The 136,703-nt window shown below is 53.2% G+C and overlaps 6 protein-coding genes and 2 long non-coding RNA genes across 24 annotated transcripts; 3 read left to right on the forward strand and 5 right to left on the reverse strand.

The window, feature by feature from the left end:
* Window positions 1-8,260: 8,260 nt before the first annotated feature.
* TOP1MT (DNA topoisomerase I mitochondrial) lies at window positions 8,261-31,883 on the forward strand. Of its 7 annotated transcripts, none has more exons than XM_045561353.1 (14): window positions 8,261-8,324; window positions 16,215-16,330; window positions 19,143-19,264; window positions 23,022-23,144; window positions 23,915-24,102; window positions 24,809-24,953; window positions 25,328-25,471; window positions 25,659-25,844; window positions 27,834-27,980; window positions 28,122-28,236; window positions 29,621-29,748; window positions 30,156-30,250; window positions 31,079-31,228; window positions 31,709-31,883. In XM_045561353.1, the coding sequence occupies exons 3-14, from the start codon at window positions 19,163-19,165 to the stop codon at window positions 31,809-31,811; spliced, it is 1,626 nt and encodes a 541-aa protein (XP_045417309.1). In that variant the 5' UTR covers window positions 8,261-8,324; window positions 16,215-16,330; window positions 19,143-19,162; the 3' UTR covers window positions 31,812-31,883. The 7 variants fall into 7 exon arrangements, with proteins under 7 accessions (XP_045417309.1, XP_045417302.1, XP_045417305.1 ...); XM_045561346.1 differs by lacking the exon at window positions 8,261-8,324 and adding an exon at window positions 12,574-12,711; XM_045561349.1 differs by lacking the exon at window positions 8,261-8,324 and adding an exon at window positions 12,574-12,711 and having other exon boundaries at window positions 27,834-27,902.
* Window positions 31,884-32,683: 800 nt separating this feature from the next.
* ZNF696 (zinc finger protein 696) lies at window positions 32,684-38,441 on the reverse strand. Of its 5 annotated transcripts, none has more exons than XM_045561355.1 (4): window positions 38,207-38,441; window positions 37,328-37,434; window positions 36,173-36,433; window positions 32,684-34,531 (listed from the first exon to the last, which is right to left on the reverse strand). In XM_045561355.1, exons 3-4 carry the CDS (start codon window positions 36,333-36,335, stop codon window positions 33,417-33,419), a joined length of 1,278 nt encoding a protein of 425 aa, XP_045417311.1. In that variant the 5' UTR covers window positions 36,336-36,433; window positions 37,328-37,434; window positions 38,207-38,441; the 3' UTR covers window positions 32,684-33,416. The 5 variants fall into 5 exon arrangements, with proteins under 5 accessions (XP_045417311.1, XP_045417310.1, XP_045417312.1 ...); XM_045561354.1 differs by having other exon boundaries at window positions 37,328-37,437; XM_045561356.1 differs by lacking the exon at window positions 36,173-36,433 and having other exon boundaries at window positions 32,686-34,531; window positions 37,328-37,437.
* A 12,081-nt stretch (window positions 38,442-50,522) lies between these two features.
* GLI4 (GLI family zinc finger 4) lies at window positions 50,523-60,168 on the reverse strand. 3 transcript variants are annotated; one of them, XM_045561360.1, is made up of 4 exons: window positions 60,106-60,168; window positions 58,363-58,524; window positions 52,820-52,918; window positions 50,523-51,572 (listed from the first exon to the last, which is right to left on the reverse strand). In XM_045561360.1, the coding sequence occupies exons 2-4, from the start codon at window positions 58,484-58,486 to the stop codon at window positions 50,656-50,658; spliced, it is 1,140 nt and encodes a 379-aa protein (XP_045417316.1). In that variant the 5' UTR covers window positions 58,487-58,524; window positions 60,106-60,168; the 3' UTR covers window positions 50,523-50,655. The 3 variants fall into 3 exon arrangements, with proteins under 3 accessions (XP_045417316.1, XP_045417317.1, XP_045417315.1); XM_045561361.1 differs by lacking the exon at window positions 60,106-60,168 and adding an exon at window positions 60,028-60,074; XM_045561359.1 differs by lacking the exon at window positions 60,106-60,168 and having other exon boundaries at window positions 58,363-59,652.
* A 933-nt stretch (window positions 60,169-61,101) lies between these two features.
* On the reverse strand, window positions 61,102-77,297 carry ZFP41 (ZFP41 zinc finger protein). Of its 3 annotated transcripts, XM_045561365.1 has the most exons (5): window positions 77,169-77,297; window positions 72,367-73,964; window positions 69,651-69,772; window positions 64,720-66,103; window positions 61,102-61,162 (listed from the first exon to the last, which is right to left on the reverse strand). In XM_045561365.1, the coding sequence occupies exon 2, from the start codon at window positions 73,788-73,790 to the stop codon at window positions 73,194-73,196; it is 597 nt and encodes a 198-aa protein (XP_045417321.1). In that variant the 5' UTR covers window positions 73,791-73,964; window positions 77,169-77,297; the 3' UTR covers window positions 61,102-61,162; window positions 64,720-66,103; window positions 69,651-69,772; window positions 72,367-73,193. The 3 variants fall into 3 exon arrangements, with proteins under 3 accessions (XP_045417321.1, XP_045417319.1, XP_045417320.1); XM_045561363.1 differs by lacking the exon at window positions 61,102-61,162 and having other exon boundaries at window positions 63,956-66,103; XM_045561364.1 differs by lacking the exon at window positions 61,102-61,162 and having other exon boundaries at window positions 63,956-66,103; window positions 69,647-69,772.
* A 4,409-nt stretch (window positions 77,298-81,706) lies between these two features.
* LOC123644919 lies at window positions 81,707-83,560 on the reverse strand. Its single transcript, XR_006737302.1, has 3 exons — window positions 83,370-83,560; window positions 82,712-82,786; window positions 81,707-81,940 (listed from the first exon to the last, which is right to left on the reverse strand). It is a non-coding gene; the product is annotated as an uncharacterized LOC123644919 (long non-coding RNA).
* Window positions 83,561-88,188: 4,628 nt separating this feature from the next.
* Window positions 88,189-90,960, reverse strand: GPIHBP1 (glycosylphosphatidylinositol anchored high density lipoprotein binding protein 1). The gene is made up of 4 exons (XM_045561366.1): window positions 90,871-90,960; window positions 90,179-90,301; window positions 89,091-89,204; window positions 88,189-88,934 (listed from the first exon to the last, which is right to left on the reverse strand). The coding sequence occupies exons 1-4, from the start codon at window positions 90,920-90,922 to the stop codon at window positions 88,696-88,698; spliced, it is 528 nt and encodes a 175-aa protein (XP_045417322.1). The 5' UTR covers window positions 90,923-90,960; the 3' UTR covers window positions 88,189-88,695.
* Window positions 88,670-91,467, forward strand: LOC123644921. Its single transcript, XR_006737303.1, has 3 exons — window positions 88,670-89,485; window positions 90,250-90,978; window positions 91,068-91,467. It is a non-coding gene; the product is annotated as an uncharacterized LOC123644921 (long non-coding RNA).
* A 15,078-nt stretch (window positions 91,468-106,545) lies between these two features.
* On the forward strand, window positions 106,546-109,161 carry LY6H (lymphocyte antigen 6 family member H). 3 transcript variants are annotated; one of them, XM_045561369.1, is made up of 5 exons: window positions 106,546-106,560; window positions 106,832-106,951; window positions 107,389-107,516; window positions 108,197-108,316; window positions 108,589-109,161. In XM_045561369.1, the coding sequence occupies exons 3-5, from the start codon at window positions 107,450-107,452 to the stop codon at window positions 108,822-108,824; spliced, it is 423 nt and encodes a 140-aa protein (XP_045417325.1). In that variant the 5' UTR covers window positions 106,546-106,560; window positions 106,832-106,951; window positions 107,389-107,449; the 3' UTR covers window positions 108,825-109,161. The 3 variants fall into 3 exon arrangements, with proteins under 3 accessions (XP_045417325.1, XP_045417323.1, XP_045417324.1); XM_045561367.1 differs by lacking the exon at window positions 106,546-106,560 and having other exon boundaries at window positions 106,756-106,901; XM_045561368.1 differs by lacking the exons at window positions 106,546-106,560; window positions 106,832-106,951 and adding an exon at window positions 106,976-107,154.
* The last annotated feature ends 27,542 nt before the right edge of the window (window positions 109,162-136,703 follow it).

Here is a 136,703-nt window from a genome sequence, read left to right on the forward strand (position 1 = left end):
GGGGCCTGTGTTGAAATTTTGGATCAGTTTGGGGAGCATTGCTGTCTTAAGCACAGGAAGTCTTCCAAGCCATAAAGACAGGATGGCTTTTGATTTATGTAGGCTGTCTTTAATTTCTTTCAGCAATGTTTTACAGTTTTCGGTGCGCAAATTTTATACGACTTTTGTTAAATTTATTGCTTGATTTTTTTTATGCTATTGGAATTATTTTCTTAATTTCATTTTCAGTTTGCTCATTGCTACTGGTTAAAAATAAAACCAGTGTTTGCATATTGCATACTCTGCAACTCTGCTAGATTCATTCATTAGCTCTTACAGTTTTTGTGGATTCTTTGGGATTTTCTATGGACAAGATCATGCCATCTGCAGATAGAGATGATGTGCTTCTTTCTTTTTAGTCTGGATGCCTTTTATTTCATTTTCTTGCCTGTTTGCTCTGGGTAGAACCTCCAGTACCTCTAGTAGAACCACCAGTGCTGAATAGCAGTGGTGAGCGCAGTCATCTCGTCTTGTTCCTGGTCTCGGGAAGCATCTAGCTTGTCACCATTGTGTATGAGCTTAGCTGTGGGGTTTTTGTAGATGTCTGTTCAGGTTGAGGAAGTTCCCTTAGGTTCCTAGTTGTTGATTGTTACCTGTAAGGTTTTTAAAATACAGGTGCTTCCTGTGGATTAAAAGAGACTTAAAACTCAGTGATAGATGCATGATGTTAAAGAAGAATTTTTCATGACACTTGTCAAAGGTAATAAAGCAGACTTCATCCAAGAGGGACCACTGTGATGGGGGTTTTGCATAGGGGATAGGGATTGGGCTCAACTCGTAGTACAAGGACACGTGGGGATTGATAGCTCCAAAGCAGAGTGGGGGTCATTGGTTGGTAAATGACCAAGAGGACCTCAAGGGTAGGGGGATTCTTGCTGAAGACAAGCAGGGTGACCAGCCATAGAGGGACAGGAAGGAGGAATCTGATCAGATGCTGAGGGTTGGGGAATTCTGTTGAATTGACCCAGCAGAAGCCTTGCTGAAACAGGACTAAGCTGGTCAAGGGCAGAGCCCAAGGTCAGGCCTAGTCAGAACAAGGACACAGGCCAGGTGTGGTGGCTCATGCCTGTAATCCTAGCACGCTGGGAGGCCGAGGTGGGAGGATCACTTGAGCCCAGGAGTTCGAGACCAGCCTGAGCAAGACCAAGACCCTGTCTCTACTAAAAATAGAAAAAATGAACTGAGCATGAGGGCATGCACCTGTAGTCCCAGCTACTCGAGAGGCTGAGGCAGGAGGATGGCTCGAGCCCAGGAGTTTGAGGGTACTGCACTCCAGCCAGGGCGACAGAGCAAGACTCAGTTTAAAAAAAAAAAAGAAAGAAAGAAAGGACTTGGAGGAGCCTGCTTCAAGCTTGCTCCAGGAGAGTCTTTGTCAGTGGGGATTTTTTATGATTCTGTTTCTGCATGTGCTGGGAAGTTTTCCAGAAAAGTTTTTAAAGGATGTAAATAACAGTATGTTAAATTAAAGGTAAAAAGGAAACCAAAACGTATAACCTCTTTATTTTACAGAGTTTGGGTTTTTTCTGTTAGCACAGACTGGGGTGGTCTTTAGTGTGTCCAAAAAGGAAAGAGAAGGTTGGGGGTTTTATTAGAGAAATGTTATGTGTTGAATGAAAGACAGCTCACAGGCACTGGTGAGGGTCCGGGAGCTGGCAAGCTCAGCTTGGTGAGTGACAGCGGTGGGCAAAACTGGTTTTAGGGTTATAGCAGCGGTTTCAGCAGCCGGGGTTGCAGATGATTCTTGGAGTGCATGTTCTGTGCCTGAGTGCTTTTCCGCCTGGTCCCTCAGCTGATTTAGTTGGGTGTGACAAGAATAACTCAGTTTTTATAATCCATTTGCATGTATTATTCTCTCTACTTTTTTTTTGTCCTAGAGACAGAGTCTCGCTTTGTCACCCAGGCTGCAGTGCAGTGGTGCCATCACAGCTCACTGCAGCCTTGAACTGGGCTCAAGTGATCCTCCTGCCTCAGCCTCCCAAGTAGCTGGGATGATACAGGTGCGCACCAACACACCTGGCTGTTCTCTCTACTTTTGTATGTGCTTGAAGTTTTTTCTAATAAAACATTAAACAGAGGCTTCTGGGCCCTACCCTGTTGATTTTGTTGGGTAGTTGTGTGGTGAGGCATTGAGAACTGCATCCTGAAGCTCCTCAGGGGATCTTGGCAGCTGCCCTGGAGACCTCTGACCCAGTTCTGGTGTGTTCTGTGTGGGTCGCTTAAACAGCATCTTGTGGTTTGCTCAAGGTCTGCAGGTCGATGTCTGAGTGGGCTTGGCAGGATCCTCAGCTTGGGTCTCATGGGCCACACTCAGGGTGTGTTGGCCGGTCTAGGCTCCTGCCCCAAGGCCCCAGGCTCTTTGGGGTGGTTGTAGGTCCCTGCAGCGATGGGACTGGGGGCCAGTTTTTTGCTGGCTGTCAGCTGAAGCCCACTGTCTGTTCTCTTCCACGTGGCTGCTCATTCTCATAGTCAGCAAGGGGCCCAAATCCAGTCTCTGACTCCCTCCTCTGTCACCAACTGGAGGAACTTTTCAGGGGCTCCTGTGGCTAAATCAGGCCCACCTGGATGGCTGCCTTCTGCTGACAACCACAGGGGTGACACTCGTGAGGGTCCTTGCTCTCTTAAGACCTACCTGCTATGCCCCTGCAGACCCCTGCATGCTCCAGGGTCAGCAGCCCCATAGCTGGGCCTATGGGAGAGGGCTGGGTAGGAGTCTGGTGATTGAGTATGGGGCAGGAGGGCTGCAGGGATTACTGTGGGGTCCTGAGTGGCAGCTGTGGCTCAGGGACATGAGGTCCCGGCCCATCCTAAGGTGGGGACTCAAGAGTTTCTTTAAGTTCTCTTGTTGCCCCTTGAGTGCCCCCTACCCCCTGCTGTCCTCTCTTGGGACATGTTCTTCCTGTTGTGATTTCCTTACACACCTGCTGCTCACTGTCTGTGAGAATGACTAAGGGACTTGGGAGCAGGGAGCTGGGTGGAGTAGGCCTGGACTTTGCACCTGAATGAGAGGTGGGCCTTAGGGATGAGACTTTGCAACTCCAGGAACCCCACCACTGGCACAGAAGAAGGCCTTGGGTGGAGATCTTCTGGACTGTGGGCCTGCTGTGGGGGGCAGAGGCCCCAGCCAGGCCCCTGAGTCTCCTGTACACCCTCCACAGCACCCACCTCCCCTCGGTGAGGGAAGACTCCTGGCTGCTGCAGCAGAGTCATGAAAGAGCGTGCTGAGTTTGTGTGCCCCAAGCTCTGGGACCTGCTGGCCGTGGTACTTGAGGCCGTGGCCTGGCCCAGCCTGCCTTGGACTGGGGTTGTCTCTGCCAGTCTCTTTCCATCGTGCTTTGTAAACTTCCAGGAACTTTTCAACACTTCTGGTCCACTGGCAGCCTGCTGTGGTTTGAATGTCCCCTCCAAAAGTCATGCTGAAATTTAATTGCCATTGTAATACTTATACTGATTAGTATTAATATTTAATACTAAATAGTTAATTCTTTAAGAAGTGGGTCCTTTTAAAGGTGATTAGGAGATGAGCACTCTGTCCTCATGAATGGATTAATGTCATCTGGAGAGTGAGTGAGTTACCGCAGGAGTGGGTTTCCGATAAAGAAGATGAGTTTGGCCCAATTTCCTCTCTCTGTCTTGTGTGCTTGCTTGTCCTCTGCCGTAAGATAATGCAACAAGGAGGCCCTCAGCAGATGCAGCCTCTTGATCTTGGCCTTCCCAGCCTCCAGTAAGCCAAATAAATTTCTGTTCTTTATAAATTACCCAGTTTATGGTATTAGAGCAGCGGGAAAATGGACTAAGACACAGCTCCCAACCTCACTTTTCTTTTTAAAGAGACAGGCTCTTGCTATGTAGCTCAGGCTGGACTTGAACTCCTGGGCTCGAGTGGTCCTCCAGCCTTGGCCTCCTTAAGTGCTGGGATTACAGATGTGAGCCACTGTGACCAGACTTTTTTTGTTTGTTTGTTTTTTGAGAGATGGCATCTCAACACGTTGCCCAGACTGGCCTCAAACTCCTGGTCTCAATTGATACCCCCAACCCTCCCAAATATCTGGGACTACAGGTGTGTATCACCTCACCTGGCACAGCCCCCTTGTTCTCTGGTGTTGCTTTGTTTCTTTAAAATGTATCCTTTTGATCATTTTATGGGATGTCGACAAAGGAAAGCAGATTTGAGGGGCAGTGCCTGGTCCGAGAACCCAGTCCCTGGTGTCCAGATGTGAATTTGAGTGGTAAAGGTACTGTGTTAGTCCCCTGAAGATAATTCATGTAGGTATTCTCGCGTTTCCTGGGAGTTTGGAACAGCCTCAGATTTAGCAAACTGCTGTTTTCTTCATCACTCCTAAACTGGAGAACAACTGGCATTGGCTTCCGAACTTTGTGTGAACCCTCAACTAAGCTAGCATCCCTTTGCAGTTCCCCCAGGGTTCTGAAGTTGCATATGAGCACTTTATAAGAAATGAACTTTACAGAAGTACCATTTACATGTGATAAGTCATATTCATTTACAGTGACAACTGGGTGAGTTTTGGCAGAAGAGTCCTGCAAAGCCACTGCACTCAGAGTACAGATGTGTCCCCTCCCTGCTTCACTTCCCCACCCCAGCATTTCCTCTGGCTCAGGACTTTCTGCAGGTGTTTCCTGCTAACTTGCTAATTGGACAAAATCAAACCTCTTCCAGATTCTACCTCCACTGTTTAGTGGGAGTCTTTTAAACATCAGCTTGCCACTGAAATAACAAATGGATTGTTAGATACAGTTTGTCTGAAAAACCATACCAATAATAAATACTTTATGGGACTTAAATTTAGATGAAGTATCTGATGAGTTGGATTTTGCCATTTTACTGACGACTGATTTTATCAGTGTATTTTAAGTGTGAATTACTTCACTTCTTCTCTGTGTTCTGGTACTATATGACATATTCTTGTATATTTTATGAAAGCCCTGAGTTGGTACTAAACTTTACTACTCAAATTAAAGTAGATGTTATCTATTTTAATATAAAACAAGGAAAAACTCTGCTGAAATGTTAGCCAGAAGTGGAAGTATAGCCCTAGAGCCTCTGCTCCATGCCAGTGTGGGTGGCAGCAGGAGCCGCAGGGGCCAGCCTGGTTCTCTCTGTCAGTATAGACTTTGTAACCGTGTCCTCCAGAGACCTGCAGGCTCCGATGGCCACAATCCAGACCTTTCAGCACTCCACCAGGGACGCCCGAGGGCTCATGCCTGCAGGGCTCTGCCAAGCCAGGTCTGAGTGATCGTGGCAGCCAGTGGGCGTCCAGGCTCTGCCCAGTTAGGACAGGCCCTCGAAAGGACTGGCTGATGACCCTGAAGTGGCGCTGTGCCTCTCTGTTTGTTCAGGAATTGGGGTCTGTCTGTGGAGAATCTTCCAAGGGTGTCCTTTTTTCAAGTCTCTGTGCTGTCCTAGGCCATGCCAGAATCACATTGTGGAACTGGGACCAGATGGGGAATGAGTTACCCTTTAACACGGCCCCTGGGTTTTTATTACTTGGAAATTTAACCTTTAATTCTTTCAGATTCTTCCATCACAGACTAAAGCTTGTGATGATTGTTGCTATGTTAAAACCATGTGTATGTATCAAACCAGCACCCAGCATCCCAGGTATTGATGGATTTGCTTTAACCTATCGTCCTGTGTTCTTTTAAACAAGCAACACTCTGCCCTGTCCCTTGGTGCTTGTTCACTCAGCCCCCTGCCAATCCTTGTTCACTTTGATCCACCTCGAGGTCAGTTAGGCTCCCCCCCTTCCATCGTGTTTGGTATCCTTGGTCATATCCTTGGATACTGGTCTTATCCTTATCCCTTTGCATTTCTGGACAACAGTGTAGCCTGACATGCTGACGTGAAAGTGTCTGCCCCTCTCACCCTTCCCTTCCACACCTGCAACAGGAATTACTAAAGGAGGCGGTGGCCGCCTTGGGTGTCCCCGTAACCATCAGCTATTCCAGTAGCTGGGGAATGGGTGCTGCGTGGGAGGGTGTGCAGTGAATGCCCATAGTGCTTTGCTGAATGAAGGAGCGGCTGAGAAGTGAGGGAGCCTCTTATTCTTGTCCCTCAACTCGAGAGGAGTCGTGGTGACCTTGGTGGCCAGCTGCTCTTGACCAGTGGGGGTGGTGTCTTGGGGTCTGCCTGAAGCAGCCTGTGCTCTTGCTGCTGCCCCTAGGCGATTCCCTAGGGTTGGTGTCCCTCCCCTCCTCCTTCCTCAGGTAGGAGGGCTGGGCTACTGCAGGAGAAGAGGCCTCCCCGGGAGCTGCTGCAGGCCTCTCCAGTCAGTATGTCCAGAAAGGAGCTTGGATTTCCATTGCCTTTCTCTCTGCAGTCTTCCGTTTCAGTGAAGCCGCTCCGGCCATCTTCTCAGGCACAGGCCTTGGTGACGTCTGCGACGGCTCCCCTGCCTGCATTCCACATCAACTCTACCTGCAAACCCTGCTTTCTAGTCTTATTATAGTGAGACCCCTCCTCACCTGCCTCTGCTAGCCCGGGGTGTCTGAGGACTATTTGTGGATGTCAGTCAGCTAATGGGTGGGCACGTTTAGGTCAGGATGCCTGGCTCCCCGATAACCTAGTGCTGGGGATGCCCGCTGGACCCACACGAAGCCTGGGCTGGTGCCCTGTGCCAGTCCTCCTCAGGCTGTTCTTCTCTGTTTAGCTTGGGGTTTGTTTCTGAATGTATTCAGACTTACTACTACTTTAAAAGCTACTTTTCCAAGTTGATGATTTCGAAACTCATTGTATCATCAGGACAGAGGTGGCCCTGGAGGATGACCAGGAGCTGCCCTTGCTGCAGCTCTTTTGGCAGCCCCTGGAGGTTTCCTGTGGGCCAGGAGGTGCCGAGAGATGTACTGGCAGATTGCGGCTTTGGGTGAGCTCTTCCACTCACTGGCTGGTGTTGGGATCAGAGTCAGAGGCTCATTCATGCCCCTGCGGGTAGATTTACCGTCACATTTGCCAAGCATATTTTTAAAAAGGGGTGAAAAAGGACATTAAAATGATGGGACGCTTCTGTGAGATTATTTTGAATCTTTTGCCCAGTTTTTAAAATGGCAGGCTCTCTAAATGAGCAGCAGATTTATGTATTCATGTATAAATTTGTATTCTAGATTTGCGCAGATCACCAAGCTAGTGAAGACTAATAACCATGAAAAGCTGTCCAAGAAAAGAGGCCAGGTAAGCATCTTAAATAGTAAATAAGTTTGTGAATGTGATTCTGACAAGCAACTTCATAGGCACTCATGCTTGGCGAGTGTTTATTCTTACAAATACACAAAGACAATGAATGAACTTAGTGTCTGATTTTCTAATAGAATTTTATTGTGAAATAAGTCAGTAGTGCCTGGATGGGGCAGTGGCACTGTCCCAGTGTCCTTTCCTTCGTGGTGTTTGTGCTTGAGTTGGGGTGGACGCTGGTGGCACAGCCTGCACCTGACCCAAGGCTGGGAGCAGCCTCAAGCCAGCGTCTTTGTTTGCTGCCCTCAGTTCCTGCTCCTGCACAGGCCACAGGGGCTGAGATCAAGAAGCCATTTTCCGAAGCTCAGTGGAGGCATTTATTAGAAACTCACAGCCCTGGTTGGTGCCCCTGTGATGTGGAGCAGCCCCTGCGGGTGGGGTGCTGAGCTGCCTTCCCTCCCCTCTCGGATCTCTGGGTGGGTATCGCCTGTGGAGTGTGTGGCCCCACTCATGGTGTGAACACAACTTCTCTCTTCCCACAAGGTCCCGAGGCCACATGGAGGTCCTGCAGACGGGAGGAAGATGGCCCTCAGTGGATGCAAGGGGGTCTCTGATGGGCCCCAAGACCCAAGAGAAGAGAGTGAAGGAGACAGCCCTGCACACAGTGTGTGGAGGAAGGGAGCCCTGGAGGAGGGCAGCTATCAGCTCATGGACGCCAGCCAGGGCAAGGGCTGTGTGAAAAGTGAAAAGCAGAAAAAAATCTAAAGGAAAAGAATCTGAAGAGAAGGGGAAGAAACATGTTGGGAGGTGAACAAAGGCAGTGACGCTGGAGGAGGGCTTCAGGGACAGGAGCTTTAGCTGCAGGGAGCAGGAGCATAAGAAAAAAGGGTGGCTGCTGCAGGAGCCGGAGAGGAGTGAGCTGGAGAGGAAGAGGATGGACGAGCGCAGTCGCCCCCACGAGACAGGAGCAGAGACCAGAGACCAGTGTAGAGTGGAGGTGCAGAGCTGAGCCCTGCTGGGAGGACAGGGCCAGGGCCCGTCTGGAAGGAAGAGTTCCAGGAGGGAAACACACACACAGTGCGGACAAGGAGGGGCGAGAAAGGTGGGTTGAAAAAATCAGGAAAGAAGAAAATGAAAAAGTATATGGCACAAAGATAAGAGAGAAAACACAGGACAGCAGGTCCAAGTCGGAGAACTTAATTTCCAGAAAGGGAAAGAGAAGGAAGACCGACAAAGCTGGGGAAGGAGGGGCTGGAAAACCAAAGGAAGGAAAATTGGAAGCTAGCTACCTGGCGGAAGATGAATGGGCCAGAGAGAAAGAGCTCAGTGCGGGAGTGAGTGGGGCCCGGCTGGTGGAGGACCCGCCAGGAAGCCCAAGGAAGAGAGCACCCAGGGCAGCAAGAAGCCAGCCAGAAGCAGAGAGACCTTGAAGGAGAGGGAGCCAGTGGATGGTGGGGTATCCAGAGGAAAAGAGAAGGAAAAGGGCCAGGAGGCAGTCAGACCACAGACAGAGAGCAAGAATGGGCAGGAGAGCAAAGAGGAAGGCAGCAGGTGGAAATGGTACCCCACCCAGCCACCCACCCTCCGTCTCTTCTGCTGCCCAGCCTCCCTCTCCCCAGGACAGGGACCACCCAGGCTGCTTTCCTGCGGTCAGGTCGGGGGTGGGAGTGATGTACAGATGTGGCACTGTCCTTTGCTGGCCCACTGTAGGCTGCTGGAGTGATGTGGGGTACAATCCAGAATGTTCTCTTGCATTGGCAGTTTGGAGCTATCGGTTTTCTGGATTCCGGTGACAGCCATGAGGAAGTGCTCACTGTGTGGCATTGCTTTTGGTCAGTCCTTCGTAAGGTACATATTGGCGTATCCATTTTTCACATGACGAAACTGAGGTATAGAGAAGTTAAGTAACTTGTCCAAGGTTACACAGCATGAGGTAGAGGAGCAGACATTGGACTCGGCCACTCTGTAATCGTCGCTCTGACCCCGGCTCTGCCTGGATGTGGGCACGAACCACACGGCTGTCCCCGGGAGATATACAGGGCTTAGTGTGAGAAAAAAGCAGCGAGCCATCTGTTTATTATATTGAAATGACAATATTTTGGATTTATTGGTTGAAATGAAATACATCACTAGTATTCAGTTGATCTGTTTGTTTTGCTGTGTGGCTTCTGGACACATGTGAACTCCACTGGGGGCCTGTGGGCAGTGCTGCCTCTTACCTGGGAAGCAGTCACTGCACAGCTTTGGGGCCGTAGGGTTGGGGTGGAAAGGTCTTTTTGGGTGTCAGCTCTGACAGCAGCTGTTTGATTGTGGGAAGGTTACTTAATTTTCTAAGCCTGTTTTCTCTCTTGCAAGTTGGGAATCCTCTTGCCTGTTCCAAAGATGTGCTATTGAGTAGGAGCCTGTGTGTGAAGCCTGGTTCATCCTTCCCTGGATAATCCTCTGGTGGTCTGGGGAGGAAGAGGGCACACGGGGGTAGGGAGAGGCCATAAACCACATGGATATTGGCAGGTAGTTCGTAGAAACCCATCCTGGTCTGTAGGACCAGAGCTCTTCAACCATGGCTCTGGCTAAGGGCAGCAGGGTGCTTGTCCACACCTTCCCCACCATTTTAACTGCAGCCATCCTGGTGCCAGGTAACATCATTGTGGGTTTGATTTGCATTTCTCCGAGGGCTAGAGATGTTGAACATCTTTTCATGTGTCTGTTGGCCATTGGTGTCTCCTCTGTGGAGAAATGGCTATTCAGATCCTTTAACCATTTTCTAACTGGGTTATCTATTTTTCATTGTAGAGTGGTAAGAGTTTTTGTATTCTCTTTTTAAAAGAAAACCCATTGTCTAATTTGAGGTCATAACAGTTTACACCTATGTTTTTTTTTTGTGAGTTTTATAATTTTAGCTCTTACACTTAGGTCTTTAATCCATTTTGAGTTAACGTTTGGGTATGATGTGAGAAAGAGGTCTGACATCATTCTTTGTGTGTGGGTAGCCCAGCACCACTTGTTGAAAAGACCGTCCTTTCCGCATCGGATGGTCTGGGATCCTTGTTGAAATCAAGTAACCGTAGGTGTCTGGGTTTGTATCGACCCTCGTTCAACCATTGATCTGTGTGTCTGTCCTTATGACAGAGCCAGGCTGCCTTGATCACTACAGCTTTGAAGTTGTGAAATCAGCAAGTGTGAATCCTCCAACTTTGTTCTTCTTTTTCAAGATTGTTTTGGCCATTCTGGTTCCCTTGTATTTCTGTGTGAATTTTAGGATCAGGTTGCCAATTTCTGTAAAAAAGTCAGCTGGGATTTTGGTGGGGCCTGTGTTGAAATTTTGGATCAGTTTGGGGAGCATTGCTGTCTTAAGCACAGGAAGTCTTCCATGCCATGAACACAGGATGGCTTTTGATTTATGTAGGCTGTCTTTAATTTCTTTCAGCAATGTTTTACAGTTTTCGGTGTGTTAAGTTTTGTTCTACTTTTGTTAAATTTATTCCTTGGATTTTTTTAATGCTATTGTAAATGGAATTGTTTTCTTAATTTCATTTTCAGTTTGGTCATTGCTACTGGTTAAAAATACAACCGATGTTTGCATATTGCTTACCCTGCAACTCTTGCTAGATTCATTCATTAACTCTTACAGTTTTTGTGGATTCTTTGGGATTTTCTATGGACAAGATCATGCCATCTGCAAATAGAGATGATGTACTTCTTTTCTTTTTAATCTGGATGCCTTTTATTTCATTTTCTTGCCTGTTTGCTCCAGGGAGAACCTCCAGTACAGTGTTGAATAGCAATGGTGAGCGCAGACATCTCATCTTGTTCCTGATCTCGGGGGAAGCATCTAGCCTATCACCATTGTATATGAGGTTGGCTGTGGGGTTTTGTAGATGTCTTTGTTCAGGTTGAGAAAGTTCCCTTCTATTCTTAGTTTCTTGAGTGGGTATTTTGTTTTGTTTTGTTTATCATGGAAGGGTGTTGGATTTTGTCAGATGCTTTTTCTGCCTATTGAGAGATCTTACGGTTTTCGTCCTGCCACATTTTCTTTTACAAAGCCTGAGAATCTAAGTTGGAAAACACATTGGCCTCAGGATTCTATGAAGGAATAGTGGGCCTGTGCTGGGATTTACTTCTTGGTTTGGAAAAAGGATTGTAAGGAACAATATATGCATCTGCCCTTAGCAGCATCTGTGGGAGGTGGGCCCTTAGGAAGGTTGGCCCCCTCAGCAGCTGAGTTGCTCATTCTGAAATGTTGGGGGCACCTGCAAAGCCTGCCTCAGTCCTAAAAGCCAGGAAGTGCAGCCCATCACCTCTGTTCATGGCTTTGAGCCATGAGACATCTGTGGAAACTGAGTTGGCTGGTGGCTGTGGGAGGGCTACAGGCCCACCTCCTTCTCTGTCTGTCTCCACTGTAGCCCACCAGGTATGAGGGTGAAGATGCGTGTGAGTTCAGCTACTTCCCAAAGTCCTGGCACCCCCATTTTACAGTTGAAGAAGGCTGCAAAACCAGGAGAGGTGGAGCCAGTGTGGCCTGCTGCTGGCCCAGGGCCGCCCCCAAGTGCTGGTCTAGAGGTTTTGCTGCTTGGCCACGCAGCTCAGTGGGGACACCCTGGCCAGGCTAGCACTGGGGACTGTGAGTGCAGGGAAGGAGACCACGATTGTGATTACTCATGGTCTGTGGTCTTGGGGCAAGGGGCTGGTAGCAGTGCTGATGCTGCAGGACTTCAGGGCAGGTGTTCACAGGCACCTCCTGTGGGGCTGCACTGGCTGGATAGCAGGGGTGTCTGTCGGTTTCTGTGTCCTGGACGTGCTGGGGTTTGGTACCTGCTGCTGCTTATGCAGCCTCACTGTGCACGGTGGGGCAGGGCCCCTGACAATGTGAGGTCCCCTTCTCCTGAGGTACAGGGAGAGCCCATGCTTAGGAAGGACCTGCTGGGTGCCCCTGCTCTAGGAGGGTCTGGGGAGAGAGCAGTGCAGTGGTGGCGTGTGGGCTGTGGGGCGTCCTGACAGGCAGGACGTCCTGAGCTGCAGGGTCAGCGGGACTGGATTTGGATCTAGGTCCCCCAGCGCAGCGTGGGAGTTTTGCTGGACGACGAGTGCAGGCAAACCAGCGCTGCAGCAGGACCGGAAGTGGCCCTGCTGCACACACCTTTCTCTGCAGGCCTGGGATCCAGCGGGTCGCCTGCCTTGCTGGCTTCTTGCCAGGCGCGCCCTCCCCCACAGCAGCGCCCCCTGCCGCAGCACCGCAGCACCGCAGCACCGCGCCCTAGCTACCTGCGTGGGGCGGGGTTGGGGCGGGACTGGGGGCGGGGTCGTTGGGGTGGCGCCTGGGAAGGGGCGGGGCCGGCACTGCTGCCTGACTGTCTAGCGTGGCGGATGCGTGCGGTTTGGGTTGGGCGCTGGCTCCAGACGGCGTACGCTTTGCTAGGGGACATCCCACGCCGCTCGGCCTCCCGGGGAGCCCCCCGCCGGCGCAGGACGCAGAAGGACTGCAGAGCTGGGTAAGGCGGCTTCGAGCCCTGGGCTGGGTTAGATACAGAAAGTCGGTGCCAGGTCCAGTGTGGCCTTGCGTTTCTTTGCTTTTTGCTAAAAGCCGGGCCACGTAATCCGAGAGGTGGTGTGTAGTTGTGTTACTAAGGACCAGAATCCCCTGAACGACGTGTTGCCCAGATGTGCAGGCCCCGCCTGATCTCACCCTGCTTCCCCCTTTGGGTTTTCGTCCCCCTTTATTTTTTTAGTTCGGTTTCATCTTTGATGCGGCTGTGGCTGGGCTTCAGCACAGATATTTGGTTTTTTTTTTTTTTTTTTTTTTTGAGACAAAGTCTCGCTCTGTTGCCCAGGCTAGGGTGCCCTGGCGTCAGCCTAGCTCACAGCAACCTCAAACTCCTGGGCTCAAGCAATCCTTCTGCCCCAGCCTCCTGAGTAGCTGGGATTATTGTAGGCATGCGCCACCATGCCCGGCTAATTTTTTCTGTATATATTTTTAGCTGTCCAGATCATTTCTATTTTTTAGTAGAGACGGGGTCTCACTCTTGCTCAGGCTGGTCTCGAACTCCTTACCTCGAGCGATCCTCCCAACTCTGCCTCCCAGAGTGCTAGGATTACAGGCGTGAGCCACTGTGCCCGTCCTGGTTTTGAACTTTATGGAAAGCTTACATTGCCGTTGTGGTCTTCTGAGACTCCCGCTCTCCTGGAGTCTGGGTTCTCAGGTCCCCAGGTGTTTCCAGGACCGATTCTGCATGAATGCGGAGCACTCAAGGGTCATCTCTGTGCCCTTGGCCAGTCTCCCCATTTCCTGTCCCTTAGTGTTTATAGAATGGTGTCTTTCTAGACTGGCCATTTGTCATTCATTTGCAGCCAGGAGCCCGGACAGTTGCCCAGGGCCATGCAGCAGAAATGCCCTGTTTGCCTCAGAGAGCCCAGGGACGGGGAGGGAGAGAGGTCTAGCCCGTGTGGAGCGGGGCTGGCCTGCAGGCCCCTTTGACAGTGTGTGTCTCTTAGTAGCTGTACAGGCAGATGCTTTCCCAGAAGAGCTGCTGAATTGCAGTTGGGCAGGCGTGGGTAAGTAGTTTGGAGCAACAGCTCCCTTTTACAGCTGCTTGCTTGTGATGGCTGTGCTTGGTACCTGGATCTCTGAAGGACAATAGAACGTTATCACCATGTGCAGCACTCCACCACCCACCTGCCTCGGTGGGCTTGAGCACAAACCCAGTCTTCAGAGCTGCTTGGCTGCTGGCCAGCAAGGTGTTGAACCTTGACCTCAACGTCCTCATCTGTAAAATGGGGATGATTGTATGATTCTATCCAGGAGGCTTTGGTGAAGAACTTGGCACTCAGGGTTTTGTTGGTCAATTCTAAGATGCATGTGTTTTCACATTTTCTCACGTCTGAAACTGGGATGCATCTTAAGTCAATTCTGTGAGAAATTGGCCAGGCATGGTGGGACCTGTAGTCCCAGCTGCTTGGGAGGTTGAGGCGGAAGGATTGCTCAAGGCAAGGAGTTCAAGACCAGCCTGAGCAACACAGACCCCATCTCTACCAAAAAAAAAAAAAAAAATTATCTGCGTGTGGTGGTGTGTACCTGTAGTCCCAGCTACTGAGGAGGCTGAGGCAGGAGGATCGCTTGAGCCCAGGAGTTCAAGGCTGCAGTGAGCTGTGATTGCACCACTGCACTCCAGTCTTGTGACAGAGTGAGACCCAGTCTCTTAAAAAAAAAGAAAATCCACTGTCTTAGTAGCACTCCTATTGGCCCCACCCTGCATTTGCTGGAATAGGGCAGGCAGTTTATTGAAGGCCCTAAAACCATAGATAAGTAAAATAGGTGGGGCTGTTCTAATGGGACAGATGGAATCAGCAGAGGCCCTTCTCCCCCGCCCCCACCCCCAGGCTTCTGGATTTGGACAGCTCTGAGTGTTTGTGAAGCAAGGTGTGCTGCCTGCAGTGTCTGCCTCTGCCTTGGGACAAGCCCTGTCCTGTGCTCCCCTCCTCCACCCCTCACTACCTACACATATCACACATTCTGTCACCAGAGCCTCTTGATTCCACCCTAGGGTGTTCTTAAACCCATCACCTTCTGATGGGTTATCAGCTCCTCCCACATCTGCCCCCATCTGACCCTGCTAGGTCCCTCCTCTGCAGAGACAGCCAGAGCCCTTTCAGAAATGCCTCACGTGCTTCCCATGCTTCTCAGCCCTTCAGAGGCTTCTGCTGCTCTTAGGAACTCATCCAAGTGACCAGGCCCATGGGGACCTGCTTGGCCACGGACAGGTTCAGCATGGGTCTCCTGGCTCTGGCAAACCTGCTGTGTGGTCTGGGCAGGCTACTGCTGTCCTCCTTGGGAAGCATGTGTCTGCCATCTCCATTCACCCACCGTGGCCCTGACCCTCCCGCCAAAGCCTGTCTCCCTGAGGATGCTGCGCTGCTGTCCCTCGTGCTGGACTTGCTCTTCTCTGAGCTCTGTTGACGGAGCTGAGCCTTAAGGGGCAGAGAGCCCTGCCCACACCACTGCCAGCCGAGCCCCATTCCTCTTTCCCTCTACCAGGCACGTCTCGGCATCTGAGTTCAGCTTGTGTCTTCCCTGTGGTTCCTTGGCCATCTGTGTGTCCTCAGGACCTAGCGCAGCACTGGCTCAACGCAGACCCTTGGGAGACCTCTTAGGCCCAGATGGATGGACGATGAGCGTTCATGTGGAGAGTCAGGACAGGCGATGGCCACCATGCTGGGCCATGTCCCTCTGCCTCCAGAGCCAGGCTTGTATGGGAAGGGATGCCGTGGAGAGGAAAGTCCTGTCTCCAGAAGATCTGGGGACAGATTGGGACAGGGGACCTCAGCAGGGAGCCATCTGGGGGCATGTTGTGCTGGTGCCTGACAGGTGGTGTCCCATACCCCATGAGGAGCCCTTCCCCAGAGCCCCTGAGGCTCCCTGCCCCACTCCTCTGTGGGGCCACAGTCACATGCCTTGCTTTCTGCCATGTCCTACCTGTCTCATCTTTGGTTTCCAAGCTCCCTTCACAGTGCACAGCCAGGCCCTTTAGCAAATGAAACAGTCACATGGAGAGGTTCTGTGGGACAGTGTCAAGACATTGTGCAGGATTCTAGGCCAGCTCTGAGGGGCTTCAACTGGGGAGAGGCCGGTGAGCCTCAGAGAGGAGCATTCCCTACCCCTTTCCCACTCAGCCAAGTTTGCTTGAGTTGGTGACGCAGCAGCACACCTGGCCAACACAGGTAATGAGGTGGAGTCAGGTAGTCAGGTGCCCAGGAACGGGGGTCTGAGGTCAGGCAGGTTCGAATCCCTGCTGGCAGCCCCAGCAGGGTGGCCACCTGCCTCTCACCTGGCTCTTTAGGCCTTGTTTTCCTCCCCTGTACAGTGGAGGCCACAGTGCCCACCTATCAGGAGCCATGAGCAGGGGCCACGTGGGCAAAGGCAGAACAGGCTCAGCCCAGGGCCTGGCCCACAGTGTCAGCACCCACGGGAGTGACGCATTCTGGTATTGTGTCTTTTTAGGTGGGAAGAGGAGAAGAGCACAGACCGGGTGAAGTGGAGACAGCTCGAGCACAGAGGCCCATACTTTGCCCCTGCATATGAGCCCCTTCCGGACGGAGTTCGTTTCTTCTATGACGGTGAGGATGCCAGCGAGTGGCCTGCCCCCGGCTGTGATTTGCCCGTCTTCACCCCTGGGTGGGGCCCCCGTGTTGGTACCAGACTCACTCCCTCAGACCCAGCTGCAGTTTTCCTCATGAGCGTCAACGGTTGGTGCACTGACCGCAGTGGTGGTGTGCAGGGGCCGCTTACCCGGGCTGGAGTTCAGAGGCTCGTGATCCACTGGCCAAAGGCACAGAGGGCAGCAACAGTGTGGGGGCTTGCCTGGCATCCCCCAGAAACCATGGTGTGTGCCAGGCTGCAGTGGGGAGGTGGTAAAGCTCATCCTGAGCTCACCTAGCTGGGCAGGCAGAGCCATCCCCTTCCTGCTGGGCCCTGGGAGCTCTCCTGAGGCTGAGTCGGCCGTGCGGGTTTGTGTGCAGGACTAACCTCGGTCTCCTTGTTCCGAGTTTGTGCGGTATATACACTATACTCACACGCACACATGCGTTCACAGTTACAGGAGCGCTGAGCCATCTTCAGAGTTGGGACCCCCAGGGGCCCTAGGATCGCACCCTCCCTCACCACCCTCAGGCCCTCATCCTCTCCACTCCAATGCCTGGGAGCTTCTGCTTGGTTCTTGTGCTGCTTGTTTTAGCTGTTTGAGCCCATTTTCTGCATCTCTCTTAGAAGAGATCTTTCTAAAAAAAGCAAATTTCTCCTTTGGGGTCCAGGCAAGTGCTTAGCAGCCCGTACTTGTGGCCTTATCACTCTGACCCTCCCGGCAGGCTCTGCCTGTGCTGGTTGATGGCTGGCACCTTCTCATTCCGTCTGTACCTCTTATCTTTTGCTGGGGACTCTTGGAGCACTCACCTCCCTGGCCCCTGCTGGGTCACACTCACACTTACAGAACTCCCTGGATGTAAGTTTTGTTTAAAATCTATTTCTCTGAGCTACAGAGACTCTTGCTCACTGTGCTTTCAGAGCCCAAGCACCCATGTGTGGGCTCCTGGTAGGAGGAGTGGTGGCTGCAGGGGACTGCAGTGAGCGCTCCCTGCTGCACCAGGCCATCCTAGCAGCGCCTGCCCAGGGTGCCCTACCAGGCTGCTGCTGGCCCAGAGGGACAAGCCAGAGATGGTGGCCTGTGTGCTCTGCACGGGGAGTTGAGGAGCGAGCCCCTGGGCTTGTGCTAGGCCTCACATCCTCTGTGCTCCTGAGGGGCTAATTTTGGGAAGGATTGCCGCTGTTCGTCACGAATGCCTTTTTCCTTATTACCGAACTAATACACATTTATTTTTCTAACATTTTATTATTGAAAGATTTTTAAACATACATTTGGAAAAGTTTCGTGGTGATTGGCCTGGGCCCCACTGTGAGCATTCTGCCTGCTCAGTCCCCACCCATGTCTTTAAATTGTGCTGATTTAGAATAAAATGTAGGGGAGGCTGGTGCTGTAATCCTAGCACTCTGGGAGGCTGAGGCGGGAAGATTGCTTGAATTCAGGTGTTCAAGACCAGCCTGACCAAGAGCGAGATCCCCATGTCTACCACAAATAGAAAGGAACCAATGCAGCATGGACAGCTGGAGATACCAAGGAAGTGTTTGGAAAGGATGTGGCTAGTGAATGCACAGTACATCGATGGTTTGAGAAGTTCCGTTCTGGTGATTTTAATTTTGAGAATGAGCCATGTGAGTGACCTGAGACCAAGGTGGATAATGATGAGCTGAAAGCTGTAGTGGAAGCGAATTCATCTCAACCTAGGCATGAATTAGCAGCAAGGTTTGACATTATTATTCAACAAATCAGCAAAGCAAAGAAGCTGGATAGATGGGTAACTCATGAATTAAATGAGTGTCAGAAGAGAAATCATCCCGAAGCTTCCCTTTCTTTGCTGTCATGACGTAAAGTTGAACCATTTCTACACTGTATTGTTATGTGTGATGAAAAATGGATTCTGTTTGACAATTGCAAGCATTCAGAACAAGGGTTGGATAAAGACGAAGTGCCAAAACACAGCCCCAAACCAAATATTCATCAAAAAAAGCTAATAGTGTCTGTTTGGGGGTCCAGCACTATTATCATTCACTACCCCTTCATGAAACCTGGTCAGCTGATTACAGCGATGTCTACTTCATCCAATTGGATGAAATGATGAGGATGCTTGTGATTAAGCAGCAGAGATTGGTCAATAGAAACAGGCCAATTCTCTGGCAAGATAATGCTGGACCACATGTTGCACAAATAACGCTGCTCAGACTACAGCAGCTGGACTTGGAAACTCTCTGTCATCTTCCATGTTCACCAGACCTTGCACCAAATGACTACCACTTTTTCCAGGCTTTGGACCACTTCTTGCAAGGAAAAATACTCAGTTCTCAACAAGCTGTGGAAAATGCCTTTTGTAATTTCATTGTCACTCACTCTCCTTCTTCGCTGCTGGCATAAGCAAGCTACCCCTAAGATGGCAAAACTGTGTTAATGGTTTAGGTGCATATTTTTGATTAATTGTATTGTTTCTTGTTTGAGATATAATAAACTACACTTTTGATTCAAAATCGGACATTGCATATTTAATGACCTAATACCATAAATATAGCAAAATTAAAGGAGGGAAAGTGTGAATGACTGTAGCTGTTGAATTCTTCTCCAGGGTTCTCAGGATCTACTTGAGATCCTCCTGGCCTTTACCTGTATGCAGGTGCATTAATCATTTGTAATTTAGAATGTGCTTCTGAACCTAAAAGGTAAAAACCGAGCTCTTGCTTTTAGCATCGTGTGTATTGGTGCATAACTTAAAGTAACGGGTCACATCAGCTGTCTCCCTAAAGCAGAGTGTCTTTTGGTGTCTGCAGGAAAGCCTGTGAAATTGAGCATGGCAGCTGAAGAGGTTGCCACTTTTTATGCGAAAATGTTGGATCATGAATATACAACAAAGGAAGTTTTCCAAAATAACTTCTTCAGCGACTGGCGAAAGGTAAGTGCCATTGACCAGGCTGGCCAGGCCCCTGCAGGCCGTGGTGCCACTGGCTGCGGCCTCTAGGCAGCCTTTGTACACTCTCAGTTGCCACTGTGTGTTCTCAGCACAGCCTGTGCTCTCTGTTGTGTTTTATATTTTTTTACAGATGAGTCTTGCTCTGTTGCCCAGGCTGGAGTACAGTGGCTATGCACAGGCACAGCCATAGCACACTACAGCCTTGAACTCCTGGCCTCAGGTGATCCTCCCGCCTCAGCCTCCAAGCAGCTGGGGCTGCAGGTGGTGCTACAGCATCTGGCCTGGTGTCCTTTAGACATTTCCCTGCCCAGGCAGGCAGAGCGTGGAGCCAGCTTTGCTATAACCTTGCTCCAGGGACAGCTGAAAGGGACAGCTAAATTACAGCTGAAAGGCCTCTGGCGCTCAGACGAGGGCGAGTGGAAGAGGCCACAATGGCATTTCCTGGCCCCCAGGAAGACAGACACCGGGTGGGAAGCTCTTTGAAGATAACGGTGCTACGTTAAGGTTTTTTCCTTTTTCCTTCTTAAAAGTTGAGTTACATGTGAGTCTGTACTAATCGAGTATGTAGTTCAGTTGAGTTTTAAGTGCGGGCACCCCTGTGACTCCCCACGTGCCTTCCCAGGGTCGTTCTCAGCGTGATTCCTCTGAGCTTCAGCCTCAGGTTGCTGTTCCAGCAGCTTCTTCCTCCCTGTTGTTGGGTAGTGTTTCTTCTGTTGTGTGACTACACAGTTTGTCCATTTTCCTATTCATGGGCATTTAATTGTTTCTACTTTCTGGCTTCCGTTATAAAGCTGCAGGGCACATTCCCACGTGGGTCAGGGTGTGGGCACATGAGTTACCCCTCACGGGACTTAGAGGTGAGATTGCTGGGTCACAGGCTGCACGTGGGTGCGGCTTGCTAGAAACTGCAGGTGGTACCGTCCATGTGCCACCAACGTACAAGGGTTCCAGGCTTCCTTCCTGGTGAGTGTGAAGTGGTAGCTCATTGTGGATATAGTTTGCATTTCCCTAATGACAAATGATGTTGAGCATCTTTTTGTGTACCTGTTTGTCATTTTGATATTTTCTTTTGTGAACTTTGTCCATTTGAAAAACTGAGTTGCTTGCATATTCCTTACTAATATGTAGGAGTTTTTAAAATATGTTCTGGTTGTAAGTTCTTTGCTAGATACATGTGCTGTGAATGTTCTCTCAGACTTTGCTTGCCACTGCTTTCTCAGTGAGGTCTTTGAACCTCACTGAGAAAATTTTAATTTATCAATTATTCAGTTTGTCAGTTTATCAGTCTTACTCTTTCTTTTTTTTCTTTTCTTTAAAGAGACGGGGTCTTGCTTGGTCACCCAGACTGCAGGCTGGAGTGCAGTGTTGCATTCACAGCTCACTGTAACCTCGACCTTCTGGGCTCAAGTGACCCTCTTGCCTCAGCCTCCCGAGTAGCTGGGACTACAGATCTGTGCCACCACATCCCCGGCTAAATTTTTAGAAGACCCAGTTTTTTAATCTTTTATGATGAGTATTTTTTCATCCGTGTGAGTCCATTATCAGAAATGTGATTTGCAAAAAATTTCCATCCAGTCTGTGGTTTATATTTTTATTCTCTTTAACAATGTTGTTGGAAGGTCAGAAGTTTTTAACGGTAGTGAAGAACAACGTATCGTTTTTTTGTTACAGATTATGCTTCTGGTGTTAGGTCTAAGAAATCTTTGCCTAATGCAAGGTCACAAAGATTTTCTCCTATGGTTTTTTTTGGAAGTTTTACGATTTTAGGTTTTCCATTTAGGTCTGTTTGATTTAGGTCTAACATCTGAGTTTATTTTGGATAACAGCGTGAGGTGTGGATCAAAGATCAGTTTTTGCACGTGGCTATCTGATAGCCCTGTCACCGCTTGTTGGAGACTGTGCTTGCCTGTCCCTCTGTGTGTGGGTCTGATTCTGGACTTGCTTCCTCTGTCTCGATGCCACCCCACACTGCCTTGTTACTGCAGCTTTGGGGGTTCAAGTTATTGTCTAGCTTTGTTCTTTGTCCGTCTAGTAGTTTTTCCAGCCTTCACAAAGACAGGGTGTAGGCAGCGTTGCACAGCAGGTGGGACATAAACAGTGAGTGATGGACCCGATGGAGCCTGGTGAGATGCAGGGAGGGACCTGATCCTTTGCCGGTGGTGCCCTACCTGAGCTCCCCAGAAAAGGAGGTGGGATCATCCTCCCCATCCCACAGTGAGAGATGGGCGTGGCGATCGGTTAACAGGTCTTGTGGTGCCTAAGTGGCAGAGCCTCTGGCTTTGGACCGTGGACGGTGACTCTGAGCCTGGGCTTTTGGCCACAGGGCTGTACAGAGTTTTTTTTGGTGTAGGAAATAAGAGGAGAAACCAGTTCCTGTAGTTCTGCCATCCTCCCTTCATGTCAATGTCTCATGTTCCGGTATTCTGGCTTTTTAATGTGATTAGTGTGCATATAATGTTTTTTTTTCCCGCTTGCCATTTTATCATATTTATTTTTCCATGCTGCCCATCCATGCTTTTTTGACCCCAGTTAAAACTCTGGAATGCCTAGCCATGTTAATCATCATACTGTCTTCTGCTGAGGTTTGAATGTATGTGTCTCCAAAATTCATGTTGAAACTTAATCCACATTGCAGTGTATTAAGAGGTGGGGCCTTTAGGAGGTGAACAGCCTCATGGATGGATTAGTGTCTGCGAGGGGCGGAGAGAACTGGCCAGGCCCCCTTGCCCTTCCGTACCTGCCCCCCCCCCCACCTGGTTCAGGGCACCATCCTGGAAGCAGAGAGCAGCTTTCCCGGATGCCAAATCTGGGACCTTGATCTGGGACTTCCCAGCCTCCAGAACTGTGAGAAGTAGATTTCTATTTATAAATTACCTAGTCTTGAGGTATTTTGTTATAGCAACACATGTGGACTCAGACATTTTCTTTATGAATATTCCATTGAATGAATTCATTATAATTTATTTACCTCTTTCTGGATTATTTCTCCAAATTGTCCCTGATGTAGTTATCATCATCACTTTGACATTGAGTAATTTATTTAGGGTGGGATCTCAAAAATGGAATTATTGAATCAAAAGTTTTTGCCAATTGAAATGTTAAATTGCTTTTGGAGAGTTGTGCCCTTGGACACCCTACCCACCCCTGCAGTAGTGTACTCTGCATCTGTGGGTGGGAGGCAGGCTCTGGGCGGGGGGGTCCTGTGTTGCTTGTGACTGGATCTGTTGCACCTAGATGGTGGCGTGGGGTCCAGGAGTCCTCGCTGAGGAGGGCTAGGGGTTCTAGTGCCCGCTTTGGGAGTGGTAGTTGGGCTCTGTCATTCCCCGTGAGAGCAAAGCTCAGGGGATGTGTGCTGGGGCCTTGGACTCTGCAGGGCTATGCAGGGGGTGACCATGCTGCACTTTGAACAATACCTGTCAGTCCTCAGCACATTGTGGTTGTGCATCCACCTTCCACATGGTACCTGTGAGGGGGCTATTCCCAGGTGAGGCCGCTGTGGCCCGGTTCAGAGCGCCTGGGAGGAAGCGCCAGGGCCTCAGCTCACTTCTGCGCCTGCCCACCTGGGTCCCTCTTGGCTGATGGTCGGTGGGGGGTCTTGGCGCTCTGCCTGGAGTCTGTTCCCCTGCTGCAGATGTCATGTTGTCTCCGTGGATGGGCCCCCAGCTGGGGGTTCCCGTGCTGTGTGATCGTGCTAGTGCTCTGCCCACTTGCAAGCATGTGTCTCTCTGGTTTGGTGCAGGAAATGACAGTAGAAGAGAGAAAAGTCATCAAGCACCTAGACAAGTGTGACTTCACGGAGATGCACAGATACTTTGTGGACAAAGCTGCAGCCCCGAAAGCCCTGCCCAGGGAGGAGAAGCAGGTCAGCCCCCCTGAGCACTGGTGACCCTGAGCGGCTGGTATGCGAGTGGCCCCTGGGACTGAGAGGCCAGTCTGGCGCAGGGGCTGAGAAAGGCCCCATCGCCTTAGAGAAGCCTCTTCTCATGAGACTGCCCCTTGTCCAGTTCTTTTACGTGAGAGTCCCCTAGAAGGTGTGGTTACAGCCCAAGGTTTGTGGTGCCATCCAGGTCTTGGGCACTGTCAAGTTAATACGGTTAAAATGATGTAGTTCAGTTTACCCAGAGCACATTGAAGACAAATGTACTGTTTGGATAATAGGGTGAATGATTCACCGGCAGTGATGATGGCGGACTCGGGATGGGCCTGTGGGCCGAGGGCAGGACTTGTGCAGGGGAGCCGGTGTCACGCTGCTCTGAGCCTGACGGGCCTGCTGTGCTGTGTGATCTCTTGTGTTGACCTCCGGAGACTCCTAGGGAAGGGTAGGCCCTTCTTAGTCACTGGTTATAGAGGGACTCAGGTTTACTCCAAAACCTGGCTTAGCTTTCCTCCTACCCATGGGGCTGCCACGCTCCCTCTGCCTGGCTTTACTGCTGGCGTCTGAAACAGCTGAGCCTCTGTGCTCCCGCGGTGCATGCCCGCACCGCGTCCCCTCAGACCTCTGTGCACACAGAGGGCTCTGAGGGGCCCAGCTAAGTTAGCAGAGGCAGGAGCGAGTCCTGGGTTAGCTGCAGGGGTTGACCTTTGTGCTATTATCTGTGGTGCTAACACCCACATACCATTCTGTTAACTCAGAAGCTAAAAGAAGAAAAAGAAAAACTTCGGCAAGAGTTTGGCTACTGTTTTTTAGATGGTCACCGAGAAAAAATAGGCAATTTCAAGACAGAGCCACCCGGGTTGTTCCAGGGCCGTGGTGACCACCCCAAGATGGGGATGGTGAAGAGGAGAATCCTGCCGGAGGACGTGGTCATCAACTGCAGCAGGTGCGGCCATGCAGGGTGTGCTGCTGCGGGCACGGGGCCTTGGCTGCCGGGGCGAGGCTTTGTTCCTTCGCTGTTCCTGGGAGAGTGAATCGCATTGAAAAAACGTGGGGCTGGCAACTCCATGTGCCATTCCCAAATGAGCCAGGAGCAGGGCCCAGCATAGGCCCGGCAAGGACATTCCGCACGGGGTGCCTGTGACCAGAAATCCTACTCGCTTTTCCTGTGGTTGAGATTTTTCCCTACCAAGAAAGTTTTCCTGCATGTTTTCAACCTATGTTTTTTCATATTCCACGTTATCTGGATACTCTAATGGCACGTCAGTATTTTGAACACATGGAAGAGTTTGGTGGTTTTGGTACTGCTGTGTTACTGACAGTCTGTGTGACCAGAGTGTCGAGGAACAGCCCCGCCTGAGTGACCCCGGGCAGCAGGGCTGGTTTGGGCTGCAGCATCTGTGGTCTGTCAGTCCGAGCTGCAGCGTGGACACCTTGCTAGGGCAGCCACCCAGCTTCCTGGGCCGACCCAGGTCTTTGTGTGTGTGCAGAAGGTGGGCTGGGGCTGCTATGGTCCTGAGGCCAGTCTCTGTCAGGAGCCCCACCCAGTCCTGTGGGCCACCGTGTGGGACAGTGCCCCAGAGAGACTCCTTTTGCTCATGTTTCTGAGAACAAGGTCTTGAAGTTATGTTTGGGGCTCTGTTTTGCCACAGGGACTCAAAGATTCCTGAGCCACCGGCGGGTCACCAGTGGAAGGAGGTACGGTCGGACAACACTGTCATGTGGCTGGCCTCCTGGAAAGAAAACATCCAGAGCTCCATCAAGTACATCATGCTGAACCCGAGCTCGAAGCTGAAGGTGTGCATGAGGCTTTGAGGTGTTCCCTTCCAGGAAGCCCCCTGGGACTCAGGCGGGCAGGGGCAGGGGCTGGCCTGGGGGCTGCACTCAGTAACGGCAAGCAGGTGCGTGAGGGGCAGAGTGGCCAGGAGCCAGCCAGCCAGTGTGGAGATCTCACTGTGCCTATCGGCCAGGCGTCTTAAAAGAAAACCAGGAACGTTTGCATGTTTGTGTTCCTTTCAGATTTCACTGAAGTTGGACTTGGTGCCCCTTGTCCCTGGCCCCACCAGCTCCGAGTGTAGATGTGTGAGGTGGGGGAGGGAAAGTCACAGCTTCTCCAAAATTATTTAATGGGGATACGAAGAGTTTCTTTACTATTAATTTTCTTTATTTAGAGGGAGAAAGATTGGCAAAAGTATGAAATAGCTCGACGCTTGAAAGGGGTTGTAGATGAGATCCGTTTTCAGTATCGGGCAGATTGGAAATCACAAGAAATGAAGCGAAGACAATGTGCGGTGGCCCTTTACCTCATCGATAAGGTTTGGTGGTTTGCCCGGGTCTTTCTCTGCTACTGTTCATCAAGGTTCTCTGGGTTGGGCAGGTGCGGTGTGGTGACGGCGGGCCTGTGTCTGGGGTGTGTGTGTGTGTGCATGCGTGTTTGTGCAGGGCATGTGTACGAGTGTATACATGCATGTACACATGTGCACTGGTTTCCACCCTGACTAGCTGGCGCTGAGAGCAGGGAATGAGAAGGAGGAAGGGGAGGCAGCTGACACCGTGGGCTGCTGCTCCCTCCGAGTGGAACACATCCGGCTGCACCCAGAGGCTGATGGCCAGGAGCACGTTGTGGAGTTCGACTTCCTGGGAAAGGACTCGATCCGCTACTGTAACAGAGTGCCGGTGGAGAAGCCTGTGAGTGCGCGGTGGCTGCAGGCCTCACGCCTGGGGCCCACCTGCCCATCCTTGCTTGACATACGCGGCAGCCCTGGGCATTCTCTAGGGGTGTGGTGGAGCTGCAGCCGGGGTCTGTGGCCTGTTTGCCAAGTCCTGGCTGCTGGAGGCGAGGCCTGCTGTGCTCCGCGCAGCTAAGTGGGGTGATGGCGAGGCCTGCCCCTGCCTGTGAGGGAGGAAGGGCCCGAACCAGACCCACCTTTGTAAGCTTCTATCGCCTACCTGGCAGGCAAGTCTCCCAGGGCTGGTCTCATGAGGTGCTATAGCTGGGTGGTTTAAAACAGCAGATGTTTATTGTCCCTCAGTTCTGGAGGCCAGAAGTCCGAGATGAAGGTGTCAGCAGAGCCTTGTCCCTCTGAGACTCTGGGTAGGATGCTTCCTGGCCTCCGGCTGCTTCTGGTGGTGGCCGTGGATCCCAGGCGTCCTTGGCTATGCATTGCTCCAGCCTCTCCTTCGGTCGTCGCGTGGCCATCTCCTCCCTATCTCTGTCTCTTCTCCTTTTCTGATAAGGACCCCAGTCATGTTGGATTTTGGGCCCACCCTACTCTACTGTGATCATGTCTTAATTACATTCGCAAAGACCCTGTTTCCAAATGAGGTCACAGTCCAGGTTCTGGGAAGAACATGAATTTGGGGAAACTGTTCAACCCAGTACACCTGGGAAGGGTCTCCTAACCCTTTGGGGGTTCCCACCATGTCCCTGACTCCCCTGCTGGGAAGGGTGGTGCAGGGGAGGAGCCTGTGGTGACCACCGTGACCGGAATGCTGTGTTCAGCAGCACTGGTGGACAGACGGATGCAGTCTGGAAGGGTCAGGTTGGTTTCTGGTCTGCAGTTCAGTTTGAAGGCAGGAACATCGGAATGGGGGGAGCACGCAAGCCTTTCGGGATGGCCGTGCTGCGGGGTGATCGTATCCCCTGTCTGGGTGGGCACCGCATTGCAGCAACGCCGAGCAGACCCCACACCAGCCACCTGCACCTCACAGGCACAGATGTGGCCCAGCCGTGGAGTGGGGCCATCCAAAATCGGAAATGGGAAATTTGGGGACAGGTATCGAGGACAGCAGGGGAACAGAACTGCTGGTGCGGGGCAGGTGGGCCTCTGAGAGGGGGTGCAGGCTGTCCTAAGGGATGAATTCATGGAGATACAAGGCTGAGGCCAACAAAGAAAACAAGAGGCCAGGGGCTGTGCACTGTAGCGTCACCTGGTGCAGGGTGGGCAGCAGATAGAGCCTGCACAGGGCTCTGGTCTGCCTGGAGGATCAGGCACCATTTCAATGGTGTTGGGAGGAATATTAGTAACAGCAGATGCCTATGATGTAAGGGAAAACGCAGGCTGTGAAACAGTTTTATCAAGATACCAACAGTGTAAAAATTAATGTGTAAAGAAAGATGAGAAAACAAACCAGCTGGGGCACAGGGAGTTTATGGGGTGGTGCCTCTGGCTCCCAAGCTTCCTCCTGGGAGCCACCGGCACCTCACCGGCCTGTAGAATTGGGCTCATCAGTGGGTGGGGAATCAAGGTGAGGGCGCGGGGCCTCTCGTGGTGGGTTTGTGGTGGGGGGCGCCTTAAGCACGGGGCCCTCAACTTGGGGTCACCTGGTGGAGGGCTCGTCTTGGTGGGTTTGCAAAGTGGCAAGAGCCACACTCTGGCCTCCCGAACACACTGGTGGTAGGTGCCTTAGCGGTGAGTGACTGCATGGGTGGCCGGGCACGTGGGGTGAAGATGCCGCTGGCTCCCAGGTGGGTGAACCTGCGGCTGCTCGGACCACATTTCTCCAGGAAAACTGACTGCAGGTTTCCAAGCTGTAATGGTGCAAATGTTCCTTTGGCTCCTAATTTAATTCCTGTTTCCTGTATCTTCAGAAGAGGCTGCTTTCCTCGTTTTGCTTTCATCGTACAAGTCTTTTCCACAGGACTCTCCAGGGCTGAAGTTATTGTTTCTGTTTCAGGTGTACAAGAACTTACAGCTGTTTATGGAAAACAAAGAGCCTGGGGACGACCTCTTCGACAGACTGACTGTGAGCTGTTTGAATTTCCCCAGCGCTTGGTGGTGGCAGGATCCAGGGAGAGAGCGTGAGCACCCCGAGTCTAGCTCGGTCCGTTCACAGCAAGCCCAGGGCTACCTGTGTCCTGACCCATCAACTCTTTCCTTCCCCTTTGTTTCCTCCCTGCGGGAGGCTGGGAAGGACGCCATGAAACCACATTGAGAGAGACCCATTTCCTCCTACTGAGCTCAGACGGCCAGCCTGAACAAGCATCTTCAGGACCTGATGGGAGGGCTGACGGCCAAGGTGTTCCGGACCTACAACGCCTCTGTCACCCTGCAGGAGCAGCTGCGGGTGCTGACACGCGGTGAGCCAGGTGGTGGGGAGCATGTCCCTGTGCCCCAGCTGGGCTCCTGGGCAGGAGCCGCCTGTTGATTGAGGGTGCAGGACCCGGTCCTAGGGAAGGGTCGGGGGAGGAGGAGGGAGGTGCTGGCTTGTATCAGGAGCACAGCTGGCCTGGCCTGGACAGGAAGGGGTTGGGGTGTGGGGGTGGCTGGTCCTCAGCTGTGCTCCCTGCAGGGCACCCCTCCTGCTCAGCTCTCTGCAGTCCCCCCAGCCCTGCAGTCAGGCCCCAGGCCCTGCCTCCCCCAGCCCTCAGAGTCAGTTCAAGGTCCAGCTCACCTCTGCACTTTGCAGCCTCTACTGCCTCCTGCTGCTCAGCTACTTAGCTCTCTCCACCTCCGACCTCTGGGCCTCTGTCCCAGCTCCTTTCAGCTTTGGGGCCCTCTCCTCACGCCTCACTCTGAGCCCAGCCCAGGGCCTGTGTCTCCCACCGCCTGTCCTGCTCTCCAAGGGGGGCTTCCTCGAGGAGGTGCTGAGGCCTGGTGGTCCAGGAGCTCTGGTCGGGGTGGGGTGCTCCCCACTGCATCCCAGCAGCCGTGGATGTACAGACATCCAGGCATGAGTTCTGTGTGTGCTGTGGGCCTCAGAGGCCAGTGGGCCTGTGCTGCCTTGGGGACATTGTCAGGGAGCTGGGGCCATGTCTGGGCAGGTTCTAGAACACAGAGTGCTGAGGGGACGAGGAGGAGTTTGCTGGCCTCGGTGGGGGGAGTCCCCAGCAGAGGAATCAGCCTGCAGGAGGCAGGAGACCCCGGGGAAGTGGGGCGAGGCCAGGCCTGGGAGAGAAAGTGGAGTTCATAAACCTGGGTGGGGCACCGCTGCCCTGTCCTGGCATCGGCAGGTGCAGGAGGACATGTGAAGAGGAGTGGCCACTGGGACAGGTGATCTGGGGTGGGTGCTTAAGTTCTCTGAGCCTCAGTTTCCTGATTAGAAAATGGAAATGATGGTACCTTATAGGATGGTGTCACGTGAAACCAGGTACCAGCACACTGTGTCCTGGTCATGGGCCTCTGTGTTGTCACCAGGAACTCATGACAGGGTAGGACCCCCCAGGCCACCGGATACAGACAGCTCCTAAGGCAGCTCCCCCCAGTAGGCCGGAGGGGCACCTTTGGGCTCCTAGGCACCTTCCTCCACCCCGAGGCATTGCTATTGTGGTTGAACCCAGCTGACCCCTGGCCTGGGCCACCTTGGGTGGGGCACCAACCTCAGTGACCGTCCCAGCAAGATCCTTGTGCCAGTGGAAGGGGCTCCAACTTGTGACATGTTGAAAAAGGCAGGCTCAGAGAGGGTGCGTTCTGGGTGATGGCGGTCACTGTAGCTGCTGCTTCTAATGGACTGTCTTTGCTCAGCTGAAGACAGCATAGCAGCCAAGATCTTATCTTACAACCGCGCCAACCGAGCCGTGGCCATTCTCTGCAACCATCAGCGAGCAACTCCCAAGGCCTTCGAGAAGTCGATGCAGAATCTCCAAACAAAGGTACGCAGCTCACAGGAGAGCCCCTCACTGGTCCCTCATGGACCCTCCTCCCCCTCTTACTTCCTTCTTCCCTGGTGCCCCCAGGAGGCCAGATGAGCCACCCATAGGTGGGCATGGAGGGTTCTTGTGGGGCAGAGGTGCTCCCTGGAGCCTGGTGGCGGGTAAGCCAGGCTGCCCGGGGCCAGGTCCCAGTCTTCCTGGTGAGACACAGCCTGTGTGCTCTAGTCCAGGAAGGATGTCAGCAGAGCAGGGACCCCGCGGGTGTGCTGGAGCAGGTGGTACCTTTGGGGTCTAAAGCCTTCTTGGCTGCATGCACCCTGTCAAGGCCAGCAGGCTGTGGACAATGGCCCCAGGGCTGGACCTGGTGGGGACGGGAACAGCCCTGCCTGGGCCCCTTTCCTTTGCAGATCAAGGTGAAGAAGGAGCAGGTGGTTGAGGCCAGGGTGGAGCTGAAGAGGGCGAAGGCTGACCACGAGACCCAGGGGGATGGCAAGTCCAGGAGGTGAGCGTGGGGGGCCACTCCTAGACATGAGTATGTCCTGGGGGCCAGCCTGTGCGAGCCTGGGCGTGGTCAGCCTTGGACTTCAGCTTTCTTTTGGCCAATTTTGTTTACCTTTTTATTATATCACAATTTTTAAAAATACTAACTATAGTACTTGTGGGAAAATGTGAGACACTGTGGAGCCAGGTAAGGAGAAGCCCCCTCCGATGTGGCCTGTCAGCAGGGGGTCAGCGTGGCGCAGGGCTTGCCAGCTGCTCTGACTCTTGTTTTTTATTTTTAGCAGCTTGAGATATAATTTTTGGAACTTAAAGTGTATAATTCAGTGTTTTAAAATCATATTTAGAGGTGTGCAACCATCATTACAATTTTAGAACATTCACATCACCCCAAAAAGAACCCCTGAGCCGCTCAGCAGTCACTCCCCACTGCGCTCACCCAGCCCCTGGCAACCACTCATCCACTTTCTGTGTCTTTAGATTCATCTGCTCTGGGCATTTCATAGAAAAAGAGTCGTACAGTATGTGGCCTTTTGTGTCTGGTTTCTCTCACCTAGTATGATGTCCAGGTTCACTCTTGTCTAGCATCTATCAGAACTAACTTCCTTTTTATGGCCAAATATACTTCATTGTATGGATGGACCACACTGTGTCCATTCATCCCTCCATGGACATTGGGTGGTTTCACTTTTTGGCCACGTTGAGTCATGTCACTGTCAACATCCAGGAGGGATGGCAGCAGGGGCAGGGGAGAGGTGTGGTTTCCTCAGGGGCTTGGCCTGCGCCCTCCTGCCGTGGTCTGGGGACCGGAGGCCTTGTCTTCTTTTGCCAGTTTCCTGGAGAAGAAGAGGCGGGTTCTGGAGAAGCTGCAGGACCAGCTGGCAAGGCTGAGCGCACAGGCCACAGACAAGGAGGAGAACAAACAGGTGGCCTTGGGCACATCCAAGCTCAACTACCTGGACCCTCGGATCAGCATCGCCTGGTGTGTAGGCATAGGGTCATGGTTCCCACCTGTAGCCTTGAGAGGGGCCTGGATTTTCCAGGAGGCCCCAGTTGAGTCTCATTGGTGCTGTGTCCCTTATGCCCTCCACGGTCAGCACAGGTCCTTTCCCTGACAGGGCTGACTGACTGGTATGTCCCTGAGGCTGAGTCCTGTGTCATTAGTCCTCCCTCCCTTGAGCTTTGGGATGGGCAGGGTGAGGCTGGGGCAGGGCTGGCAGCCTGGAACACAGAGCGATCATGGTGCTCACTCTCCCACCGGAGTGGGAAGTGGCCATGTCTGTGTTCCGAGTGCCCCACTCAGTGGACACCTCAGCTGCAGTAGGTATAGTCTTTGACACCTCCCTCGCACATGTAGTTTCTGGTCTCCCAGCTACACTGAGGCCACTTCTCTTCAGAGCACCTTGGTCTTCGAGGTGGGTGAGCTGCTGGCTTGCCTGGGCTGACACTGTCCTCTCTGCAGGTGTAAGAGGTTCGGGGTGCCCGTGGAGAAGATCTACAACAAAACACAGAGGGAGAAGTTCGCCTGGGCGCTTGGCATGGCAGGCGAAGACTTTGAATTCTAATAGCTCTGTGTCTCCATTGAAACTTTCATAGTTTTTTCACTATTAAAGCAATATTGGGAAATTTTGTACAATGAAATGTTTTCCAGAAGTATTTTCTTATGTCATCATATAAAAAAAAGCCCCTGACACCTGCTGGCACCTTGATCTTGGACGTCCCAGCCTCCAGAACTGTGAGAAATATTAATAAATGTCTGCTGTTTAAGCCACTCAGTCTATGGAATTTTGTTATAGCAGCCTGCTCTAAGACAGGTGCTGCTCCAACAGGTGCTAAAACCTAAGACATACGGCACTGACTTTGAGTTCGGTGATGGAGGCTGGAAAAATGGTGAGTAAACTGTTAGCTGAGCAGCCCGAGGAGTGGGGGACATGTTAGGTAGAAGTGAAAAAAATGGGTGAAAAAAAATTGCCTTCAGTATCTTGGAAATTAGAAAATGGATACAACTAAGGAGAGCTCCGGACATAGAGTGTTGAAACTGTCGGTTGAATGCTTCTAACTGCATAAAGTCTGTGAGTGTGAAATGAGCTAAAGGATGAATTATCCAGTTTGCAAGCAGAATTTAGAGGAAATATATGAGTTGGAGCTTGTACTGGTTTGGGAAGTAAAACCATTTAACATCTGTTTCTCCAGTCAGCATAAGACTCTTCAAATAGTAAATGGCCTCAGGGTGAAGATCGAATCAAGGTTGTGGCCATAACCTTTGTTAAAGCCCCAGAAAGGTTTAAGATAGTATCTAGTATAAACCCCCTAAGCTAGACAAAAGGGTTTCTAAGCAATCTAAAGGATGTTGTCCCACAGCATCCTAACACACCTTATGACTTGAAAAAAAAATTGAAGCATTTTTTTTGGTATAATGGAGTAGACTGTATTCTACATAGAAAATCCACAAGACTTTTAAGGGAGTTGTATCAGTTTGAATGAAAAGGGACTGAGTTCAAAATGAAAAGAGGCCTTTGGGTTCCTGTATTTCTCCAGGCAGTAAGCAGGCTGAGAAAGCTACTCAATTACAAATATGAACAGCAGTGGTTGCCTCTGGGGATGGGAGAGTGACAGGACTCTCTACGGTGATGGAAATAGTCTGTGTCTGGCTAGCACGGTGGTTCTAAAGGTCAAAACAGGTTGTTTGTCACAACTCATGACTGAACATTTCAGATCTTGCACTTCACCATATGTAAATGATACCTAGGGAAAACCACCACCAAGTGCCGTGGAAACAAGTTTCACTGCAGCTGACTGCATGTGGAAGGTGAGGGTGGTTCAGGCAAGGCTCTGCAGGTGACGGGGGTGCGAGATGCTGCCTGAGGTGACATGTAAGCAGCAGGCACCCAGGCCCAGGACTGGACCTCAAATCTCCTCCTTTCCTTTGGGAAAACCTGCTCTGCTCTTCCCACCCGTAACACTTGTCTCTCCTGAGACTCCTTTCTCTTCTGACTGCTCCTGAGCAAGGGCAGACTGACTCAAGGCTTTCACAGAGGCAAGAATTTAAACCACCTAGACGGTTTTATTATTTTCTATACCACACACGGCACGAATACAGACCTCTGCCTCTGCGCCCACCCCTCAATCTGCTCACACTGCCTTCTGCCCGCATTCACCCCAGCACGGGCTCACTCTGTGCCGTGCACCCGCCTGTGCTGGATCAGATGAAAGCTCAGGCGGAACGCCTTGCCACACTCCATGCAGCGGAACGGCTTCTCGCCCGTGTGGATCCTCTGATGCCGGAAGAAGCCTGACAGGGCCCGAAAGGCGCGGCCGCAGTCACTGCACTCATAGGGCCTCTCCCCAGTGTGGATCCTGCGGTGCTCACTGAGGAAGGAGCTGCGGCTGAAGGCGCGTCCGCAGTCACTGCACTCGTAGGGCCTCTCCCCGGTGTGCACCCTCTGGTGCTGGATGAGGTTGGAGCTCTGGCTGAAGGCTTTCCCACACTCCTTACACTCGTAGGGATTCTCTCCATGGTGGATTCTCTGGTGCCGAACAACATTGGAACTGTGGATAAAGGTTTTCCCACATTCGCTACATTCATACAGTCTCTCCCCGGTGTGAATTCTCTGATGCTTGATGGCATCTGACCTCTGGCTGAAGGACTTGCCACATTCAGTACATTCATAGGGTTTTTCTCCTGTGTGAATTCTCTGATGTCTAATAAGGTTGAAGCTCTGGCTGAAGGCTTTCCCACACTCCTTACAAACGTAAGGCTTCTCCCCATTGTGGATCCTCTGGTGTCTGACGACATGCGAGCTGTGGATGAAGGCTTTGCCACAGTCACTGCACTCGAACGGCTTCTCCCCAGAGTGGATGCTCTGATGTTTGACCACATCCGAATAGCACTTGAAGCTCCGGTCACAGGTGTTGCACTGATAGGGTCGCCCCTTCCAGGGGCCTCTTCCATCTGCCACAGAGCCTGTGTTCGGAGTGACGTCTGACTCAGGCACACCGTTCTCGGGGCCATTCTGCCCTCCAGTTTTCTCTCGAGTGACCAGGCACCAAGGGGCATCTCCGGGCCTCTCTCCGGCTTCTTTGTTTGCACCAAGGTCAAGAGACCCCAGTGCACTGGGAGGCCCCCGTACTGGTCCTGGTGCAGCCTCTCCATGGCACTCTCCTTCTGGAGCTTCCTGCTTTGGTGTCAATCCTGTGCTCCAAGCTGATTGCTCGACAGCTGAGGCAGCAGACTCGGTGGCCTGGCTGCCCCTGGAGGCCTGTGCTAGAAAAGCAATTTTCATAGCTGGAAAAGAGATGAGATAGGTATGAATTTAGGCATAAGCAAACTCTATTACAACATAAAGGCTGCGTGAGAATTTAGGAGGGCACTGCCAGTCAATGGTCATGAGGAGCAATGGCCATGAAGTCAGCGTGTAGTGGCTGCCTGGCACTCTGACTGTCTGGCTCCTGCCCAACTTCCCTCCCTGCTCCCTGAGGCCTGTGGTCACAGGCGTGTGTGAGGGCCTGGAGGAGGGCAACTGGACTCTTTCACTGTGCCCCCAGAAACGGGCTAAGCCTTTAGCCTCTGTGTGCCCAGTCTTGGGAGTGGAGGGGACAGAAACACAGGCTCTGGCACTGCCTTATTTGCCAGTTGGCCAGGAATGCATAGGAGACTGGCTGGCAGCAAAACAGAATGCAAGGGAAACAGATGTTCCAGGATTCACAGGGACAGAAGCACCTGATGGCATGTCCTGGTTCCAGCTTCTTTCTCTGACTTTGGATTCCCTGAGACAACACTGCATCCTTAACAACCCCGACAATCCACCAAACTCAAAGGGCTTCTGTTACATGCAAATCAAGAGTCCTTACTTGGACAAAAGTTAGTACCAAGAGCTGTAAGCAGTATCCCACCGGGGGACTATGGTGCTGGCTGGGCTGGGGGCCTCCACGTCCAGGCTGAGTGCTGATGGCCCTTGTTGTTAGGCAGTGAAGCAGTTGGTTAAGTTCGGTCCCACTGGCTCGCAGGAATGGACTGTGTGGCCACTTAGAAGGTTTAGGGAGGTGGTGGCAAAATACTGGGTTATGAGAATGCTGGCTGGTATCGAAGTCTTCATGAGAGACAGGGGTGGTTAGTCACGAGGTGGCACAGTAGAGGACAGGGACTGCCGAGGCAAGCATGTCAGCATGCCGAGGGAAACTTTTCTGCCTATAGACAATCACCTGCGTCAGCTGAACTGAAGCAGTTAAATTTTCCACTGCACCCCTCAAGAATTTAGACTGTGCAGATGTGACAGAGACGTCCATGTGGGTGCGCTGGGGGCAGGGACACCACCCCAGGGTGGAGGAGAGCAGCAGACTACCACTGATGTTTCCCACCTACACCCCAGCAAAGAGCGTTAAACTGAGCAGCAGGAGGTGGGAGAGGCCTCAGTGTGGTGCTCAGAACAAAAGGCCCTCTGCAGAAGCCCAAGCCTGGTCTTGTGGTTTGGCTGACTTTAGAGGTTCGAGAAACTGACTTCAAAATCACAATGAAAGGCGGGCCACACACAACTGCTTGCGCTCTCCTGGATCAAGCCTTCAGGTCCTGAGGACTATGTCTCTCCCGAGGTGATCCCAGGCACCAACAGGCAGCCCTGCACTGCCCAACCCTGCACCAAGGGCTCCTCCCAGTGACAAACTCTCAGGGTGGCCCCAAAACAAAGCAGTGCCCTCTTGGGGGTGTTTTTCCCCCCAAGGGCACATTTGACAATGTCTGGAGACACTTCTGGCTATCGCGCTACTGGCATCTAGTGGGCAGAGGCCAAGGATGCTGCTGAACACCCCACAGTGCACTGGGCAGCCCCTCAGCAAAGACTCATGTGCCCCAAATGTCCATGGTGCTGAGCTTGAGAAACCCAGACAGAGAAATCTTCCCAGAGGCAGAAGCTGGGGCTGTCAGACCTACCCGAGAAACTCAGTCCACTGTCACCGAACAGATGCTCTTGAGGTCTGAGGGATCCACTGTTTACCCCACTCCCTCGACCTGCTTCGGAAGGCACGGTACGTGCTCTGCAGTGGCAGCCAAGGTGTGTTCTCCCCGTACTCCTTTTCAGAATAGGTGGTTTCATTGAGATTAACCTGTTTCTACCACTCTATCTTGGCACTTGCCAGAATTACCATTCAGCCCAAAGCTGCAGGGCAGTGAAGAGCACCATCTGGACTGGACCTTAACATGATGGAAGAAAACAAGGGAGAGGCGCAGCCAGGAAGCTGGGTTTGAACAGTGGCCCCTTGGTACCTCTGGGCTGTTCCCTCCTCACCGCCCCCTCACCCTGGGATGGGTGTCTGTGCATGGACATGGGGGTTTCTCTGACCCCACGGGAGACTCAAGCACAGGTGTGTTGAGGTGTGTGTATGTTCTGGGCAGCCACAGTTACATCATCCCCAGGCTCCCAGTGCTGAACAAGAATCATCAAATAGAGTATGAGTGTAAAAAAGCTGCAAACAGCGCACATTTCTCTGCTAAGGGAAGATGGCATTTTGTTAGTACTAGCTATATAAAAACGTGAAAATAGCACCATAATAAGTTAAAGTATGAGCCTGCAGCTTTGACAACCCTCAAGTGTGGCCTTAAATTGTCAGAACAGAGGGAGCCTGGAGCCTGAGAGGGCAAATGGCCCAAAGGTGGGAGGCTAGCCAGGACCTTCTCTCATAACACTGTCTGGTCACCTCCTCTGAGCCTAGGCCAGCTGACAATGCTGGACCCTGGATAAATAAAGCCAAATATCAATATATTCGTCTTTAGAAGTCTTCAGGCTGGAAGGTGGGGGACCAAAGGAAGACAGCAACAGGCATAGTGTGTGGCTGGAAGAGCACCTGGCACAGGTGGCAGGGATGCAGCAGGAAGAGGGAGGACCCGTGGGCGGCAGGAGGGGTGCAGCAGGCTGTGGCTGGGGAGAGGCTGGGGGTGGGGCCATGCCCCTCAGCCCAGCTACATCCCTGTATCAACCAGCCAGATGGACTTGGGGAAGCCCAAATTTCTATGCTGTCCCCACCTCCCTAAACCCAGGAAGGTACTTTCCCAATGCCTCTGGGCCTGACTGGGAATGTGTCCCCTCACCTGTGGGGGTCTCCATCGGGGTATCCCTCTCCTTGGTGTCTACAGACCAGGCCTGTGGACTCTACTCCTCACTTCACCTTGCAGAACACCAGCAGTGGGAACAATTTCTGCTTGGGTAAAAGAAGAAAAGGGAAAAAAACAATGGTGAGCTCTAGGAAGAGGGGAAGTACGGGGTGAGGTCAGAATGCCTTCAGAGAATGGGCCTTGGAGGAACTGCCTCTCTCAGCTGGGCCCACTTCTGTCACCAGCAATCAAGAAGATCCGGACTAAACAGACACCTCCAGAAACTGGTGTTCTATGGGATACCCCAGGCTCTGCTGCCCCCACAACCCAGGCCCCAGCAGATGCAGAGCACAGATGGATTCAGCCTCCTCTGCAAGCTGCCTGCTATGGGCTTCTCAGCTCCACATCAAACACACCCAGCACCTTCAGTCCTCAAATGTCTAGACAAATATACACGAATTTTTCAATTTTCTTGATAATTATAAGGATTTGGATATAAAAATTGGAAACAATCAAAAAAAGAACAAATGATTTGAATGGTGCAAATTAGGATTGAGGAATGATTTTCCAAGCTTGCCATCAAAGAAAGGTAAAGCTTGACAGATTTAAAAACTACGTAACAAAATTTAACGTAAAAAAACAAAAACAAAAAAGGAGAATACTTGCAACATAAAGATTCAGATCCTCACTGATAAAGACCTCTACATGTTAATGAGAAAGTATGAAAAATTGCCAAAGATCATCAACAGGTAACTCACAAAAGAAAAACAAGTGGGCAATATATTTTTTAAGTCCCATCTCATTTGCAATTAAGACATATAATTTAAAATGCCATTTTTTACTCTGAAAGTAGATTTTTTAAACGGCTATACCTACCTGGCAGGGATTGGGGTTAAGAGGCGCTGCCGCTCTCGGCTGGAGAGAAGCCCCCCGCCCGGCCGGTCACAGGGGCCCGCAAACGAACGGCGGCTTCCCGGGCCGTCTCCTCTCCAGCCGCTCGCAGCAGCAGCCCGCCGGCAGGAGAGGACCGGGGCGAACGGCACACAGCAGACGCCGCAAAGACGCCTCATCCAGGCCACACTCGCCGCTACTCGCCCCAACCCGGCCAGCCGCTCACTAGTGCCGGCGCGCCGGAAGCCCCGCCGGCCCCGCCCCCGCGGCGCGGGCACTTCCGGCGACGCTCTGGGCCAGGGGAGGATTGCGCTCTCGGCTGCCCGAGGGGCGGGCTGGCTCTCCGTCGGGCACTTGGCTTCGCTGGGTCTCGCGCCGGGGAGGTGGTGCACGCGGCCCGCAAAAGCTCATGCCGTTGTGGGCCCCGCAGGAAGGCAGGGATCCTCCGGGGCGCGAGGACGCTAAGGTGTGGACGGGGCCTCCCGCGGGCACTGCGTCCTGCGGCTTCTCTGTGGAGCGGATGCTCTGGCATTTCGCCATGGCGGAGAAACCTGGGCTGCACCTGTCGCGGGCGCTGCGTCGTGGCGGGTGTTTTCTCACCTCTGGGGCTCTCCTCAAGCCCCTCATTCGTAGCCCAGGGAGCTCCTGGAAACAGCCCTGACGGTCCTCAACAAGTTTCCCTTCTCTGGAAGTGTCTTGCTCTGGCGTCTGCCCCGCCGCCTGCTCCTTCCTCAAGCTCCTTCCCTCCCTTGAAGCTGGAGAGCTTCGTGCATCTCCAGCGGGAACACTGCAAGTGAGGCGTCATTGGGGTATCACATTTGGAGGTGTCTGATGTCCGTCGGCTCTTCGCTGGCCAGTGATAATTTTGATCCTGTGGTCACAGTGTTGCCTGGTTTTTCCACTGTGTGGTTGCTATTTTCCCTTTGCAACGAATAGACCATCTCTGAGGAGAAGAGGAAGGCTGAAGAACCGACCCACAGTAAGGAATCCTGAGGAGACTTGGCACAGAAGGCAGGATATGCCTTCCGGATCTGCGCCCGGAGGGAACAATGCCACGAAGGACACTAGTGGGACAAGACGGAACTGGAGTCCGGGCTTTGGTAAGGCATTGTCTCCCCGTTCTAGTACCTGCATTTGATAACTGCACTGTTTTGTACGAGATTATCCTTGAGCACAGGACGTATACACTCAAGTGTTGTGGGGCCAAGGGACTTATGTATACAAACCATTCTAAAAAGATTAGGAAAAAAATTGGTATAGATATTAAAAATTAATGTGAACAGGAACAATGTGACTTCCTAATGAAAAAAATTAAGAGTGTATTTCTTCCATGTGTTGTGAAACTAGTGTGATTTTTTCCTTCTTTCTATTCTTCATTTTCCAAATTTTCTACCGTATACTCTGCTTATATAGTAGGAAAAATAAGTTTTGTCAAAAGTTTTGTCAATAATGTGAAGTCCTGACAAACACAAGTAGAATAAGATGTCAATAAGCTTGTAAACGTGTGAGGAAAGGCTGTTTCATTTAGACCCCATAACAGACTATAAATCGAATGCAAGTATGTTCTCAGGTGACCCAGTGAGTGCCAGTGAACTAAGATGGCAAGTGACCCTCCTCTTCACAGGCCCCATTTCCCAGTTCGCTGTCACAGAATGTGTTGCTTTGGATGCCCAGCTGTGGCTCATTCACATTGGATCTGGGCTAGCTTTGCTTTTCCAACAGGTTTGGGATGCATTTGAGGGGACCTGTTGTTTGGCTCTGCTCAGGACCCCTCCTCATGCAATCTGTTAACAGCACCCCCTTCCAACCTCAGTGGGAAAGGCCCCTCCACTTCTGTTCCCACCAGATCATTCTGGAACTCTACCCCCCACAGGATGGGCTGTGGCTCAGTCTCTCTGGTGGTTTTCCCAGAAGCTGAGAGTGAGAGTCGTCAAGATCTTCTGCAGCCCTGGTTTGAGATTGTGTCAGGACAAGGCCAGTCAGCAGCGGAGACTGAGGCCACACACAGCCTTTGCGGAGATGAGAGGCAGGAGCTGACAGAGAGGCTAGGTGGCCTCTGGCAGGGCTCTGATCCCAGCCAGAAAACCTTGAACTGCTTGGGTTCCTGAAGCTCCTCCTCCAATCCCATGAACTGCCTCAGGGCTGGCCCCCAAGGCTCCTGTGCTGCCCTAGACAGTGCTGAGGAGCGTTCTGGCACTTGCAGCTTTGCTTTGGTAGGGATCTGCCCCACTCCAAAGGTCCAGGCCCAGGGGGCTCGGAGGGCTGGCAAGTCCCTGGAGGACCTGAAGAGGCTCAAGTGATGCCAGACAGGGCCAGTGGGCACAGAGTGGAGGGCCAAAGCCCCCTCACTGGTCTGTGTCCGCAAACGTACCACGTGGTGTCCCCAGTGTGCCTTCCCCAGTGTGTTTGCCCCCGCAGGTAACTGGGCTTCTGCACCTGCTGCACCTGTGGCTCCCGCCCAACCTACCCTCAGCAGATCCCACCTGGAATCTTTTTCGTTGAACACTGCAGCAGTAAACGCTTCCGAGTACACACCCAGCACATGCTGCATATTTATTTGTAACAAATTATATAGAATTATAAAACACATACAAAAAGTAACACACTTAAAAGGGGTGATGGAAAAAGTGTAAGTATAAGTTTCCCTCTGTGTCCTCGTGGAACATCGTGGATGTTCTGAAGACTTGCTCTTCCCCAGCAAGCGGTATTCCCAGGAGCAAGTCTGATCTTGAGGCCCTTCGCTCTCTGGAACCCCCCACTACCTACTGGACACAGTCCGGGCTCCTTCCCACCGTGCCAGATGTCACTGCCCCCTCCTGGCCCCTTTCCAAATACGCATCCCCTCTCTCCCCACCCTCCAGAACTGGAGTCGCCCGCTGGTCCCGGCCGCCCCAGCCCTCCTCAGACCTGCGGGCCCGCAGCCCGCCCCCTGCGGGCCCCCCTCGCTCCGGGCGGTGCCCCTGCCCTGGCGACCGCGGAAGGCTCGCTGCAGGGCGGTGCATGCCGCAGCCCTTCCTGGTAAAATATAAGTTACCTGGGGCACAAGTCTGCGCACTTTTTTGTAAAAGGCCACATACTGAATGTGCTCGGTGAGGATTAACTGTTTTTTTTTTTTTTTGTAAATAAGCCTAAACACCATTGCTGCCTGAAGCTGGTGGCGCCTGGCCAGGGTTTTCGCCAAGGCTGCCTTTGCAGGAGCGCACCTCAGGCGCTGCAGGCCGCTTCTGAGTTGGTGTTTGGAAGCTCAGGGCATCGGCTTCGAGGAGCGGAGGAGGGGGGGGACAGCTGCGCCACGCCCCTGCCAAGGCCTCCGAGGGGACTGGAGGGCTGGCCGCGCCCGGAGCCGGCTGTCGGCTCCCGGGCCGTGCACCCGCCGGTGCTGCAGGAAGTGGGCCCCCCAGGGAAGGCCCCGCTGCACTCGGAGCAGCGGAGCAGCGCAACGCGCCACAGCCGTTTGCACCCGGCACTCGCAGGGCCCCTTGCCGCGGTGGGAGCGCAGGCGCTCCGCGCAGAGCAAGCTGTGCAGAGGTCTGGCCGCACGCGCGGGCGCTTCCCCCGTCCGACCTCGGCCGAAAGCTCGGTGGCACTCGCCGCGCGCCCTCGGGAGCCCCAGGCCGTCGGCCACTCTCGGGGCTTTCTGATACCCACCCGGCCCCGAGCGGCTCCAGCTACCCAGGCTCCCTGCCGCATAGTCTTCCCGGCGGGCCACCAGGCTCCCGGGTTTGGGCTCCTGTTGGTGGCGCCTCTTCCCTGACAGTCGCCTGGGGCGAGGCGTCCCAGCCTGCCTCTGAGAGCTCTGATGCTTCCGCAGGACCTGGCCGGTGGCCTGGCCTTGGGCGCTCTCCCCCACGGTCCACCTGGGGCCTTGTCTCTTCCTCAGGGTCTGAAACCAGAAAGGGTGGCGGTAAATGTCACCAGACTCTGAGCCAGAGAACGGAGAGACCTGGGGGAAGACAAGACCATCTCTCTTCAGTGGGTGGCAGGGAAAGGAGATCAAGACCTCTGTCCGATGGGAGGGGTGGACAGTCGCTCAGCATGGGGCGGGGGAGGCAGCGGGAGCAGTGAGGACGCAGGAAGGGCTGGACTCTGCCCCTCCAAACCCACGGGAAGTCTCTGCAACTCTAACTTCTTAAAAAAACTGTCCTGCCGGGCCGGGCGCCGTGGCTCACGCCTGTAATCCTAGCCCTCTGGGAGGCCGAGGCGGGTGGATCGCTCGAGGTCAGGAGTTCGAGACCAGCCTGAGCGAGACCCCCGTCTCTACTAAAAATAGAAAGAAATTATCTGGCCAACTAAAACATATATATAGAAAAAAAAATTAGCCGGGCATGGTGGCGCATGCCTGTAGTCCCAGCTACTCGGGAGGCTGAGGCAGTAGGATCGCTTAAGCCCAGGAGTTTGAGGTTGCTGTGAGCTAGGCTGACGCCATGGCACTCACTCTAGCATGGGCAACAGAGTGAGACTCTGTCTCAAAAAAAAAAAAAAAAAAAAGCGTCCTGCCTCTGCCTCACCAGATAGTGGCCAATTGTGGGTTTTAGGAGCTTGCAGAAGAGCACAGGAAGTGGGTTCCTGCTCCGCTGTCCTAAGAGGCAGGTGATGGGACTGAAGGAGAGACACCCAGTCACAAGGGCAGCGTCCCCTCAAGGCAAGAGACCAACTATAGAGTCAGCTACAAGAAGCAGAGGACAGGGCAGCTGGCTCCCAGGACTGTCTCAGGCACTCTCTGGACCATTGCTCTGGGCCACTGGCCAGGGCACCCGCCTGAGCTCCTTGCAGCAGCGGCTCCCCGCAGATGAATCTTTGTATTATGTGTACACTGAGAAAACAAGTTTTTCAGCTGTCTGTTTTGGTGTCTGCCTCTCCCTGCTCCCTGTGGTGATGGGACAAAGCCACATTCCTAACAATCTCTAGAATCTGCTTGCTTTTCCTAAAAATAAGCAGCTCTCTGGTCAAAGACAAGTGAGTGGGGCCTTTTCTCTTACTCTTTTTCCTTAAATTGTACTGAAAACACACAGAGGATAATGACAGGACAGCGGTGAGAGGAAGCCCTTAACCGCCGCCTGGGAAGTGCCCTCACCTCTGCAGGTCTGGGCAGTCCCGTCCCTGAGCAGGACTGAAGAGAGGAGGGACGCATGGGACAGGCCCAGTCGATGGGTGATGGGGCTGTGGGCTGAGGGTGGTGAAGAGGGAGGGGGGACACTGCATTTCAGATATGAGGCCACAGCCACCCCGAAGGAGAGGCAGCCCCGTGAGGGATGTGGCAGAGCTGGTGACAACATGGCGGTGAGCTCTCCCTGCCTGCCCAGCCCTCTCCTGCCTTCCCACAGGGCCTGTGACCAACAGAATCAAAACACGAGTCAGGACCCAGGCAGGGAAATGAGGGTTTGGGGGGCAAGTAGACCCAAGCCCCTCAGGATGCCCCCGGATAGTTCTCCAATGGCAGTGAAGACATGCATGCCTTCATCCTAGAAAGGAAGCATGGGGATTCTATTTTGGGGAGGTGATACTCAGTGGGGAAACTATGTAACTGAGAGTCTTAAAAGGCCATGGCCTTTAGGACTATTTCCATGAACCTATACACCTGACACTTTAACTTGGAAAAAAATTACACTGAATAAATTACAAATGACATCTCTTAAAAGAAATTAAAAGAGCTCAGAGAAAGGATACTGTTGTTCAAAGAAGAGATTATAAATCAACCAAAGTAGAGAGACCCTGAGCTAGCAGGGCACAGAAAAGGGTAGGAAAGGCATCACAGGCTCCCAGCAGAGAGCAGGAGCAGCGCAGAGCCTCGCCAGGCACTGCTTCCTGGAATCCAGGGCTCCACCCTACAGCTCAGGACCTGAGCTCCGCCAGCAACCTGACGGATCTCAGACAGGACCTCGGGCTCCAGTAGAGAGCACAGCTGGGCCACAGCTGGCCTGCCTGATGAGACCCCAGCTAAGCTGTGTGCAGACTCCTCAGAGAGGTAATAAATGGGTCGTATGTGAGAAGGTCTGAAGCGAGACACACCAGTCACCTAAGTGTAGAAAACAAGAGATCAACAGGCAGTTACAGTGCACCAAGACCCAGGGGCTGTTAGGCCGGTCCAGACAAGCACATCGGTGCAGTGGAGTCAGGGAGAACTGACCCCGGGGCACTCGCTCCTGCTGTGCCAGGACACACAAAGATGAACAAACACCATGGTGCCTGCCCTCGGGTGCTCACAAAAGGGAAAGGAGACAGCCATGGAGGCACAGTGGGTACATTGTGGCAGGTGCTGGACAGGGGTATGTGGAGGGCTTCGTCAGAAGCAGACAGAGAGCAGTTGACTTAGATGAGCACCGCCAGAGTGGGTCCTGAAGTGTGTGTAGGGGTTTGGTAAAGGGCACTGTCGTGGGGAGAGCACTCAGTTGTCAGGGAATGGGGGCAGGGTGACACTGGGCTTCTGGCTGTGAGGCCCCTGGAGTGCAGAAAGGACAGGTTGGGATGGAAAAAGGGACTGAGAAACACACAACCTCAGCAATAAAAATGGGGTCAAAGCAAACATTCATTCAGGCTGAGAAAATATTTAGAATTTTTAGTCACCTTCAAAATACAAGTTAGAATAATTTACTTGGATTTCATTGTATGTTAATTTCTTAGTAACTATTCCTTAAAATATTTTTGTCAAATAAAGAAAATGTGTTTGGTTACTTAACAATGTTTATTCCTATAAAAAGAAAAGACATTATCAGAAGTGAAAACCACATTAGAAGCAGTAAGAAGTTGAATCAATTCAAGAGTCAAGTCAGATTTGAGGGAACCTCAAAAGATAATTGGTAAAAGAAGGTGTAGAAGGCAGAGAAAGATGAGGCAGATACTTGTAGATGGTTCTGCTGAAGAAGAGGATGAGCAAAAGGACAGAGGCAGCCCTTCAAACATGAAATAGGAGTAAAATTTCTCCACGGTGCAGAGCTGAAGCTGCAAGTTGAAAGAACACGGAACAGGAAAAGTGCTTGTTGGCCAGGAAAGAGCGAACTACGGGCACAGGGAACAACGTGGGCAGATCTCACACAGTGCGCTGTGCAAACGCAGCCAGACGCAGCAGTGCACGTGTTATGATCCCACTGACTCAAAGTCCAAACTCAATGGCCATCGAAAAGCTAAAATAGACGTCACCCTGGGGGACACTGACTGGGAGGGGAGGCCTTGGAAGTTTCCATGTCTTGACCAGAACTGGGTGGGTTTACAAGAGTGTAAACATATGTAAAAAGTCAAGCAGTGTGCTTAGAATTTGGGCATTTTAATTATATAAGTTATATCCTAACTAAAAAAATTAAAAATAAAAACATCATATCCCAGGAAAAATTAATACAAAATGATCAACACCTGCATATATATTTCAAGACACGGTCTTGCTCTGTTGCCCAGGCAGGAGTGTAGTGGCCTCATCATAGCTCACTGCAGTCTTGAACTCCCAGGCTCAAGTAATCCTCCCACCTCAGCCTCCTGAACTGCTAGGGCTACAGGCGTGCACTACCACACCTGGCTAAAGACCAGCACACATCTTGGTGAAGCTATTCAAAGTCAGAGATAAGGAAAGAATGACTAGAGTTTCCAGGCCAAAGAGGCACATTCCAGAGGAAGAGCAGAGGTCATGGGCTTCCCCATGGTGAGGTCAGGGTCAGGCTCAGCAAAGTTCTGGGAGGAAAAAAACCCAAAACCAAAACATGCCCTAGGAACTTGACACCCACCCAAGCTGTCCTTCAAGTGTAAAGCAATGGAGAGCATCCCAGAACTTAAGATGCAGCATGCTCCCACTCTGTCGCCATGGAGCAGAGCCCTCTCCCCAGGCAGCAGCTGGGCCCAGGGTCTCACTGGGTTGGACACTGCCCTGTGAACGAGGGGGCGCCTCATCCCGCAGGGCGCTTGAGGGTCAGCACCTCACAGAAGTGCTGCCCATGCCCCCGTCAGGCACACCCGGGGTTGGGTACTGGCACCAGCAGGTACTGCCATAGTAGTGGGCAAGTGACTCTGCCTGCCTGAGACCCAAGAGAGGGCTGGAAATCACCCGGGACAAATTAGAAGCCCACGAGTTCCCACCCTATGCACACATCTGGACAAATGTCCCCCTCTGTCTCCCCTGCACTGTGGGAGACTGTCTGGCTCGAGATCTCGATTCTGGCCCATTAACACCCGCATGCTCCTGAGGCGCTGAATAAACTGTGGCCTTCGGAATTTATCTTGTGAATAGCGCTCGGATGCATGAGGCCTCCTCGCCCTCCAGATCCAGGTGGCAGGTTTTCAACTCTCAGGTCCACACCCGCCGTCCTCACAGCCCCGCAGCGCCAGGCGGGCTCTGCAAACACACGTGGCTTGGCCATGCTAGGCTCCCCCGCTAGGGGCGCCAGAGAAAGGGACGAGGCTGGGGCAGAGGGAGTGACGTGCTCTTTCCGGCCTGGTTCCGGTTTCTGCCCGCAGCTTCCGGTCCGCTGGCGCTTCTTCCGGGCGCTGCTCTGCGCCGCTGGGTAAGTCTGGGTGCCGGTCTGCGTCTTGGCAGAACCGAGTTTATCGCGCCTCCGCGAGGGCCCTAGACCCCCCTCGCTGGCGACGACCCCTCCATGGGGAGGGGTCCCAGCCCTTGGGACCGATAATTCCAATCTCTTCCCTATGTTTCCGCAGCTGTAGGGTGGCAACTGCTCCCTGCGGTGCTCCCTCGGAGGTGCCTTAGGGTTCTCTTTGTGCCTTTTCGGTTACCAAGTTACCCGGCTTATACGTAGTTACCAATTCATTAAATCCTCTCTGTTGAAATAACTGATGAGGCTTCTGTCTCTTGAATGCTCTCTCCGCTCTCGCGTACATGCCCAGTCCTCCGAGGTCCTCCTCTGGCGTTCTCAGCATCGCCCTGCGGTGGCTCTCCGTCCCCTTTTTTGGACTTTGACCTTCTGTTCAGCACCTTTCTCCTAGTCTGAAGTAAGGACTGAAAAAAGGTGAGTTGCTCTAGACATCTTGAAAAGAGAATACTGGAGTGAGAACAAGTCATTAATTGCACGTGTATTCGTCCACAGCTAACCATGACCTATGCCCGGTGCTAGGTGCTGGGATGAAGCAGTGACAGACCTGGACCTGTCCTTGTGAGTATTTGTGTGTGTGTGTGTAGCAGAGAGACCTTGCCACATGATGGAGTAAGCACGTGGGACAACCGAGAGCCATGTTTGGCATTAAAGTAGTATCGTGAATCTATTAAGCATGCAAAAACAAGTGAACATGTTGAAAAAGTTGTAGGGATTTTGAAAGTGTCATAGATAGAGGCCTTGCCACTTGGTTCTCCCGGTTTGGAGAGTAACCAGCACTGTGCTGTGGTGATTCTGGAGAAAATTAACATTTGAATTTATGGACTGTGTGAAGCAGAATGCCCCCCATAATGTGAGTGGGCCGCATCCAGTCAACTAAAGGCCTGCCTGAGCAGGGAACTTCTGCCTGACTGTTTGAACTGGGACGTGTCTTTTCCTGCCTTCAAACTCAAACTGAAACATCAGTTCCTGGCTCTCAAGTCTGATGGCTTTCAGACTGGAACTTACACCCTTGGCTCTCCTGCCTCCAGCTCTGCGTCTCGAGACTGCTCAGCCTCTGTAATCATGTGAGCCAGCTCCTTATAATCTCTCTCCTTTCTTTCTCTCTCTCTCCACCTCCCCCCCCACTCTATTAGTTCTATTTCTCTGGAGAACCCAATACATCATTTTACTAATTAGGAAACAGATTCAGAGAGATTAATAACTCATCCAGCCTCACAGTTAAGTGTGGAGTTGAGTTTTAAATTCCAAAGTCGATTTAAATTTATGTAAAAATAAAAACCCTTATGTCCAACTAAAAAGTCTACAAGCTGAAGCTCATTTTGGTCCTTTATTCGCTAATCCACAGGCATGTGCAGCCTGCTCCTTTCCCTCCACGCAAAGCCCAAGCCTGAGACCTGGTCAGCTCTCAGCCCTCCCTTGCCTTGGCTGGGGCTCCTGCAAGCTGCTCAGAGGGTCCGTTTTCTGCAGCTCCAGTGCTTTGGAATTCAGCGCTCCTCTAGGGCATTTCCTTCTGGGCCCAAAGCAGACAGTGTGCCAGATACAAACGATCACTTCCTGGGTTCTGAAACTCACAACCCTGCTCCTGGTTACTTGCCAAATCCTCTTGATGGTCCCTCACATTCGCTGTGGCCAGCCAGGGCCTCGGGTGGCAGCCTGCTATGACTGTCCACTTATCCCATCCCTGGGTGTTGACAGAGCCATTCTGGGAGCTCTTTTTATGGGGATTTGTGCCGGGCAGTGTGCAAAGAACTTGACACCCGACCTCCATATGTAGTGCCAGAAGGGCTGTGCTAGCTCCATTTTCAGAGATGAAAACAGGTTCCATGCAGGGGCTGGAATCAGCACTGGTAGACCCTAAACCTGGGCTCCTGAAGACCATCGGGTTCTGGTCACTTGTGTAAGAGGGAGAGGCTGAAGGCTGAGAGCTCAGCAACTGTGTTGGAGGAGGGAAGGCATGGTAGTGTGGGGTCGGTGCACCCTGGGCTCAGACATTGGCCAAGAGACCTCCAGATGGCGCTGTGCCCAGTTTCGGTTCAGAGAATGCAGAGGCAGCTGCACTGGGGCTGGCAGCTGGTGACAGGGTGCCCTGGGTGAAGCAAACCACTGAGGGAGGCCAGAGTGCACCGTGGAGTCGTCGGGGGCACCTAGGTGTCCCAGGAGGGCTCAGAGAGTGATGATGCAAGGTGCTGATGAACCGAGTGGGCACAAGGTAGAGAAAATGACCTTAAAAGGTCATGTCTGGGCCCTGCCAGGCCTGCTCTGGGTTCCTGGGAAATGCTGAGTGGATCAGATGGAACTTTCTAGAATCAGTCCAGTGCCTGCAGGCTTGGAAAGGGAACCAAGGGACACCAAGGGAGACGCAAGTACCATTTCAGCTCATCTTGGTGGGCCCTGCCCAACAAGGGAGGATGATGAGCTTTATGAAGCGGTGCAGAGAAGCTGCCCTGGCCCATGGCCTGCACCACAACCCCTCCCGGAAGTCTTCCCAGAGCATGCCCACAGCTCCAGGGTCTGGTGTGGGCCACAGAGGGGCCAAAGAGTCCAAACCCGAAGCCAAGGCCCACCGAGCAGCAGGGAAGAGGACTCAAGGTGGGCCCCGCCCCCGCAGCTGTGTCCAGCCATGTCTGTGGAGCTCATGATGAGGAATCGTGGTCTGCTGTTTCAGCAGGGGCCTGGGTGGCCAAGGTGGATGGCTGGTCAGGTAGCCCTGGGGTTAGTGTGGTGTGCTGTCACTGCCTTTGTGATCTTGAGCAAGGCATGGGACACCTTGGACCCTCCATGTCCTCTGGAAAATGGGCTTGCTGGGGGCCGATGACATCAGATGTGGATAGTGCAGGCACCCGCAGACACTGCCACAAAGCCATCCCACTAGCTTTTGTCTCCAACAGGATAAACTATCTGCTATAGTACAGGTACATGAGTCACAGCAGGAGAGGAGGGACTGGGGGTGGGGGAGTGAGACCCGGAGAGGTGCAGCCTCCAGAGGGGCAGAGTGACTAGTCAAGGTGGGGTGGGCCCCCCCACCCGTTCCAGAATGTGCAGGTGGGGCAGGGAGAAAGTGCTGTTATATTCACTCCTTGTTAACACTCAGGGCCTCCACCACCAGCCGAGCTCGTTCCTTACCACAAGGGGCTGGAAGTCCCAGAGCTGGACTGAGACTGCCCTGCCAAGGAGAGGAGCCACAGCAGATCTGCAGACAGCCATGGCCCTGACCCAGCTGTAGCAGCCTGCACCTTTCAAGACCTTTGTACTACCTTGCCCCAATTTCCCAGAACAGGAAGTGGTTTTGAAGGCCTGGCAGGGAAAGGTGGGCAGGAAGCACCTCCTATGGAAGCCTGCGGGCCCGGGGCCACGGCTGCGTGCAAAGGCAAGGGGTGAGAGGGCACAGACCTGAGAGCTGTGTGTGGAGAATGTGCCACACTTAGAATGGACTAGAATCAGGAAGCTTCAAAATATTTAAAGGAACTGAACTGTCAAAGAGATCCCAAGCCCAGGGTGGAAGACAGGCAGCCTGGCCAGGCCTGCATCGTGCACCCACCTCTAGGCAAGCCAGCACTGTCTTTGGCCCCCCTACTTTGGGTTTCTGTCTTGGGGTGTCAGCATTAGGCAGACTCTGGGTAAGTCCAGGCCTCAGGACCCTCAGGAGACAATACGGTGCTATGTGGCAGGTCTCCCTGGAGCAGCCCTGTCACTTTGACCCGCAGCAGGCCCTCAGGGACAGGAAGCGGCTGGAGACCTCCGCCAGGCAGGAGCCAGCAAAGCATGTCCATCGTCAAAAAGAATTTATTGGAGACACTCTGGCGTGGAGTGCTTGGCAGTGCCCGCCAGGAGGGTAGGCAGGAGCCTCGCCCTGGAACTTCCCGGGCCCGCTGGGCCCTGGCCGGCCAGTCCCCGCCCTGGCTACTCGCGGTAGTGCACCCTCTGGTGCTGGATAAGCTGGGAGCTCTGGCCGAAAGCCTTGCCGCAGATACCGCAGGCGAAGGGCTTCTCGCCCGTGTGGGTCCGCAGGTGCCGGAAGAAGTGCGAGCGGCCCCGGAAGGCCTTGCCGCAGTCGGCGCACTCGTAGGGCTTCTCGCCCGTGTGGATGCGCTGGTGCTCGATGAGCACGGAGCTCCAGATGAAGGCCTTGCCGCACTGGCTGCAGGCGTAGGGCTTCTCGCCCGTGTGCAGCCGCTGGTGGCGCACCAGGTTGGAGCTCTGGCTGAAGGCCTGGCCGCACTCGCCGCACTTGTAGGGCTTCTCGCCGTTGTGGATGCGCAGGTGCTGCGTGAAGTGCGAGCTGTGGCTGAAGGCGCGGCCGCACTGGCCGCACTCGTACGGCTTCTCGCCCGTGTGGATGCGGTGGTGCTGGATGAAGCCCGACCAGCCGCGGAAGCGCTTGCCGCACTCGTGGCAGGCGTAGGGCTTCTCGCCCGTGTGGATGCGCTGGTGCTTCAGCAGCAGCGAGTTGTACTTGAAGCTCTTGCCGCAGGCCTCGCACCGGTGCGGCTTGGCCCCCCGCGGGCTGCCCTGCCGCGTCCCGAGACCGGCGCCCAGGCCGAAGCCGCCCCCCAGCTCGGCAGCCCGCTCGGGCCCGCTCTCGGCACCAGGGGCGCCCTGCGGCCCCAGCGTCAAGCACCAGGCGCCCCTCTTCTGAGCGCAGGGGATGGCCCCTGGAGGCTGCCGCTCCAAGCTGGACTCCTGCCCAAGGCTTGGACACTTGGCTCCACGGGGGAGGCTCCTCAGGAGGCCCCGCAGCGTCCCCACATCTTGGCCTACCCCGTCTGCAGGGACGTGCAGGTGGGGAGAGGCAGCCTGGTCCCGCTGGGACTCGGAATCTGAAATGAGACAAGGCAGAGGCAGATAGTGCCGGCCCATGCCTCTGTCCACCTGCCAAGCCACTGCTGTAGCACTCGAGGGGACGGGGGACCAGGGAGGCTCAGAGAGGAAGGAGGAGCCGGACACTGGATCCACGAGAATCCAGGCAGGGGTTCTGGCTGTGGCCAAGGGCTGTCCTAAGGATGGGTGTAGGGAGGCTGCAGGGTGACTGAGAGCTGCCAGGACCACCCAGTCATCCTGGTGGCCCCAGCCCGGATATGGAGCCTGCAGTGGCTAATGAGACCCATGACATGGGAAAGGAGTGCCAAGGTGGACACTGAGTGCCAGTGAGGGTCTGGAACTTGGAGGGCTCTGGCCCCAGAGGACAAGTGACACGCCAGGGCTGAGAGAGAAGTGAAGCCACCCTGTTCCAAAGGACTCTGTGGGGCGGCCCAGAACCCACCAGGAACAGTCCTGTCCCTGGAGCAAGGCCAGCTGCTGAACCCTGAGTTCTGCCCTCGCCCGAGGGTGGAGTCCTGATGGGCCCATGCCTGCTCTAGACCTTTTCATGGGGCTGGCTCAGGCCTGGGTGGCAACTGCACTGCTGCTCACCCCCCTGGCCCACCCTGGGACCTCCTTGCACGGTACACTTCCTAGGGACCTGACCCCAGACACCTGTCCCCTAGGACCACCTGTCCCCCAGGACCACCCAGGTGTGGGCGGAGAGCTCAGAGCCATGAAATCCAGCTGGTATCACTAATGCCACCAAATGCTGACCGTGTGCTGGGCCGGAGACCTGAGGTGTCCTGAGGACTTCCCACGGGTGGTAGTGGGGGTCGGGATTAACACAGCTTAGCCTAGAGCTCCACAAAGGGGACAGATGGCATTCCCAGGACACACACGGGGGAAGAGGAGTGGGGCCAGGATGACTCCCCAGTTGGTTTGAGGGGGACAGTGGTGCCCTGAGTCAGTGACCCTAGCCCGAGGCAGAGGGAGAGGGAAGGAGAGGAGTCTGCTTTCTTGTGTCCAGAGTGGGCCTGCAGGAGTCCACAGGGGGCCAGGGCTGCAGTCACAGCCTTGGGAAGTTTAACAAGGCTGGGACTAGAATAGGGGAGGAGGCTGGAGCCAGGGACTGGAAGGGACCCCAGGCAGGGGTGCCTATGGTGGTGGGTGTTGACAGAGCCTAGCACTGCAAGGAGCTCCAGCCCCCAGTAGCCCCTGGGAGTGAGCAGCCTGAGGCTGTGGGGGGATGGTTCTGCTCACTCACCAGGCCAGAAGGTGTCTCTGCCGATCTCAACTTCTTCTATGTCTTGGAGATCCAGGTCCGATGGCTGGGAGAGCACCTCAGGGCTGGAGCTGGGGGAGCCTGGGGGGCAGGGAGGTCATGGCTCACCTCCCACGCTCCAGTGCTGCCTCCTTCGCCTCTCTAGAACCATGTGGGCTGGCAGCCATGCCCCCTAACACACCTCCTTGCCCTCTGTGTCGCCCTGAACAGCAGGCCAGCCTGCAATGGTGCCGCTGTTTATGGCTTCTCTGGCCAGGAACTCCCTTTAACTTCATTCCCAGTCTGGTTGAGACCCTCCACCTCCAGGAAGCCTTCCTGAAGTGCACTTTGGGAGCTCACCCCCTTTAATCCAGTAAGCAGAGACAAAACCAGTGGCCCTCCTGCTCACCCAGGATGGCTCTGTCATCTTGGCTAATTCTGGCTCCACCTTTCCACCTTGTGATGGCTCAAGCTGCTCTGGACAGGCCCTGGCCATGAGGCCCCTTAGGATCACATGCAGGCAGGTCACAGTGTGGGTCACTGTCACTCTGTAGCCTAAGCCCCAGGTCCCTACACCTCCCCCCACACCTGGACATTTCTGCAGAGCTCAATCAAGTGCCATCTCTGCTGGCCTGTGCCTGGGCTGGACCAGTCCCCGCTAGGTGCACAGCCTGCCCCTACCCCAGCCCATCGCCCTGCAGCCTCTCACTCTGGAGTGCTGGTGCCTCACAAAGTCTCCCTCTCTGCCCATGGCTTTTGCTGTCCCTCCTGGGCTCCCCACTGCCTGGCCCAGTCCCAGGACCCTGCCCACAAAGGGGAGAGCCCCTGACCAGCACCTAGAACAGGTGGAAGCGGCCATTTCCAACATGCCCCAAAGCCCCAGGCTCCTTCCTGCTGCCAAGTCCATACCAAGGTCCACCGCAGGGCTGATGCTGGCTGCTCCAGCTGCGGAGGGGACCTGCTCCCCATCTTCAGGGCAGAAAAGGGGGGATGGGCTGGGTCCACTGGTCAGCTCATCGCCCCCAGGACACTCCAGGTACAGGTGCCCACGGCCAAGATGGTACAGGGAGTCTCCCAGCACATCATGTTAGTTTAGTGGAGCATGACCACAGAAGGGAGGACGCAGGGACGCACTGCTCTCGAGCAGGGCCCTCAGTGTTCCCAATAGGGGCCCTGACCCGGGCTCTGCTGCCTGAGGCCAGTCGTCAGCTCACCCCTCTCTGTTGGGGTGTATGTGTGTGTGTGACCAGTGTCCTCAGTGCTCCCTGACTCATAGTGCCTCCTCTGCCCTCTGACCACAGCACTGAGGGCAGCCTGGACCTTGGGGCTGTGAGCCTGAGGGCAGGTGCTTCCTTTGGCGGAGGCTGGGTACCCCCAGTGTCATGTGGAACCAATGGAGAGGGGGGCACAGGGTCTTGACCCCCACCACGCTATGACAGCGCCCAACTATGAGCCTTTCAGGGAACTCTGCAACCTCAAGCAGGCGCTGCCCTGGCTGCAGGTTTTGTGAATGAGGGAGACAGCCTCCGAGGGTGGGGTGTGGGCTGTCTTGTGTGGGGCGGGACCTTTGCTGTTGGCTTCCTGTGCCCGTTGGCCACATGTACACCCAACACACCCACCCACCCTTCACATGTGCCCCCGTTAGAGTCCCCCTGCGGAGCCAAGGGAGTCGGTGGCTCTGTGGCAGGGGAGGGGCCCTAGCCTGTTGTGGGTGACTCCCCTCCACAGAGCCATGAAGGGCTGGGAAGTTTGGGGGCGGGTTCAGCTGTAGGACACCCCTTTCCTGAGAGCACAGGGGTCCCTAGGAACTGCATGGCTGCTCTGAAGCAAGGCAGAGGGGTCCTAAACCCAAGCCACCTTTGGGCCTTCCAGGTGCCCTCCCCAATGTGAGGACAAGCCAGGAGCACTAGCCTCTCTGGACTACGATCCTCGCAGCCCACTCGTGGCCACCATGTCACCATTGCCTGGCAGCCAAGGGAGCTAGCTTGTTCCATGGATGGCTGAAAGCAGTGCAGGCTTCCCCCGACGTACTCCTGCAGAGGGGTGGGTGAGAGTGGGCCTCCCAAAGCCACCTCTCAGGCACACTTGTGCCCACACTAGCTGCAGGCACCCTTGCCTGGGCTACATGCTGCCAGAGAGGACTTAGCAGGACTCTAAGAAAGAAAGCGACCCAGACCCCATGCCCCGGCTTTGTTCCTGGGGCCCTGACGTGGACAGGCAGGATGTTACTGTAAGAGGCACAGTGACATCACCAACACAACCTAGGGCACAAAACAAGCCAAAGCTGCTGCCACCTGTAGGGGTACTTGGAGACACCTTGGAAGCACTTTGAAGGGATGGGATTAAAGGACACTGGACAGCTGTGAACAGCCTCCACCTTGCTGCTGGAGGGACTGGAGCAGGCACGAGCTGTGACTCAGTACAGCCTCCTGGGTCCCTACCCCTTTAAGCTGGACACAGCACTTCCTAGGCCCTTCTCCAGGAGATGGGGGTCGCCTTTGGGTCAGGTGCAGGCAGGTCACAGCATGGGTCACTGTTACTCTGCTGCCAGGGGCTAAGCCCTGGCTCCCAGCACCTGCCCCACACCTGAATGTTTCTGCAGAGCTCAATCAACCGCCATCGCCGCCGCCCGGTGCAGTCCCTGCTAGGTACACAGTCTGCCCCTGCCCCACCCTCGGCTTACTGACTCACCTGGCGAGTTTCCTGAGTTTCCTCCCACCGAACCCAGTGCTGTGCTCCCCACCATGCTGGGAGAAACCACTGGAGAAACACCAGGCTGCCCACCTGCTGGGCGCTGTCCAGGTGGAGGGCAAGGAGGCTGTGCATGCTCAGTCTTCCAGGGGACTGGAAGGAGGTGGCACTTCCCTGGCTAGAAGGGGCTTCTCTTGTATGTAAAATGGCACAAAAAGTGCTGTGTGCCTGGCCGAGACCTAGGGTGAGGAAGAGGGGGGAGCACACTGGGGGGAGCCAGTGGGCACGTAGAGTCCATGTCTCAGGCGCCCCATCTGGAAAGATGGGGTAGGCCCTGCCATGAGGTAGCCCGGCCCTGACCGCAGGCCCGCTCCCTGCTAGCCTAGGACTTGTAAGCACACCCAGGGCTGCAGGCCCTCAGGGACCCAGCCCTTCTCCATCACCCCCTCTAGCCCACAGACTGCCCTCCACCTGCAGGACTCCTGACCAAACCTTCCAGAACTTGCTCTGGCAGTGTTGGCTCTGGTGGACACAATGCAGTCCCTGAGGTGCTGTGCCAGGCCCCTCACAGAGGTCCTGGGAGAAGGACTGTGTCCTGCCCCGCCTGCACCCCACCTGCCAGGCCTCCCTGCTCTGAGAGGCTCAGGCTAGGCCAGCGTGTGGACAGTGGCGCTCTGCTGCATGACCCCAGCTGCATGCCCACAGGGACACTGCAGACCCCCTCTGCCTGTGCTGGGCCCTCCCCTCTGCTCCCCACTGACCAATGGCTCCTCCCAAGGACATCCTCTGCTCCCCAACGCCTCGTAGCCAGGTGCACAGCACTGTGCCCAGATAGGGAGGCTCCTGAAATGACCAGGCGTGCGGGGTGGGCCCGGGAGATCACTGGGCCCCTAAGGTGGGTAAGAGAGACCCAGGCGTTCCAGGGTGGGTCCCTGGAACATCTTTCTGGACTATGTCACACTGTGGTCTGGGAGCTGGGGATCCAAGAAGTCCAGGCTTGGCCCCTGACTGGCATGAAAGCCCTGGACAGGTTCCAGAAATGCTGAGGTCCCTGCTTCTGCCCCTTCGTGGTGCCCGGGAGGGCCTACCCTATGGGCCCTGCCCTGCTGCTGGACCAGCACCTCCTGTCCTCACATCTGTTCTTTTTATGGCCACTATGGTCTGTGTCCCTGCATTCTGACTCTGGCACAGCATGGAGAGGCCTGAAGCTGCTGGTGTAGCCCACACTCCCTCCATGGGCAAAGCTCCTGGGGTTTTACGGCACTTGGACATGGCTCCAGTGTCCAAGAGGTATGCACAGGCTGGCTGCCAGGCCTCTGGGGCAGGGGCCCAAGCCTGGCCTTCCGTGCTCCGGCCACCCATGGCTGGTGGAGACAGGGCCAGGGGAAGCCCAATCCTGCACCCCCAGGCCCGCCCTCCATCCTGGGCACTGGCCTTCTGCAGAACCCATGCTGGCAGCCTCGTCAGCCTGTGTCCCCTGCTGCCCCTAGATGATCTGCTGGCCTGTCCACCTTCCCCAAATACTGGCCCCTCATAAGCAGCCACACTTCAGGGCCTGAGAGGGAGTCAAGGGTGTGGGTTCAAGACAGATCGATGTGGAATGGCTGGGCGCGGTAGCTCATGCCTGTAATCCTAGCACTCTGGGAGGCCGAGGCGGGAGGATCGTTAGAGCTCAGGAGTTCGAGACCAGCCTAAGCAAGAGCGAGACCCAGTCTCTACTAAAAAAATAGAAACAAATTATCTGGACAACTAAAAATATACACAGAAAAAATTAGCCGGGCATGGTGGCACATGCCTGTCGTCCCAGCTACTTGGGAGGCTGAGGCAGGAGGATCACTTGAGCCTGGGAGTTTGAGGCTGCTGTGAGCTAGGCTGACGCCACAGCACTCTAGCCTCGGCAATAGAGCAAGACTCTGTCTCAAAAAAAAAAAAAAAATATGGAATGGATTCTGCTGGCCTCATGGCCTCTTCTCTGGGTTTCTACATCCCCATCAGTAATAGGACAGGAGGGCCTACCTCACCTGGAGATAATCCACACAGAACCTGACACCCAGCGCAGCCACTCCCGACAATCCTCAGCAGTCACTACATCATCCACTGTGATGCCAAGACCCACCAAGAGCAAGGACCCTGAGCAAAGGGTGGGACGGAGCCTGGGCACTGCCTTGCCAGGCTTGTCCTACATGGGACCTAGCCCACACCAGCGTCCTAACCTTGAGGGTGGTAAGGCCAGGCGTCCTTGGGATATGCAGCAGAGACAGAACCTCAGGACCCGCTGACCTCTGAGAGGGAGCAGGGCCCAGGGGCACCATGGGACTGGGACTCCCCACACACCTTGATGCCCAGACTCCGCCAGGTCACCAGTGAGGCCACACCACTGGGGGTAGAGCAAGGCTGGCAGCTCTGTCCCTGCAGGTCCCTCAGGGACCACACCTAGACTAGACTGGCAAGACCTCTGGACACTCTGTCTTCCTGGCATGAGGACAAAGACTCAGGGAGATGACTTGCTCCTGGTCACACTGGGCCCAGATTTTGAGACCACTTTTCCTTCCACACCCCAAGCCCAGGAAAGAAACAGTCCCAGGGGATGTCCCCTCGAGGGCTTGGGCTTGGGCCTGCGCCCAGCCATCCTAGCCCAGCATCACCCCCTCAGGGCTCTGCCCCAAGCCCCAGCTCTGCCTGGCCTAAGCATGTGGGAGCCTCGGCATCCTGTTGAGCTGCACAAGTGTCTGGTGGTGCCGCTCAGTTGGCCAGGGTGGCAGGTCGGGGTGGAGGGCTCCATGGTGCTGGAGATGGGGCAGAGAATGTGGGCAGAGAATGTGGGCAGAGGGAACGTGGCAGGCTGGGGTGAGTACCATGCTGATGCCCGTGGAGGTGAAGCCGTGCCTCGTGGTGCTGGGCTCCAGGTGTCCCCGGTGAGGAGAGACTGAGAGGGGACGGGACAGGAAGGGGCTCCTGAACGTCCCCTAGGGCCGCCATCTTCCCCGGGACCTGCTGAAGGTGTGCACACCTGGGACCTGGGGAAAATGAAAACCATGGCAGATGAGGGGTATGGAGGGGAATGCTGGGGTAGGGGGTGGATGGGGGGGGAAACAGGATAACTCTCCAGGTGAGACAGAGGCTCATTCATTCAGTGGGGAGCAAGGATGAAAGGTGAACCCGTGGGGACGTGTGGGGCCTGGAGTACTAGGCCATCTAGGGACCTGATATGTTTATTCAGTAAGAAACGCTTATTACATGGGCACCACCTGGACGCACCCACAGACCCGCAGGGCCTGAACCAAATCTCTCATCCCAGCAAAGGATCTGGAGTGTCCTTCCAAGCTATGGCATCACCCACAGAGAAAAGGATGCCAATTCTTCCAGAAAAACCTCAGCTGGGGGCCACTGGCCCTGTGGGAAGGCGAAAAAATGAAACATGCCTGCTGGGGCATGAATGTTTTAGATGAAATTTTAGCAAAGCATTTCCTGAACAGCAAAGGGGGGTCATTGCCAGACAGCAGAACCCTCTTTCTCAAACCCTGTGGTGTCCTCAGAGGCTGCAGGTTGTAACCCCCCAAGTCCAGCACTGCCACAGTGTTCTGAGACGCATTCGGGGGTCAAAGATACTTTTTCTTAACTTGGTTTCAAGAATAGCTTGAGTCCAGTATGAGAAATGATTTTTCTCTTTCATACTGTGATAAAGTAGGAACTCCTTATTTTGGGCGGGCAGTGAAAAAGGACACGGGGAGGGAAGGACAAATGTTAACACACCTTCAGCAAGAGTCAAGGACAGTACCTGCTTCAAGCAAAGGGGAAAGGTGGCCAGTAGAGCCACCGCAAGGTGCCCAGGTTTCTGGGCCAGCCCCATCACCTAATGATGGGAAGGCGGTGGGCAGCCAGGTAAGAGGACCCAGGGTGGGGCTGCAGCGAGACGCTGGGTGCAGGTCCTCACCCCCCTGAGTCACATATCAAGTTACTTAGCTAACTTATTGGGGACTCATCTGGAAAAAGATCTCTGTCTTGGCCCTCAGGGCTGAGCAGAGGTGGCCATCACAGGGTGGAAGCCCCTTCAGCCACAAGGATGCGGGCACAAACACTGCGTTCTACGCCGACGCTGCTGCGACAGGCTGAAGGGGCAGCCACCGGCTCCGCGGCAACCTGTGCCACCTCTTTTCCCAGCCCCGTGGGAAAGGGCCCGATCTCGGGGAGCTTAGCCACGGAGCGCAGCAGCCTGGCCGGGCTCAGGTCCGGCGGCTTCACACAGCCAGCCGCGGGACCTCGGACAAGGGACTTCGAGCCTGAATTTCCCACTTGCAAAGTGGGAATGATCACAGCTCCCATCACCCGGTGCGTGAGGAAGGCGCTCCGCAAACGGACACCGCGATCCCCGAGAACCAGTGCGCCCAAGGCTGCGGGGCAGGGTGGCGCGCTGCTGCCCCGCGGAGCCCATCCTCGCCCCAGGCCCGGCCCGAGGCCAAGGTCACGGCGAGGAGCGGCTGCAGGGAGGGGCGGCGCGGCCTGGCAGGGCGGGATCGCACCGTGGGAGACCGCGCACTAGCGCGGGCCAGGCGAGTCCCGGACGCCTGGAACCGTCACCGCCGCCCGCGCCCACTCACCTTCTAGCGGGAAGAGGCCGCCGCGCGCCAGCCGGAAGCGCGCCCGGCCCCGCCCCGTGCCCGCCTGCGAGCACTTCCGAGACGCTCTGGGCACCGGGAGGACTGCGCGCTTCAGTGGCCGCGCGGGGGCGGGGCCAGCAGCTCCGCCAGGGCCCATCCCTGCCCCGCCCCGTCGTGAGCTCAGCGGGTGCGTGGCTTCAGTGTCCCCAGGGGCCGGGGATCCGCAATAGACGGCCGAGCTAACAGTCTGGGGGGCCGCCGCAGCTCTGCCCGCCGTGGCCGGGGCGCGGGAGCTGCGGAGCTACAGGCCGGCGCGTTCACCGACCTCACGGAGCGTCCGCCGTCCTCCAGTGCTGCGCGCCGGGCCAGGGGCTGCGGGCGTCTCCTCTCCAACCCCGCCCCCCGCCCGTTAAGTCCTGGGGACGCGGTTCCCGGTGCGGGTGCGGGTGCGGGTGGCGCGGAGATGCCGCCGGGCAGGCTGCCCCTGGTGCCAGGCCGTGCGCTCCCGCGCACCTGCTGCCGGGCGGCCTGGCTCGGGGGAGGGGGGGGGGGCTGCAGGGTCCCCGGGGGTTGCGGACCTGGCGGGAGCCTTTCCCGCCGTCCTTGCGTCCACATGGCTTCTTTGTGTTTGGTGACACGAGATTCTGCGCGAACTTCCCCCTTTCAAGTCTCTAAAGGGTGCCTCGTACCCCGGGGCAGAGCGAGTGCTGGAGCTGACACAGGTGGCGGCAAGATTTTTACCCTTGGAATTCTCGTCTGTAATCGTTGTGAGATGCATTTTGAAAGTTCCACCCACATCACGCTCAGTATGACCTCTCTTTCCTCGGGATGGTTTTCTACAGATGGCCATCTTGCGCTAGGGAACTTGCTGGAAAACAGACTGCCTCGCCCTTTATCGGGGCGTCAAATGCCCCTCTAAGCTGCCCTGCCATCCACTTGTATTCCCTAGGGCCTGAGGAGTAACTGTTAAGTTTTCTCAAAACCTTTTCATGGCATTCTCTTTCTTCCTCAATTTTCCTGATGTTCATCCATAGTTTCTCAGCCCTGTTCTTATAACCTGGAAAAGAGAAAATTGGGTCACTCCTTCTTGTTGGGATAAATGGCCAGGGGAGGGTGCTATGAACCTGTCCAGCATGGGTACTTGCCTCCAGGCGAGAAGACACTTGCTCTGGGCAGCGGCAGCAAGGGAGTAGCTGGAGCCAGGGGACCCCCAAGCTGGGCGTGTGCAGAGGGAGGGCAGCCCAGAGACAGAAGGACCCCCTAGGGAGAGATGTCCGATGTCAGGATGGGGCGCTGAGGCAAAAGAGAAGCTGGCCATCAGGGATGTGTGGCAAGCCTTGGCCACCAGGCCAAGGGAGGTGCTGCCCGTGGTGGGTGACACTCGGCCAAGGGAATGACTAGGACAAGAGCTGGGGCAGAGACTGAAGCAAATCTGGAGTGGGAGAAGGCTCCCCGGTGAGCAAGGGGAGTAGGGCTCAGGCCTTGGGAGAAAGCTGCCCCTGAAGTCCAGGGCCACCCAGGGTCAGTCAGGCCCTGGGGAGGATGTCCTGGGTCCCAGGAAGACAGGAACAATGCAGAGCCTTCAACGGAATGTCTGTAGGTACAAGAGAGTGGGCTGCAGTGTGCAGTCCAGGACCGGGAGGCTTGTCCTGCCTGCACCTTGGCCAGCCCTGCTGAAATCACTAGGTGTCCCAGGTGCGGGTCAGCCCTTCCGGTGAGGTCTTGTCCCCCGGGCCCCTTGTACTCCGGAGGCCCATTGATGCCCCACGAAGCCTGTGCTGGCTCCAGCTGTGCATGGCAGTGATTTGGAGTTGGCAAATGCTGCTCAAGTGGAAAAAGATTGAGTTGGGGCATCTGGGCCGAGTACCTTGGTGTGTATCTGCTGAGTGACAACATTGTGCTCCAGGTGGGAGCGGGTTCCAGTCCCTGATCTGCTCTTAAGGCTGCAGGGCCTGTTCCCATTTCTCTGGAGCCGCCCTCTGGACTGTGTCGGGGGATAAGCTTTGGGGGCTACCCTGAGAAATAAGTGAAATGGCATTCTGCAGGTGCCAAACAATCCTCAGGCATTAATGCTGGGGCTCAGGCTTTCTCAGCAGGTCAGTAGGTTCGGGCAGAACCTGGGGGCCTTGAGCGAGTTTCTTGTGTGTGTTGGAGGCCCTGAGGTTTGGGGGGGGGCTCCTGAACACACACCTGACCCCGGTCTCCCAGGAAGGAGATTGTACCCAGGAAACCCTGTCCATGCAATTCCCCAGCATCACTGCCCAGAGCGGGTCATGTGGGCGGGGTGTGGTCACGAGCAGGTGGGCAAGGCGTGGATGGAGCCACTTGCAGGCTTTTTGGGGCAGGGAAGAAGGTGGGCAGGCAGAGGCCAAATCAGGGAAGGTTTGGGATGTGAGCTGGAGAATTGTGCAACTATTCTGCATTTAATGCAGAACATTTTATGCAGGACTCAAGATTTTTCTTGGATATTCACAAAGTGATTGTAATGTTTTTCTAAACCAGAGGCAAAAAATAGGTGGCTCGGAGCCCCGTTGAGCTCACAGCCCTGTTTTGTTTGGGTTACAGTTTTTGAAAAAATGCTAACAAGTACCAAGTCTTGCAAGGGTGTGGAGCAACTGGAACTTTCATTCATTGTTGTGGGAATGCAAATGGTGTAGCCTGTCTAGAAAAGGGCTTGGCAGGAGATCAACAGTGCAGGCTTAGATATTGTACAAGCTATGGAAGGTGTTCCCAGGTTGGGGCTATTCCAACAAAACTGCTATAGACATTTGTGTACAGTTTTGTGTGACATTAGTTTTCACTTCTCTGGGACAGATGCCCAAGTCAATTGCTTGGTCCTAACTTTCCTCTTTTTAACAAACTGCCAATCAGAGGCGGCTGGATGCATTTGCCTTTCACCAGCTGCCCTCTTGGGCCTGGTCCTCAGCTCTACTGTGCCTGGTGACCCTGTGTCACTTTGCTGGTTCAGTCTCGGTGGAGGGGGGTAGTTACCAGAGCAGGGAGAGCTGGGAGGGTCCTGATCACTCCTGGGAAGATGCTGGTGCTGCCAGACTCACGAGACTTGGTTTCTGCAGGGGCAAATGCTCCTCTACTGTTGTTTAGCTTCCAAAACCCTGGACAGCTCCTATGCTATTCTTTGTGTCCTTGTGAATCATCTTGTCAGTTGTTTGCTCAGTTTTCATGGATCTAAACTGTCATTTCTCACCCTCAGCCCTACTGCTGTTTGGGGGCTGATCTGCACACTGTAGGCTGTTGGCGGCATCCCTGCCTCCAGCCACTGATTCCAGCAGCACCTCCTCCCAGCTGTGACAACCAAAATTGTGCCCAGTCATTGCCAAGAGTCCCCGGAGGGCAGAACTGCCCCTTGTTGAGAATGACTGCCCAAACAAAGGATGAGCAAGCTAGGGCACAGAGCACTGGACAGAACTTCGTGCTCAGAACTCAGAGGACCTGGACATGGATTGACTACAGGGTCTGAAAGACATTTGGGATGTCTCCCAGACCTCCCTCCCGGGGTCTCGACTGCAGGCATTAAGCAACCCACTGAACCTCAGTTTCCCAGGTATCTGGAGCCAGAGAGGTGGTAAGTGCATTTTCACTGAAAAGGGGTCACTCCCACTGTAAGTTAGTGAACTATTGTACTGGTTTATGTGTCAGTCTCTTACGAGTTTGGTTCATAGGCAGCAGTCCTGAAGAGACTCACCGGAGGCAGTGACCAGCCAGCGTCCTGCAGTCCTGAGGACCCAGGAGATGGCACCTACATTATTCCCTGGGAGGAAACCAGTGACCTCCTTGGGGAGATCTTGACTGCACCCCCAAACTGCAGGAGACCAATGGAACAGTAAGCAAGTCAGAAACAGATGTTTACTGTATGAGAAAATAGGTACGGACAAGCAGGGGAAGGAAGCATTCTGTAACAAATACTGTGATCCATGCGGAATGAAGAAAAAAACATGTAAAAAGTACACCACTGAAAAAGTGGTCAAAAACAACATAGAATATTTATCCCAAATGTAGAGGATACTTACTAAGGACTAAAGATAGAATATAAAAGTAAAAGTTCAACAACTTTGGCTAGTAGGAAAGTTAAATTTCTGGGCAACACAAAATAACAGTGGGAAATACTGGACCAGGGACAATATCTGCCACCAACACAAGAGGCCAAGACCACGGGCTGTTACAGGAGCGTTCACAGGACACGAGCCGTGTGATTTAACACACATGCCATGAGGGAATGTGAGGAGTAATTGGGTATGACAGCGTTCAACCTAAGAAACAGACACACAAAAGACAGAGTTGTGAACACCAAAAACACCAGCTGAATCTCAGTGGCTGAGGCTGCACCGACAGGCATGTGTGCAGTGCTTCCTAAACCACACTGGGACACCAGGGCCAGATGAGGTACAGACAGGCAGGTGGGGGCTGAGGGGCTCCAAGCTCAGGGGTCCTTCTGTCCAGGAACCCTCATCAGGCCCCGTGGCCACCTTCCCTGGAGCCATCTCCAATGACAACTGCAGGGCAACAGTGTCCTCTCCAGCTGGACTGGGAAGTTGCCACCATGCCCAGGCAGAGATCCCAGGGGAACTGTGGCCAAGGTAAGGACACTCTACTCACCCTTGGTGCACTGAATACGTGGCTGGATTTGAGGAGGAAACCAGGAGAAAGCAACACCAAGCTCCAGGAGCACAAGGCTCTTGAAGGCACAGGCCGACGTGCCCAGAGCAGTCTCCTTGCTCACGGGATAATATGTTTGAGACAGGACTCAGAGCCTACTCCATCTTCCCTGGGCTTCAGCTGTTCTCTGCTGACCGCGGAGATGCCTCCACCCTGTCCTGGCTCCCTGAGAGCCATGCCCCAACACCAACTCCCTGTCCTTGTTCCAGAGCAAATGTCCGAGTCTCCCCAGAGGCTGTGGCTTTTTTCCCTGGTGCTGAGGCCACAGAACCTTATGCCCCAGTCCTGTCTTCTACAGCATGTCCTGGTGTCTCAGCTCACTCACAGGAAAGAAACAATCACATCTTGGTGCCTGAATTGGGGACTGATATGAGAGGTCACTAGGAATAAGGCCCAGGTGCGCCCAGCAGCGCAGGGGGACCTGCCCAGAGCCAACAAGCCTGAGTTGCTGTCAGCCCTCCCTCTCCATGTGGAACAGGAAAGGGAGGCCCACCCAGGGAAGGGCTCTGCCATCCAGAGCTCGGTGTGTCCCCCGGACTTCTGGTGGGGGGACAAAGATGAGACACGGGGAGGTTCTCTGTGCTGAGGCCCAGCCAGAGCTGTCCTGGTCAGTGCTCTCCCCAGGAACGAGGCCCAGTGGGCAGTGCATGCTGGGCAGGGCAGTTGAGGAGGGCTGTGTGGACAGGACACTCTGTGCTCCTGCGAAGCTTCTGGGTTTTTGCTTTCACCTTTTCCTGCAATGACAGCCCTGATGCTTGGCTGAGGGGCTCTCACATTTCCCCCATACACTTCTCAGAAGGTTCTGAACATCGAGTTCGTTCCCAGAACTCCCCCACCTCCAGGGTGGCCGTGCTGAAGGCAGAAGGAGCCTCTGGTCTGTCCCTGCTAGCACAGCTCTCCGGCGGCCCTGGCCCCGCTGATGGCGCGTGAGGACTGAAGGACTGAGGAAAAGTCGCCCACTGTGACCGTCAGGTTGGGGACCAAGTGAAAGCTCCCTGCAGTTGTTTCAAGTTTTTTGTTGGGCTCTCAGATAAAATGCTTCCCTGCGCTTACCCTGTTTCACCCTGCCTGCAGCAACAGCCCTTCCCAGGGCCAAGGTGGCGGAGAGCCGGGCCTCGTGCATGTGGATGCTGTCCTGGGCTGGGGACTGCTGCTCTGGACGAAGTCACCTTTCTTCTCCCCAGAGCGCTTTTCCTCTTCCCACTTGGTCTCTGCTCTGCCTCTGAACTCAGGAACAGGTGAATCTTTCTTGTTACTTTTAAGTTTCCTTTTTATCAATATCTCATCAGGAACTTCTTGCTTTGGGGTGATCTGCTCTAACAGCCTGAAAAGGAGGAGAAGTACCTTCTCAGTAAATAAGGAAGCACAATTATTACCTAGTTCCCTTGCTGATAAAAACCAGACTATGAAAGCAAGAGAATGGCTTTGGTCAGGCAGTAACTGGCACCTGTCAATGATCATAGCTGGGGTGGGGTGGGTGCCTCATGATGAGCAAGGTGGAGAAGCAGAGTGGGGGCACAAGCTTGCGCACCCCTGGCCTAGATGGCAACACATTCACTTCCTATTTTTTAAAAAATACTTAAGAAAGTTGGGAGATAGATCAAACATACATAAAGTGAGAGTGTATAAAATGGGATCATATAAATGAGTGACAGCAGATCACACACCCAGTCACCCTCCGTCCATTTTAAGGGCCAGACACCACCTGGAGCTCGGAGCTGTGTGCGTGCCCCTCTTCTCTGGAGTCTGGGGTGACCCAGGCTTTTGCTTTTCTCTAGTGTGTTACCACATGTGTACTCCAAACAACACAGCTGGTTTTGCTTGGTTCTGAAATTCACGGTAATTAGAATCCTCCCGCTCGTCTCTGTGCCTTACTTTCTTCGCCTGCCATCAATCTGAGGTCCATGGTGGTGGCACAGTCACGGCTGTGTTCATCATCATGGCTGAACAGCTTTCCCTGCACCAACAGACCATCCTCTGTCCACTGCCCTACTGACGTTGGGTTATCTCCAGTCTTCCTGACAGTGTGTGCACACTGTGAATATTAGCGTATGTGTCTCTCTAGGTGCACGTACGAAAGTGTCTCCACTGTAAAGGAACAAGTGAAGTCCCTGGGTTAGCAGGGAACACCTTTCTCCAACTTGCCAAAGATGCCAGACCATCTTCCCGAGTTGTTTTACCACATAACACTCTAACAGCATCACGAGTGCTCCTTTGCTTTCTATGAATTCTTTATACATTCTGAATATTAGTCATCTGTCACTGCAGCAGTCAGGGTAACACACTGGCTGTGATAATAAAGAACTTCCAACCTCTGTGTCTTGATACAGTAGACGTTCATTTCTTGCTCACATCATGAAGGTGCTTGAGGCTGTCCCTGAGGGTGACTCTGGGGCTTGGCCCCTTCCTCTGGTGTGTGGCTCTGCCATCTCCCAGTCCTTCTCTTTCAGTCACAGAAGAGAGGAGAGCGGTCAATTGTGGGGAACCTTCCAGGAGGCCAGGCCTGGAAGAGGCGTCCATCACTTCTGCTCATATTCCACTGGCCAGAACCCAGTCCCACGGGCCCCGTGGCTGCAAGGAGGTCTGGGATCTATGGTCTTCCTTTGTGTCCAGAAATTAAATGAGACAATTTCAGCCCTGAAACACGTGCCCTGCCACTGCTAGCTCTGGGACCACATCACCATCCTCCTATTTGCTGTCTTTTCTCTCTTCTGGTGAACAGAAGTTGTGAATTTTAATACAATCAAAAGTATTAGTCTTTTCCTTTATGATTTGTACTTTTTAATATCTTGTTTAGGAATTCCTCTTCTACCCTGAAATCTTACAGCTGTTTTCCTATACTTATTTCTGAAAGTTTTAAAGTCTCTTGATCCATCTGAGATTTTTTTTTTCAAACCGCTGAGGTGCAGATCATTCTAACTTTTCCTGTGTGGATAACCACTGGTCTCACTGCCATTTACTGACTGCCCACCCTGAAGGTGCAGCTCCAGCCTTGGCTCACGTTCAGCTCCGAGTGCGTGGGCTGCTCTGGGCTCTGCCTTCCCCAAGATCACACAGCCTCGATTCTCGGATTCTCGTAAGGCGGGTCCCCCGCACCTCCGTATGGTTTTTCCTCAATGTCTTGTTAATTTGCTTTTCCACACATATTTTTGAATCAATTTCGGATACACAATGAAACCTGGCTGGGATTTTGATTGGACTGATTCTAAATTAATTTGGGGACGAACCAATGTCTTTATAATTTTAGGACCTTCTATCAATGAAATAGTATATCTCCTTCATTTTTTCAGGTATGTAAAAATTTTCTACATAAAGGCCTTGCATATTTTTATTGCTATAATAAATCTTTTAAAAATTGCACTTAAAAATAGTATATCAAATTAATTAATTTTTTTCATTGCAGTAAAATATCACAATACTTATCATTTTAACTATTTATGAGTATACAACTCAGTGGCATTAAACATATATACAATGTTGTATACCCATCACCACTACCTCATACCCAAAAGTTTCTCATTGTCTTATCCACTGGGGCTGTTATAGCAATGTCCCATAGACTGGGTGACTTATAAACAACAGAAACTTATTTCTCACAGTCCTGGCAGCTGGAAGTCTGAGAACAGGGTGCCATGAGGGTCCGGCTGGAGACGGTTATCTTCCTGTTGGGTCCTCACGTGGCAGAAAAAGGGTGAGCGAATTCTCTGGCCTCCTCTTCCAAGGGCATGAATCTCATTCACGAGGGCTCCATCCCATGACCTCATCATCTCCCAAAGGCCCCACCTCCTAATACCATTACCTTGAGGGTTAGGATTTCAATACATGAATTTTGGGGGAAACAAACATTCAGTCTGCTGCATCCATCATCCCCAGCATAAACTCTGTCCCCATTAAACACTAACTCCCCGTCTCCCCTCCTCTAACCCCTGGTAACTACCACTCTACTTTCTCTCTGCATTTGCCTACTCTAGGTACCTCTTATAAAAGGAATCATACAATATTTATTTGTCCTGTGTCTGGCTTATTTCTCTAAGCACCAATCATATTTTCAAGGTTCATCCATGAATCAAAATTTCACTTGTTTTTATGGCTGACTAGTATCCTTCTTTTTTTTGAGACAGGGTCTCACTCTGTTGCCCAGGCTGGAGCGCAGTGCCATCATCACAGCTCACTGCAATTGCAAACTCCTGGGCTCAAGTGATCCTCCTGCCTCAGCCTCCCAAGTAGCTGGGAATATAGGAGCATGCCACCATGCACAGCTAATTTTTCTATTTTTGGTAGAGACAGGGTCTTGCTATGTTGCTCAGGCTGGTCTTGAACTCCTGGCTATGAGTGATCCTCCCACCTTGGCCTTCCAAAGTGCTAGGATTACAGGTGTGAGGCTGGCCTAAAAAATGTATCTTTTAGGCCGGGCGCAGTGACTCACGCCTGTAATCTTTTGTTGTTGTTATTCACACGGATTTTGTTGAAGCCAGCCCATCTTTTCTGGAAGAGGCATCCAAGGCCATCAGCTTTCACAGCCATCCCTCCATGCATGTGAACAAATACTTGGTCTCATTAAGAACACTAACACACGACAGGAGCTACCATTTGTTAAACAATTAGCAGGAACCAGCATTGTGCTTAGGACTTCACACATTGAGTCTCTGAATTCTTGGCAACCCAATGGGTTAAGCATTGTCAGCATCCCCATTTCATATTTGAGGAAACTGAGGCAAAGGTCCCACAGCTCCAGAGTGAGGGTCAAGTCCATAAGTTGTGACTCCAGAGCTGTGCTCTGCACCACTTTCCTCCTTCCTACAAACGAAACATCAGTTAAACTACGTTTTTATCTCTCTCAATGAATTGGCAAGGATTAAGAACCCACCTACCCACTGCTGGAGAGGCGGAGGTGGCCCTGCGTCCGTGCACTCTGCAGGCATCTATGTGGGCACACCTGGAGGCAGGTCTTTGGCAATTTGTCATTCTGCATCTGGGGGTCCATCCTATCAGCCTTAAATGGAGAAAAGATATTTATCACAGCATTATTTATAGTAACCTAAATTGGAAACAGTCTACGTACCCGTGTTGGCAAATGGTTATGTCAACTCTGGCTTTTCTATTCAATGGATCCCCATGCCATCATTAAAAGTAATGGTTCCTAATGGTAATAGGGAAAAATTATACTGTAATAAGTAAAAATAAACCAGGGTGTGTGTGTGAGTGTCCTAGGCTGTCCACAGCCACCACTCTCCCTGGCACATCGAGATAAACAGCAGAGGACACCTGCTCTGAACAGCACCCGCGCCCACAGTTTCATTCCACTACCTGCATCCAGGTTTCTTGACTTCCTAAGCCTTGCAACATTTAATTCTGAAGGTCTTTCAGATGTACAGAAAGCTTGCAAGGATAGGGAGTGAATTCTCATGTACCCTTCATCTAGAACAGGGATTGGCAAACGGTCCAAGTTTGGCCCGCTGCCTATTTTTGTAAATAAAGTTTTATTGGCACACAGTCATGCTCATGGCTTATGTGCTGTCTACAACTGCTGTTGCCCTACATGGCAGTTGAGTTGTTGTGACACAGACCATAGGGCTGCAAAGAATAGTTACTATCTGGCCCTTTATAGAAAAAGGCCAGCTAGCCTCTGCTCTAGACTCGCCAATGACCAACATTTAGCCAATATGCTCTGTCACTCTCTCAGTACACACTCACATGTTGTTACTGTTTCTTTGTGAACATTTCAGAGTAAGCTGCAGGCATCATGACCTGTGCCCGATAACCTGAGCATGCATCTTTACCAAGGACATAACCTAGGAGGGCAGAGGTCCATGAAATACTGGCGCCAGGTCTGCCAAGCATCCCAGCAAAGTCCTTTAAGCAGCTCTTCCAATCCAGGCTCCCACTGACCTGTGTGTCTCCCGCGTCAGCTCTGATCCCTGCTTTTGAATAATTTCACCTCATCGGCTCTGTTTCTGGGACCAGGAGGCTTCCTCTCTTGGCGACAGGTGTCTAAGGAGATCCAGCCGAGGTAGGACAGCCCCAGGGAACATCAGCATAAGGAGATCCCAGTGAGGGAGGGCCCTCCACCCCGAATGCTCTGCCCTGGGGGAGGCGCAGAACTGCCTAAGTCCACCTGTAGCATCTAGAACAGTCCAGGTGAAGCCAGGGCCACCCCTTGCCTCGCTCTCCTCACTCCCATACAGAAAGCAGTGAGCTGACCACAGCCCTGGGGAGCCAGACAGAGAGGCTGGTCGCACATGCCCTGCCCTGGCAGTGCAGGATGCAGCCATGGCACAGGCAGGCACACAACACTACAGGACATGCCCTCCACCCTCATTGGGACCACAGGCTACCAGGAAGGAGGGCTGTGAAGGCCATGCTTCTAGCGCTGACCATGGCACAGGATAGTGAGGAGGCTGTCCCTCTGGGAGAAGCTGAGAATCACCTGTGTGTCTGGACATGGGTGGCCCCTCCAGTGTGGTCCCAAGAGCAGAACACCCGGACATGTCTGATGAAGGCCAACACAACCTCAGCCCAAACACAGCAGGGCTGTGCAGGTGACCACAACTATACTAACAAAACGTGTATGCTGGGGCGTGAGAGGGCTGAGGACCTTCCCCTCAGACCAGCCTGCTCGGGTTCATGGCCAGCCCAGGGGAATGAATGTCAATCCTGACCTCTGAGATCCCTCCAGCAACCTGGGAGATGCTGGCCCGGGGCCATGATCTAGCTGGGGACATGTGGACGGGCTCTTCCGAGACTTGTGATGTAGGCAGCTGACTGGGCCAGAGGCTAAGCCATGGCAGGCTTTCATTTGGTTTTGGGATTTAGGTGAATTTTATTTTCACATTCTAGGAGGTTTTTTTTCAGGGGGTGGGGGGAACTGGTGCTCACCATCTGTCTGTGTATCCGCCTTGGGGAATGGTGTGAGAGAGGCTGGGAGCTGAGCAGCCCGCTCCCACTCCATGACACCCAGGCTCCTTGAGCCACAACATGGGTTCCTGGGGCCACACTGGCCAGTGTGAGCAGTCAGGGAGAAGAGAGATGCTTGGCATGTATTTTGGAACACTCTTTAAATAAATCCGTGAGGACAGAGACTGAAAGCACTCTTGAAGGTGGAAGGGGAGGCTTGCCCCAGGCCACTTCTCAAGGATGGCGACCTCATGCATTGCCAGGAACTGGGCTGGGCTGGGCTGGGCCCACGCAGAGGGTTAGAATGTTATAGCTTTTAGAAAGACCATGACAGTGTCCACCAGGACACAACTGTCCTCCATTGTTTGGGGTGCGTCCCCCCCCCCCGCCCCCGGCTGGTTTCTCTGACTGCTTGATGGACAAGCCCATCTCTGGCTCCAACTTGGGACCCTTCTCTCGGAATTCCCAAAGACCGAGGCCATTATTAGTCTTCTGTGTCCAGCTGGAAACACAGGTGCCAACATTTTCCCAACAAGAAGCCATATTACCTCCTGGTTGACAAAGCCACCTCACTACTCTCTCACAAACCATGGTCCCCTGGAGAGCAGGAGCCCCCACACAGACCACTCTCAGAGGAACACCAAGTGCCAGAGAGTGTGGACCAGGGAGACAGGCATGGGTAAGTAGACTAACCTGAATGCAGGGCTGGCTGTGGGGCCGGGGCCACCGCCTGTGTCCAGAGGCCGAGTGGCAGACACAGGTTGGATGGAAGCTGCTGTCATCTCCTGGGAGCCCCACTGCGTGGCTGGGGACGAAGTCTCCATGGTGGGAGGTTCAAGGCCCTGAGGAGCCCAGGTCCTGAGCGGTCTCTCCAGGTAAGTCAGGCCGCCCGTCTGGGGTGACAGCTGGGCCAGGACACATGGTGTGGCCCAGTTCTGGGGGCTGGTGCTCCAGCCAGAGAACAAACCACAGGATGGTCACTGAAGCCAGCTTAGCAGGGACCATGGGGGTCTGGTACAGCCCAGGGGACAGCTGGTTCCCCAGAGCTTGCTGCAGAGCACTCCTGTCTAGCTTGGGGACCCAGAGGGTGGAGAGTCTACAGACTGGAGCCTTGCAAGGGCTCAAGCAGAGTGGACGCCACAGGCAGAGATGGCCACAGGAGATGCTGGTTCACAGTGCCAGGGGCCTCTCCTGCTGGGTGTTCTTGGGCAGCATGGGCGGCAGCTGTTATGCTCATCTATCCGTGGTGCTATCCATGGGCATCAGGTAGTTCAGAAAAATGGCCTGTAGCTTCACAGAGCCTCAAGGAGCTTCCACACCATCCAGTGTCTTGATCCAAAGAGATTATCTGGAGTGAGAAAGTTCTCTTGCCTGCTTGGCGTTTCCGTATCTGATGGGGTTCATTTCCTGGGCACAACTGGGATGAGCAGCCTGAGGCACACGGCCCCAGGCCTCGCCTCGACCAGAAGCAGAAAGAGGAGGAGTGCGTGGCACAGACTCCAGTCACAGCTTCCCTGTGCTCAGGGCTTCTTCCGCGGGTGGCGCTTCCGATGACGAATGAGACAGGAGCTGTAGGCAAAGGCTTTCCCACATTCCTTACATTCATAAGGCTTCTCTCCAGTGTGCGTCTTCTGGTGTTTCAGGAGATTGGAGCCGCAGTTAAAGGCTTTCCCGCACTCCCCGCATTTGAAGGGCTTCTCTCCAGTATGAATTCTCTGATGTTTAGTGACATCGGAACTATGCCGGAAGGTCTTCCCGCACTGATCACACTTAAAGGGCTTCTCTCCGGTGTGCACTCTCTGATGGCGGATGTGATCTGTCTTGTGCTTAAAGATTCGCCCACATTCGCTACATTCATAAGGTTTCTTCCTCTGAAAAGGAATGAACACGGGGACTCCCTCAAAGTCATCTTTAAAGGAAGCATCGAAGGCGTCAAAGATGTGTTCTTCATCTTCCGGACTCAGGCTGGGCCCCTTACCGTGTCTTCTGGCCACAGCAGATCTCTTGTTTGGCTTCCTTCCCCCAGAGGCTCGCTCTTCTGTGAGAGCGTCCTTCTGCACGTCTGCCTCCTCCCTTGGGGTCTGTGTCTTCTTTCTTCTGCCTGCAGGCTTCTCCATCTCTCTCAGCTCCCTGGAAGCCGCCTGGACTAAGGGTCTGCAGCCTGAGCTGCAGGAAGCCTGGGGCTACTGGCGCCCCCCTCCCAGGCTCTGCTTGCCCAGGAACTCCCCATTTTCCCAGCACGTGACTGACGCTCCATGCCAGGAAGGAAAGAGTGGCCTGTCCTTGTGCTGCTGGAAAGAAGCAAGATCACAAATGTCAGATTAATGTGTCTTCCAGAGGCTGCACAATCAAGGGGCAGGACAGCAAGTGCTGGGAAGGGGACATGGGGAGGGCATCGCCCTCCCTTCCCATGTGCTCCCCAGTGAGCATCTCCAACTAAATTCCTGATCTCCCCAGAGCCCTAAGTCACTCTCCCTGATTTTCTTGCTCTCGGTGAGCGGTATCACCGCTCACTCAGCTACTGACCAAGGAATCCTTATTCCTCTGCCAGGGGACAGGTCTGCTGTGGCTGCATTAGGATCTGACAGGCACATGTACCAACATCTGCCCCAAGGCTGTTCCATCTCCACATCCCCAAATCTGTCTTGTTTCCACCAGGGTCTTACTCCTCTTCCACTGTCCTATGCTTGGGGCCAGTCACATGCTTTGGAGCTACAGGCTGCAGGAGCCTCATGCCCATGGGAGGGGCCTCCTGGAGCATGGACCCCCAGCTGGCCCACATAGCCAGCAAGCCCCGTCACATCACACCCCTGTGCAGACCCCGACAGCCTCCCTCAGATTCACAGACACTACATGCCTCTCCTCTGGTGACCCCCTTGCCACCCCTACCTTCTTTGGGTTCCCCAAACACACCCAATCCTTCCTGCCTCTGCACTGGACTCCCACCACCCCCTGCCTTCCAGAGCTCTGCTCCAGTGGCCCCTTCTCAGAGACAATCCTGACCCGGTGACATGCTCCCCCAACACTGCCCTCCTTTTCCCAGCACTATTTTTCCTCCTAGCACTTAACATGGGCTAAACCCTTCTTTGTTATTTTTTTTACTAAACGTGGCTTGTTCACTGTATTATCTATCCCAATGCTTCCCTACTGCTCCTGGTACACGGAGGCTCCACATTATGTATTTGTTGAATGACTGAAAAATTAAAACAATGCTATCACTTAGCACGTCCCCTGTTCTGAGCACTTAAGGAGTATCAATATATTTAATCCTCATCTTCACCACCATTTCCCCAGGTCACATGAGAGCGAGTGACAGCACTTGGTCCCTGGCACAACCCCTTCTCTGCAGCCCAGGCAAATTCTCACCTGCACTCAGGGTCGAAGCCCCAGGTGACCACCAACCAGGACCTGGCATTGTCTGAACCTTATTCCACACAAATATCTTTCATGAGCTCTCAAGGGGAGGGAAAGATCATTCCATCTAACAGCATCCTGATCTCACCACAAATTCAAATAAGAATTAGCCAATCCCAGTGACAGGAAGTGACTGGTAAGGCCCAGGTGTCTATAGAAGTATCACCTTGCATGGCTGTCTCTTTTCTGTTTCATTTCTGAGCTTCCTGACCTGCCTCTTTCTCTCAGGGCTAACTAATGAAATTCCAGCCTAAATCCTTGAAAAAATTCAGGTTGTTTTAACTGATAGTGAAAGAAATCTCCATGAGATTAGGAGAAAGTACTGTTTCCTCTGCAATGCCAAGGAAAGCAGATCGTGGTCTGACTCCTCAAACCACCCTGAAGAAGGTGTTCTTAGCAAAGAAGCCTCGTGTCCTGGGATGGTTACTCTTGTCCACTAGGAGGTCCACAATCCTGACAGGTGTCTTACCCAAAGATGTGATGTTCTAAGTAATAATATTCCAAATTCTTTGTATTAGTTCTTGGTCAACCGGGCTGCAGTGTGAGGCTAGGGTCAAGCTTTCGTAGGAAATGGAGCTAAGACACAAATGACATACACTTTAATGCATAGATACTCCAAATTCTCTTTGTTAAGTTGAGAGGGGAATGCTTGTCCTTCTCTCTTCTCTCCCCATGTATGGAAGTAATGCATAAAATGCCTGCATAAATTTCCTATCTCAGCAAGGAGTCTGAGAGTCTGGTCGGTCTTTTCTAAATGAAAATGTTTAGATAAACTTGGTTCAGGTTCAGGCCAATATCACTTTCTGAGGACTCTATCTGGAGGTAGCTTCTGGGAGGAGGTGGTTCTCAGCATTGGGTAGGAGCCAGAACTGAAGATAAAGGAAGGTCATCTGCGCAGAGGGGAAGCTGCAGGAATCAGGTGGCAGCTCTGCTGGGATGGGCAGAGAATCACAACCCCAGTCAACCATGCAGGAGTCCAAGGCAGGGGGTCTAGCTTTAGTAGGAAAGAGAGGTAAAAACCAAGGACCAATACAAAAGGGCAAACAATCCTTGTGTTTCACGTGGTGGGGGCTGAACTGTAGGCGCCTTCTGCTCTCCCATCGGGCTCTACATTGAGTCCACTCGATGGAGAGGAGTGGTCTGTGAACCCACGGAGCCTGACACCTGCTAGCCCTGGGCCTGTGGGGGTCCTCTGTACTCCACAGCACTGTGCCCTCCACCGGGACACCTGTCACTGGTCACTGACGTGCCAGTTTCCTTATGAGGCAGGGATTTCTGCAAGTAAGGATCATGTCTTTTTCATACCCAAATACCTGTCACATATTGTGCTCAGGAAACATTCTTGATAACAGTCTTGTCTGCCCAACTCAAGCTGGCAGGTGCTTAAGGGCAGAGACTGGAATTCTCACTTGTTTACCCACTGTGCACACTGAGAAATAAAATACTTATTAAAAACAGTGGACCATCGTGATCGTCTTCTTGGCCTCTTCATTTCACAGGCTTGCAGACATGAGTGACTGCTACAGCTACACAGACAACTCAACCCATACCTGCACAGCAAATGGGAGCCCCAACCTAAAGGGTTCTGGTTCTGCTGCACAACTTCAGTATAGCTCCATTACCTCTCCGGGTTGAGGCCTTTTCACTTGTAATCTCTGGGTGTCTATCAGCGGTGGGGCTTTCCAGGAAACCTCACATACCCTATCTCCTCTCTCTTTCGCCTCCAGGAACCTGAGTGTCAGGGAGAGACTGCGTTATTGGTGGGCTTGCGACTCACGGCCCAACAGCCCATCGGGTGCACAGCCCGCCAGGTAGCTATGTCAAGGCCTGCGACACAAGGCCTTTCAAAACCAGCAGAGAAGAGGGGGCCACCAAGGTCTCCCGCGCTCCTGGAAGAGCGGCACGCCCCCCGCCAACCACAGATCTGCGCCCCGCGTGTTTAGCGGGGACAGCCTCGGACCGTCCGCCCCTCCCGCCTGGAAAGCCGCGGGTAGCGAGTGAGGGGACGCGGCTGCCCCTGCAGCAGAGCCCGTCCTGACGCCGCGCGCCCCGGACACGACGCGGCAGGAGCCCAGAAGTACCTGGCTGGAGACGCGATAACGGAACGGGACGCGGGCGAGGACGGCCAGAGGGTGGGCGGGGCAGGCGCGCCCTCGCAGGGTCCGGCCGCGGGAGACGCGCGCCCGCTTCGCAGCAGCCACTCCCGCCTACCGCGCCGGCCCTCGCGGGGCAGCCCGGTAGCTGAGCCGGCCCTTGGCGCCCGCAGGAAGTGTCCGGCCGCCGACACGCCCCTTTCCGGGGCCGCTCTAGCAGCTGAGGCCCGGCCTCTCGGTAGTGGTGCGTGGCCCAAAGGTCCGCCCCTCCATGGCCCCGCCCCTCCCGGCCCTGCCCCGCCCCTCCCAGGCCCCTCCCAGGCCCCTGTCCCCAGTCCCTCCTGGTCCCGCCCCCGCCCCTCCCCGGCCGGGTTCCCGGCTCTCGGGGCAAACGCGGCGGCTCCAGGTTCCCGAGTGGGCTGTGGTGGCCATGGCGGGGTGCAACTTGGCCCGGCGGACGCTCCCCGCCGCCCGCCCCGCCTGCGCGGCACCTTCAGAAGACCCTGAGGGCCTCTCCCGCCCCCGCGCCTACGAGCCAAGCTACGCTCCCGCGGCGCTGCGTGGCCGAGAGTCCCAGAACTCGCGCCGCCCGGCCTCGCCCCGCCGCGCCCCTCGCGTGCTGCACCTGCACCTCCACCAATCCCCTCACCCCACGGAGTGCCTGGGTCTCCCCCTGCCCGGCAGGGCTGCTGCCTCCCCTTTCATGTCCACGTCCTCTGTGGCATTGCTTCCTGAACCTGCTCATAGTCAGAATTACCTTGGAATCCTTTTTAAAAAGGGGCTTTTCAGGTGTCATCCAAGAGCTGGTAAAACACAATGCCATTGGGGTTGAACTTAGTAACCCATGGTAACCCGTGATTCTAGAAGCTTCCCGGTGATTTTGATGGTCAGTCAGGATTAAGTGTCACCAGATGGCACACTCTCCTGGGTGCAGTGTGTACAACTCGGGCTGTTCATTTGTGATACCCAAGAGCTTCACAAAGTGCTGCGCACGCCCCTCCTGCACAGATTCGAGTTTAACTGGGGGTAGGGGGCGCCCATGGGATATTTTTCGAAAGCACCCTGGACTCTGGGAGAAGGCAGGGTGCAGACCGCTGTTTCAGATGCTGGTGAGGGACTGCCTGAGCAGGTGTGTCGGGAGGCTGTCCGCACAGCGGGAGGTGGAGGCAGAACAGCTGGGCCTTCCAGCTTAATCATTCTTCCAAGAAACATCGATTTCTTACCTGTGGGCATGTTCCTTAATTATATGTCACACAAATTTCATTAGAAAAACTAACACCTGCTCCTGGGCTTACCACCTATGACAAGACATTGGTGGTAAGTGCATTCGTTCTCCAATCACACGATCTTTCCCATGTTTGTCCACTTACAGACTTACTGGGAGGTGACTTATTAGGCAAAGGAAGCTTCCTTCCAGTATAGATTCACTCTCAGATGCACCTGTGCTGGGAGGCGGTGGTGTTTCTGTATAGCTCCTCTATGTTAAATTTACAAATCCACTCCCAATATAATTGTAAGGTTTCTCTAACATGCAAATTTTCTGTGTGGATCCTCTGGTGTTGGTAACAGATAATCTAGAATTGAAGCCTTCCCTGTATTCATTGCATTCAAAGGGTGAATTTTCAGATTTTTGGGATTTCATGGGTTTCTCTGTAGGATGAATCCTCTTATGTGGAATGAGATCCAAGTTCTACTGAAGGTGCTGTCCATTTGCCACTTATAGGACATTCTTTCTAGGATGAAGTTTATGATATTGATTAAGGCATGGCAGGTGAGGAGAATGTGGCTTCAGATGGGGCTGGGGGCAGGTGGCCAGGGTGGGGAGTGGATGCCAGCCTTGCTGGGAGAGTCTGCAGACTCGAGGCCACTTGGTGGCCAGAGTGAGCCTCAAGCTCTGCTGTGGGCAGGATTCACCCGTCCTCACTGCCCATTCATTTGAGCTCCTGCGGGGGAGGTCACAGGTCCTCTCTCCCTGCCACGGGCCCACCTGGAGCAGTGTGGCGCTGGGGGTCAGGGATGCCGCAGCAGAGGTGGTCTTCCAGGGAGCCAGAGGGGCAGATGTGAGCACTGGGGTTTGAGGGGGCCTGACTGGGAGGGAGAGTTTTACTTTAGGGTCATGAGAAGTCAGTGGAGCATCCTGAGGAGTGTGACGATCCATCTGTGTTTTCTGAATATTGTTGTGGCTGTTGGGAAACTATCTGGGGAGGAAGAGGCCAGAGAGTGTGGGTCATGGTGCTGATGCCCTGGTCCAGGGGAGAGGCCTGCCTGACAGTGGGGGACGGTGGTGGGGAGCGGGAGAGAGGTGACATGTTAAGATGGATTGGGCTCTTGTGCGCCCCTGGCGGAAGCATGAGATGGTGCAGCCACTTTGGAAAACAGTCTGGCAGTTGCTCAGAGTTCAACCTAGAGTTTCTGTGTAACTCAGCACTCCTTGTCCTAGGAGAGATTTGAAAACATCGTAGCACAGCCTGGCTCACCTCAGAAGTGCTCAGACACCTACCTTGTGACAGCTGGAAAATCATCTAACACGACACCTATTTTACAATAGTGTGGAACATCACACTTCACTGCATGTTGCAGCCCTGCCTTACCCCCGAACACCGCGTGGGACTGCGGGCAGATGTCAGTGTCCCCCTCGCCGGGATGTTTCACAGGCACCTTCATGCAGTCCCCAGAGAGTGCCCAGGGAATGTGCCCTGTGGTGCACTGTGCACCCTCTGCTAGCATCTGTCCCTTCCCCGTCTCACTTTCCCGCTCCCTGCCTCATGCTCTGAGACCCCCAAGTAGAATATCTGCACTCAATACCCAAGTCCTTGTCTTAGGCCCAAACTATGCATCTGATGTATTTTTCAGTATGTTTCTCATTTCTCTCTCTCTCTCTCTCTCTCTCTCTCTCTCTCTCTCTCACACACACACACACACACACACACACACACACACACACGAGTGCTATGTGAGGAATAAACAGAATTGACTATATAATACCCTTTCTGTAGATGAAGAGATATCATGAAAAAACCACACCCATTTGACAAAACCCCCTCAACCAGAAGGATGCGCATTAACCCTGGGAGAGCCGCAGGTTGGGGGATGGGACGAGGGAGGGTTAAAGGGAACAAGTAAGTATTAATTACTGAAAGGAGGCTCCTTGTCCCAAAGCTGGAGATTCGTGATGACAAAACCCACTGGGTCCTGACTAACCATAGGTGCCTTCTGCGCTCCGGGCTCTGTCCTGGGCACCAGGGAACGGGCAGGTTTGGCTGGGCCCACACAGGTTGGCAGGGTCAGGGGAGGCCTCCTTGGAGCCTGAAGGAGGGGTAGCAGGTGTGTTCCAGTGTGTGTGGAAGGAGCATCCTGGATGAGGGACAAACCGCAGTGCTGGCTGATGTCAGAGTCCAGGGGAGACGGTTGAACCCCAGCACATGGGCCAGGGTGACAGGCTCTGCCAGGGACATCTTGTCAGGCAGGGCATGGCACCTCAGAATGAGGGCCCTAGTGCCTGAGGCCTCGGGATGGGTTTATGGGACAGTGGAGGCACATGGTGGCTGGGAAGTCCCTGTTGTGAGTGGCCTCCAGACATCTGACCTTCCCTAAACTCTCACAAGTCCCAGGACCCTCAGCAGGAGCCACTCTGTGGTGCAGAAGAGAACTGGAGCACAGTGCACACCCGGGAAGAGGCAGACCCAAGCCCAGGTGGTCCTGCCTTGCAGCCTCGTGGTGCCAGGGCAGAGGCGTGAGGGTGGCCGCCCAGAGGGCCCCGAGTTCGGGATCGGGCTCCTGTGGTGCCCTCCTGCCTCCCTGTGTCTGGGCCTCGGCCTTCCCGGGGCAGTGCTGGGCACAGCCTGCGCCGGGCTCCCAAAGCAGGTGGCCTGGATGCTTTCGCTAAAGCACAGAAGTGGGCGCCCGGGTTTTCCCACATCAGTTGAAACCAGTCAATAAATACGAAATACTTATTTTCTTATTTAATGCATGGCTCAAACACGCGCTGTGCAAAACAAACAAATAAACAAGCAAAATCCAGCCAGAAGCCTGGCTTTGCTCTTACACAGCTTAGTCACCTTGAATTCTTGCTTCCAAACTGACTCAGCCCACAGAGTCTGATGCCCCCACAACCTGCCCATCCCTGGGTCTCCTTGGCCTAAATCCTGAGACCAGAAGGACCTCCCCACTCCGTGGGGGGGGGGGCAGGAGGGCTGGGGGCTGGTGAAACCTCCCTCTAGGCAGAACCCCCGAATGCCCAGGGGAGGCTGACCTGTGGACAAGCTCCCAGCCCCGGGCTTCCCGTGTCCAGTGAGGTCCACACCTGGCACCCAAGTCCCCCTAGGACACCTGCAGGCTCTCCCTCAAGCCAGACTCTCTAAGGCTGCTGACATCTGCTGCCTTTATTTTTTAATTAAGATTTTAATGAAGTAATTGTAGATTCACATGAAGTTGTAAGAGAGATTTTTCCATGAACGGGCCATATGTGCAAAGTGACCCCCAAATGTCGAAGGAGTTCAGAAACCAAAGAATGAGGCAGGCAAATCCAGTTTGTTGGTAAAGGATTTACTGGGGGACTTATGGATAGGAGTGGTCTTGGGTGGTCACAAGACAAGTAGATCTCTGCACAGCAACCCCCTCTCCCAGGGCTTATATCTTGGGGACAAAGTCTACATGCTCTTGAAGGAATGGGCAGGTGGCCGAGAGAATGCATCGTCTACTACATCTTGGACAGCATCCAGGTTGTTTTGGAGGAGAGGTGAAACTGTGGATAGCTGTCCCTGCATGAAGAATAAAACGTCAGCTGGACATTTCAGAGGCACTCGCACAACTCAGGGCTAGTCCGGCAGATTAACATTTAAGATAAAGTCACTCTTGTCCCCACAGCGATCTACTGTATACTTTGCTTAGTTTTCTCCAAGGATGACACTTTGCACAACTACAGTACAATAATACAACCTCCTCCATGGGGTGGGAGGTGGCATCTTGGATCCCTGCAAGCCACCAATCTGCTCTCTCCATTTCTAGAATGGTCACTTCAGAAAGCCACATGAATGAAACCACCAGTGTGTGACCCGCTGAGATGGCCTAACTCTCCGTAGATGCATCCAGGTGGCCGTGTGTTTCAGTGGCAACTCCTTTTTATTGCTGAGTTGCCTGCTGTGGGAGCATGTACGCCATTTAACCGTTCCCCCCTTGCAGGACATCAGGGTTGTTTCCAGTTTTAGACTGTAACAAATAAAGCTACTGTGAACATTCATGTACAGGTTCTCTGGGATGAAGGCCCAGGAGTGCAATCACTGGATGCTATGGCAGCTGCATGTTCGGTTTTATAAGAAACAGCCACACTGTTTTTGGGAGCGGCTGCACTGTTTGACATTCCCACCGGCAGAGAATAAGTGATCCAGTTTCTCTGCATTGTCACCCGCATTTTGTGTGATCACTGTTGGCTATTTTAGCCATTCTGACAGGCGTATAGTGATACCTCATCGTGGTTTTAATTTACATTTCCCTGAGGACTGACGGTATTGAACATCGTTTCATCTGCTTACGTGCCATCTGCAAGTCTTCTTAGTGCAATATCTCCTCCTGTCTCCTGCCCGTCTTCTCACTGGACTGTTTTTTCACTGTTGAATTTTGAGATACATTGTATTACTAGGTAGATTGTAGACCGGAGTCTTTGTCCGCTATGATATTTGCAAATGCTTTCTCCCAACCTGCGCTTTGTCTTTTCAGCCTCTTCACGGAGTCTTCCCCAGAGCAGAAGTTCTTAATTTGAAGAGGCGTCCTTGCGAGACCCCACCCTCTCCACCCTCGTCACCCTTGTCCTGTTCATAGGATTTCCTGGCTGTGCGCCTGGGGCTTCTCCTGCATTGCTGAGCTTCTCCCCGTGTGAATTCTCTGCTGCTGAGAAGCCTGCATTCTGGCAGCCTTCCCCATGTCACAGCCCTTCCCCATGTCACACAGCCCTTCCCCATGTCAGACGGCCCTTCCCCATGTGCTGGTCCCACATCCCTGCTGGTCCCCAGCCCCCTGCCCCACACCTGCTGCCCTGCTCTGGGCAGGAGCCCTTTAATGTGCACAGGCCTGAGGTTGGCCTGAGGGTGCCTCCTCCATGACCTTGAGCTGGAGGCCTGATAGTGGGCATCTCATGCTGAGGACCCACATGCAGAGGAGTCATGGCCTTGCTCTGCTTCCCACGGCACTGACCTGTCCTGTGTCCATTGGTTTCTGCAAACCTCAGTGGTCTCAGGAGAACGCAGCTCAGTCTGCCTGGGGCTCATGATGCTGGGAGTCTCCTTCCTCAGGAATTTCCTGCTTTGGGGACGCTGCCTCCTTCCCATGCCAGTTCTCACAGTCTGGAACAAGGAGCAGGAGGTGCAACCATGGACTTCTGCTTCCTGTCCCTGGAGACAGAATATCCCCAGGACAACATCAGACCCAGTCAAATCCCTGTGAGATCTGTCACAGGGAATGGGAGGGGCCTGAAGCGGGTGGGAAATGCCTCCAGTGGGAGCGAGGAGGCCACTCTGTACCTGGGAGACAAACTTGAGTGACACTGAGCAGGGTCTTTGCCAAATATGGCTGCCAGTGTGGCTGCCAACAGGGCAGTGACTCTCCACACCACTCCTGCAAGATGGGCTTTGTTTTACTCCAATTTTGAGGGACCTGAGCACAGAGAGGCTAAACAGCTTGCCCAAGATCACACAGCTGGCAAGTGGCAGAGTCACACTCGAGGCCTGAGGGGTCTCAATCCCAGGCCACACAGGTCCGTTTCCATCTCAGGGGTCCCCCATGTCACACTGACAAAGACCAGGAAGCAGCTGTCTTGAGCTGCAGGGCAGAGGCCTGCCCCAGGCCACCAGGCTCTGGAAGTTTCCTGTACCACACTGGGGAGGAGTGCTGTCTGGGTGGGCCTCACTGCCTACACGTGCTGGGCTTAGGGGTGGGCTCTGGGGTCACCAAGGCCTGACTGCCAGGCACCATCCAGAGGTCAGTCCACAGCCTGGGACCCCGACCCCAACCATAAGCCCTAGGGTCAGACAGGCCCTCTTGACCCTTCACAGTACCCAGCGCACTGGGCTCTGTCATGACCAAGGCACTTCTCCAGCCTGAGCAGCAGGGAGCAGGTAACCCTGTCTGGCCACCAAAAGCATTGGCCAGGGCCATGCGTACTGCCTGGTGAGGCTGAGCCACGGGTCTGAGCTTTTGAGCCCCATCTGCCAGCAGGTCCCGATGGGGCGGACGTTTATGGCTCCACCTCGTCCAACTCCCTGGCAGACACCTATAAACTCAGTTCAGGGCTTAGCTCTGCTGACCCCGCTCTGTGCCCCTGGAGCCCCTCAGCTCTTGTATACCCTCCCATCCTCGGGTGTCTGGCAAGGACAGGAATCTCAGCCAATGCGGTGACCCTGTGCCTAGTACACAGCAGCACTGTGGCCACAGGTGGGGAGAGGAGTGGTCTGTGTCATCTCCAGCTGCTGGGGAGCCAAGCCTTGGCTCAGCAGGTGCGCCCCTCTACTACTGCGAGCCCGGGAGTCCAGCGTCTGATTGAGGGAGGCGCAGCTGCTGCTCAGGGTAGGGGCTCTCTGGCCACGAGCTAGATTCTGTCACAAATGTGGGGCAAGTTCTGGAGGAAGCTAACTCCACAGATTCCAAAGGGGTGAGGATTCGGGCACCAGTCCTGGGGTAAGTCCCCCAGAACCTCGCAGCCAGCCCAGGAAAAGGAAGGGCCAGGGAACACGAGCTCCGAGTTCTCCTGGTTCCCAGATTTTAGGCTGGGTCACCAGTTTCCTTCACACCAGCCAGGAAAACGGGGGACTTGCTGAGTAAAGGGTGTGCGCACACAGAGCAAGGCTGAGGGCCAGCAGGGTACATCCTGAACTGGACCTGGGGGTCCCTGGCAGTCACTCGGGGCAGAAGCAGGCTCTGGTTGGTCTAGGCCATTCACCTTCTCATGCTCTGCGTGCCCCGTGTGCCACTCCCTGCTTCTTCCTCTCTCAGGACAGGCACAGCCAGGCCTCTGCCGACTCATTCCCCAAGTTGTTAAGCCCCTGAGTCATGCTAGCAGCCACCTGCCTCCAGAATTCTCATTATGGAAGCAAAACAAAACCTCCATTTTAAAAGGTGCAATTAGATGGATTTTCTGTTCCTTGCAGCTTGAAAGCAAATTCCTAACTGAGCCAGACCTCAGGCTGAGCGAGCTGAGATCTCAGCTCAGGTGCAGACAGAGCTTCCTTCCCTACACAGAGTGGTCGAGATCCTCGCTGGGCCCGGGACTGCCAGGAAGGGTGTAGTTGCCAGGGCGGCTGCAGCTGGCATCCTGAGTTGGGGACTTGAGAGTGCAGGGGGACATCTGATGGATATTTTGCTGCTTTCCCCTCCATCTTATTTCTCAGCTGGAGCTGGGAGCTGGGTATCAGTGGGTGTTAGGTCTTTTCATGTGAAGGTGGAGTTTTGTGCTTCCCTGGAGCAATGCTTGTGAGCCAAGGGCCTGGAAATTAGAAGCTGTGGAGAAGGAAGGTTTGGGGGAGGAGTGTGGTGAGGCCTGCGTCCCCAGTTTAATAAGCTCCCTAGCTTGATGCGGGGAGAAAAGCCTGAGAGCTGCCAGGTCCCTGGGATTAGCTAGCTTTGCCCAGGTGCAGCGTGACTTGCATCGCATTTTGCATTTTGGAACCTCTGGAGCTGAGCAGCAGGATCCCCGGGAGCAGAGGCAGAGCTGGGGGAGGGGTGGGCTCAGCAAGGTGGGTCTCTCCTCTCAGCTTCTCATCTGCTCCTCCATTTGGGCTGTAGACGTCACCATTAGGTCCAACGAATTAAGAGACAAAGAGCGAAATTATTCCCAGACCCTTGTTTCCAAGGCAACTCTGGCTCTGCCCCTCAGAGAGCAGGCATTGGAGCAGTGTTTTCGTGTCTCAGTCCCTAAGGGGGAGGAGGGATGAACGTGGTGGGCTCTGGGGAGAGTCTGATGGCCTTGGGGTGCTGGACAGAGTCTGCCCTCTCCCTCCGTGTCTCTCCTGCAGCCCTGCGCATCTGCCCGCACCCAGGTCTCCTGGCCGGGGTGTCTGTGTCCTCCTATCCCAGAGTGGCTGGTGAGCATGGGCCAGGACGGAGCCTGGGGGTTAGGTGTCCTTGTTTCCTCATGTATGTCCTCAAGTGTGAGTGGTCAGAGCTCATGGGGGCGCGTGTGGCTGGAGTTTGTCGCACAAGTTGAGTTGGATGCCACACCCCGGCTCTTGGACAGCCAGGCCTGGTCCTGTGTGAGCACCCTGAGGGGCTCTGAGAGGCTGGCCAGGCTGCTCTGCACACAGGCAGGGCCCGTGTGGTGGCACTGTGGTTCAGCCTGTTCATCCATCATGTTTTATTTTTCGCCCCTCCCCCCACTGGTAGATCATATTTCAACTTTAAAAATCTCTGTCTCAGGGAGCCTAAATCTAGCTGTATGCAAAGGGCATGAATTCCGTTTAGATGGGAAGAAGCCTTTGCTGGAAGCTGAGCTTGGGCTCCGATGACCAGGTCTGCCTCTGGGTTGTGGCCGCCAGTGTCCAGGCAAGTCCCCCTTCCTGCTGCAACTGGGGCTGGCTCCTTGGTCTCCAAGACTGGACTTACCTCCCCAGGCCATGGCTTCCAGCACAGCCAGACATGGGCAGGTGTCCAGGAAGGGTCTGTTCCTAATCTTTAGAGTCTGTGAATGTCACCTGATGTGGCAGAATGGACTCTGTGGCTGTGATGAACTTTTGGCTCTGAGAGGGGAGACTGCAGTGAACTCTCCAAGTGGCCCTGAGCGTCATTACAGGGTCCTCGTGAGTGGACAGCAGAGGGTGGGAAGGGAAGCAAGCCCGGGAGTTGTGCTCTGAGGAAGGAGCAAGGGGCCACGAGCCAAGGAGTGCCAGCGGCCACCAGGAGCTGGAAAAGGCAAGGAATGGGTTCTCTCTAGAAGGAACACCGCCCTGCTAGAGCCTTGGTTTTAGACTTCTGACCTCCAGAACTGTAGCGCAAACTCAGGTTGTTTTAAGTCACTAAGTTCATGGGAATCTGTTCCCTGCCTGCCGCCTCTCTACACAGCCTCCCACCACATCCTGTTGTTCCTTCTTGGGGGTGACACCATGTCCTGGCTTTGGGAAGGGCCTAGGATGTCTTGGCTGTGACCATCCGCTGGTCCCTCTGACCTGCCTGGCTCCGACTGGACTCAGCCTGGGAATCCAGCCCGGCCTTGGCTGGAGTCCAGGAACCCCCCTCCCCCTCCTGACACCCCGGGGAAGATGGCTGCGGTTGGCAGGAAGCCCTGGAACCGGATCCTGGACCACCCAGTTGTGTGACCTCGAGCTGGAGCCTCAGGTTCCAGCCTCTCCTCAGCCAGGGGGCTGTGACAGGGCCCCCCTTAGACAGCTTGGCATAGTGCCTCTCCTCCTGCTCGGATCTTGAGTTGGTGCCGGGACAGAGAGCTCTGTGGGCTGCTGGGGGCTGGTGTTTGGGGTGGGTGTCTGGCAGACCAGCTTCTCTGTTCCTGCATCAGCTCCTCGCCCACTTCCCAAGCCACGGGCACACACAAAGTGCCACCTGCCTCCTGCGTCTTCAGACAGGGTAGGTTAGAGCCCCAGTGAGGAGTCAGGCTGCACTTTCTGCTTCCTCAGGGGTGGGGGTGGGGCACCCCAGCTGCAGGCAGGACCCTAGGACCCTGGGAGATGGGGCTGTCACCTAGGCAGGAGTCCAAGGCCTGGGCAAGCCCCCTGCCAGTGGCTTCATTTTGTTTCCTTTATTTTTTATTCTCTAAATTGTTTCAGAATTTTTTTGTCCTAGAGACAGGGTCTCATTATGTTGCTTCCCACAATTCCCACTTCACTGAGGAGGAGACCAAGCGGAGGTGAAGTGGTTCTGAGGGGCCATGGAGCTGGTAAGGGGTCCACCCAAGAATTGAACCCAGGCAGCCTGGCCTCTGAGCTGTACTCCAGTAGGGGCTGTATACATAAGTCTGTGTGTGCATGAGACTGTGAAAATGCAAGAAACAGAAAAATCCCAAATAACTGGCTTCAACATGGGAGAAATTTATTTCCCTCCCAGCCCCTCCAGCCCCACCAGGCCCCTCTCCCCACTGGGTGGCCTACAGCCTCCCTCCCAAAGCCTCCTCCCTCCGGACAGGTGGGAGGCAGACTCGGGAAAGGGCAGAGGAGTTTCGTGGTGGGAATCTGGGGGGCTCAGCCAGGCACACGGTGAGTGTCATCTCAGCCCGGGCTGGGCTGGTGGACACATCCTGTGAGCCGCAGCTCCTGGGGGCCTGGGCCTGACGCCTGAATACTGCCATCCTGCCTCTCACAGGTAGTGGAGCGTGGAGGCCAACGCTGCCCGGTGGGGAAACTGAGGAAATAGACCCAGCTGGGAGGAGCCAGTGCTGGCTGGATCATGAAAGATGCTTCAAGTTTATTCTCCAAAGCTGGTGGAGTGGGGAGGGAAGGGGAAGGCGCCCGCAGAATGCTGGCTAGGCCAGGTGCGGCCGGGTGGGGTGGGCTGGGGTGGGGGAGCTGGTGGGTCAGGGTCTTCAGGGCCCCATTGTCGAAAGGCCGGTGAGGAGGCTGACCAGGAGGGCTGTACCCACACTTTCAGGGCCACCTGCCCCCCCACCCAGCGAGTCCTGGACTCGGGAGTCCTGCCAGGGCGGGACGTTGCACAGGGTGGATTGGCAGCAGGTCACAGTCATCTGGGTCCCCTCTGCCGTCCTGGTGACAGGTTGGCAGCTGTCTGCACACCAGGTTGAGTAGGTGGTCAAGAGGCCTGACTCTGGGGGCAGGGGTTGGAGAAGAGGGGCTGAGGCTGGGTGGGGGTCGCCAAGGGGGCTCTACCTGGCTCTGGGCGGGCCCCTCAGGCATGGGTGTCAGAGCACCTCACTTTCCAGCCGCCCAGATGTGCGGGTGCCACGGTCCTGTGCCCACTCACCAGTGTTCCCGTGGGCCACGAGGGTTGTGCAGAAGGTCTGGCTGAGCGAGCAGCTCTGGGTCAGGTTGCAGCTCTCCTCCCTGCGCAGGGACTGGCAGGTGTAGCACCGCAGCCCTGGGGGCAAGGATGGGCTCAGGCGGGCCCTCCGAGCCTCTGCTCTGTGCCCCTCCAGTCTCCTCCTGCGTCCAGGTCCACCTCCCTATTCTCAGCTGCCCCCCACAAAGCCTGCCCTGCTTCAGCCTCCTGCACTCCCTGCTCAGACTGGCCAGCGAGCCCACGTCTGGCTCCACACGCCCAGCTGTGCAGGAGCCGGTGCTATTGAGGGTGAACTTTCCGTTCATCTCTCGTTGGGTGGCACTGCCCAGGCCCCTGCCACGGGCACAGAGGACCTGCAGGTGAGTCTGACTCAGCCCGTCTCAGGGCATCCTGCCTGGCAGAAGAAGACCCAGTGCGGGGGACCTCACGGAGGGGCGTGGGACGGGACGGGGCTAGGCCTGGGGGGGACAGAGCGGTGGGCAGGGGGTGGGGCTGGGCTGCAGGGGCAGGCAGTGCAGGGGCAGACCGTGCAGTTAGCATGTAGCCATTTGCTCTGCTTTCTTCTTGGGGACTGGGGAGAGAAGAGGGTGGCCCCAGCCATGTGGGGAGAGGCTTGTTGGGTATGCTGTTGCTCACCTCCACTCTGCTCTTCTCAAAGCCCTTCCCTGGCTCTCCACCGTCTGCCTGCTCCTACCTTTCCCACCTGAACCCCAGCCCTGGGGCCTCTGCATTCGCTGGTTTCCACCCTTGTGACCTCCTACTCAACCTCTGCGCACCACTGACCCTCCCCGTTAGTGGCTCCTTCCTTTCCGTCCCTACTCTGGAGGGTGATGGAGTGTCATGGTGAGGGTGAGAGGTGAGGGATGTGCTGAGTGTCCCCCATTCCACTGGAGGCAAGCTCAGGGGGGCGGGGGTGGGGTGGGGTGGGGTGGGCGTGGGTCGGTTTAGGTACACAAGCCCGGCCCAGCCAGCACCACACTGAGTGTGGAGGGAATGTTCTCGAAGAGAAGAGCGGGAAGTGCAGGGCCCCCAGTTGGGGATAGATGGAGTACCTCTGCCCCTGCCACCAGGGATAGTGTTGGCATCCTCCTCTTCCTCCTCGTCCTCATCTTCTTTTTCGTAGCTGTCCAGCCCGTAGTCCCCGTCGTTGTCCTCCTCCTGTGGCTGCCCTCTCCCTGGACACACAGGAACACCTGTAAATCTCAGCTGCCCGATACAGAGGACACCCACTCCACTCCAGGCAAATGCCTGCTCCCCGCCCCCCACCCCTTCCCGTTCCTGCGTGCCCCACTCCGCTCCCTCCACACCTGTCCTGTGGCCAAGTGCCTCCTGGCATCCTCATTACTAACGACCCAGGGGCTGTGCACCGGCCCTTCGCTGTGGCTGCCCCAACCCCCACCCCACCTAACCCTCTCTGTGGCCTGCTTGTTTTACAGAAGAGGAAATGGAGGCTGGGAGAAAAGCCAGATCCCCAAACTCTGCAGTGCTGGAGAGGCTGAGCCTGGGGCTGGGGAGGAGAGGGAACCTGGGAGAGGAGAGCCCCCAGGGCCTGGCTGGGGCCACAGATGTTTGGGGACCCAGGGAGCCCAGGACAGCCTCCATCCATCTCCTTCTGGCTGGGGACTCCAGCCTCATCCCCTCCTCTCCCTAAGCCCGCATCTAGTCCCCAGGCTGGGGGTCCTTGGAGGTCTCTGTGGGCTGGGACTGCGTGACCCAGCTCACAGAGCCGCCCCGGGCCCCGCACCTGGTTGCCTGCACAGCAGCAGGGTGAGCAGGACAGCCCTGAACGCCTTCATCGTGCAGGACACTGCCGCTCACTCGCGCTGGGTCCTCGCTCTGCTCTGGATCTGTGGTAAGTGGGATGAAGGGCATTGGTGGGGGGGTCCCAGTGGCCACCCGCCAGCTCCAGCCTCAAACAATGGGCCTCACACTGGTCCCCAGCTCCAGGCACCAGGCCAGGGACAGCCATTTCCCTCCAGGACCTCTGTGGCCCAAGGGGAAGGAGAAGTCATTGTGGTCGGGCTCGGAGCGTCCTGTCCACCTGTGCTGCTTGCTGCCTGTGGCTGCACCTGGCGGAAGATGGTGCCGGCCACAGGAGCCACCGGACCCCTCCCTGCCTCACTGGGCCTCAGAGCTTCAGCTCTGTAGTGCGGGGCAGAGAGGCTTGCTTTGGGCCGGGCAGCATCTGGCAGCCCTCACCCCTTTGTCTGGAGTGTGGACGCCGTGGCCCTGCACAGCCACAGGAGCTCAGGGTCAGGGACCCTCTATCCGCAGACCATTGGCCAGGCATCTTGCCCTCAAGTCACTGTCACACCCAGGGCCTCTCTGAGAGTTTTTTTTTTTTTTTTTTTTTTTGAGACAGAGTCTCACTTTGTTGCCCGGGCTAGAGTGAGTGCCATGGCGTCAGCCTAGCTCACAGCAATCTCAGACTCCTGGGCTTAAGCGATCCTACTGCCTCAGCCTCCCGAGTAGCTGGGACTACAGGCATGAGCCACCATGCCCGGCTAATTTTTTTGTATATATATTTTTAGTTGGCCAGATAATTTCTTTCTATTTTTTAGTAGAGACGGGGTCTCACTCTTGCTCAGGCTGGTCTCGAACTCCTGACCTCGAGCGATCCACCCGCCTCGGCCTCCCAGAGCTAGGATTACAGGCGTGAGCCACCGCGCCCGGCCTCTCTGAGAGTTTTTAAATAAAAACACAGCCGATGTCCTCCTGCTAAGGCTACACTCTCAGCTCCCTCCTCTCACCTCCTCCTCTCTGCCTGTCATCAGTGCACTCTCTGGGCCTTGGCCTCCTGGCTGCCCCTTACTCCCACCTCAGGCCTTTTGCCTCTGCAGTTCCCTCTGTCTGGCATGCTGTTCCCACCAGTATGCACCTGGCTGTCTCTCTACCATATTCAGTCTCTGCTCAGATGTCACCCCTTCAGAGAGGCCTTCCCTGGCTACCTGGGGCTTCTCATGCTGGGGCTTAGGACAGAGCCTGGTGCAGGTGATGACTTTTCAGGATCTGCTGAGACCACAATTTTAGCCACCCAGCCAACAGGCCTCCTTAATTCCTACAGAACCTGTCATTCTTTCTACCCTATGGGCCACTCCCCAGCCTCCAGCCCTCCCCGTCCTGGCTGCCAAGATCACTTTCCAAACCAGGGTCTCCTATAGCGGTGCTCACCGCCATAGCTGGACTCGTGCCCCCGACCTCTGCATGCCTAATGCTCACCTCGCCCTGGTGCCTGGCCCTGCCCGTGCCCCTCCACCCTTGTCCTGTCCCGTGTCCCTCCCTTGGCCCCACCCGTGCCCCACCCAGCCCCACCCCCTCACATCCCATCCCGCCCCTGCCTCCCACCCCTGTCCAGCCTCCGTGCCCTGCCCCGCCCCTGGCCCTGCCTCACTGCTGCCCTCCACCCTCGTACGGTTCCGTCCCCGCCCAGTGCCCAGCCTTTCCACAGCCCCATTGACTGCGAGAGCTGCTCCCAGGAAGGGCCCTCCCGGGGTTCTCAGGACTGTTAGGAAGCAGGGGCATCTTCACCTGCCACCCCCCTCCACACGGGCCCAGGCCCCTCGAGTTGCCTCCCTCTGGGCCCAGCGCCTCTTTGGCCCGGGTGCAAACTGCCCAGCTCAGCCACAGCCTGTGAGAGTCTACCTAGGGACAATATCAGCAACATTTAATTCACTAATTAAAATTAAATTTAAATGTATTGGTCTTTAAAAACTCTAGGGGGCGGTAGTATTATTAGCCCTGCTTTACTGACCAGGATCTGCGGCTGAGAGGCTCAGCACTGCCGCCCCTCCCACAGCCAGCACACCCGGCTCCCTGTGTCCCACACAGCAAAGGCTGCAGGCTCTGGCCCAGTCCACACAGAAGGTTCCACATGGCCCCACGAGGCTGGGGGCGCTCTGTGCCCCCTTCCCTGACACCTTGGTGGCAGACACCTGGTCCCCAGCACTGCTGCCAGGGCGCAGGGCAGAGCGACTGGCTCAGTGTGTTTGTAGCCCACCCCCCAACCCAGGGCAGGGTTGTGTCCTCTCAAACACTCCAGGGTGGGGACATATTCCCTGAGACCCCAGGGCCAGACCATCCCCCCACCCCAGGGCCAGGGCTGAGGGCTGGTGGCCCTGAGGGCAGCCACTGTGGGCTACTTTGGAGCCTCTGTCTTGCAAGGCCCTGTGTTTGACCCCTTTTCCAGGCCCAAGCTTCCTCCCCAGGCCATCCCCACGCTCCACAGTGCCGTTTAAGGGCAGCCCAGTCACCCCAACTCCCTGCCCACAGACCCCTGTGCCTCAGGGCCCTGGCTTTGCCTGCTCTGCCTGGCTAGGCTGGGCTGGCTCCTGTAGGCGGCCCCTCTGGACACTGCTGGTCTCTGGGTCCCCTCCTCCCTGGGGGCCTGCGTGAAACACGTTGCTCTTTCTGGCAGCAGCAGCCTTGGGCCCAGAGCTCAGTGCTCCTTTCTGCCCGGTAGTGGGTGAGATGGTAAGGGTGGGGTTTGGGGGACGTCAGTGCTGGCATCATGCCGGGGAGGGGCCATGGGCTCTGCTGGCCTTGGGGGGACTACTCTGAGCCTTCCCCTGGTAGCCTCTGGGAACACCAAGGTGAGCCAGATCCAGTGCCCAAGGAGGCAGCTGGCCCCTGAGACTGGGGTGGGAGTATCAGGGATGCATCCTGGAGGGGGGTCTCTTGGGGCTGGGGGGTGAGGGATGAGCAGAGTTTGCCTGTGAGGAAGGGTGAGCGAACGTTTCTGGCCGATGGCTAAGGGTCTGGCATTCGTACTGGGAGAGTGGGGGCTGCAGATGTGCCAGCCCTCTCGACCAGCTCCCTGCTCTAGGCTTCTTCCCACCCTCTTTGCATCTGACCTTCTCTTGTCTCTGGGAATCAGGGAACCTGGTTCTGGCAGAGGGACAGGCTTCCTTTTTAGAGCAAAGTCCAGACCCTCCTCCCCTGGGTGGGTGGGGAAGGGCAGCTCTCCCGGGTCCCTTTCCCCTTCTGAGGATGCCCTGGTGCCAGGTCAGGCAGGCTGCTCACCACATTTGCACTGAGACACAGGCCCCTTTCTTCCCTGGAATCCAGCTGCAGACAGAGGCAGATGTGGTGGGCCAGAGGGAGCAGTGTGTCCTGGAGGGGCCCCCACACCCTGCACCCTCATTCACCCCCAGGAACCCACAAGGGAGATGCGTGACAGTCTCAGAAGCTCATTCACCAAGTCCTTCATGCATGCGGGCATCCTCCCCTTGTCCGTCCTCCCTTCCACGCCGGTCCACACCCCAGGAGCTCTCAGTGTGCATTTCCTCTAGTCCTTAGACACCCTCGGCCCATCCACATCAACTCTGGGGAGTCTCCCCTTCCCTCACTCCTCCAAGCTCCCACCAGCGGAGAGTGGCTGACGGACAGTGGCTGACAGACGGTGGCTGACATCTATCTAACACCAGCCAGGAGGGCCCTGGCCCCATGCCCTTCCTGGCAGCGTCTTCTCCTTCTGGCTGCAGAGACTCAGGCCCAGCACTGACCTCTCCATGGGTCTTTCTCCACGAACCCCTCCCGTACTCACCCCCTGCTCAGGGCCCTTGGCCTGGCTGAGGGTTCAAGGCTCGGTTTTAACACCCCCTTACTAGAAAAACACAAGGGCAAAGAACACACTGTACATATCATTATTTTATCCCATTAGAAATCAATCTCCCTCACACTGACATGTTTAAAAAGACTCTAAAAATAATTATGCAGAGATTCTGCAGCTGTGTGGAAGATGAAGGCTCTCTTAACATCCTGAGTCAGAGCTCAGGAAACGGATGAAGCCAGGGACCCGGGTGCTGCCGCGAGCTACTTTGTGTATAAACAGGAAGGAAAGCGGGCTCCGTGTGCCACCGCTGCCTGTTCATGCAGGGACACTGCCCCTCTGGGCTCACTTTCCCACACTGTGGCCAGGACAGGGGTGGGGGGTTGGTGCATGGTGGGGTGGGCACCTAGGCTTGGCACCCCCAGCCTAGGCCAGATGCCATCCCCTACTCTTCCCCACGGGCACCTCCTCCTGACTGTCCTCAGCCATCGTCCGGTGCCTGTTCCATTCTGGGCTCAGAACCCCAGAGGAAACAGGGCCTGGGGCTCTTAAGACCCCAAAGCTCCATGTACAGCGTTGTCCTGCTCATTTTGAAATGGGCCCTGGCAGGGAGAAGGGTCCTGTCTGTGGGTGGGCTTGGGTGGGAGGAGGGGTGAGGGCCCCGGGCCCCAGCCCTGTCCACCCCTCCAGGAGCAGCAGTGGCCACCAGCAGCCTCCTGCCCCTCCCTGTTGTCCAGGGCTCAGCCTGGGCCTCCTCCTGCCCCTGCCCAGGTCCCTTCTCCTCCTCCTAGCCTGACTTAGGAGCTCTGTGCTTAGCAGGGCCGTCAGAACAACCCTAGGGTGCAGCCTTCACATCTCAGTCAGAGCACGTGGATCTGGGACTCTGGGGCTCTGGATGGGGATCTGGTGTCCAGGGTATGGGTGGGGGTCCACACAGCTGAGGCTGAGACCCCTGCCCAGGCAAAGGTTGGTTTGGGCCCCCTGCAGGGGTTTCATTAGACCACACGGGCTACTGCTTTGCATAGCAGCTGCGACTAACTGCTGGCCAGGGCCCAGCTGGTGCCTGGAATGTCGGCTACTGAAGGGTTGGTTGCTTTGCTCTCTGCTCTGCTCCCAGACCTGGTATGGTTTTAGTTGAGTGCATTGTTTTATTGGAGCTTGGATGCCCTGCATCTGACTTTACTTACAGATGAGGAGACAGGCCCAGAGAGGCCAGTGCAGGCTGGTGGCAGAGCCAGAGGCCCTGGGTGCTTGTTCAGGACTGGGTGCCCTCTGCCCAGGAGAGCAGGACCCCAGATGCTCCGCCACCCCTCAGGGAGGATGATCCCCAGGTTGGGAGCTGTACCCACCTCCACCTGCCAGCAGGTGCCCCTGGTGAGGCTTGTCTCTCCCTGGCCCCATGTCCTTGCCTATGGGACAGGCTGGGCAATATTTTCTTCATTGGGTTTGGGGACATTTCAGCTGGGTTTGGGTATGAAAGGGACTGAACCCGTGGCAAACAGGTGCTTACAGAAACAAGAGAGGAAGATTGGGGGGGTTTGGAGCCTGAGCCTTTCTTTCCCAGTGCGGCCTTGGGCAGGTCGGGGCATCTGTCTCAGTCTGGGCACCTGTGAAATGGGGTAACCACAGCCTCCCTTTGAGGGAGAAATGAGTCTCTGAATTTTGGGAATGAGCAAAGGGTGGCACAGGGAGGGGCTGGTTGCTGGGCTCCTCCAAAGACTGACACACGTCTTACTGTGGGCTTGTCTTTAGTTTGGAGCCTTTGGATTCCAAGATCCAGACAAGTGATGATGGTGAGGCCTGGAGACAACACCCAGGCCTCCCCATCCTCCCTGGCCCAGCTGTGCCTCTTGGCCATGCTGGAAAGGCTCAGATCCTCAAGGAATTGTCCTTTGTCCTGGGCTTTGCATCTGATACATAATTAAAATTGCTTACTTCCTAGGTTTTTCACTGAAAATAAGGGTTACTAAGAGTTAACATTATACTTAATATACATAATTAAAACTACTAAATAAGAGAAACAATTTTATATACAAAGTGTATAAGGAATGTAAAATGTGTTTTGGTAAAAAAAGAAAGGTGATAAGAAGGCATGAAAATGTGTTTTTTGTTAAAAGGAAAGTAATTTTGCATCGTTTAGAAGTTGTTAAAGGTTGTTTTAAATTGAAAGAGAAATGATAGATAGAACTGAAAAGCTATAAAAAGTTGGGAAACAATTCAGTCCATGACACTCTGTGACTGTCTCCGTCCTTTCTGTCTCTGTGCGGATGTTGTGTATGGATGGAGAAGTGCACACTCAGAGTGCTGGAGTTCTGTCCCCTTAGATGGGTCTTGATACTTGCTTAATGTGTCTGCAAGTTAGAGCTGTAAGGGCTGGTCCACCGCTGCACGCTGTCCAAGAACACAGGTGCACATCCCACTGGAGGCTACGGTGCTGTGAAAGAGCGAGCGAGGTCCTTGCGCACCGTAGGAAGGCTTCTCCAGGCTGCGTTAATACATGCAAAAAGGCCAGGGAACAACAGCGCTGTTCATGTGCCACATTTTGTGTAAGGAGGGGAACGTACATATAAACAATTATTTCTTATATTTACCAAAAAAGAAACATTGAAAAGATTAGCCTTACAGGTGAAGGGAGAGAACACGGAAGGGGAGACAAGAATAAAAGTGAAGCTTCTCTGAATGCAATTTGTTAAAAAACCATAATAATATGTATATATTGTTTCCACACACAATAAAAATTCTAAATAAAAAACCCAGAAATTGAATATACATCACAGAAAAAGCAAATAAATCTGTTAATGTTTTTAAAAACAAAGATTTTTCAGCATAAAAGTAAAGAGATACACGTTAAGAAAATCAAATTAAATAAAGTCCCTGAAATCCTAAGTTTGAATTGAAAAAAGGGTAGACATGGTGATTTTTTTTTTTCCTTCATAAAAAGGATACTTATCTCCTGACTTTGCTAACCGCAGAGGCCCAGAGGCAAATGAAAACCCTGTACAACGACCTGCCTAGCAGGTCTACATTATGGACTCTAGACACCATTACCACGGAAAGAAACAGAGCAGCAGAGTATGTCCGAGTCCAGGGCAGGAATGCGTGAGACGGCCACGAGTTCCTAGGGCTGACGCAGTGTCTCTACAGCATGCGGTAGTCGGGATGTCCACACACTGTTGGAGGGAATATAAAATGGCACAACCACTCTGGAAAAGTCTATCAATTTCCTGGGCAGGAACTGAACATCTACCTAATTTTAGGACTCAGCAACTCTGCTCTACACCCAACTACTTATCCAAGAGAATGGACAGCTCATGTACACACCAAGACTTGTTTCGTAAGAGCTAAACACTGCACACAGTCCAATGTCCACCCACAAGAAAGTGGATAAACAAACTCTGGAACATTCATCCACTGGAATGCTACTCAGCAACGCAAAGGAACAAACTGCTGATATATATAACATGTGTCACAAGAAGCGAGCACAAAAGAATACGTAGAGTGCTGTCTTCAAACAGTGTTGCAAAAAAAAAAAAAAAAGAATACATACAGTATAATTCTATTTATGTGAAGTAGTTCTGGAACAGGCAAAACTAACATACGGTTTTTAAAATGTCAGAACAGTTGTTGCCTTTGCAGAGGGGAGGAGATGGAGACTGACAGGGAAGAGAGCAGGAGGGAATTTTGGGGGTGATAGTAATGTTTGTATTTTGATAGAAGTTTTGCAGTTAGGCGGGTGTATGTATGCATTTGTCAGAGCTATGGAATGTTACACTCAAGATTTGTGCGTTTCACTGAATGCAATTTTACTTCAAAACATAATTGTTAAATAGTTAATAATGTACATGGTGAAGTCTTTAGAGGGGAGATGTGCAGGTGTCTATGGCTTACTTTGAAGTCCATCGAGAATATGAGATAGGTTTGTGGGGGTAGACAGAGGAATGGGTAGGTATATGATAAGCAAATATATATCAAAATGTTAATTGTAGAATCCAGGTGCTGGGTATATGGCTATTTATTGTAAAATTCTTTCAACTTTTTCTGCATGCTTAAAATTTTTCATAATAGTGTGGGGGAAAAGCCAATAGGGTCATGTCAGAGGACACAGGAATAACCCTAACAGCCTCCCACTGACCAAGGATGGTGGATCAGTTTCTTGGGCTGCCACAACAAATTGCCACAAACTTCGTGGCTTAAAACATCAGAAATGTATCCTTTTGTGGTTTTAGAGGCCAGACGTTTGAAGTCAAGGTTTCAGCAAGGTCCACGCTCCCTCTGAAAGGAGGAGGGGAGGATCGTTCTCGGACTCTTCCAGCTTCTGGTGGCTTGAGGCGTTCTTAGCTTGTGGCCACATGACTCCAATCTCTGCCTCCGTGGTCATGTGGCCTTCTCCCTGTGTCTGTCTCTCCTCTTCTGTCTCTTGTAAGGACACTTGTCATTGGGTTTAGGACCCAGCCTAAATCCAGGATGATCTTATCTCAGGATCCTTCACTTAATTACATCAACAAAGACCCATTTTCCAAATAAGGCCACTTCTCTAGGTCCCGGGGGTTAGGATGTGGACATATCTTTTGTGGGGCCACCAGTCAGCCTACTACAAGCCCTGTCTGGCTCCCCCATTGTTCTGGGAGCCCCTGGAGATTGAGGTTTTTCTCCTTATCTGACAGCCCTTCAGGACATGTTTGATGTGTGAATGATCCAGTGTCTCTGTGCAGCCCCCACTGGTCCCCTTGGTGAGGCAGAGCCCATCTTTTGGGAACCACGGGGTGAGTCCCTGGGACAGGCACATCTTTTCTCTGACCCACCCACATCCATGGTGGCTTGGAGTGTTTTGACAGTGTTGGCCAAAATTGCAAGGCAGGAGGCCCTGCGGCACGTCCCAGGTATGCCCTGCCCCTTGCGCCTGGCCCAGGCCCTGTCCCCACTGCACCTGTCAGCTGCCTTCCTAATTATTCACCAGGCTCTGAGCATACAAAGGAGACTTGGGCATGGCTGTGGGGCACTTATCGGGTGTCCCCAGCATGGGGACATGGTGTTGGGGTAGCCTGTCACCTCCCACTGCCCCATGTCCCTGGAAACATGCTTGGGAGGAGGGAAGGAAGGCCAGCTGTCACCAGGACCCCGTAGGAGCTCCCCAGACGGGAAAGGCCAGGCCACACCTTGACATTGGTGTACTCTGCTTCATGGAAAAAGGGCCTTTCTTCTCCTAATCATGACCGAGATGGTTATTCGTGTTTGCAAAAGCCCTGATAGGGTGAAACTGCCCTGCGTTCATTGGGGAAGAAGACAGAATAGCCTGGAAACTGGGTTAGGAATCTTGTCTCCCTGGCAACCCAGCCCTGCGTGGGGAGAGCCGGAGCTCAGGCTGTAGCGTTCCCGGGGCTGGCCCTCCCCTCCTCAGGCACGATGCTTCGGCCACGCTGGCACACCGCCCACCCTGCCCAAGCCGGGCCCTACCCACCTGCATTATCTTTTTCTGTGTGGCAAATTTCCCCACAACTTTGGGGCTTAAAACAACAAAATGTATTCTCTTTCGGTGTCTGTGGGGCAGAAATCCAGGCTCCACTGGGGCTCTGGCTTGTGCCCCGTGCGAGGCTGCCATCAGCTGTCCGGCAGGGACTGCAGGCTCATCCGGAGGCTCGGCTGGTCAGGGAACTCTCCCCAGCTCGCTCACATGGCTGTCGGCTCAGTCCCTGGTCAGCTGGGCCCTCCACATGGCTACCTCCTTCCCCCAGCAGGAGGATCTGAGGGATGGGGAGAAAGTGCCAAGTCAGAAGCCACGGTCTTTTCATAACTGATCTTGGAGGTGACACCCCAACACTCTGCTGTGCTCTCTTCATTAGAAGCCATTCAGTAAGCCCAGCCTATGATCCAGGGGTGGGGAACACGCAGGACGAGAACTCGGAGGTGCGGGTCACTGGGGGCCGCCTGGGAGCCTGCCCGCCACACCACAGTCCCCGGCGTGGACAGGTAGGGCCTGCCTCACTCCGGGCCTGGCACGGACTGTCCATGTCGCTGAACAGAAGTCTGGCAGAGATTCCCATCCCGGCAGTAGACTGGCTGTGGTCAGCAGGGACCCATCAAGTGCCACCCATGCTGGTGCAGGGATTCCAGAGTCCAGATGACAGAAAGGGACAGGGGCTGGCCTTGTGCCAGAGCATCCAAAAACAGCCTGTTCTGTCCTCTGCCCCATGGAGAATGCAGTGTGGAGTCTGAAATGGACAAGTTGAACTTGGCTGAGGATGGCTGGATCCAGATGCTTCCCGCTCCCTGTGGCTTTCAGTATAAAATCCAGCCCCTTTCCGCAGCACACACCTGAGCCCCCTGTCCCCTCTTGGATCTCAGCTGCCCCTGCATTGGGCTGCATTCCTGCTCCCTCTCACTGCCGGACCTGGAGTTTGCAAAGCCCCTCTCCTTGCCCCACTCAGGGTCTTCCCCTTCTCCAGACCCCCAGGTATGCTCTGTTCACCCTCTCAGACTCTGCATGCTGAGATTTGAGACTTGGGCAAAGGCAGATGCAGCCCAGATGGCTGTGGAGCCTGGTGTGGGGAGCAGGAGAGGGGGGCAAAGGGTGGGGGTGGGGTAGAACAGGGAGGGGAGGAGGCAGCATCTTGGAAGGAAGAAGGATGTTAGGGCTTTGATGGAACAGCTTCGGGACACTTGGAAGTGGTTGGGCTCAAGGGGAAGGAGGCGGCTTGACAGGAACAATGGGACCTGGGATGCAAAGGGCCCTGTGTGACGTTTGGGGGACTGCAGCAACCAATGGGGATGATAGAGCACCCAACACTGACAGATAGCTCCCAGACTCAGGGCTGCCGGGGTCAGTGGCATGCAAGGCTGGCACTCCCAACTGCGATGAGTGCCAAGCACTCATATCAGGACCTGGCTTCTGCTACGCCCTTAGGAAGCAGAGCCTGAGCCCTCTGCTGCTTAGGGATGGACCCTCTGGCCAGCGCTTCAGCGGATGGGCCTGGGGATCCCTTCCCCTCCTCTCGAGACACTTCATCCTTAGTGATCGCATCTGTTCTCTTCTTTGTGCCAACGATGCCCATGTCTGTGTCTCCAGCCCTGAATGACTTCTCTTTGGAGCCCCAGATGTACGTGAGATCTCCTGTTGGATGCCTCCCAGGCATCCCCGACTTAACAAAGTGCTTCATGCACCGCTCAAGTCACTGCTCTTCCTGGCCTCATGCACCAGGCCCATCTACGTCCCCACCTGGGGGCCCGCAAGGCAGGCGTCCTAGACAGGGACACCATTGAGGCTGTGAGCCTCCCCACTCATTCCATGTCCATAGCCATCGCCCTAGTCAGAGCTTCATCCTCCTCACTGGCTTCCCTGTTTTGTTCCAAAACCTTCCAGTCCATCCTCCACTCACAGTCATAGGATCTTCTGAAATGTAAATCAGCAACATCCATCCTTCGCTTCCACCCATTTCTGTAGACATCTTTGATCACCTGCTGCAAAGCCATTCACACACTTTTCTTAACAGCCAGTTGTCTCTGATGATGAGGGAAGGGCCACAAGAATCTCAGGAGAGGGGCCAGTGCCCCTGCTTGCTGGATCACAGACACCCATGTGCCTCTGGTGTGAGCCACCACTTGTATTAGTCAGGGTTCGCTGGAGGACAGAACCAATGGAATGTGTGAATACACAGAGATTTATTTTAAGGAGTTGGCTTCTATCATTACAGAGGCTGGCAAGTCTAAAACCTGCAGGGAGGCCAGAGGCTGGGGACCCAGAGAAGAGCTGATGAACAGTTCAAGGCCAAAGGCCCTCTGGCACAGGATTTACTCTTGCTCAGGGGACACTGGTCTTTCCTTCTATTCAGGCCTTCAACTGATTGGACGAGGCCCACCACTTTATGGAGGGCATGTGCTTTACTCAAAGCCCACCAATTTAAACATTAATCTCACCCGAAAACATCCTCACAAAAACATCCGGAATAATGTTTGCACAAACACCTGAGTACTGTGGCCCAGCCAAGCTGACACATAAAATTAACCATTGCACTCCTGGATGGGTAGGTTGTTACTTGCAGCCCAAAGACTTCCCAACTAACATACTAAAGTCCTTAGCACACAGTCCACGACCTATAATATGGTTTCAATGCCCCTTGGGGTCTGATATTTACCCTCTTTTCCTACCTCATCTCCCTCAGAGCTTCCTTGGCCCCCCCGTGTGCCAGGTGCACTGACTTCCTCTCCATTTCTTGAACTGGCAGAGGTCTTTCCCGTGCCCAGCCTTGCACGTGTTGAACCTCCACATGCAATATTCTTCCCTGAGCCCTACTGGTGGCCACCCTTGAAACCTCACTGTGTGTCCTTGGCACCTGAAGGCACCTAAAAGGCATCATGATCACAGCTGCCTCCAACAATGCGAGGAGCTCAGAACTCTTTAATTCACATCACCACGTGCGGCTGCTGTCCAGTGCCCCAGTGAAGTCCTTTTAAATTTCACATATCAGACATTTTTTATGATTTTAAAAGACAATGTGAATTTGGATTTCCCTTCTTGTTAGCAAATTTCTGCACCAGCTCTTGCATTCTAGGTCCTCTGTAATACATTCTTTTCCTGAAGTGCATTCTTTTTGAAGCTTCTTTAGTGAAGGGCTGTTAATGGTAAACCCTCTCCACTTCTCTCAATTGTGTCCATCTGAAAAGATTTGTCTAAATTTTTTAAAAAATTAATTGATACATAATAATCATATAAACTTACGGGGTATGATGTGATGTTTTGAGATATATATATATATATATATATATACACATATACATATACATTGTGAAATGCTTAAATCAAGCTGATTAACCTATCTACCACTTCACATACTTATCATCTTTTTTGTGGCATCAGCATTTAAAATCAACTCTTAGCAATTTTGAAATATAGATTACATCTGCAATACATCTCAAAAACATTCCTCCTAACTGAAACTTTGTATCCCTTAACCAACATCTTCCCATTCCCCTTCCCCTGTCCCCAGCATTCTACTCTCTCTACTTCTGTGACTTCAACTTTTTTAGATTCCACAGATAAGTGAGATCACTTGGTATTTGTCTTTCTGTGTCTGGCTTATTTCACTTAGCATAGCATAATGTCCTCCAAGTTCATACATGTTCTCACAAATGACAGAATTTTCTTCTTCTTTTTTAAGACAGGGTCTCACTCTGTCACCCTGGCTAGAGTGCAGTGGTGTCATCATAGCTCACTGCAACCTTGAACTCCTGACCTCAAGCAATCCTCCCAACTCGGCCTCCCAAAGTGCTAGGATTACAGGCGTGAGCCACCACACCTGGCTTCCTTTTATGTTTCTTAACTTCTCTTTCCTATTTTCTATCTTCTTATCCCCTGTGCTACATTCTTGAAAATACCTTTAGATTTACCTTCTAGTTTACAAATTCCCTCTTCAGCCATGTCTAATTTCCTGCCTAACCCATCTGCTGAGTTTTTTTTACAACAGCTTTATTGAGATATAATTTACATACCATAATATTTACCCCTTTAAAGTATACAATTCAGTGGTTTTTAGTATATTCACAGAGTCATGCAACCATCATCACTATCTATTTTTAGAACATTCTCGTCACTCCAAAATGATTTTTATCACTTCATTTATTTATAGTGCCCATTATCAGTTACTCCCCATTCCTCCCTTCCCCCAACGCAAGGCAACCACTAATCTACCTTCTGTGTCTCTTTGGTTTTTCCTGTTATGGACATTTCATACAAATGAAACCACATAATGTGTGTTTTTTTTGTGACTGGCTTCTTCCTTCACTTTTTGTAAATCTTTTAAGGCTTCTGCTGACCTTTTAATTTTAATGAAAAGTTTTCCATTTCTAGAGATTCTGTTTTTTTTCAGATAAGGATGGCGGTCAGTTTGACAGTGTCTTGTTCCTTGTTATATCTTAAGCATAGTAAAGGTTAATTTTATATTCTATATTTGATATCTTCAATTTAGAAAGTTTGCAGTGATTTAAATCTGTTGCTTGCTGTTGTTTCTGCTGCATCTTACTTTGGAGGCTTTTCTTTGGATATTTGCTGAATTTTGATTTTGAACTCATTTTTGATTCAGTTAAATCTGTGAGAAGCCCAGTCCCTAAGTTGGAGGTTGCTTTTGTGCACGCAGGGGTGCTACTGGCCTGGAGCCACCGTGGTTCCCTTGGGGATCTCAGCTTCCTGTGAGAGTTTCCCAGTCTCCCTGTGAGGGCTGAGCCCTCATTTTGGGTGGGTGTTATGAATGCTTCTCCCAATGTCCAACCTTGCTGGTGCGTTCTAGCATAACTTCCAATGACCGCTGTCAGCATCTCTGTGCCAGAGAGAAGCTACTCTGCCTGCCTGGTGTGGGTGGCAAGTGGAAAGCTTTGGAGAATGAATCCCCAGAGCAGCCCTCAATCAATGCTTCTTGGGAGTTGCTGTAAAAATGCCTCAGTTCCTTCATCCCTTGGTTGAGACCACTCTGAGGCTCACATTCCAAACCGTTTCCCTGAGCTCCTCTATGAGACCAGGCTCCAGTTCCCCACTATGGCAGTTCACTCAGTCCCACACTTTCACTGGTCTCCTTCCCCACTTCCAGGGCTGCTCCCTGCACCTTTGACTACTACAGCCAGGCCCTGAATCCTTGCCTCAGGCTCTGCTTCTGGGAGAATCTGCACCAAGACCTGGGACCTCAGGCCCAGTGCAGGTTCAGGCTCTGCCTGGGACTACTTTGGCTTCCACATCTGTCTCCTGCTCAGCAGACAGGGTCTGTGGCTCTGTTATTTTATTTACATATTTATTTATGGATCCAGAGGTTTCTTTTACTTTCCTGGGAGCTCTGCAATGCTTTGAAAGGAATTGTGTTTGGGCCAGGATCCAGTTCTTGCCCTCTGCACCTTATCAATCTCAACTCCTCACTCAGGTCTCTGCTAAAATGTCATGTCCTCAGAGACGCTTTCCCTGACCTGATGCAAACCAGGGTCCTATTATGCTTTCTTGTCCACTTCTTCCTCTGCCACTATTCCTGTGCAGCTGCACAGTGCAGTGGTGAGGTACACAGGCTCTGCATTGCTTGGGTCTCAACATTAGCTATGTCACCTGGTCACTGTGGCACCCTGAGCAGGGATCTCAGTCTCTCTGTGCTTGGTCTCCTGGTCTGTAGCATGGAAATGATAGTAATATCTGCACAGGAGGGCTGTTGTGAGACTGTCATGAGATGATACCTATGAAGTGTTTAGAACAATTGGAACACATCGTTTGTGCTCAATAAGTGTTAGCTATGATGGGCACGTCCTGCAAAGCTACACTGCATTAGTGATAACCATGTGTCTCAACGTAAGAGCCAGGACAGCGGAAACCACGTCTATCTTTCCATCGCCTTTCCCAGGGCTCAGGGCAGCCCAGGTCAGCGGTTTTCTGGTCGAGTGAATGAAGGCAGGACGAAGACCACCGAAGGCCCACTGCGGCTTACCCAGTGCCCGGCAGAGATGGGTCCCAGCACCGAGACCGCACCTGGGAAGGCCTTGGGGCAGGGCGAGAAGGCGAGACAGGAAGCTGAGAAGCTGGCTGAGGCCTCGAATGCCCAGGCCAGGATTTGAGTCTTGCCCTTTGGGTGCGGGTGTCCTTGGCAACAGAAGTCCCTGGGGCTGCAGCTTCTGGCGAGGGTCTTCATGGATGCTCACAGGAGGAGAACCGCCGAGAACAATCGGAAAGGGAGGGGCCCAGGGCTGGAAATCTGGTCCAAGAGGTCTGCAAACAGGGACCTGAGTGGAGCACCGCGGTTTTTCCCTCCTTTCCTCTCTGCGTCTCTGTGCGTTTTGCTTCCTTTCTCAATAAACGTTCTTCCGAGAAATTCCAAGGGGAATCTCAGCCAAGCAGAGTGGGGAGGACCTTGCCCACGCCTGGCAGGGGTACGTGGAGGTGGGGAGGAGTGCGGGGCGGGGGGCCGCGGAAGAGGGCGCTGGGAGAACGAGCGCGCGCGCGACCAACGGGGCGCAGGAGGGCCCGGGCCAGCGACCTGCCGCGGGTCCGAGAGCTTCGGGCGCCCCCGCCCCACGCGTCTCTGCCGCCCCCGCCCCCCGCGCGGCCCCCGCCCCGGCTCCGCCCCGCCCCTCGCGCGGGGTCCGCGTCTGCGGCTGCGTTCCCCGAAAGACGAGGCTGCGCCCGGGTTCCGGTCCGCAGGGAGACCGAAGGGCACCGCTCCTCGCGCCGCGCACGCCGTCCGAGCCCGGAGTGCGGACACCCCCGGGATGTGAGTGCGCCCCCCGACCCCGAGGCCCGCGCTCCACGCCCCGATCCGCGGTGAGCGCCGAGGCGCGCGCGCGGGAGGCCGGGAGGGGACTCGGTGCGGGGTTCCCGGTCCCCCAGCCCAGGGGTGGGGGTGGGGACGTGGCGCGCACCCCTCCCCCAGTCAGCAGGTACGGTCGGCTCCCACCTCCTGCTGCCCTTTCCTGTCCGGACGCACCCACAGCTCCCCAGGGAGGAGAAGACACCCCCCCATACAGGTGCCAGGCGCGGGGAGGGGGCACCTCGGGCTGTCACCGCGCCCAAGAGGGCAGACCTTTTCTCGCCACGGGGATGCTGTGATGGTGGACCCTCTGGGGGATGGGCTGGGGGTGGGGCTTTCGAGCTCGAGGCTGACCCCCGCCTTGGATTCCGGGGAGAAGGTTGCGTCCTGAGGCTAGAAGAGGGGAGGGTCCTTGGTGCTGGGTCTCCTGACCGAGGCTTTTCCCCGCCAGGCCTGCGCCCCAGAGGACCCCCGCCCGCAGCCCCCGCGCCTCCCGCAGGCCCGCCCAGAGCATGCTGCCTGCAGCCATGAAGGGCCTCGGTCTGGCGCTGCTGGCCGTCCTGCTGTGCTCCGCGCCCGGTGAGTGGGGGCCCGCGGGGGGCTGGGTCGGGTTCCCTCGGGAGAACCCGCAGCCCCTCCGGAAGAAGCCGGGCTGTGAGGCCGCCGTCCTCCGATGGTTCCCACTGTGCCTCCTGGAAAGCCCACACCCCGTCCTGGACCCCGGCTACCCCAGCCTGGCCCTCGCCCGCTCCGTGCCGGCCACGCGGGCCTCTCTCAGTGTCCGAGGGCTCCGAGAGCTTTTCCTTCGGGCCTTGGGCCGGTGGGCGGCTCGTCCTGCATGGATGCCCTCGCTCCTGAGGGCAGGGCCGAGTTCTTGCCCCATCACTTCTCTGAGCGTCACCTGGCCTCCCATCAAATCCAGTTTGGCCCTTCATGGCATGGAAGCCACAGAACTTTGGGGGGGTGGGGTAGGAGTGTGCAGGAGACACTGTAGGTATGAGGTATGTGTGGCCGGGTGTGTAATTGTGCGTGTGTGGGGGGGGCAGGGAGGGGCTATAGGACTCCAGAGTCCACGATGGGCACAGGTTGTCCCAGGGCCTCCCTTCCAGGGGTCAGTCTGGCCTACCCAATCCTGTGGGGTGGGAGCCTGAGCCTCCACTATCAGGGTTCTGCTAGGAGTGCCTGCAGCTGGTGGGGAGGGTGAGGGGTGCAGGGGCCTGGCTGGCCTCTGGTCATCCTCCTTCCCATGCCCTGCCCAGCTCATGGCCTGTGGTGCCAGGACTGCACTCTGACCACCAACTCCAGCCATTGCACCCCGAAGCAGTGCCAGCCGTCCGACACAGTGTGTGCCAGTGTCCGAATCACTGATCCCAGCAGCAGTAAGTTGGGCTCTTGGGAGAAGTCACAGGTGTCCTCTGAGCCCCTCTGGCCTGGGCGAAGAGCATGGGTCTGTGTCAGCATACTGCCCTGCTGCGTGGCAGTGAGCAGGTGCTTGTCCCTCCCTGGCTCCGTGGTGGCCCTTTTCATATAGTTGGGAACAGCGTGGGTGGGCCGAGGGCTGCCCTGGAGGGGCCTGGGCTGGGTCCTGGGGAGGGTGGGACAGAGAGGGCTAGGGAAGCCCCCTTCCCAGACCCTACTTTCTCTTCTCCAGGCAGGAAGGATCATTCCGTGAACAAGATGTGTGCCTCCTCCTGTGACTTCGTTAAGCGGCACTTTTTCTCAGACTATTTGATGGGGTTTATTAACTCTGGGATCTTAAAAGTTGAGGTGGACTGCTGCGAGAAGGATTTGTGCAATGGGGCGGCCGGGGCGGGACACAGCCCCTGGGCCCTGGCTGGGGGGCTGCTGCTCAGCCTGGGGCCTGCCCTGCTCTGGGCTGGGCCCTGAGGTCTGCTCCCTCCTAGGGCCCATTCCCTTGGGCCTGTCACTGCCTCCTCCCCAGCCTGGCCTGGCTGGGGCTCGGGGCAGTCTCTGCCCAGCTCTGTGGCCTATGGTTCTCACCCCTCCCCAAATATGAGACCTGCCTGTCTCTCCACCAGCTCTGAGTCCCAGGCAGCCAGACGTCTGCAGCAAACCAGGCGTCTGGGCAGGAGGCCTGGGGGTGAGGGCAGGGGGTTGGGACCCCCAGGTCCCAGAGGGGAGGTGAGGCCAAGCCAGGCGTAGCGCAACAGCCTGGCTGTAAAGGCATCTTCTACAGAGAAATAAAGTCACTTCTGAGTCCTGAGACCCGGGTCTGAGCCTGGGAGTCGGGGCGGGGGCGGGGTCCTGGCTGAGAGCAGGGAGTGAGGTGCTGAGAAAGCAGAGATGGTGGGCGGAGGGTTCACCCATGCTCAGGAGGCCTGGGGCCAGAGGGTGCTGGGTGGATGTGCTGTGGCTGCTGGGGCCTGGTGAGGTTTGGGAGTACTTGGGGGGGCCGAGTTGAGATGAACAAGATCACAGGATGGGCCTGGGGGGGGCGGCGTTGGAACTGTGTGTGTACACACCACAGACGCCAGATGGGCACACATGCACACACCTGTACCTGCAGTGACACATTCCACATCCACACCCTGCTTGCACAGACACAGGCTCACTCCGACAGGCGTCCCCATGCATATGCTCTGAAATGTCGACATCACACCAGCTCAAACTGCTGTGTCCCAAGGCACCTGTGCATGCCTGTCCTGGGGCTCAGTGTCCAGCACACACGTGGGCACTTGCAGATGCACAGACGTGCCAGTGCCTGTGAGTGTCCTCTGGCTCCTGCCCCGGCTCTCTCACCCCTTGGGGGTGGTCGGTGCTGGGGGCTAGCACCCCTGAGCCTCCAGCCAGCTGAGAGCCACTGGGGCTGCTCCAGGCCAAGTGGAGACCCTGCCTCACTGGACGTCCACCCCTGTGGTCTGGGGCTGAGTGAGCTGACCGGCTTTGTGGACTGGCACAGATGGGTGCTGTGCTGGGCAGGGAAGACCCAGCTAGGCAGCTGCTCCAGCTGTGGGTTGCCAGTTTCATCCCTGCATCCCTGATCCACCCCAGCCTCCTGCATGCACTGGCCACAGTGCTCAGTGCTCCACCAGTGGCTTGTCCCCTGGCACAGGCTCACCATGCGATGCTTGGCAGACACCCCAGGGCTTCTCTGGGGCCTGGTCTTTGGCCAGTACCTGCTGATGCCACCTGTGGCTGACCCAGACCTGTGGTCACTGCTGAGTCCTGGACTCCTTGGAAGAAAAATGATTCCTGTAAGAGCTGGGTTTGGCATTCCTCCCGGAGCGATGGAGAGAAATCTGGGGTACAGGGTGGTGAACCGGGGAGAGAGTGGGCAGGGCCTCCCGCCCTCGCCTGGGAAATGGTGTCAACCCCCTGCCGGTGGATGCAACTAAGGGACTTTTCCACAGGGAGCCGGCTCCTCTGCTGCTCACTCTGTACCCCTGCCCCTGCCCCTGCCCCCCCTTCAGTAAAGTGTGCTGTTTTCAGCTTGAGTCTGGTGTTTTGGGGGCCTGTGGACTGCAGAGAAGCTTGAGAATTCAGAAGAGGCAGGAAGCCAGAGCCAGTGAAGACCCCCAGGCAATGGAACAACACCTCCCCCAAGCCTTGGCGGTGTAGGGAGGACGTCCCACGGGGATGAAGTTTGAGCCAGTTTCCACTTAAATATGTGTGTGCTGAATTAATTATCTCAGGGAAGTATTTAAAAACACAAAAGAAGCACCTCACCTCTTAGAAGAATTATATACAATTAGAAGGAGCTGCCTTCCCTCCCCCTCTGCATGGAGGGGCTTGTGGGGGGGGGTGGCCCAGGGAGCACACCACCAGACCTCCGTGTCACAGCTCCCACCTCCGCTCAGCCAGTTCCCTTCTTTCTAACACGGTTTACCCACCATCCCTCTGCAACAAACAAAGTTGTCTTTGAAGGGTGGAGCTCCACAGCGCTGTGAAGGCTTAGGCGGGCACGTGGGCAGTGCTGCCCCAGCCTCGTTACAAGCAGGTCACCAGCAGCAGCCGTCCAGGTCAGTATGTCTAGGGCGACCTTTAGTTTTCCATGTCTGCTTAGTATTCCCCCGAGTGAGCGAACTGTTGTTTATTTATCCGTCCCTCGGTGGTGGGCATCGTTTGCAGTCTTTTGTTGTCAGCAACACTGAAGTGACCATCCTTGTCCTCGTGTCTTTATGGGCTCAAGTAGTTGTGCATGTAGATTGATTCCTAGAAGGGGTCGCTGATGGAGAGGAAATCTACTAGAAAGGGAAACAGATGCCTGTAAGAAGGCGATGTCTGTTTACATTCCTGCCAATTCCTTACACCCTCGCTTGTAGTGGCTGTTCCTTGACGTCAGGAATGTTTGCCAGTCCTATAGACAAAAAGTAGACTCCTAACGTCTTCTCTGTTTGGTTCTGTGATTGCCTGGGCACATCCTCTGCCTGCTTACCTGTCGTGGCATTCGTCTTTTTCTTACTGATTTGTATAACCCTTTGTGTGTCTGGGACGTGAACCTTCCTCATGTTATATGTTCTGCAAGTATTTTCCTGCAATCTGTCACTTGTGTCTTTGTGTTACTGTACCTATATGTATGTTTTAAAGTTTGATGTGGTCAAATCTGTCTAATTGTTTTTTTTGTGGTTTGGGGCTTCGTATCTTAGGGGAACCTCCTCCGCCCCTATCTTTTGAAAAGTCTTTCTATTTCCTTTTGATATTTTTATGGATTTGGTTACTGCAGTCAGGTGTCCGGTCCATCCAGAGCTTATTTCTGATGTGGCAGGAGGTGGGGAGTCCTTAAATAAGTTCCTGATTTAGTACACCACCTTAAAGATGGAAGGTATCCCAGCTGGGTGGGATGGCTCATGCCTGTAATCCTAGCACTCCAGGAGGTTGGAGTGGGAAGATCGCTTGAGATCAGGAGTTTGAGACCAGCCTGAGCAACAACAAGACCCCCGTCTCTACTGAAAATAGAAAAAAATAGCTGGGTGTGGTGGTGCCTGTAGTCCCAGCTACTCGGGAGGCTGAGGCAGGAGGATCGCTTGAGCCCAGGAGTTTGAGGTTGCTGTGAGTTAGGCTGACGCCACGGCACTCACTCTAGCCCGGGCAACAAAGCGAGACTCTGTCTCAAAAAGGAAAAAAAGAAAAAAATAATGCATCCCACATATGTCAGGCATTTCTGAGCTGACACCCTTGGGGCTTCCACCGCCAGTTTGTCGCCGAGTCATTTCATTGCCGCAGGGTTTTGACGATGGCAGCTTTGCAGCCATGTTCAACAGCTGGTAGGGCAAGTGCCCCTTCTCACTTCTTTTTTAAAACACTATTGATACTTCTCACAATTTATTCTTACAGATGAATTTTAGGATCCATTGGCCTAGGTCCAGAGTAATGCTATTAGAATTTTGATTGGGATTTCACCCATTTGGGGATGACGTTGAGGAGAGTTATGTCTTTACCATGTTAATTCTTCCCACTCAGAAACTCGTTGTATCTTGTCTTTACTTAGCCTCCTAAGTAAAGTCCCTCTGTGCAGTTTTATAGTTTTCTTCATGTGGGTTGTGTATCTTGATGTATCTATTGCTAGGTAGTTTATGGTTTTCTGGTGTTGTAAATGGGGTTTCCCCCTTTTCCTTTAAATTTGGCCATTTTTGGTGTGGTGAGCTGACGATTTTATTTTCTCAGTGATATTCTTTTCGGAAGTTCCCCCACCCATTCAAGCCGGTGGACTTGGGTGCTTGTTGCCTGAGGGGAGGGGTTGATAGGGCAGACCCCGTTGAAGCCCTTGGATCTCTGGCCTTTGTGTTTCCAAAAGCCAAAGCCCACGTTGCTACGTTGCTACGGGCCTCTCTGAGACAACGTCACGACGGAGGGCGTGAGTCTGAGGAGGAGTCTCTCGGAGCATTTCAAGGTACAAAGGCGTGAAGGAGCAGACCTTCCCTCACACTAGGACGGGACACCCTTGGGTGGGCAGGGAGAGAGGGCGTGGGGAGCTGGTAAGGGCTGAGGCTGGAGGCCCAGAGAGAGGCTCCACAAGGCTTCCTGGGCTGTGCTCCCAAGAGGCCTGAGACCCAAAGCGTTGCCATCACTGGTGAAGGCAGGTGGGCCACAGGCAGCCTCAGAATCGACAGGCTGTGACGGGGCCCAGAAACAAGGGGGTGGGGTAAGGGACAGTGGTCGAGGACCATGGGGGCCAAGGGGTGTATGAATAGGCGGACTTGTCATCCTGCTCCCTCAGCACAGCCTGGGAAGGAAGATACAGAATGCTGCATTGACCATGACGTTAAGCTTCTGCCACCCCGTTAAGATGGGTGGGTCTAGAGATAAAAACGGCCGTGGCATCAGCCTAGCTCACAGCAACCTCAAACTCCTGGGCTCAAGCAATCCTCCTGCCTCAGCCTCCCGAGTAGCTGGGACTACAGGTGCGAGCCACCACACCTGGCTTTTTATTTCTATTTTTAGTTGACTGGCTATTTTTTTCTATTTTTAGTAGAGATGAGGTCTCGCTCCTGCTCAGGCTGGTCTCGAACTCCTGAGCCCAAGCAATCCTCCCACCTCGATCTCCCACAGTGCTAGGATTACAGGCATAAGCCACCGCGCCTGGTCAGTCGTATTTGTCTTTTAGCTGAGTTTGTGGGCTGTGCTCATACTTTCCTCTCCAGCGTGTTGTCTGGCCTCTCAGCTGTAGACCAGAGCCTGCCTGAGCTGGTGTAAGCAGAGGTTTAACAAGGGACTTTTCTGGGAGGACTGGAGGCCCAGGATCCAGGTGTGGCCTCCGGGAAACATCTGGAGCATGTGTCGGAGCTGGCCTGGCTGGCACTGCCCCTTCTTGGCCTAGGGCTAGAAGGCCTGTGCCCCCTGCATAGCACTTCTTGGCTGTGCTGCCCAGATGTGTCTCCTTGGCAGAGGCAAAGTCCTAGCTACGCCCTAGGAGCTGGGAGGATACAGGATGTGGTTTCAGGATTCTGCCAGGAGAAAGTGGGATCCACGATGCAGGAACTATCAGAAATGTGCAGAGGGCGTTGGGTGATTTGAGACAGCCACAAATAACAGTACAATGGCCGTAAGGAGAGCTGCTTGTTTTTTTTTTTTTTTTTTTTTGAGACAGAGTCTCACTCTGTTGCCCGGGCTAGAGTGAGTGCCGTGGCATCAGCCTAGCTCACAGCAACCTCAAACTCCTGGGCTCAAGCGATCCTCCTGCCTCAGCCTCCCGAGTAGCTGGGACTACAGGCATGCGCCACCATGCCCGGCTAATTTTTTCTATATAGATTTTTAGCTGTCCAAACATTTCTTTCTATTTTTAGTAGAGATGGGGTCTCGCTCTTCCTCAGGCTGCTCTCGAACTCCTGAGCTCAAACAATCCGCCCGCCTCGGCCTCCCAGAGTGCTAGGATTACAGGCGTGAGCCACTGTTCCTGGCTGAGAGCTGCTTGTTTTTGAATGCGCGTATTCCTAAATTCCATTATGAGCAGAATCTCTTACATTTTAAAGGTATACAACCATATAATCTACAGATAAAGGCAATTTTGTCTCTTCCAATATTTATATTTAGGTCACTTACTCAGTTTCTGTCTCTTGTATTAGCAGGACCTCCAAAGCATAGCTGAGTAATGACAGTGACCCAGGGGTGTCTGTGTTAAAGGAGGGTGTTTCCTGTTATACCATAAAATGATGTTTGCTTTTGGATTTGAAAATCAGCCTTTATTCAGTTTAGACCCTTTATTTATTCATATTTCAATTAGATTTTTATTAGGAATGGCTGATGAATTTAAAAGAAATGCCGTTTCATCATCTATTGATATAACTACATATTTCCCTTATTTAATGAGCAGCTAATAGAGTGAGTTCTATTGCTAGGTTTCTTAGCGGTGAGCCACCTTGGCACTTGAGGTATTATTCTTTGAAACCACTGCCAGATTCAAATGGCCAGGATTTGGTTTAGGGTATTTCCATCGCAGGGCATTTGCATCACTTTCAGATTGGGATGTGTCTATAGTTTTCCTTTTGATATCTTTATCCGGGAACATATGAGCCATTTCCCACCTCCCTGGAGCAGTCTGGCCTCTTGGGGGTCAGGTCCCAAGTGGGAGCTTTGAGGTTCTTCTGCCTCCCAGGGGTGGGGGCGTGGCTGGGCAGGGAAGATGCCAGGTCAGTGGTGATCTGGGCCCTCCCTTTCCTACCCACCCAGTGGGTGCTGGGGCCTGCGGCTCCCAGAGCTCATCCATCTCCTGATTAGAGCCCAGTTACAGGTCTGATTATGACCACTTTGTACCTGGGAAACACATTTAGAAGAGGTAAGATGTTGACGTACCAAAATCTTCACTGGATTTGCAGGAAATGTCAGACTGTCTGGATTCAAATTTCTCTTCTACCACCTCCTTGCTGTGTGATCCTGGCCAGGCTCTGCACCTCTCTGAGCCTGGTCCTGTGTCTGTGAGGTGGGACACACCGAGCTCACAGGGAGGGGTCTTGTGCATGTGGAGTTGAGGCTGATCTAGAACCCAGCCTCTGGCCCCTTCTGTTCCAGACTGACAGAATGCTGGTCCGGGCAGGGTGGATGCAAGTGGGGAGTGTGGGACCATTAGAGAATTAACACCTCCCTCTCCCCTGTTTTCTTCCTGTGCACGTAGCTTGTCCCTGCTCCTTCCCCGGGATCCTTCCAAGCTTTTCCCAGGTTTCTGGGCTCTTCTTAAGCACAGCCAGTCCTGGGATGCCTTGGCCTTTCCTCTAGAGCCGCTCCTCCACCCAGGCTGCTAAGAATATCCCCTGCCCTGGGGGGCTTGTCTCTCCCCTCCCAGTCCAGCCCCTGCCTGGGTGTGGCTGGGTGGAGGCCCAGGCCACAGCTTGCAGCTCAGACCTGCACTTGAGAGCATTGATACCTGCTGGTAAGTAGTATTGAGGTGGACAGAATCTCCCAAACTCCCTGCTGCTTCATGCTCCACAAGATGGACATTTAGGTGGAAAGTTCCCAGACAGCCCAGGCCTTTGCCCAATGACGCAAGCAGGAGACAGAAGCTTCTTGAGTTTTGCCAGTGGGTGGGAAGAAGGCCATCCCAGCTCTAGAGACAAAGCTGCAGACTGAGAAGCTGTGCTCCTTGTCCGCTTGCCTGCAGAGTTTCATGATGGCCCTAACTCAAGGACTGAGTGCACCACCCCCCAGAAGGATGCCCTGGCGACCACGGGCTCTCCAGGCCTGTGGCCTGAGTCACTGCAGTTTTAGGAAAGATGAGTTCACTGACCCCAGCCCTTGTCTCTTCCTGTACGTGAGATAACATCTGACAGGATTAATGGTTATGCCTCCGTAATCCATGACCACATGTACCTTCAAACGCAAACTGTGAGATTGTGCTCTGATGTAACTTCTGAGTACACACAGAGTACCACTGCCTGTGTCCAAGCTGTGAGCTGGAACGTGGCTTTGGAGCAGTCTAGCCGAGACTCTCTGGCAGATTCCCCTGGGTCTCAGTCTTCAGTAAGGCTCTGAATTAAAATTAACTTTAAGTATTTAAAAGCCCAATTTGTCTTTAGTTGATGGAAGCGAGGTGGGGAGAGGAAAAGCCACCCTCCCCCCAGCAACTCCCCATGGACCATTGGGATCTGCTGTGATGTAGGTTCTGAGGCAGGGGCGTGGCCCTGCACCAGAGACCCCCATGTAAAGGGTCCGGCGTTGTTGCCAGGACTCGGCACCATCCACACCCATGATAAGCAGAGAGAGCCACTGTCAGAGATGTGGGAGGAACAAGCGGACAGTTTTATATGTTTGTTGACTCATTTTACTACTTTTCGGGAGCTAGGTGCCGGCTTTGGCCCTGGGGACAGAACAGCAGACAAGACAGGCGAGATGGCTGCCTTCCAGTGAGCGTGCGTGTGCACCTGTGCGTGTGCGCACACGTGCATGTGCACAGAGCTGGTGGTGGAGGAGGAGACGGCTGACAAGTACACGGCCGCTTCAGTAAGGTCATTTTGGAAGGTGATGGCTACTGAGAGGAACGCCATCCAGGGAGGAGAAGGAGCGTGTGTGTGGGTGGCCTGAGCTGCCTATTAGTGGCCTGGGAGGGAACGAGCCCCTGGGCCACACAGAGCAGAAACAGCAGGTCTTGGAGGGGAACTGTGACCACTGCAGGGCCCAGCCCCAGGTCTGTAGCCAAGGCTAGAGCCGGGTGGCCCCTGGCCCTGGCCTGGCCGTTTCTGCTCAGCAGAGGGGCTAACCCCTCGCCCAGGTGTGCTCCTGAGAGCAAGGCCAGTGGCCTCCTTACCTGACCGGACACAGGGAAGGTGAGCAGGAAGGGGTAAGGGGTCCCAGTTCTGGAAAACTGGGTGAGGGGCTCCTCTGTTTTTTTTTTTTAAACAGATAATAACATTTGCGCCAATTAAAAAAAGGCCACCTTGGGAAGTGCTCCCCCAGCCCTGTGTTTACCTGCCCAGTGTCCTGTGCATCCATTCAGGGTGTCTACGCAAACACAAGGAAATGCAAATAGATAATCCTGTTTTTCACACTTGTGTACTGCTGATGCATCTCTTTGTTCCTTGGAGATCTTTCCATCACAGGGCGGGGAACTTCCCGAGCTCTCGTGCACGCTCTCTCTCTCTCTCTCTCTCTCTCTCTCCTGCATACCTGGGCTGTTTCACTTATTCTCCCGTCACAGAGCAGTAATGAATAGCCCTGATGTGTGTCACCTAACAGGTGTGTCTGGGGCACAGATCACCTGAGTTGGCCTTGCTGGGCCTTGAGTGTGGGGGTGGCTGCTCTAAGGGCTGCACCAGCTGACACTTCCATTAGCGACCCATGGACCCAGCCTCCTCCGACACCATTAGACTTTTGCCAATCTGACTGTCCGTGAAAGATGGTATTATAATTTTGAAAAATTGGACCTCGTGCACACAGACTTGGCCACAAGTTAGTCCTTGGTTCCTGGCTTGCTCACCTTTAGTTTGCACAAGGCCTCGTCTCTGTGCCTTTCGGCTTCCCGGCCTTTGCTGGGGCGGGGGGTGGGGAAGGGTGTTGTTTCCATCTCCGGGGCACTCTGCATGGCAGGGAGATAAGCCATCATCAGTGACATGAGTGGCAAATATTGCCCGTTTAATTTTGCATATGGTGGTTTTTTTGTTTGTTTGTTTTGCCATGTAGAAGTTTATTCTCCTTGAATTTTTACATAGATACAGTTGTCTTGATGTTTCGTGGTGTCAGGACTGTGAGCCCCCGCAGTGTTTGAAGGGATTCTCTGTGTTTTCTTCTTGGGCAAGGCGGGGCTGGGGACCTGGTGGAGGGGTCCTGCTGGGAGCTGTAGGAGTGGAGGGTGTGGCAGGGCCTGGGGACCCACCCCTGCACCTTGAAGGCCCTGTATGCTGGTGGGGGTGCTGTGGCTATGGTTGGGGGAACGTAAGCTTGTAGCTGCTGGGGACAGTCCCCATCCCCAAGCAGGGCACACGAAGGGCCTGGGGATCCCATGGGTTTGTCCATCTGCCCTGAAGCGCCTCTGAGCCCTCCCTGTGCTAGGTGCTGGGAGCCCCCAGCCTGGTCAGGGTAGGTCTCTCCTTGGTGGTGGGTGGTGGTCCTGGCTGCCCCTGGGCTTCAAGTCCCACCTGGAGCCCCCCCAACAGCCTGAGGGTGACCCCTTTCCATAGCCCCGCCCGGCGGGTGCGACTTGAGGAGAGGCATTCAATGTGCATACACTCCCTCACTCGCTCCTTCTCTCTTTTGTGGGCTTATGCCTTTGTCCATTCTAGTCAATCCACCTGCTAGTCCCTCAGATGTGCATAGGGGAACAGATGATGACAGAGTGGCCCAGTGGCAAGAGGGAGGCCGGTGGCAAGTACCACGTGGCCGCAGAGCCGGAAGGGGATGTCCATGGCAGCTCTGGGGGCCTGGTGCTGAGCCATGGGGAGGGCTTGTCAGGTGGGCATTTCTACCAGGGAGCATTATTAGGGGATGGAGAGGACATTGATTAACAAAAGCTGGGTGGCTCGAGAAGCCAGAATTCTGGAGGACAAGGACTGCCTTACTGCCTTTGAGCCCTAGTCAGGGACAAAGGGGTGCTCGGGTCTGGATTCCAGAAGGGCTGGCCATGGTCTGCGGCAGATGGTGTGCTCGGGGTGCTGTCTGAGCAGCCATAGTGGGGTGCAGTAGGTGAGGCCTGATGGATGTGGCCCAGGCAGAGTCACCCAAGTGTGCCCAGGCCTGGCCTGAGGAGGGCGGGTGTGGGAGGACCACCAGGTGCGGGCACAGGGTGGGGGGAGGATGCTCTGGGCTGGTGGGCCTGAGCTGGCACCACAGCACATCTGATGGGGTGGGGGTGTGGGTGGGCGATGGCTGAGAACAAGGCCCTGGGGGCGGGATAGTCTGTGGTGGGCGGCATCCTAGCCCCTCCCCTGCCGTGGCCTCTGCCAGAGCTGTCCTGGCTGAAGTTCCAGAATTCCCAGGCTACAGTGCAGCCTCTTTACCTCCCCCACATCACAGTGGCCCAGTCGCTGGGCACTAGTGCAGGCAAGGGGCTCTGGGAGAACTTGCTACATGTCCAGTGGGGACTCCCTTGGTAGGTGTGGGAGGGTGAGGCCGGGCAGGCTGTGGGGGGCTGTGGGGTGCCACAGAGGACTGGGACCTGGTCCTGGGGCTGCTTTCCCAGGCAGTGCTCGGAGCTGTGTGGGTAGCTTGTGTGTGCTGGCTGGCTCACCCCCGTCTTCCCCAGGCCCCTGGAGCCAGGCCCTGCCCTCCCCTGCTCCCCACTCTCCCAGGCAGGTTGGATCTTCTGAGCAGGGACCCTGACCCCTGCCCTGGACAGGGACCCCTGGAATTCAGGTCTGTTAGCCCAGCCCTCAGCAGGCAATCAGTGACTTTGCTGAATGGATGGAGGAATGAAATGAAAAGGAATAAATGAGGGATGAAGCATGGTCGAGTCAGTCACAGATCACGAATTCACATGTCTGATGTATGGGGCTGCGAGAGCTGGAGGGGGAGTGTCCGGGGTGGGCCTCAAGTGGCAGTGGCCGTGGGAGCAACAGCCCCACAGTCCTCCTTGGCTGGCGCCTGCAGGGCCAGCAGCTCCTCTTGCCCCCATTCCCTCCAAAAGCCCACTCCCCAAGTCTGCCTGGTCTGGAGGGAAAGTCGGGCCCCCTGCCCCCTCCCTCTGGAGCACTGGCCCCTGGCCCCCTGCCCCCGGGCCCCTGAGCAGACTGCAGCCACGGTGGGTGAGGGGGCCCTCAGTGCCTCCCAGGGGATGGGAAGACAAGCGTCCAGGCCCCGAGGGACCTGGTTCGTGACCTGATCCCCGAGAGGTCTCAAAAGGGGTGAGTTGTCCCTCCAGGGATGTGGCTGGGAAGAAGAACCAAAGATTAATCAGAAACGAAGTCCTTCTTTGGCAAATGTTCTCCAGCGTTAGACAGTGATCACCATGGTTACCACAGCTTCAAATCCCCTGCATTTCCCTAGAACACCCTCCTGCAAGAGCACCATTCGAGCTGAGCATTCTGTTTCCACTTTACGGAGGGGCAGGGGGTCACTGAGGCTTCATGGGGTCAAGGAGAGTCCTCAGCGACCCTGTGTGTGTTCCCCTGTCCCCCGCTGTGGCTGAGGGCACCGGGGCTGCACAGCCTTCGTGAGGTGCCTCTTCCTTGGGCCCTGCGCAGGCCCACAGCTCCTGTCCTGTCCCCCAGGCCCGCTGGCCTGGCTCTGCCCACAGGGTTCCCTTCCCTCATCCCTGGGAGGGGGCGGGCGTCCTTGTTAGTCACCCCAGGTTTTGTAGACGGTGGTGACAGCCTCCCCGCCAGCACTGTCAGCCACCAGCCCACGCGGCTCAGTGTTTTTCTGGCAACAGAGACAAGCGGCTCTGAAGGGCCTTCAGGGAGCCCAGTCCCAAGCTTGGTGTTTACCCCAAATGGCCAGAAGCTCCAGTGAGAGAAGGATATTCAGGGACTGAGAGTCCCGGGGGCATTTGCTGGGCCACTACTGCGGGTGCATTTCCCGCCCAGCTGTAGCTCAGCCCTGGGTACAAGACGTCATCACTGTCCCTGTTTTACAAGGAGAAACTGGCTCTGAGGGGAGGAGAGGGGAGGACTGGGCCGGAAAGTGGAGAGGCCAAGAGTCCACCAGGAGAGAGCTCCTAGGAGTCAGGGCCTGTGCTGTCAGATGTCAGGCGTCACCATGAAGCTGTAGCAGTCACGGAGTGGCGGTGTGACAGGGATCAGTGGCTTGCCCGGCAAGGTACCATCAAGCACCCAGAAATGGTCCCGTTCACATGTGGGAGCACATATATGTGGCAGAGGGGTCAGTCAGATCAGGGGAAAACGAGGGGCTAGGCTGTCCACATAGGAAAATGACATGGACCCTACCTCACAGCACCTATAGAAATGAACCCTAGGATTAAGGGCAGGAACATCAAGGGCAAAACCTGAAAAGCTTTTACGAGAAAATAAGGTCAATGTCTGTGATTTGTGGGCAGAGGGGGATTCCTTACCTAAGGCACAAATAGAGCACATCATAACAAAAGATTGATAAATTTGACAATAACAAAATTAAAAACTTTCATTTGTCAAAACACATGCAAAAGAAAAGAGACTAAATTACAAACTGGGAAAAAATACTTGCAGCAAAGGTAATTGACAAAAGGTTAGTGTGAAGAGTAGATTAATGACAGCCACAGTCGAGGAGTGGACAAGCCATGGACACACACAGGTGGGCACAGAACATGCACAGAGGAGAGATGTCCACTGTCAGCAGTTCCTGGGGAAAAGGCGCTCACACACACAGGGTTGTGCCCATGGAATTAGCAAAGATTTGGAAGCCTGACAAAGCCGTGCATTGAAGTAATGTCCTCGGCCAGCATCTCTTGGACTTTGCAGGTTGGAAATAAATCAGTGCAGCCCCCTGGGCAGACAGCGGGTATATCCTGTAGGACTGAGTATGTATGTCCCCCAAAACCTACAATCTCTTTCCACCATGTCACCAGTAGACTGGTGTGTACAGCAGTGGGTATCTGCGATATGTTTACAGCTGTTCACAAGAGCGAAAGTCTCAAAACAGCCAAAATGAGCATCTGCAGGTGGGTTAATGAACTGCAGTGCGCCTGTCCCCTTGGTCTCCCTAGCAGGGAGTCTGGGCCTCGGCACTGCTGACATCTGGGCTGGCTGCTTCTCTGCTGAGGGGCTGTCCTGTGCATCAGTAGGGGTTTAGCAGCATCCCTGTCTACTTACTCGATGCCGGTAGCAAACCCCCACCTCCAATTATGACAACCCAAAACATCTCCAGATGTCCTCTGGGGACAAAATATCTCCCTGTTGAGAACTACGAGGCAGTCTAGACTTCTTGCAGCTGGGGACTCCCAAGAGAGTGGGAGCAAATGCTGCCGGGCCCCTTAAGGCCTCGCCCAGAATTGGCGCCTCATCACGTCACAGTCTGGTGGTCAAAGCAGGACCCAGGGCCAGGTCAGATTCCAGAGGAGGAGGACAGAGAGTCCACCTCTGGAAGGGAGCAGCGGCAAAATCACATTGCCAAGGGACATGCAAGGGACTGTTGAGCCATCTCTGAAAGCAACCTGCCACAAGTAGTGCCTGCTGTGTGACAAGCACTGTTACAGGCACGTAAGGGATCGTGGTCTTCACTCTCATTCTCATGGACTCACTCTGGGGGGCTGGGAGGATGTGTAAATGTGTGTTTGTGTGTGTATATATGTGTATATATAGAGAGAATACTTAAACAAATAAAAAGGTAATTTAAAAATGGATGATTTCCACAAAGTGTGGAATATACATCCAGTGGAATATTATTCAACCTTTGAAAGGAAGGAAATTCTGACACATGCCACAACATGGATGAGCCTTGAGGACACTATGCTAAGTGAAATAAGCCAGACACAAAAGAAAAAATACTGTATGATTCCATTTTTGAGGTCTCTAGAGTCGTCACATTTGAAGTGACGGAAATCAGAATGGCAGGTGCCAGGGGCTGGCAGAGGAGGGTGGGGGTTAGTGTGTCGAACAGGTGCAGAGTTTCAGTTTGGGAAGATGAAACAGTTCTGGAGATGGATGGTGGCGATGGTTGCACAACGGGAATGTACTTAATGCCACCGAACTGTACACTTAAAAGTGGTTAAAATGGTAAATTCTATGTTATGTGTATTTCACCACAGTTTTCAAAGGGGTTATGTGCTGTACAAGAAAGAACAGTCTTTGTGGTAGGAACCAAGGCTCCCCACATAGTGTGGTCAATGATGGCCACTCCGAGGGGTGGCATATGAAATCAGACCGAGGACAAACAGAGTGGGGCAGGGGTGGAGATGACCCTGGGGAGGGAAGCAACTGCTCAGAGGCCAGGCTGGGCTGAGCTGTGAGGTGCAGGGCCAGAGGGAGGTGACCACCGAGCATGCCCAAGCCGGGGCGCCTAAGCTCAGCCAGGCGGCAGCAACACAGACAAGTTCGTTATAATTACACTCTTGGAAGAAATTCTGATTGTATTTCTCCTTTCACCCACGAAGTTTGTTTGTTTGTTTGTTTGTTTTGTATGTTTTTCTTTTTTTTTTGTGAGACAAAGTCTCACTCTGTTGCCCGGGCTAGAGTGAGTGCCGTGGCGTCAGCCTAGCTCACAGCAACCTCAAACTCCTGGGCTTAAGCAATCCTTCTGCCTCAGCCTCCTGAGTAGCTGGGACTACAGGCATGTGCTACCATGCCCGGCTAATTTTTTCTATATATATTTTAGTTGGCCAGATAATTTCTTTCTATTTTTTTAGTGGAGACGGGGTCTCGCTCTTGCTCAGGCTGGTCTCAAACTCTTGACCTTGAGCGATCCACCCACCTCGGCCTCCCAGAGTGCTAGGATTACAGGCGTGAGCCACGGCACCCGGCCAGTTTTGTATGTTTTTAAAAAATTTCCAGGTGGAAGGACTTTTTAAAATATTTTTGTTGATTATTTCTTGTTATCTTTTCACTGTGATTAGAGTGCATTGTTTATGATGTTTCAACTTTATGAGACTTATTGGTCTCTTCTTTGTGATTGAATTTGTGAATGTTGCCTGTGCATGTGAGAAAACGTATTCCTTACTACACCTCATCTTTAACGTCTGTCTATACTTATGCGTAAGATATGTATTAATTATGTGGGTTAGGTCTTCTGAGTTCTTACCTATTTTCTGTCCACTTGATCTCTCTGGTACTGAGAATGGTATATGGTAAAGTCTCCCATTATTAGTGTTTTTGTGTCATTTCTCCTTATATCTCCTGGGTTTCTACTTTATAAAAGTGGCTGCTTTATTATTTGGTGCATAGATATTTATAATTGTTGCATATTCATTATAAATTATGGATTTTTTATTAAAATATTTTTTGTCAATTTGATGTTTTATTTGTCACAAATCTAGCTTTCTTATTGTCCATTTACACAAATCTTTATTTTTATTTTTAGCCTGACTGAATTACTTTTTAAAAAGTGTATCTCTTTTATTATTGGTCTTATTTTATGACCCAAGTTAAAATTATTCTTCTTTTAATAGGTGAGTTAAGTCCATTTACATTCATTAATGTGACTGACATTTTGGTCTAAACTCTACTGTATTACTTCAGGCTATATTTACCGTGCCTATTATGTTATATTTGCTTTGTTTCTTAACAGGATGTGTTTCTTTGTTCTTTAATTATTTAAAGTTCTGTTGGTATATAAGAATGTTTGTACTTTCGTTCCAGTGATAAACTTTGTATTTATGTATTTTTAATGTTCTTGATCTCTCTTTTCTGCAGCTTTTTTTTTTTTTTTGCTTTTACTATCTGGTTTGTCATTTTTTTAATGGTACCATTAACTCTCACCTATTACCTTTATATCCGTCAATAATTATTCTACTTTCTCATTCCGGCTTTTCCCTCCTGCCATTTTCAGTTGCATTACTTCTATTTTGTCTGAACAAATAACATTTATGTGTTGTCCTTCCACTCTCCTTCTCATCTTTATTTTAGTCTTTAATCTACAATTAAATATAATAAATGCTCACTATGAGGTTAGTTTTTCATATTCTCTCTTAGTTGGATGCAGCGCGTCCTCTGGTTGATTCTCCAAAAGGAAGGCTTATGAGTATAGCGTTTCCTGAGTTCTGGCATGTTTCCTATAGCTCTGGTACTTGAAGTATAGCTGGATTGCATATAAAATCCTTGATTCCAGCTGGGCTCAGTGGCTCACATGTGTAATCCCAGCACTTGAGGAGGCTGAGGTGGGAGGATGACTTAAGGTCAGGAGTTTGAGACCAGCCTGGGTAACATCATAAGGTCCCATCTTTACAAAAAAATTTTTAAAAAATTAGCTAATCATGGTGGTGCGTGCCTGTAGTACCAGCCATTCGGGAGGCTGAGGTAGGAGGATCACTTGAGCCCAGGACTACAAGGTTTCAGTGAGCTATGATCACACCACTGCACTCCAGCCTGGGCAACAGAGTGAGACCTCATCTCTAAAAAAAATAGTCCTTGATTCACATTTTATCTTGAGTTTTTTAAAAATGCTGTTCCATGTTGTTCTTACTTCATATGGTGTTTTGAGAAATTTGATGCCAGTCTAATTCTCTTGCATTTTAAATTATTTAATATTTTTGCCTGAGGCCCTCAGGATTTTTTTTTTTTTTAATCTTTAACATTTAATGAGTTTGCTAGGACATGTTCCAGAGTTGAAAATTTCAGGTCAATTCCCCAGGTAACTATTTGGCCTTTCCCAGATAACTATTTGGCCTTACCTTTCCCAGGTAACTATATAGATTCAGTTCTTCTAGTTTCAAAAATTATTTTAAATATTAGTTCTCTCTTTTCTCTTCTGTTTTTGGTATTTTTCCTTTAGAAATTCCAATTATATGTATCTCAGATTTTCTTTGCCCGTCTTCCAGCTTTGGTTCCTGACTCAGGGGCCTGTGAGGGCTGAGGGAGACCTGAAGTCCCTGAGCTCCTAGAAGGGCCAGGGCAAGGGCTGAGAGGGACCAGAGAGGCCCGAGGACCCTCTCCCAGCCCAGACTCTGCTGACAGGGAAGCCAAGTCCAGAGGGTCCTGGGCATGGCCTGCTCACACCCTCTGTGTTTGGGCTGTCTCCTGGCAGATGAGCCCCTGGCTGCCCTGGCTTGGGCCCTCCATTGTCCTCCATGTGTTGGTCCCAGGGTTTGTGCAGACCCCAGGGGTACCTGTGGTCCAAGTGGGCATTCGCCAGACTTCCCATGTCTCACGTGAACCTTTGGGTCCCGATGAGTAGGGGAGGAAAGTGGCTCTCCAAGTACTATTTCCAGATCTCAGGTTTCCCAAAATGCTGAGACTCTCTTCCCCCATCCAGTCCTTGGTCAAACCTCCATCTCCTCCTCCCCTTTGCAGAAGGGGCATTGCAGAGGGTCCTGCTGGGTCCCAGGGTTCCCAGGAGCCTGTATTCACAGGGATGAGATGGTGAAGCCCCTTGGCAGGGGAGTGGTCCTGGGTGGGTTCTCCCCCCTCTGGAGTTGCCATCACATCCTCCATGGCCTCCAGGGGACTGGCCACATCTATGGGCCAAGGCCAGACTGGGGTTGGGCAGGAGATGCTGCGTTCCATCTGGGGGGCACTGACCCATTTTCCCTGTAAGCCCCTTCCTGGGACCCTCATCTCCTGATGCTATCCCCTGAGGGGCAGCTCCTATGCTCAGGCGCCCTCCCCCAGGGCCAGGTGGTCACACCCCGTGCCCTGGGTCGGTGAGGTCTGCCCGGGCGGCTGCCACCCTTCCTTTTCTTACCTCCCTTGTTTACTTCCTCAACCCTGCTCAAGACAGGGCATCTCCGGCTGTGGGAAACTGCTGGGGAAGAGAGGCAGGTAGCAGGGAAAATGCACAGGGCATGAAGCCGTAGCACAAGAAGCACTCGGAGAGGAATGACCTGGGTGTGACGAGAGGAGCAGACACTGAGCCGGTGGCTGCTCCTATCCTGTCAGGAGGACCCCCTGGAGAGGCAGCACGCAAGGAAGGTGTGGGGCCCAAGAAGAGTCAGCTGGGCAAAGTGCCTGGCAGAGCCTTCCACGCCGTGGTGACAGCATGTGCAAAGGCCCTGAGTTGGGGGCAGGGGGGCCTGTGTGGCCGGGGCTGAGGCAGACGGGAAGAGTGGGTGGGCAGGGCCAGAGCATGCCGGGCTGTGCGCCAGTCAGGGGCCTCCGGAGACAGAAGCCAGGCTGCAGCCCAAACAGGGAAATTTAGGAGAATTATTAACAGGTGGTAGGGACTGGAACGTTTGAGCCTGGCTATAGGCACAGAGACCTCTAAAGAGACAGGAGTGGCCACACCCCAGGGGCTGAGCCAGAGTGCCAAAGGGGAACCACATTTGGGAAAGACCCATCTTCAGGGCTCTGGTTCAGACCTGGGGGAGGCTGGCAGGCAGGAGGTTGTCCTTCAGGGAGCTGAGGCAGAGCTATCTGGATACTGGCATGACCCACAGAGGTCTTGGGACACTGTTGGCTGGGTTGCCACTGAGATGCGCTGGTGGTGAGCTCCACTAGGTGTCCTGGTGGCCTGCGAGCACTGCAGGGACAGGTAGGAAGCAAAGAACAAGGAGAAAGTAGGAGCCAGAGGTGGCCTCCTGCAGCTTCCCTCCAGCCAGAGAGCTCTCTGGGTGCTGGAGCTTCAGCACAGGAGCAGCGTTGGTGGGATCCAGCTCCATGACTATGGTGGGATTCGGGGCAGAGGGGTGGATTTAGAGCACAGAGCCCACAGCAATCGCTGGCACTGACTGCTTTACAGAGCAGCCTAGACTGTTTGATTACTATTTGAAGCACTGGGGAAGTCACTGAAGGGTCTTTTTTGTTTCTGTTTTTGAGACAGGGTCTTGCTCTGTCACCCAGGCTGGAGTGCAGTGGCATCATCATAGCTCACTGCAGCCTCCAACTCCTGGGCTCAAGCCATCCTCCTGCCTCAGCATCCTGAGTAGCTGGGACTACAGCTGTGTGTCACCATGTCTGGCTAATTTATTATTTATTTACTTTTTTGTAGAGACAAGGTCTTGCTATATTGCCCAGCCTGGTCTTGAACTCCTGGCCTCAAGTGATCCTCCCACTTTGACCTCCCAAAGTGAGGGGGTTACAAGTGTGAGACATTGGACCTGGCCATGGAGGGTTTTAATCAGTGGCATGACTTGATGTGTGTTTCAGAAAGGTCACTAGGGATCAGGTGTGGAGAGTGGGTGGGTGTGAACATGGTAGCAGGGAGACTTGGGGTGCTGATGAGAGGCACTGTGGAGGTGGAGCCAGACGTGAAGGTAGATGGTTGCTGTCCTGATTCCAGAAGTCTCAACAAAGCATAGCCGGTGTGGCTGAGTAACTGTGGCTAGAAAGAAGGGTTACCAAGTAAATGATCAAAAATTAAGATTTTATTTTTGGTAAAGGCTCCTAATCTTTTTCTAGGTATTAGTTATTATTCCAAACGTTAATTAGCTGCTTTGGTGTACGATGCCTGGCTGGTTTTCTTGGAGGCAACAGGGTACCACAGTTTTGTGCTTTATTGAGATTTACTTAACAATCATTATTATTCTCAGATTCTATGTATGTGAATTCTCCTACTTGCTGAAATTTATGTATAACCCCAAAATCAATCCTCGTGGTGCCTTTTTGGCCATTTGTGGACATGCACAGAGCAGCAAAAAAGTTGAGCTGTCCAACACGCACGTTCCCAGCTGAGGCCAAACGAGGCGATGCTCTGCCCCCGTGTCTGGCTCCCACACCGAACACGGGGTTCTTTCCACCCTCTATTTGGTGTCACATTTTTGTGCTTTTTTTTGGGTGATTTTGCTGTTTAAAATGTCCCCAAGCATAGTGCTGAGGTGCTGTCTAGTGTCAGATGAGCCTCGTTCAGGCAGAAACGATGCCACTGCTGGCCATGAGTTCAGTGTTAATGAATCAACAATACATATTAAATAAGGTGTCTTTGAACAGAAGTACACATAAAAGACGGTTATGCTGTGGTCGGTTGCTAAAAACCTAGTCAGAAGCTTCCTGCAGGACCTACCCCTGCACGTCCCATAGCAGCAGAGCTGGTGTTCCCGGACACTGCAGACTAGAGCTACAGCGAATGGTGAGAATTGTGTATTTATAGCCAGGGAGAGCCGTGGAAACATCTGCCAAACACACTTCTTTTTCTGTCCAGTTTTCAAAGTTGTTACCTTAAGCAAAGGCTTCAAATCTGCCTCCCCAGATATTTTCTCACCCTGGGGTCATTGTTGGCATAGCCTGTTTTATTTTTTCATTTAATTCTATCAGGACATTTGTAAACTCTTTGTTACACCGTACAGCGGTGGCAGAGAGATTAAAACATGTTTGCTATATGACAGCTAAAATCACAGTAGCATTTCGCTTTCCTTCCAACAGACATGACCTTTACTTACATGCCACATGTTCCTGGTAACTGTACAGAGATCGCTGTTCAGTCAATTCTGGATTGATCCTGGTCTGTGGGCGGGGCCCCCTCAGGTGGCTTAGTACAGAGGTTCACAGATGGTGGCTTGGGGGGTCGCTATGTCCCATAGGGAGGACGTGTTCAGCCCCAACCAGCTGAACGATGGCAAAGTCAAGTTTCCTTTTTTTTTAAAAAAAAAATTTTGTACCAATAAAGTCGTTTAAAAATTGATGTATATTTGTTGTTCAAGTGTCCTTTTGCCCTTGTGGTGCTCGGGGCGTTAGAGAACAGCGACGGGGGCCCCTCTGGGCAGCGATGTTCTGCCGTGACTCAGTCTACCACGGTGCCCATGGACGACCCCCGGCCCTGCCAATGACCTTTAACGCCGTCATGATTGGAACGTCCAGCAGCCTCGCCCGGCGCTGCTGACGGCGTCAGGCTCGGATCAGCTCATCCACTAGCCGATTGCCCGTCCCCGGGAAGAGATCGCCCTCTGGTGTCCCTACTCAGAATAGCAAGCCTTTTTCTTCATCACGGTGGACATGCAGGAACTCAACCCCGAAGGCCAAATCCTAAGATTCCTACAGAACTTCCCGTGCCGTGGGGCCACTCCCAGTCAAGTCACTGCGTATGTTTCTGCCAGTGCGTATGGATGGAGTTGGTTCAGCTTGGAAAGCTGGTGTAGTTCACTGGGGCACTCTGCCACCCGCCCCCGCCACACCCCCCACCCCGCCTGGGCTTGTGCACAGGCTCCCACGACGTCGCGGGTGTGCCCCCAGGACAGAAGCAAAGCCGTCAGACACTAGCCCACATCCACTCCCCTGGAGGCTGTCGGGCTGCACCTCGATGTGTTGCATCCACCCTTACACGTGCATATTCGGAGGAGCGGATCAAATTCTGGCACGGGGGGGGGGGGGGCAGCAGTCTCTCCCCCCATCCCCGCCCCCCATACAGGCAGCTGGGCAGATCCTCAGCCACCTGGAGAGCAGCAGCTGGGCTGTTAGCCATTCCCGGCATGGGCTCCCTCTATCTATCGTCTTCTGGGGTCCCGTGTGACATAGTCAGAGAGTGGGGACAGTGTGCGTTTCCCGCCGAACAGTAGCTGCCGCTGGTTTCCAGTAAGGAGAGTCACCTGGGGGGCACCATTCCACTTGTGTTCTCCAAATTGTCCAGGTGAAGCCAGCAGGAATCCAGTTCCCCTCTCTGGGGGAAAGCCTGTGGTTGGCACCAGATCTGGGAGAGAGAGGGAGAGTATTTATCCTTTTGCTCTGTGCTCCTGTGGACAGGGTGGGCTGCATCCCCCTGGGTGAGTGCCCCTCCCGTGTGCACGATCACCTCAATCCCGCAGATTCCTGTTTGATCCATACTCATCCTCCAGCTCAGCCCTTGAGCAGGTGCCCAGAGCACCCCTCTGCCACAGGGCTCACAGGGCACAGGACCGCAACACCGCTACAGAACGCCGCTGTCACAGGACTTGCAGATAAGGAGTCACAGGACAGCCTCCTGCTCCCAACTTGGCAACCTGGGATCAAGTCATGACCAGACTCAAGTCTCTTCCAGAAGCCTCTGCTGCCAACTTTGATGGCATGGACATCGGGTCCTGGCACCGCTGGCTCAGGAAAAATGAAAGAAATTGAAACCGCCCTTTATAAATTAATAAAAGGGTGCAAGGTGAAAACTGTGGCAGGGGCCTGAACTCTACAAAGGCACAGACATAGTTAAAAATAATAATAGTAATAATAATAATAACCAGCCATTGTCCCCTAGTTTGTTTCCCTAGGGGAAACAAAGATACCAAGAGTTGGTGAGGAGGTAAAGCTTGGAGAGTGTATGAAATTCTTACACACTGGTGGAAGTGAGGATTGGCTCAATACTTCAAGGAACAATTTGGCAAAAAAATCTAGTAAAGCTGAATATATGCAAATCATATGATTCAGTAAGGCTATGCCCACCATATGTTTGCCAAGGTGTGTTCTAGAATGTTCATTGCAGCACTATTTGTGATAACAAGGAACTGGTAATTGCCCAAATACCTGTTAACAGTAAAATGGACAAATAAATTGTGATGTATTCACACAATAAAATTCTATACAGCAATGAGAATGAATAAACAACAGTAACATTGAAAATATGGATTAATTATGCAAACATAAAGTTGGTTAAAAGAAACAAGCATAAACAAATGCATATAATACAATTCAATTCTATTTATATAAAATTCAAAAACAGGTGAAACTAATCTATGCTGTTAGAAATCAAAATAGTGGTTATAGCTTGGGGGTGCCTGGAAGGGGACTTCAGGAGGATTCAGGGTGTAGCTAATACTTTGTTTCTTGATCTAGAAACTGTTTCATTCTTTAAAAACCCAGCAAGCTGGATACTTATGATATGAACACCTTTCTGCATGTATTATACCACCTAAAATTGAGGGGGAACAAAAGAGCTTTATGGGGACAATAGTAAAATTTGTTTCAGAAGGCATCAAAGAAGACTTAAACAAATAGAGATACATACAATATTCATGTGCAAGAGGACTTAGCACATCTTTATATTTATTTACTCCAAATTATCTATAGATTTAATGTGATTTGAATAACAATTCCAATGGAACTTCTTTTGAATTTGGCAAGCTGATTGTAAAATTTGCATGAAAGCATAAATGCAATACAGTTCTAAAAAAGGTAAGATGGTAGTACATGTGCTTTGAGATATCATGACTTACCATGAACCTGGAATAATTAAGAGTGAGTATTGGTACAAGATAGACCAAGGATTTAAATGTCAAAAAGAACATATTAAATATTTTAGGAGAATGTAAAAATAACTATTATTCTGACCTTGGGGAGGAAAAGATTTATTAAGTAAAATGCAGAGTGCTGGCCATAAAAGATAGATATTAATAAAATTTGATAAAATTAATAAATTATCTATATCAAATTAAGATATTCAGTTAATCAAAAGACATAAAAAGAAAGCCCATGGAATGGGGTAAAATATTTATTTGTAAATCAAATATCTGATAAGGGGTTAATATCTAGAATAGACAAAGAACTGCTATCACTCAACAAGGACACAAACAACTTGATTAAAAAATGGGCAAAGGACTTCAATAGACAGCTCTTCAAAGAATGTATATAATGGCCAATGAGCACAAGAAAAAATACTCAACGTCACTAATGATTAGGGAAATGCAAATCAAAACCACAGTGAATTGCTATTTCACACCCATTAGAATGGCTACCATAAAAAAAGAGAAAATAAAAACTATTGGTGAGGATATGGATAAATTGGAAGACTGTGCACTGTTGGTGGGAAGGTAAAATGGTGCAGTTGCTATAGAAAACAATATGGCAGTTCCTTAAAAAATAAAAAATGGCATTGGTGTCAGTACAGACCTAAAAAAATTTTAAATAGAATTACCATATGATCCAGCAATTGTACTTCTGCATATTTACCCAAAAGAATTGAAAGCAGTGTCTTGAAGAGATATTTGAACACCCATGTTCATAGCAGTGTAATTTACAACGGCCAAATGATGGAACCAAGCCAGGTGTCTGTGACAGATGAAAGGATAAACAAAAGGTGGTGTGAATATATAATGAACTATTATTCAGTCTTAAAAAGGAAGGAAATTCTGACACATGCTACAACATGTGAACCTTGAGGACATTATGTTAAACAAGATAAGCCAGTCACAAAGGGACAAATACTGTATGATTCCGTGCATGTTATGTACCTATATTAGCCAAATTCAGAGGTAGAAAGTAGAATGGTGGTTGCCAGGGGATGTGGGATGGGGAGAATGGGGAGTTGTTGTTTAATGAGTTCAGAGTTTCAGTCAGGAAAGATGTCAACTTTCTGGAGATGATGCTGGTGACGGTTGCACAACAATGTGAACCTACTTAATACCACTGAACCGTACACTTAAAAACGGTTAAGACGGTAAATTTTTTTTTTTTGGTCAGTCTTGCTAGAAGTTTGTCAATTGTCAAAGAACCAGCTCTTAGTTTAATTGATTTTCTCCATTGTTTTTCTCTTTTCGTTTCTTTTCTTTTTTTGTTTGTTTTTTGTTTTGTTTTGTTTTGAGACAGAGTCTTGCTCTGTCACCCAGGCTAAAGTGCAGTGGCACAATCATAGTTCACTGCAGCCTCGAATTCCTGAGCTCAAGCAATCCTCTTGCTTCAGCCTCCCAAGTAGCTAGGACTACCGGTGTGTGCCACCATGCTTCGCTAATTTTTAAATTTTTTGTAGAGATGGGGTCTCGCTATGTTGCCCAGGATTGTTTTTCAATCTCACTGAGTTTTTTCCTTGTTGTTTTCTTTTTTCTGTCTTCTTTGGGGGTATTTTGCTTTTCTCTCTTCCTGCTTTCAAGATTTTTCTTTTTCTGTAGTTTTCAGAAATTTTGACTATGAATGTGTCTTGGTGTAAATTGCTTTGGGTTTTCCCTAATGGTGATTCACTCAGCTTTTGTCAAATTTGGAAAGTTTTCAGCCATTATTTCTTTGAGTACTTTTCAGCACTGCTGTCCTCTTGCTCCAAAGACGTGAACCAGAACTTTTGGTATAGTCCTAGGGGTCTTTGAGGCTCTGTTCATTTTATTTTTTCAGTTTGTTTTCTTTCTCCCATTCAAATTGGGTAATTTCTGTTATTCTGTCTTCCTGTTCACTGATTCTCTCCTCCATCTCCCCATTCTGCTGTTGAGCCTGTCCATTGAGGGTTTTTATTTCATTTATTGTATTTTTAAGTTTTAAAAATTCCATTTAGGGCCAGGTGTGGTGGCTCACACCTGTAATCCCAGCACTTTGGGAAGCCCAGGTGGGAGGATTGCTTGAGGCCAGGAGTTCAAGACCAGCCTAAGCAACACAATGAGAGCCTGTCTCTACAAAATATTTTAAAAAAAAATTAAACAACTCTTATCAGTGGAGTAAAAATAAATTATCCAGGCGTGCTGGTGTGCACCTGTACTCCCAGCTACTCAGGAGGCTGAGGCAGGAGGATCACTTGAGCCCAGTGGTGTGTTTGCTGTGAGCTATGATGATGCCGCTGCACTGTAGCCTGGACAACAGAGCAAGACTCTGTCTCAAAAAAAGAAAAATCCCATTTAGTTTCCATATATTTCTGTTTCTTATTTCTTTCAAGTATGCTTCTAATTTCTTGCATTTTTATGATAGCTGCTTTAAAATATTTGAAAAATAATGTAATCACTTCTGTTATCTTGGTGTTGACATCTATGAGTTGTATTTTTAAATTTAATTGGAGAATTTCCTGATTCTTGTTGAGTCATTTTCAATTGAAATCAGAACATTTTGAGTACTATATTATGAAACTCAAGATCTTTTTTAAACATTTTGCTCCTCACTCACCCGGTCAACACTTGAGGTGGGAGAGGGAAGGGGGGGCTTCCTACTCCCTTGCTACCTGAGTCCTAAGGGCTCTAGCCAGTTTCTCTTCTCTCTTTCTTTCAGAGTCTTTTTAATATTTGTTTTATATATAGTGCCCAAGGTTTTTAGTTGTACTTAGCAAAAAAATAATAGGGAAAAGTATTTCTATTCCACCATGATAGAGGTGGAAGTCTTCAAATTTGGGACAATTTGAGTAACAAAAAAGGTATGGATTATAATCCATAGATGAAATAATCCATGAGTTCGTCCTGATCCAAATAAACTAATGAATAAATAAACCAATGGGGGAAAGGTGAAAGTTTTCCTTGTGGTAGAATTTCAAACAAATGCCTTTGGATGATAAAAATACATCATTGTGTATTTGGCAAAAATACACAATAATAGTTGTGTCAGGCAAGAATCATCGATGAATGCTAAACATGTGGGCAAAAGAATGATGACAACAGGACATTTACATGGTTTCAAAGTGTCTCTCACAGGATACTTTTAAAACACAATGGGAAAAATGAAAACTTTATAGTGGAAAAACTGGGGCAGGTTCCACACCTTAACTAAGTGATTGAAGTTAACATCACGGTGATGGGACAAGTTGGCATTGTGTGCCTCCTGAGAAGATGCAAGATCACGCCTGTGGCATGTCTGCCAAAACGCATCAGCTGAATTTAACCAAGAGCAAACAGCAAACCCAAATGGCCAGACTTCCCACAAAACAGTTGGCCATTACTATTCAAAAATGTCAAGGTCGTGAAAGAAATCAGGACCGAGGATTCTTCCAGATCAAAGCAGACTGAACGTGCTGGACAACCCGGGGAAGCCTGAGGTCTAGGACTGGAGGCTGGGCGGGGAAGGCTGTTAGGGGACAATTGGCAAATTTGGACGAGGTCTGTAGGTTGGATACTTCCGTGGTGTCAGTGTTAATTCTGTGGTTTTGCTCATTGGACTATAATTATGGAAAATGTTAAGCTTTAGAAAATCTGCATAAAGGATATAGAATAATTCCTGTACTTTTTGGCAACTTTTTGTAAATCTGAAATTATTCAAAATGAAAAGTTAAAAATGAAGTCCTCAACAGGACAGTAGCCCTGACCCTTCTTCCATAGAAGTACAGAGGACACAACGGTTCTCTCAACTGCCACCAAACATCCTGAGAAGTGGTGTTTTCCTCATAAAAAACCTGCTCTGGTTTTAAAAAAAATTTAAGATGCTCTTTTTAAAGAACATGTTAATTTGAAATGTGTTATTTGAATTTTTACTTGTGAAAAAATTGCATTTATCTTTTTTGCTATTAATTGCTGACTTAATTGTACCAGAGAATATGGCCCTGCGATATGAGATTAAGAAGACGTTTGAGAAATGATAAAATCTGGACACTTTGAACAAAGTCAAAGTCCTGGAAGGTCTTGTTCAAGTTTCAGCTGAACACCTGAGTGCCAGGGGCAGGGAGTGTTAATTACTTTCACAGAGTGACAGCCTGAGGGAGTCCACTGGACCAGTTTGTTTCACTGAACATGAACTTAGTACAACAAACTGTCTTCTTCAACGTTAAGTATTACACACTGGGCAGGCCCAAAGTCTAGAGTATGGTAAATTTCTTGGGGCATGGGGAGTGGGTGAGGACCATTTCTGATGCCCCAACCCTTTGCCTCCCGCCCAGTTGTGCTCACATCCCAGGGGTAGAGTTGATCGTTGTCTTTCCTATAAGCAGCCTTTTCAGCAAGACGTGGGATACAGTCAGAGAAGGGCACCTGCACTGCAGGTGGAACTATAACAGGGCTTCTTCCCAGACAGTGTTTTGCACACAGAGCTGAGGCACTGCCACAAGAGCTGAGTCACCAACTACATCGTACAGTCAGGGACCAAAGGAATCACAGATGTGAGAATTAGAGACTCGGAATCTTCAAGGGAGGGGACAGGAGAGAAAGCTGGCAGGTGTGGCACAGAAGGGAGATGGAGACATGCAAATGTGGGTGGCGTGAAGCTGTGCATGCTTCTGGGGTGGTACAAAGGGAGACCGTAGCTTCCTAGCAGCTAAGGTAAAAAGGAAAGTAGATAAATACACACATGCACAGAAATACAG

The sequence above is a fragment of the Lemur catta genome, chromosome 9 (assembly GCF_020740605.2).
Source record: "Lemur catta isolate mLemCat1 chromosome 9, mLemCat1.pri, whole genome shotgun sequence".
Taxonomy (NCBI): domain Eukaryota; kingdom Metazoa; phylum Chordata; class Mammalia; order Primates; family Lemuridae; genus Lemur; species Lemur catta.

Bases quoted from the DNA above. Each gene is read 5' to 3' on its own strand.
- GLI4 (XM_045561359.1), bottom strand. From the start codon at position 58,633: ATGAGCCTCTGTCTCACCTGGAGAGTTATCCTGTTTCCCCCCCCATCC. The intron at 52,919-58,362 runs GTACTCACCCCA...CCTGCCCCCCAG, and splicing joins CCTCCACGGGCATCAGCATG to GCTCCCCCAGCTCCAGCCCT. The intron at 51,573-52,819 runs GTGAGTGAGCAG...GTCTCATTTCAG, and splicing joins CAGAGACACCTTCTGGCCTG to ATTCCGAGTCCCAGCGGGAC.
- ZFP41 (XM_045561365.1), bottom strand. From the start codon at position 73,790: ATGGAGAAGCCTGCAGGCAGAAGAAAGAAGACACAGACCCCAAGGGAG.
- GPIHBP1 (XM_045561366.1), bottom strand. From the start codon at position 90,922: ATGAAGGCGTTCAGGGCTGTCCTGCTCACCCTGCTGCTGTGCAGGCAA. The intron at 90,302-90,870 runs GTGCGGGGCCCG...CTGTGTGTCCAG, and splicing joins GCTGCTGTGCAGGCAACCAG to GGAGAGGGCAGCCACAGGAG. The intron at 89,205-90,178 runs GTACTCCATCTA...CCTTGCCCCCAG, and splicing joins CCCTGGTGGCAGGGGCAGAG to GGCTGCGGTGCTACACCTGC.
- ZNF696 (XM_045561355.1), bottom strand. From the start codon at position 36,335: ATGAAACCACCTATTCTGAAAAGGAGTACGGGGAGAACACACCTTGGC. The intron at 34,532-36,172 runs GTAGGTCTGACA...TCTCTTTTCCAG, and splicing joins CAGTGGACTGAGTTTCTCGG to CTATGAAAATTGCTTTTCTA.
- LY6H (XM_045561367.1), top strand. The intron at 107,517-108,196 runs GTGAGTGGGGGC...TGCCCTGCCCAG, and splicing joins CCTGCTGTGCTCCGCGCCCG to CTCATGGCCTGTGGTGCCAG. The intron at 108,317-108,588 runs GTAAGTTGGGCT...TCTCTTCTCCAG, and splicing joins AATCACTGATCCCAGCAGCA to GCAGGAAGGATCATTCCGTG.
- TOP1MT (XM_045561346.1), top strand. From the start codon at position 12,587: ATGCGTGCGGTTTGGGTTGGGCGCTGGCTCCAGACGGCGTACGCTTTG. The intron at 24,954-25,327 runs GTGTGCATGAGG...TTCTTTATTTAG, and splicing joins ACCCGAGCTCGAAGCTGAAG to AGGGAGAAAGATTGGCAAAA. The intron at 28,237-29,620 runs GTGAGCCAGGTG...GTCTTTGCTCAG, and splicing joins GCTGCGGGTGCTGACACGCG to CTGAAGACAGCATAGCAGCC.